This window comes from Pelobates fuscus, chromosome 3 (genome assembly GCF_036172605.1).
Source record: "Pelobates fuscus isolate aPelFus1 chromosome 3, aPelFus1.pri, whole genome shotgun sequence".
Taxonomy (NCBI): domain Eukaryota; kingdom Metazoa; phylum Chordata; class Amphibia; order Anura; family Pelobatidae; genus Pelobates; species Pelobates fuscus.
The window spans coordinates 56448011-56592189 of record NC_086319.1 but is presented as its reverse complement, the minus strand read 5'-3'; the positions used below and the strand labels follow the sequence as shown (position 1 = coordinate 56592189).

At 42.3% G+C, this 144179-nt stretch overlaps 1 protein-coding gene across 1 annotated transcript; it reads right to left on the bottom strand.

Annotated features, from left to right (window-relative positions):
• Positions 1-33353: 33353 nt before the first annotated feature.
• TMCC3 (transmembrane and coiled-coil domain family 3) lies at positions 33354-107885 on the bottom strand. Its single transcript, XM_063447096.1, has 4 exons — positions 107544-107885; positions 47742-48658; positions 43578-43713; positions 33354-37266 (listed from the first exon to the last, which is right to left on the bottom strand). The coding sequence occupies exons 1-4, from the start codon at positions 107619-107621 to the stop codon at positions 36964-36966; spliced, it is 1434 nt and encodes a 477-aa protein (XP_063303166.1). The 5' UTR covers positions 107622-107885; the 3' UTR covers positions 33354-36963.
• Between the last annotated feature and the right edge of the window lie 36294 nt (positions 107886-144179).

Below are 144179 nucleotides of genomic sequence, written 5' to 3'. Positions count from 1 at the left end.
AAATAGGAAAAGGGAGGGTCGGTGTATGTATTGTGGAGTAGGAGGTCACCTACGCCTTAATTGCCCTAACCTTCCGGGAAACGCTCGCACCTAAGTTTCTCCAGAGGACAGGCCTTGGGTGTTTCTATTTTGTCCTCTACATATGATTACAGGGATCATAGGCTACTAGTACAGGTTTCTTTAACTTGGGAAAAGGGAGCACTTAAAGCTATGGCATTAATAGATTCCGGAGCAGCTGAAAGCTTTATTGATCAAACTTTTGTCAAGAAACATGCTATCCCATCTCAGTTAAAGGAGACCCCCCTGGCCGTTGAGGCCATAGATGGTAGACCGTTGTTAGATCCAGTTATTTCTCGTGAAACTTTACCAGTTGGACCCTGTTAAACTTGGTATTTTACACGAGGAGGAGATTTCTCTCATGCTTATCTCATCCCCTTCAGTTCCTATAGTTTTGGGGTATCTCTGGCTTAAAAAGCATAACCCTACTATTGATTGGGAACAAGGTGAAATAGTCTCTTGGGGTCAGGGTTGCCAGAAAGGTTGTGTACAGAAAGTCTCACCGTTGTGCCTAGTGGACACACCTAGCAACTCTAACAAGCCCACAGATTTACAGATACCTTCCCAGTATCAGGATTTAAAGGCAGTCTTTGATAAGAGGAAGGCTGATACTTTACCTCCACACAGGTCATTTGATTGTAAGATTAATCTCCTGCCTGGTACTATGCCCCCGAGGGGTAATGTATATCCTCTATCCGCTAAGGAGAACTTAGTCTTAGAGGAGTACATTCAGGAGAATCTAGACAAAGGCTTTATTAGGAGGTCCTCTTCTCCAGCCGGAGCCGGTTTCTTTTTCGTAGATAAAAAAGACGGCACACTACGGCCTTGCATCGATTATCGGGGCTTGAACAAGATAACAATCAGAAATGCTTATCCGATTCCCCTGATTACTGAGCTATTTGCAGGGCCGGACTGGGGATACAAAGCAGCCCTGGAAAAAAATGTATGCCAGCCCCATAAGTCATTGTACCATGTAGAGTGTAAGAGTGTGTGTATATATATATATATATATATATATACAGAGCTATATATATTCTACGTTTATAAATTAGTAACTGGAGCAGGATAGTGGAGTGCAGGGAAATGTTGGTGTGTGAATGCAGATAAGAAGGGGTGTTTGTGTATGGTTCGCACTGTCTGGGTGAATGAAGTGGTGAATTTGTATCCCTTATTGTCTGTAGTCCATTCCCATCTCCAATAGCTAGTAGCCCATTACTGCCCCATAGCTTGTAGTCCATTTTTCTCCCCTATTTCTCATAGGTAGAAGCCCAGTCTCTGCTCTCTGTAGTTAGTTGCCCATCCCCCCATAGTTAATAGCCTATGTTTCTCCTCTCCCCCATAGATAGTACCCAACCCCCCGTAAAGTAGAAACACTCACTTCATCTCTCCCATTGATAGTACTACATTCTCCTCTTGGCCTTGATTTTTCTCCTCACCCCATTCTCCCCCCCCATAGATAACACTCAAGTCCCATTCCCCCTAGAGAGTACCCCAATCCTCCCCCATAGATAGTACCTCCATTCCCCTCCTCAGATATAGTTCCCCAATCTCTCTCCCTATATATACAGTACCCCAATCCTCTCCCTATATATACAGTACCCCAATCTCTCTCCCTATATATACACACAGTACCCCAATCTTTCTCCCTATATACAGTACCCCAATCTTTCTCCCTATATACAGTATCCCAATCCCTCTCCCATATACAGTATCCCAATCCCTCTCCCTATATATACAGTACCACAATCTCTCTCCCTAAATATACAGTACCCCAATCTTTCTCCCTATATACAGTACCCCAATCCCTCTCCCTATATATACAGTACCCCAATCCTCTCCCTATATATACAGTACCCCAATCTCTCTCCCTATATATACACACAGTACCCCAATCTTTCTCCCTATATACAGTACCCCAATCTTTCTCCCTATATACAGTATCCCAATCCCTCTCCCATATACAGTATCCCAATCTCTCTCCCTATATATACAGTACCACAATCTCTCTCCCTATATATACAGTACCCCAATCTTTCTCCCTATATACAGTACCCCAATCCCTCTCCCTATATGTACAGTACCCCAAACCCTCTCCCCAACCCTCCTATCATAGTTGGTACCCCAATCACACTATAATAGATCAAACCCTAATCCCTCTCCCCATAAATGGTACCCCAATCTCCTCTAAACCCACTCCTTTAGAAGTTACAGATTCTAATGATTTCCCCCACTCCAGCCCTGTCCCAGTCATTGATAATGAGGACCTTACCTGTACCTCATGTAGAACTTCATAAAATCAGCGTGCTGCCTGTACTGCTTATCATAGCAGCTCCGCGCGGCTTGTGCTGCCCTTTCACTCGTGACGTCACTTCCCCTGGAACGAGCCGCACGGAGCTGCTCTGATCAGTACAACAGGCAGCACGAGTGCAAGTCTGTGCAGCTGCGTTCCAACCCCCGACAGAGGCTCTGCTCATAGCGCCTCTGTCGGTTTTATTACAGGCAAGACCAATTTTTCAATGAGCTGTGTCGGCCGCTCATGGTGCATTGTGCGGCCGCACTGCTCTCCCCACACAATCCTAAGGCTGGCCGTGACTGCATGCCGGCCCCAGGTGCCGCGGCCCACCGGGAAATTTCCCGGTATCCCGGTGGGCCAGTCCGGCCCTGGCTATTTGATCGCCTGAAAGGTTCTAAGATTTTTACCAAGTTAGACCTGAGGGGAGCTTATAACTTGGTGAGAATTCAGCAGGGTGATGAATGGAAAACGGCTTTCAATACCCGGTATGGCCACTATGAGTACACGGTAATGCCCTTTGGGCTTTGCAATGCTCCTGCTGTATTCCAGGACTTGATTAATGAGGTTCTTAGGGAATTTCAACAGGAATGTGTCATAGTTTATTTGGATGATATACTAATACATTCTAAAGAGCCTGAAACTCATCACAAACAAGTCAGAAGGGTATTACATAAACTTCTACAGCATGGGTTGTACTGCAAATTGGAGAAGTGTAGCTTTGACCAATCTCAGGTAAATTTTCTTGGTTACGTTATTTCTGGAGAGGGCTTTAAGATGGACCCTGTTAAACTCCAATCTATCTTGGATTGGCCATTGCCCAAGGGACTCAAGGCCATTCAGAGATTCATTGGTTTCTCGAATTACTATAGGCGCTTCATTAAGGGATACTCGTCTATTATCTCCCCTATTACTAACATGACTAAGCAGGGTGCTGATACTAAGACATGGTCTCCAGAAGCACTTGTTGCTTTCAGTACTCTCAAGGAACAGTTTGCCTCAGCACCGATATTAGTTCATCCAGACACATCTTTGCCTTTCTTACTCGAGGTAGACGCCTCAGAGACAGGTGTAGGCGCTATTCTGTCCCAAAGGTTAAGTTTGAATAAACCACTGCATCCATGTGTTTTTTTTTCTAGGAAATTGTCTGGGCCTGAGAGCAGGTATGATATTGGTGACAGGAAACTGTTAGCGGTAATTTTGGCTTTAAAGGAGTGGAGACACTTGTTGGAAGGGACTTTACACCCGATTACTATTTTGACGGATCACAAGAATTTGTCATATATAGGGGAAGCCAAGCGATTATCTTCCAGGCAGGCTCGTTGGTCTTTGTTCCTTACTCATTTCAACTATGTTCTCACTTATAGACCTGGTTCTTAGAATTCTAAGGCCGATGCATTGTCCCGCCAACATGAACCTTCTACTATGCCTGAAATGTTTTTTTCTTCTATAGTTCCTAAGCGTAATATTATTGCCAGCACTAGCATTAAGATTCACTCTCCGTTGCTGGAGGAGATCAAGAAGTTACAACATCTGGCACCCGGACTTATTCCGGGGGACCGTTACTTCGTGCCTCCTAAACTCCAACTGGAACTTATGCAGTGTTTTCATAACAGTAAATTTGCCGGACATCCTGGCATACGCAAGTCATGTTCTCTGATTTCTAAAGATTTCTGGAGGCCTTCATTTGTAAGGATCTTAAGGAATTCGTCGGGGCATGTGATGTCTGTATGAGGACCAAACAACCTCATACGCTTCCATGTGGACTTTTGCAACCCCTAGAAATTCCTGTGAAACCATGGTCCTGTCTGGCTATGGACTTCATCGTTGATTTACCGGTTTCTAAAAGACATACGGTTATCCTCACAGTAATTGACAGGTTTACCAAAATGGCTCATTTTGTACCTCTGCTCAAATTACCCTCTTCTCCCGAATTGGCAGAAATTTTCGCGAGGGAGATTTTTCGTTTACATGGTATTCCTTCTGAAATCGTTTCTGATAGAGGTTCCCAATTTGTTTCCCGGTTTTGGAGATCCTTCTGTTCCCAGCTTGGTATCAAATTACATTTTTCCTCTGCCTATCATCCCCAGTCCAATGGGGCTGCCGAGCGCACCAACCAAAAGGTTGAACAGTTCTTGCGTTGTTTTGTTTCTGAACACCAGGACGATTGGGTCGGTCTGATTCCTTGGGCGGAGTTTGCGCACAACAACAGTGTTTGCGATTCTACTCGTTCTAGCCCCTTTTTCATGAATTATGGCTTCCATCCTTCCGTTCTTCCGTCGGCCTCCCCCTCCCAGGGGATACCGTCGGTTGATATTCATGTTGCCAATCTGAGAAAGTTGTGGGATCAGACTCGACAAATCCTTGTTCATAATTCCATGTTGTCCAAACAACACGCTGACAAACGCAGAAGGGTGGCTCCTGTATTCTCTCCGGGCGATAGGGTATGGTTGAGTACCAGAAACATCCGCTTGAAAGTTCCTTCCATGAAATTTGCTCCTCGTTTCATAGGTCCTTACAGGGTTCTGTCTCGGATAAATCCTGTTGCATATCGTCTGGCTCTTCCGCCTGCTTTACGCATCCCGAACTCCTTTCATGTTTCTTTATTGAAGCCTTTGGTATGTAACAGATTTTCCTCCACTGTGCCATCTCCTCGTCCTGTCCAGGTTGAGGGTCAGGAGGAGTATGAGATCAATTCCATTCTCAATTCTCGGATTTCTCGGGGGAAGGTGCAATATCTTGTGGACTGGAAAGGATATGGTCCTGAAGAGAGGTCTTGGGTGGCCCAGGAGGATGTGCATGCTCCTCGCCTTCTCAGGGCTTTTCATGCTCGCTTTCCGTCTCGCCCCGGTTCCTTCCGCCCGGTGGGCGTTTCTGAAGGGGGGGGTACTGTCAGGGTACCTGAAGTCTCTACCTCGGAGGAGGTTAGACTTCCCGACGTCCGTTCTCTCAGCGGGGCTGATTCATCTAATCCTCACAGCTCTCATAGTCATTCCCACGCCGGCCGCGAGAACCCCACTTCCTTTTATGACACGACGCTCAGGAGCCGACGTCATGACGGCAATCACATCCCGACCTGTCAATCTGGTTCGGAACAACGAATCAGGGCTCGGCAAGGGCGGAGCCGTGATTTAGAGAACCAGGGTATAAAAGAGGGATGTGGATAATGGTTCATTGCCCTGTCGTGGTTCTAGCTTGTCTGGTCCCTCAGTGCTCTTATGTTTATCGTTCTATCTGGTTTTGACTCGGCTTGCACTATCGTTCCTGTTTACCTCTCGTGTCCTTTGACCCCGGCTTGTCTCTGACTATTCTCTGCTTTCTCCTTACGTTAGTCCGGCCATTCTAAGGTCCGGTATACGTACATGTCTCCTGTTCGTACTCTGCGTGTTGGATCCCTGTCCCGATCCTGACAGTTACGATATTGAACTTTCTCTGTTACAATGTCGCTTCTGAAAGAGGAGGAGGAGCATATTTCCTGGGAATACCTTACTCCCTATTGCATTTTTGATTGGTTAAACGTTTACTTTCTTTACTGCTGTGGAGTTTAGTAAAGAGAGATTTGCAAAATACTCGCCTCCTGTCATTATTAAAATTAAGATTATCGGTACACTGACGCTAGCATAATCTTCAATTCACAAACTCATTCAACTCACGACAATAAACACAAAAACTGATAATAAATGGAGGGCTCCTTATAAAATGTCTTCATCTGTGTCAGTTGTGATAAGTGATGAGCTCTCAATTCCCCACAACATGCTGTCAATTTACTATAACACCTGCAAGATTGTATAATTTTTTTTCATTTGTGCCTAAACTAACCTATGTCACCAAATACCTGTATATTGTATATGCTAACTGTGCATAATAGAAGTTGTTGGTGCTATATACATAAAATAATTTAGAGAATTTGGTTCTAATAGATCTGTACCGATGTATTACTGGACCCTTGACTTTTGCATGAGAGCCCTCATAAATCAGTTTTTTTGTTATATGTACAGTCAATGCTGCCTCTAGCCAAATGAGTAGCATTGTTTACTTAACCTCTTCCGTACCTGAGGTATGAGCATTGAGCAACAAGTTAATTGACTCCCATGACACCTAAAAGACAGCCAATGTTCTACAGTCACCTCTGTTTCCATGGCCACTGCCCGGCCGCCTGTGGATTTTGCAGGGAAACATGTCCCAAAGCTGGTGGTAATTTGGGAGAAGATTCTATACTCCTGAAAGGTTAACCAGATGTTTCCAACTGAGATGTAGATTTATATATTACGAGAAATGTGTCTCTACATTTTATTTTCAGCAGAAGAGAGCACCTACTACCAGATGTGTTGTGTTGCACTATGCACACTGATTAATATTTTTTTTTTAAATGCCTGTAAATAATTAAACAATAAGTTGTATATGTTGAGCTTGTTGCTTTTTTTATATATATTTAGTTATAGAACACTTGTACAGAAAAGGAAACTCAAGCTTTCTTTTTTTTACCACTATTTTCTGTAAGTGATACTTTTATCACTTTTGCATAACAGTTATTCAATTCAGCATGCTTTCAAATAAATAAACTGCAGGCAGGGAAGTTGAAGGAGATCTGCTCTGCTCGGTGTTAACAAACAGCTGCTTGACATTTGGGTTTTCTCCATAAAACCTTAAAATAGACAAAAACAGTGACTGCTAAGCTATTATACAAAAGTAGGGGAATATTCTGCTAAAAGAAAAAGTGCAAAACAACACAACATATAACTGTGTTTATAAAGAGCTTAGTTTATATTCATTGTAAGCTGTTACTTGTGAAAGTAAAGTCCCTGAGGAAGTCCCTAAACCGGATGAAACGCATTGGATGACTAGTGGTGACTTTGAAGTATTACATCTGCTGTTTTAAACGTGAATGAAAGTTAAATAAATTGTTTTAAACTGCATTGCCTATTTGCACTACAATTTTATTAAATTTTTTTCTCGAGAGGAGGAATCCCTATTACTACTGAAAATCTATCATAATCTGGACAACAAGAACATGATACCTTTGATGGACAATTCTTTACAAGGCACTTTTTCAACCTCCGCATTGTGAGTGGCCTAACAAAATGCAGATTCTTAGCACTTTATAAATACAGTTATATGCTATTTCACACTTTGTGTTTTTAGTTTAGCAGAATATTCCCCTTTTCCCCTATGTCTGCTTTGGAAGACAAAAGGACGTTTTTGGGTCATTTTAAGCTTCTCGTGAAAGAGAAGTTATTTTCTATTTTATTGGAATGCCCTGTGTGTACTTTGGATTGTGAACACACCAATTTTTTATATTGCACTACTAAGCTTTTGACAGTTAAGAACAGCCATCTTGTTGCTAAACTAGTACAATTAAAGGGACACTCCAGGCACCCAGACCACTTCTGCCCATTGGAGTGGTCTGGGTGCCAACTCCCACTACTCTTAACCCTGCAAGTGTAATTATTGCAGTTTTCTATAAGCTGCAATAATTACCTTGCAGGGTTAACTCCACCTCTAGTGGCTGTCTACTAGACAGCCACTAGAGGGAACTTCTTGCTCTATAGCACAGATTATGATAGGGGATACTCATAATCCCCTATCAACCTTCCCACGTTACCGCTCCCTTTTCAAATAAAATAGCGAAGACATTTATTATGAAAGAAAGAGAGACACTGCCCAAGAAAAAAAATAATAATAGTAAATTGTTAAAACATAGCTTTTAATAGTGAAACGAAAAAAGTAATATGAATATATAAAAACAAATCTAATTACTCTCAATAGACCTCAATATACAGAGAGGGAATATATAGAGAGATAAAACTAGAGAGATAAAGTATAAAATTATAAGATAGACAGATCTAGTGAATAATAGTGAATTGTCCAACTCTAACTTAAAGGGACACTATAGTCACCTGAACAACTTTAGCTTAATGAAGCCGTTTTGGTGTATAGAACATGCCCCTGCAGCCTCACTGCTCAATCCTCTGCCATTTAGGAGTTAAATCCCTTTGTTTATGAACCCTAGTCACACCTCCCTGCATGTGACTTGCACAGCCTTCCATAAACACTTCCTGTAAAGAGAGCCCTATTTAGGCTTTCTTTATTGCAAGTTCTGTTTAATTAAGATTTTCTTATCCCCTGCTATGTTAATAGCTTGCTAGACCCTGCAAGAGCCTCCTGTATGTGATTAAAGTTCAATTTAGAGATTGAGATTATTTAAGGTAAATTACATCTGTTTGAAAGTGAAACCAGTTTTTTTTTTCATGCAGGCTCTGTCAATCATAGCCAGGAGAGGTGTGGCTAGGGCTGCATAAACAGAAACAAAGTGATTTAACTCCTAAATGACAGTGAGTTGAGCAGTGAAATTGCAGGGGAATGATCTATACACTAAAACTGCTTTATTTAGCTAAAGTAATTTAGGTGACTATAGTGTTCATTTAAGTATACTGTAAAGTTGAGTTAGGACCCTTCAATAGTGTAGCAATAAAAAAATATATAGACTGATGTTGCAATATATCATTTGTTGCAAACTAATCACTCACTGAGCTTATAACACTGTACAACAAGGTGTCAGTACAGCTACAAAGGTTTAAGGCATAATATTCTGTGACATGCCTGTAAATATAGGCATTGCTTTAAACACAAATAAATAAATGTGCTAAACCTTAACTAGTCTGTCTCTTATAAATAAATATTTGCTTTGTACTGAGAGGTGTGGAGAAGACAAGTCTGTCAGTTATAAGCTGTTCAAGCTAAGTTCCTTTTGCCCAATATACTTAACAAAGATCTGCCCTAGAGTAATTAAATAAATGAGTTGGAATAAATATATATAAGTCACTGTGCCTTCAGGGGCACCTCTAAGGTAAAACAAAATAACCCTAGTATTAGTGCAGACTAACAGAGAAAAGAGGTAAGAAATATGTATCAGAAATCTGACTGTGCCTTCAAGGGCACCTACCTCTAATCAAAAAGCTGAACTAGCTAACTGTCAAATAAAGAAGCCCTGATAAGCAAAGTATAACGATCTATAGCAAAGCCCTGATAAGCGTGTTCTGGACCTCTAGTTCCAATGCGCTATGCGCAAATGCCGAAAATTACAGGCACAGATAAAGAAAAATACCCCAGCTACAATAACCTAAGATCGAAGAGAATCTAAGTACTGCTGGTTAAATCGCACCAGAGAGTACAATAATCAATAGATGAAGGCTAAGGTGATCAGAGATCGAGATAGAAATCGATGGTAAGGAATTGCATAACTTAATAAAAATTTATATACATAATTTTAAACTAAACTTTTAAAGGTTCCAAGGATTTGGGGACATTTTAGCCATAGCAGCACTGAGTATATGGGAATGTATATCCCCAGGATATGTATTCACTTTACTAGGGGACCACCCCTAACCCACCATTATATATGAGCATGCACACTACAGACCAGGGGTTATAGGAATGGGTGGTGACTTATGATTGGCTCCATGAAACTGCATGTGTGGCAGTATTTGTATCTGTCTCTCTGCATGTGTGTCTGTGTGTGTATCAATGTGTCTGTGCATTTGCATGTGTCAGTGTTTTTTTATCTGTGTGTCTGTGCATCTACATGTGTGTCAGTGTGTGTATCTATATATCTGTATCTGTGTGTCTGGGTATTTGTATATATGTCAGTGTTTGTATCAGTGTGTCTGTACATCCGCATGTGTTGCAGTGTTTGTATCCGTGTGTCTTTATCTGTACGTGTTTAAGTGTTTGTATCTGTGTTTCTGTATCTGTATGAGTATCAGTATTTTTGTTTCTTAATCTGTGTCAATGTATCTATGTGTCAATATCTGTATGTGTGCCAGTGTTTGTATCTGTATGTGGGTCAGTGTTTGTATCTGTGTGAGTCAGTGTGTGTATCTGTATGTGCGTCAGTGTGTGTATCTGTATGTGCATATGTGTCAGTGATTGTACCTCTGTGTCTGTACATCTGCATGTGTCAGTTTCTGTATCTGTTTCGATGTTTGTATCTGTGTATCTGTGTGTGTGTATCAGTGTGTCAGTGCAACTATCTGTGTGTCACTGTTTGCATCTGTGTATCTGCATGTGTGGCAGTGTTTCTATCTGTGTGTCTGTAAATGTATGTGTCAGTGTATTTGTCAGTTGCTGTGTTTGTATCTGTGTGTCTGTGCATCTGCATATGTCAGTGTTTGTATTTGCATGTTTGTCAGTGTGTGCATCTGTGTATCTGCATGTATGTCAGTGTTTATATCTGGAAAATAATAATTAAAAAAATATATATACATATATATATATATATATATATATATATATATATACACACACACACATACATACTCCTTTGGTATGATAGCCTGGGGCACCAGGTCCATGGGTGTCTGGGCAGAGAAAAACATATGCATTTGAAATAGCAACTATATTCATTACAAACATTTCACTAATATTAGGTGTACAATTTATGGAAAATATTTTCCAAGGGGTACCACTGATCTAGTTAATCAAGGTCTATGGTTATATACCTGTGGTTTTCGTGAATCCCTCTTCATTTGTTTTTTATGTGGGCACATTTCTGGTTGTCCAGTTATATGGGGTCTTGCAGAACAGAATAATAATTTGGATGTATGGATATGTCAGATATGTGTGTATTTATTCTCAGTACTGAAAGGGTTAGTGCTAGCCAAGGGTGTTGTGCCTGCCTAGTGAGGGATTAAAGCAGGGCTAGGCATCCTTTTGGATGTGTTGTACCGAAGTCAAGCATTGAACTGCCTTAGGGTTGAGGCCCTATTTTGTAAAGGAAAAATGTTGGAGAATTCTGTATGTGTAACGTATGGGTGCACAGCTGCTTTGTGAGGTTTTAAATCATGATTCGTGGGCAGGAATGGTGTTGTGTATGTGTGTGGGTTGTATGTATTGTGTGTGCCTTATTTATGTGTGTGGGTTGTCTGTGGTGTTATGAGAGTGTATATAGTAGTACTGTACATTTGGAGGGATTTGTGTCATTGCATTAATGTGTGTGTGGAATGTTTGTGGTTTTGTGTGCAGAGGCCTTTTACAGAATTGTGTGTTTATGGGTCACATGTTGAGTGTGAGTACTGTTTGTAGTTTTTCTGTATGTTCGGCTGGGTGTGTGTCATGTGTATGTATGTGGACCGCTTGTGGTATTGTGAGTGTATGTGGACTGCCTGTTGTGTTATGTATATGTGTGAACTGTCTGCACTATGAATAGGTGGGCTGTCTGTGGTGTTAAGCATGTGTATGTGGTTTGTTTTATAACTTGTGCGTCTGGTGGAAGCTGCCTTTGGTGTTTTGAGTATGCAAGCTGTTTGTGTTCATGTGAGTTGTCTGTGAGGTTATGTATATGTATCGGATGTTAAATGTGTGTGTGTATGTAGGTTGCTTGTAGTACTTGTATGTGTAATGCGGGCTGTTTGCAAAATTGTGTGCGTGTGGCTGTCTGTAATGTTGTGCAAGGTCCTTTAAACAAAAATATCAAATATATAATTTAATATAAAAAGTTTAAAGTTTAGGTCCCCTACCCCCTACGTACCCTTTTCCAGGGAGGTGGCATGAATCTTCATTCATTCCTGGTGGTCCAATGTTTGGATCTTATGGACTGCACCTTTCACAGTTGCAGGCTACTTGTGCGTCTGTCTCCATTCCTGCACATTTCTGATGACAGAAGCAGGCTGCAATGCTCTTAATTAATAAAAAAAAAAATCAATGCTGGTTCTAATGAATGCTATTTCAATGCCTGTTCAATCCAATGTTGGCAGAATAGTTAATTAATGCACAATAGCTCTTACCAAGCATGCATACACCCATAACCCATTAATCTTATAGTGAAAGGTAAATGTCTTGGTAATAGTGGAAAATGGACACCTGTTGCTCATAAAAAGGTTAAATAACTCCTTAGATGTTGCTTGTACATCATTTACACTGGTATATTACAAACCCTTCCAGGATTATTCACTAAAGTGAGAATTAAAAGTGAATTTCATATTTAAGGCCAAAATAGCCAAATTGGAAAAAAAACGAGGTATGCTTCCATTTTGGCTACTTTAGCCTGAAAAATTCACTTTGAATTAACTTTGAATAAACCTTGTTTACTGCAGTAACACCAGAAGGCATATCAAGAAAATACTTAACTGTTGAACCTACCACGAAATAGTTAATCAAACAGAGCCATCCAAAAACGATTATCTTACTTTTTACTTACGTGTAAAGATAACTTGACAGCATGTTTGTGTTGTTATTTTCTACTACAATTATCTTATCTCTATCATTTTGATCTTAACATAATCATGGAATAATCTAATCAGGCACATTATGAGAAACAGAAGATTTCTCTGCCATTAAGGGGTTAATCCTATCACACTCAGACACCACTGACAATGCTAATGATTGTCCCACATTAAATTTGAATAGACCAATAAGAGAACACTTACCCCTATTTTTACCAGACTTCTGAAGCTGTCCAGCTCCCCTCTGATGAGCCACGAGGCGAAACGAGCACCAGGGGCTCTCACAAGTACACTCCATTGATGACCAAATAACAAGAGTGCTCTAACCATCATAGCTAAAAGGATATTCTTACCATTTATTTCCACAATCATCTTTTCAATCTGAGCCATCTACTGAACTATACCATTAGACTCTGGACTCTAAATATTCACCTACCCTACTAATAGGAAATTCCTACCATTTATTTCCACATTCATCTTTTGAATTTAAGCTACCAACAAGTGGGTGGCAATGGACTTTCACTTATGGCATTTTACTAAGGGGTGCCCTCGAAGGCACAGACTAGACCAGGGGTAGGCAACCTTTGGCACTCCAGATGTTGTGGACTACATCCCCCATAATGCTCTCACACCTATAATGCTGGCAAAGCATAATGGGAGATGTAGTCCAAAACAGTGCTGAAGGTTGCCTATGCCTGGACTAGGGTATTTATGTTATAATAGCTATCTCCTACCTCTATCCTTCCTATTCTTTTATCCAATTGCCTCCCTTAAGCTCCACTTTCCAATAAGCAACATCTGTTGGCAACTATACACACTATATTGCAACAATTGCATCCGCTACTCCATATTGCTACAATTATTAACAGTAATATTGTCGCAAAGGTTACAGTTCGATATATCTTTATAATATACCTACTACCCTCTTTCTTAGGAGGTGTGGATTAAATACTAAACATCACTCTGACAACAATCAAATCAAAACTACTGTGAACCCATTCAATAAAGATTTTTTTTGTGTATATATATATCTATGGTTGTGCTCCTTACTTGAGTAATACTTGTAACTTATTTGGGATTTTGGGGATAGAGCCTTATGTAAGTGAGCACCCAATATCATGCTCTTAGCTCTGTTCGGAGATAGTCTGGATTTGTCATTGGAGTGTGCCTACCTTGTTTTATTTTTATTAACAATCAAATCATGTCAGACGATAAGGCAGCAATTTTGCAAAGGTGTTTATAATCATATTAAAACGCTAGATCATATATCTACTGTAGCTGACACACTGTCAGCCAATTCACCTTTTTTTTACGTAGTTCACCCTCTTTTAAGTCTAGCTTCTCTACTTAAGAGTGAGATTAATTGTACCCGTCGCTCTGACAATGATTTCACTCTGTCAGACGAGAAGTTGGGACTCTCGTTTAGGTGTTTAGTATTTCTTTATAATGTTAGATCCAGGATCTAGCATACGCGTGGTCAGACTTTCACCAATCTTGTTATAATTGTATTAGATCGATAGATCTAAAGCTGACACACAGTCTGTCCATTCACCAATTGAAATACGTAGCTCAGTTAGATTTGGCGATTGATACACTTATTTAGACAGTTTATCTTGACCTGTTGGATTCATTTCGGATTAACTTAGATTTCTGTCAAAAGCTTAGAGGCTTATTCTAAACCTCAGATACCGGTACTGGGGTTTAGCTATACTAATCAGACCTACATCACTCGTATATATATTAGAGTCTCCAGGTTATACAAGTACTTCCAGTCCAGTCCACTTGATGGCAATAGAAAATCAGTTATTCTGCAAAGACTGTGAAAGTCGCGGTTTAAATAAATAAATAAATAAGAGTTTTCTTTAGAACAATATTTTGTTATAAAACTCCTTTTTATTATATTACATAGTAACATATGACAACATGATGTATTATAGGGCTGAAAGATTGATCTCTAAAAAAAAAAATAAACTGTCCTTAAATACTGACAAATGGTTCTAATGGTATAAGAGCTCTGTCCGTAAAAAATCCAGCAATTGTTAATATAACGAGAACTGTTTGCGCAACATCGATGTAACCTGGCAGCCAAGAGAAGTGGACTGGAATGTGCATGTGTGAACAATGACGACTTTACTGTACGAGACAGTGGGGGCGCTAGATGCCGTTGAGTGAGCATGTGTACTGTGTGGCCAGCGCATTCATAATTACTGAGCGAACAGAGCAACGAACCTGCATAAAATGTTGCATTAACATTCCTCCGTGAAAACTATTCGGATGATTCAGAAGTCTTTCGGGGACGATGCAATGAATGCGCACAAATAAAAGTGTGGCACAAATGCTTCAAAAATGGTCAAGAATCTGTTGGGAGATTAGGCACCCTGTCTTTTCCCAAAACTGAAATCACCTTTGAAAGTGAAGTGGCTTCAGACAGACAGAGATTCAGGTAAATAAAACGAACCAGCTAATGGTGATTCCAACAAAGGATTTTTCAGTGTTTTGAACAGTGGAATAGTCACTGGGAGAACTATGTGAGGTCCCAATGTGCCTAATTTGAAGGGGGCGGCATTGTCCTATGCACTATGTTTCTTGTATCCTCTTCAATAAATGTCTTTTGTTCATATTACATGGCTGCTTTATGGACATAACTCGGACAGAAAAAGCATAAAATATATATAGCATTATATTGTTTTCATAGTTTATTTCTATGAAATATCTCAAAGGTGTGTCCTCAATCAGGGATACCCATACATCGAGTGCTGCTGTGTTTAAAGTAACCTGAATATAACAGTTAGTGCACCATGAGCAGTTAAATGTGCACTTTTCCTCAGTTCTCCCAAACCTGGGTGACAGCACCGGGCTGTCAACTGATCACAAGAACTGAGATCATATTGCATGCCACGTTGTAAAGTAATTAAACAAGCTAGTTAACATTCTAAGGCAATAATAACTTTCAACTCTGTTTATTAATATTTTTCATCAGAGCTAGCACAATACCTGAATATAATTCTCACACATGAGAGATTTTATAACCTTCGATCCACCTTAAGAACACTGCTTACCATTCCTCTATACAAGAAGAAGCACAGGTCGGCCTAGGAGTGACATTGATTGACATAATTATATAATTAAGGGCTGCAGGATCATGGTGGATTTAGTTACAGAGGACATAGCAGAAGAAATGCATCTAGCTTCTGATTTTAGAAGTCTGCTATGACAGTCTGAGGAAGCCCACGTCAGAGATCTGCTTACTTGAGGTACTCTGAGGCCCTGGATGGCGACTGGGGGGTTTCCAGGAACTCTTGGCGAGTTGGATTTGTGGATTTTACAGTAGGACTCCCCTTTACTGCCCAAGCTCTTTTTCCACATTATCTCTTATGTGCATGTTTTGTGGAGTCTTGGCTGGAACTGAGCAGACTCAACTGGCCTGCACTCTGACCAGGTCCACATAATAAGCTGCAAAATCCCTCTTAAAACCACAACATTTCGAGAGATTGCTCTCATTCCCTCTTACTATGGGATGCAAAACTGGAAGCCAAAGGCTTACATAGCCTCTCCCAGCCAGGATATTGGCTTCTTACTCAAACACTCCCACAAGGCCTCATGACCTAAAATGGAACTTTGAGTGGGAAGGTTTCTCTTCTTTGTCAGATAATCTTTTCATAGACCCTACAGATCAAGCTTCTCATGAATCACTGCACTGGGAACTCCCAAGCTCTGATGAGGACCTGGATCCCATCACAACTGGATTGCTCAAGAGTATGCTTGCAGATCTGTGTGCCAATATAGCTTTGAATATCTCTCAATTTCACACTGCGATTGCATTAGTAGACTCCTCTACTGGTACACATGATGCTAGTCTGGCATCACTGGACTAGTAAATGGTTGAACTTCAGCAGCTCCAGCATGAGACTAGTGTCTCTGTAGACACCTTGGAGGATCAGCAAAGAGGATATAAGATTTGATAAAGGAATATCAGACACTGTGGATATTACCAAGCTGCCACACTTTATCCGCAGGTTATTTTCAATCTTACTACCACCTAAACAGGCCCAAACTGGCCAGCTACAGTGCAGTCTTACCCCACCACTGACTTCATAGTCTGTTTCCAATCAATCCAAGATAGAACTTCTTTTCTGTCCAATGTCAAGGGGAACCGCAGTTTAACCCCTTAAGGACCAAACTTCTGGAATAAAAGGGAATCATGACATGTCACACATGTCATGTGTCCTTAAGGGGTTAAGGACAATGATTTCCATCTTTTTGGAGCTTACAAGAAATACCCTTACCTGGTGTAGATATATACACACACATTATGTATGTATGTATGTTTGTATGTATATATATATGTATGATACATTTCCACACACTTTTATTGGTTTAAAACAGTGAGCACTATATCCTCTTTTTATTCTTTCATATTCCGCTTCCATTGTGAACACTCAAAGAGAAAAATTCCTGTTTAATCCCTGAGTGGGGATTATACCACTCAGAACCTTATCTTTTATCATTTTTATTTATGTTTTGCAATACAACTATATTGCCGAAATCTAAAAGATATACAAGATATAGATAAATCCAATACTTAATTGCAGTTTGGCAAGAAATTCATATATTCATTTTCCAACATATAGCAGATTTTGCGGCAATATGCATATATACAAAACAATGAAACATAGATCCATATAAAAGGACTACATAGAAAAAGGACTACATCCACTGGGGCTCGCTCGATAAAACAGGGAGGTTATATATATCCAAGGGATCGCTTGTTGGCCTGTGGGGTCAGTGAAACTGGCCCAATTAACTAGGCCCCCTATTCCATCTTTAAGCTCAATCATATTGACTTTTGTTTCTATATAACAGCCAAGGAAGCCATGAATCACGATTTGAGATGAATTTGCCAGAGGAAGACACAAAATTGCATTCCGTTGAGTATTGGTATTCTATTTGGTTTAAAATTTCTTGCCACGTTGGAGGATGGCTAGATTTCCATTTATGGGCAATAGAGATCTTAGAAGCAGAATCTGTGTAATAAGATATTTATATTTTTTCTCCATTACCGGGAAATCTAAGTTAAATAGGAAAAGAGAAGGTGAGAGTATTATAGTAACATGAGTTTAGTCTGATATCAGAGAAAAAAACACGGATCATAGTGTCAATTAATAACTCACAATTGTACCATACAGTGCCTTGCAAAAGTATTCACCCCCTTGACCTTTTACCTATTTTGTTACATTACAGCCTTAAGTTCAATGTTGTATTAATCTGAATTTTATGTGATGGATCAGAACACAATAGTCTAAGTTGGTGAAGTGAAATGAGAAAAATATATACATTATTATTATTATTATTATTGCCATTTATATAGCGCCAACAGATTCCGTAGCGCTTTACAATATTTTGAGAGGGGGGGATGTAACAATAAATAGGACAATTACAAGAAAACTTACAGGAACAATAGGTTGAAGAGGACCCTGCTCAAATGAGCTTACAGTCTATAGGAGGTGGGGTATTAGAGACATTAGGATAGGAAATATCAAGTAGGAGTGAAGCAGAACTGGAGGAGAGAGCAAAGCACTGTCCCATAGGAGAGAGCAAGAGACAGGTATGTAAGGGAGAGATTACTCTGGGAGGCCATACGCTTTCCTGAAGAGATGGGTTTTAAGGCCCTTCTTAAATGATTGAAGACTAGGGGAGAGTCTGATGGCAGTAGGCAAGTTATTCCATAGGAGAGGAGCCGCCCGTGAGAGGTCCTGCAAGCGCGAGTTGGCCGTACGAGTGCGAGCAGCGGTCAGGAGGTGGTTGCGGGCAGAGCGGAGGGTACGAGGAGGGGCATACCTCTGGATCAGTGAAGAGATATAAGAGGGGCTGGAATTGTTCAGTGCTTTAAATGTATGGGTTAGCACTTTGAATTGACTCCTATAGGATACAGGGAGCCAATGTAAGGACTGGCAGAGGGGCGAGGTGTGAGAGGACCGACTGGAGAGGAAAATCAGTCTAGCTGCAGCATTCATTACAGACTGTAGCGGGGCAATACGGCTTTTGGGGAGACCAATCAGGAGAGGGTTACAGTAATCCATGCGGGAAATTACTAGAGCATGGACAAGCTCCTTGGTAGCACCTTGCGTAAGAAAGGGGCGGATGCGGGCTATGTTTTTGAGTTGGAACCTACAGGACTTGGCAAGAAACTGGATGTGAGACTCAAAGGTGAGACCAGAGTCAAGTATGACGCCAAGACAGCGCGCTTGTAGGGATGGACTTATGTGGATATCACTGACTTGAAGGGAGAGTGAGAGAGGAGGATCAGTATTAGGAGGAGGAAAGACAAGGAGTTCAGTTTTAGAGAGGTTAAGTTTGAGAAAGCGTGATGACATCCAGTCAGAGATGGAAGAGAGGCAAGCAGTGACATGTTGCAGGACGGCAGGGGAGAGGTCCGGTGAGGAGAGGTATATCTGAGTGTCATCAGCGTACAGGTGGTAGTTGAATCCAAAAGAGGCAATAAGTTTTCCAAGAGAGGCAGTATAAATAGAAAATAGAAGGGGCAAAGGACAGAGCCTTGGGGAACTCCAACCGCGACAAGGCGAGGGGAGGAGGTATCCTTGGAAAAGGAGACACTAAATGAGCATTGGGAGAGATAGGAGGAAAACCAAGAGAGGACAGAGTCACAGAGACCGAGTGATTGAAGAGTTTGAAGGAGGAGAGCATGATCAACTGTGTCAAAGGCAGCAGAGAGGTCAAGGAGAATTAATATGGAGTAGTGACCTTTGGATTTAGCGGAGATTAGGTCATTAGTCACTTTGATAAGAGCGGTCTCAGTAGAGTGGAGAGGGCGGAAGCCAGACTGAAGAGGGTCAAGGAGAGAGTTGGAATTAAGGAAGTGAGACACACGGGTAAAGACAAGTATTTCCAAAAGCTTTGATGAGTAAGGGAGCAGGGATATGGGACGATAGTTAGAGGGGGAGGACGGGTCAAGAGATGTTTTTTTCAGGATAGGTATTACAGTGGCATGTTTAAGGTCAGCAGGAACAGTGCCAGAAGAGAGAGAGCAGTTAAAGATGTGTGTTAGGATAGGCACAAGACAAGGGGAGAGAGATCTGATGAGGTGAGATGGGACAGGATCGAGTGGGCAAGTGTAGAAATAGAAAACAAAAAATTGGCATGTGCGTATGTATTAACCCCCTTTGTTATGAAGCACATAAAAAGCTCTGGTGCAACCAATTACCTTCAGAAGTCACATAATTAGTGAAATGATGTCCACCTGTGTGCAATCTGTGTGTCACATGATCTGTCATTACATATACACACCTTTTTTGAAAGGCCCCAGAGGCTGCAACACCTAAGCAAGAGGCACCACTAACCAGGGCTGGATTAACATAGGGGCTGATGGAGCTGCAGCTCCAGGCCCAGGCCCATTTAAAAAAAACAAACAAAAAAAAAAACTATTTTTTTTACACACTATTCTTAGGTCTGCCATCTAACTGGTATTTTACCAGCACAGACGGTATTTGAGGCTGCCTGGCCGTGCCGGTATTGCAGTAATGCCGGCAATACAAATGCAGATATTTTTATCAGAATAAACAGAGATTACTATGCAATACCAGCAGCAGCCAGTAGGGGTCATTGTGTGTGGAGAGAGGCAGGGATAGGAAGTTAAAGCTTATCCCTCCCTTCCTCTTTCTACTCACTAATCCGCGGGGGAGCAGCTACAGAGCACAGAGAGTCTAGACAGCAGCTCCCAGCCTGCAGAGACAGCCTACAGCTCAGGGAAGTGAGGGATGAGGGGAAAGGCAGCAGGGACACTAGGGGACACTGGAAAACTTGGGGACACTGGGAAACATGGGGACACTGAGACACTATGGGACACTGTGAGACATGGGGATGCTGAGACACATGGGGATGCTGTGAGACATAGGGACATTGAGATGCACATTGGGACGCGGAGACACTAGGGACACAGTGTCTCTATGTCTCCCAGCCAGTGTCCTTAGTGTCTGTGTCCCCATGTCTCCCAGTGTCCCTAAATGTCTGTGTCTCCATGTCTCCCTATATCTCCCAGCCAGTGTCCCTAGTGTCTGTATCCCCATGTCTGCCAGTGTGTGTCCCTATGTCTCTCAGTGTCTCTAGTGCCCCCATGTTTTCCAGTGTCCCCAAATGTCTGTGTCCCCATGCCTCCTAGCCAGTGTCCCTAGTGTCTCAGTATCCCCATGTCTCCCAGTGTCCCCTAGTCTCCCAGTGTCCTCTAGTCTCCCAGTGTCTGTGTTATTGTTAGGAGTAGGTTTGAAGGTAAATCTGGAGCCAGGAACTGAAGTCTCTTTTGTATTTCTTCCTTTGTTAACGGCTCTCGTTTCCTGCTTTTCCTGGAAGGTGTCAAGGTTAATACTCCCCAACACGCAAACCAGAGAAAAATAAAGGCAAGCACAGGCAGACGTATTACCGGACTTAACGTAGGAATAAGTGGCCGGACTTAACGTAGGAATAAGAGATAAGAATAGTCAGACACGCCAAGGTCAGGGACATAGAGGTACGGGTAAGCGAATAGACAGAGCCAAAAGTCCAGGGAGCCAGAAACAAGAATAACCAAATAACAAGCCAAAGTCAGGAACCAAAGAAAGACAACTAATCAGAACGCACTCTCGGACTAAAATAAACCAAGACAGGGCAAGGAAGTAATGTCAGAAGGAGTTTAACCCCTTAAGGACCAAACTTCTGGAATAAAAGGGAATCATGACATGTCACACATGTCATGTGTCCTTAAGGGGTTAATATAGGGCACGGTGTACTCTGATAGGCAGGGACAGAAATGAGGCAGGATATAAATAGATAGTAGCAATAGGCTACTATCACTTTAAATGCTAAGGTCACGTCACCCCTGTCGGCTACCGCGTGTGCACGTCCGCGGACACTTTCCCAGACACGCGTGCGTGCGCACGATGCCAGCCAGGGAGCCGCATCGCCCGGCAGGAGAGGATGGAGGGCGGGACCGGGTCGGCACAGGACATGAGGTATGACAGTAGGTAAGACAGTCTCAATCTTTTTCTCAGGTGATATGCAGGAGCTTGATTGCAGTAAGAAAGAAACAGTTTTGCATAGTTCCAAGAGACTTTCAGCAATGATTGTTAGAACGTTGGTTAACCCTGTAGTCTCCGGTTTAAGGCCTTTACATTGAAGTTAATGTTCTTATTGAAAGACATATCCTGGCTCATGTGAACCTGCTTCAGACTTACCTTCAAACCTGCTCCTAACAATAACCTACTCCACCCTTACCTATCCTTCAAACCAGCCTGCCTCTGTAACCAGCCTTCCACTGTTACCAGCCTGCCTTTGTTACCTGGAAATTATAGACATTCATTATTATTTGCAAGTAACCTGTTCTGTGGCAAGTATCCTGTTTGGTGGCATATTGCCTAAAGTCTGTTTTCATTCAAGTTTCATAACATGTCTAAAAACACTAATAAAGTACCTGAAGTCAACCCTGGCACAAGTCTCCTATCTGACCTGCACAAGATCATGACAATATCTCCCAGCATCTGTGTCCCCATGTCTCTGTGTCCCTAGTGTTTGTGTCCCCATTTCTCCCAGTGTCCCCAAATGTCTCAGTGTCCCCATATCTGTATCCACAAGTGTCCCCAAGTGTCTCAGTGCCCCCATGTCTCCCCAAGTCTCTCAGCGTCCCCATGTCTCACTGTGACACAGGACACACTGAGACATGGGGACAATGGGAGAAATGGGGACACTAGACACTGGGAGACTAGGGGACTGGGCAACATTGACACTGTGATACATAGGGACACTGATGCCAGGCTGGCCTTCCAATTCTTTGGACAGACATGCCCCCTTTTTGGGCATGTTCGCCCCTTTTTGCAGTTCTGGTCACTTCCTGCTTCACTGGACACTGCTGTTAGGGGGTATGAATTCACTTGAAAGATGAAAACATATTAGAAAGAGATTAGCATATAGTGTGTGTTTTCTCATAGCTGCACCCTATGAGTTTCCCTCCAATACCATCTCCATCAAATACACGACGCTTGAGAGGTATGACTGTTTTAATGTTTTGGTCTATAAGATTCTGTTATTAGGCCCCATCATAATTGTCAGCACCAGGCCCACTGGGCTCTTAATCTGGCCCTGCCACTAACCAAGCACTGCCATGAAGACCAAGGAACTCTCCAAACAAGTAAGGGACAATGTTGTTGAGGAGTACAAGTCAGGGTTAGGTTATAAAAAAAATATCCAAATCTTTGATGATCCCCAGGAGCACCATCAATCTATCATAACCAAATGGAAATAACATGGCACAACAGCAAACCTGCCAAGAGACGGCCGCCCACCAAACTCACGAACCGGGCAAGGAGGGCATTAATCAGAGATACAGCACAACCCTCGAGGAGCTGCAGAGTTCATCTCCAACATATAGATCTAGAGAATATATATTTTTTTAATTGATAGTAGTTGGATACCATTCGTAGAGGGTATAATTTACATTGAGATCCTTCTCCTATTTCAATATTGGTGCAATTTTACCTGCCTCAACCTCATTTTCCAATAATTTTGAAGATTTGGTTATTAAGCCCTTAGTTCCTACTCTATCTAAATATCCTAAAATAGGGTGTGCAGTAATCTGTTTTGAATTTAGATAGTGTTTAATCCCTAAATACAGAAAAATGCCACTATAGGGCATATTATATTTATTTAGTAAACCCGGAAAACTATTCAATATAACTCGCAAGTTTGTTTATCCCCTTTAACTTCCAATTGTACATGTCCATATCGATCATGTTCTACTGAAGCATTTCTATTGGGGCTTGTAGTAGTATAGAATCCAAGAGGTTAAACTTAATTTTCAGTTTTTTTTAATACATCCAACAAACAGACTACCAATTGATTTGAAGCATAACTTTGATTAAATACAGTCGGGTAATCTGACCAGAATATAGTGTATTAATTACCATACAGGCAATTATCTTGTTCATTCTGGAACCAGGCATTATTTTGAATATTTAGTTTTGCCCAAACCATTAAATTAGCAACTAGACATGTTAGATGTACACTCAGAACCTTATCTAAGAGCCGATTGGAGGCTCTATCCTTGTGAGTGTATTCTTTTTCTTCACATAATTGAGATATTGAACATACTGGGTTGCACTATTGGTTTTTCCTTTCTGCTTATATTTTACATAAGACGCCAATAACAGAACTCCCTACCTCAACCAAAACCTAATTTATTTGAACACCAAGGAGGATCTTTGGTCTACACTAAATCGATACTTATTTCAATTTATACTTGGTGCAAACCTGTTTTTTCTTGTATGTATGTATGTATGTATGTATATATATATATATATATATATATATATATATAGGTTTTTTTTTACTAGTATATTTATTTAGCATCTTCGTTGTTTCTAGAACTGCACTCTTCTGGACAGTGATCTTAAATTCCTGGGAATTTATTTAAGACACTGCAGCAAGTGCTCCTATCACAAGTATTAAGGCCTTTTGGCCTGTAATTGTGGGAGGGGCGTATGACACACCTCTTCCCTACTTAAGGGACACCCCTTACCTGGCTCCATATCGTTCGAGGTCAGCGCTGCATCATTTCCACTTCCGGGTCATCCAGACCTGATTACTCCATGAGGTTTTTTAAGCAGAGCTGTGTCAGGAATCCAGCCACAGGCTTTTCCGGCCTACCACCTTCTTTCTTCAATCCATCGCCGTGGATGGTGTCCAAGTGACTCACAAACTGTAAGTCAACCTACCCGTTATGCCAGGCATCAGTCCCACGGCACCATGCATGGGTCAGGTCCTCACTTTACGGCTGCATTTTGTCTAAGTCTGTTCTAAAACCATTGCATGTTTATGCATATCATTCGTTTAACCCCTTAAGGACACATGACATGTGTGACATGTCATGATTCCCTTTTATTCCAGAAGTTTGGTCCTTAAGGGGTTAAACCCCCTACCGGTCTTTGGGTGTACTACAGGCTTCTTAGACATTATCGCATTTCATGTACAAACCAACGAACCACTGCATTTTCGCCTACACACTGACCCCTACCGGTCATTCAGTCTACTACAGGCTTCTCAGACATTATTGCATTTCATGTACAAACCATCGAACCACTGCATTTTCGCCTACACACTGACCCCTACCGGTCATTCGGTGTACTACAGGCTTCTCAGACATTATTGCATTTCATGTACAAACCAACGAACCACTGCATTTTCGCCTACACACTGACCCCTACCGGTCATTCGGTGTACTACAGGCTTCTCAGACATTATTGCATTTCATGTACAAACCATCGAACCACTGCATTTTCGCCTACACACTGACCCCTACCGGTCATTCAGTGTACTACAGGCTTCTCAGACATTATTGCATTTCATGTAAAAACCAACCTTGCTTCATTTAAACAATTGTCATTTCGGTTTGTGTTTTCTGGTCGGCACTTATTCATAGTATATTCTATGCACGATTGCTGTTCGCATTAAAATGCATACGGTTAAGCTATTCATGCTAACTTCTGTTTCCCTTCATACTAAGATTCGGTTATTCTGCTATGTATTCACATAGATCTTTTTCGTGAGTTACATTTCATCATTTCATGTATTTACATTTGGTTAAAAAGTTGCTTGGTTAAATAGACAGACCATTTTCATGCTATTTTTAAGGTATCACTTATTACATCAAGGGTATGAAACCAGCTAACATTTCTGTATAGACATTGGACTCCCACGCTTACTGGAGTTTTTTTTATAATTATCCATTTCATTACAATTAAATCAGCCTACGTTACAGGCCTCATTTCTTTGTTGTTACCCATGACACAAGGATTTAATTCCTTTTCATGCATACTCGGGTTGAATCACACGAACTGATCCAACCAATCATACGTTTCCTGCACAGTTATCGGTTAAACTTTCAAATACTTATTTTACACGATCTTAGGTTGTCTATTTTGTTTCAGTTTGCTTATTATATATATATATATATGGTTTTAATAATAATAGTTATTTTATTTTACAATGCAGATATTACATGTATATTACTGTTATGGTTAGCCTACATTACGGCTCCTTTTTCTGTCATGCTCGTACGACATACCACGAGTTCAAGGACACGGTCCTATTTTCAAAGAGTATAATGGAGATATGATGTTATTACAACCATGTACATTACGATTACATGGCACTAACTATTCAGGCCATTTCTTATCATACTCATACGATATACCACGAGTATATAAGAACACGGTCCTACCTTCCACAAAGGGTTTCGGGTTGAATCACACGCATTGGTTCAACCACTCATACGTCACGTTACAACATTTTCTGCATAGATTGTCATTTCACATAATTTCACATGGCATTTACAAACTCAGGCCTTTTCTTGACACACTCAGGCGACGTAACACGAGTATTCAAGAACACGGCATATACGTCTCACAAGACGTTCGGCTTTTGAATCACACGTTCTGGTTCATACATTCATACGTCACTTTACAGCAACATTTATGATTCTGCATATTGTCACTTCACATTAAAAAGTCCCTTGCATTCCCAGATCAGTTTAGTGACATGCATATCATCTGATCACCTTCCATATATACACATTACACGGCCAATCCCCTGCTGCCAGGTATCGGACTCAGCGTAACGCTTGTCACCAAGCATGGGCAGTCATGTCACTATCATACTCATAGATTTTACACCTCCCACACATACTGCTAGAAGCCTAATCCCAGCCTATACAGATTACACAGGTCTCACAGGATCCATTCTCACTCGATCCCTTTTTAGGTTTATCCAGGTTTTCATACCTGTCGAATCTCAAAACTTCATACATACTACCAGGTACGTAAGCCTGCTCACGTTGTAGTTCACATACGTTTCATTCTTCTAGGCCATAGAGTACTGGCAAGTTAGGGGTATAGGCCCAAATAGGTACCTCCCATCTTGGCATTTCTGCCTATCGTTTAGTGGTCCGCGAGGCCAACACCCCGCCTCAACGTTTCAGAGGCAAACGCCATCGGGCCACACGTGAGTTAGCCGCCTCGCAATATTATAGAGAGGGCCTCACCTGTCACTCCCTCCCCCTGTTTTCTTTTACTATCACCGAGAGGCCTACGATTCCTGCCACTACGACGGGTGGCCTCAATAACCCCTCGCGCCAACTCATAGACAGAGCCTCTCATAGCCACTTGGCAACTAGCAGGGCCTCACCTGTCACAAAGAAGATTAATTTTTCGCCTTTCAGGCCTAATTAGCCTGCCAGTATCACCCCTGGGGAATCGGTCACTACACCCCTTACCATGGCTGGGTCGGCCGCTGCGACCCTCCAGCACTGGTTGAGTTGCAATCACTTTCTCCAGCCATCTGTTTCAGGGCACATGCTAAATCTGTGTCCAAATAAAATGTATCCCAAAACTATACTTAACATCAATAAACATTTCTGTACTTACGACATTACTGCCACATCATCCATCTAGACATTTGGTGGAATTCATTATCTCGGGTCTATCAGAAGGATTCACACAGGCCTCATACACATGCCTTCCGGAATCCTGGAATGTCCTAATTTACAATCCGCACAACAAACCCTACAGCAGTGGAGGCACTCATAGCCAGGAAGTGGCAGAGGACTTCATATGGGGGCCCTTCCAGTCCCCTCCGTTCACCACATGGCGGACAAACCCCATCGGTATTGTCACGGGGAAATCTTCTCACAAACAGAGACTTATCATTGATCTATCAACACCTCACACCTCTGCCACTCCTAGTCTGAACTCCCTCATACCCTCTGAGGAATTTTCACTGCAATATTCCACCATAGATCACGCCATTACGGCTATCATGCAGGCAGGGGCCGGAGCATGGCTCAGTAAGACTGATATCACAATGCTTTCAAGTTACTGCCTAGCCACCCTACACTGTGTCACCTGCATGGTATCAAGTGGGCAGGGAACTACTATTTTGCTCACGTTTAACATTTAGGTTCCAAAGTAGTCCGGCCATTTTCGACGTATTCGCCGAAACCCTATGCTGGTTTTATTAAATATAGCCAGATGCCCTACAGTTCTACATTATCTGGATGATTTCTTACTGGTCGAGGAGAATATTTCCCCTCCCAGTAGCCTAAAAGAAACCATCAGTCTATTCGAACAGGTGGGTGTCCCAGTCTCCTCCACCAAGACTGAAGGACCAGATACCTTCATCACATTCCTGGGTATCATACTAGACTCAGCCACCATGCAAGCTAGCCTGCCACGCCCAAGGTAGAAAACATTCTGATCAACATAATCTCTACATACAACTCGGTACTTGTAACCGCAAGAATTACAGTCTCTGCTTGGGTCACTGAATTTTGCCATTCGCATCATACCTCAAGGCCGGGCTTTCATCTCACAACTCCTTTACATGTTTCCCACTTTTAGACATGATGGACACAGGTCACCCCTGGATACCCAAGCCACGGCAGGCGTAATTATGTGGAGAAAATTTTTAACCACCTTGAATGGTAAAAGCATGTTCCTTCCAAAATTGTCTGACTCCTCACCTACCATTTGGTCAGACGCGGCGTCTACCACAGGTTTTACAGCAATTTTTCAGGAACGAATGGCTTTAGGGCAGCTGGCCTTCAGAAGTTCAGGACCTGGAGGGTTTTTCCACTACCTCAGCTCTGTTTGAGATATATCCCATCATGACGGTTGCCGTGGCATGGGTGCATTTATGGGCAGGTTCGTCTGTACGTTGCTACTCAGACAACCAAGTAACTTGTCACATTATAAACAAGGCCGATCCAAATCACTGACTATTATGAGATTCTTGAGGAAGCTCACTTGGCTGGCTGCATGTCATAATTTTCTCTTGTTTTGTATTCATGTTCCAGGTGTATGTAACACTGCTGCTGACCATTTGTCTCGCTTTAATTTCCAGGCTCTTTGTCAAATACTCCCGTCAGCCGCACTCACAGCCATGAACACCCCACTATTCCACCATCTAGTAATGGACTAGATGCTATTATGCAACATAGCAGAACATTGTCCCAATTAGCACTGTCTACTAATACCCGGGAAACTTACGATAGAGCTTTCATTTGATTTAAAGATTCCTTTCTGAACACAACATCTTACAACCTTTCATCGTGACATCCTGGTTGGGCTTTGCTTCTTTTTGCCACCTCAAACTCAAACTATCAAACAACACAATCAAACCATATCTGACAGGCATCCAACATCACATGCTAACTTTACAACCAGACAAATCAAGTGTCCTCCTACCAATTAAGAACATCCTTAGGGGTATTCAGAGATCCGAACCCCCACGTACGGCCCAGAGGCTACCCATAGATTTCCATATTTTTAAAGACTTATACAATTCACTAGATTTAAACCCTTTGCCAACAACACAAACCTCATCGTTAAAACCGCCATATACGTAGCCTTGTTCATGGTTTCTTGAGACCAAGAGAATTTACCGCCATCAGCACAACACAGTCCACTCACATCCTACTTCATTCACACTTAACAAAACACATGGACTATTATATCTTGACTCTGCCTCGCTCCAAAACCAGTCAACATGCACTTTCAGTAGAGGTTAAGTACTATCCTACTCACAACAGGTGGAGCCCCGTCAAACTATTGGACTCATATACCCAGCATAACAACGAACCACCATCTCAACCACTTTCAGTCTACAAGGTTCGGTACTCACTACCACTACCTTTATGACACACGTCAGGTCTTTACTTGCACAGCTGGGCCTCAAATCAGCTAACTATTCGGGCTACTCCTTCCGCATAGGAGCGGCCTCCACAGCATCCAGTGCAAACATTCCAGTTCATGTTATCAAGTCACTAGGGCGCTGGAAATCATAGGCTTACTCTAGATACATACCTAACCCGGTACAAGAAGTAAGAAATGCCTTTCAAGACATGTCTGGTTAAAGTATGTATATTGCTGGTATGTAATAAATTTGATTTTCTACTTTTGCCCTCTTTATTTACAGGCCTACCTCATCGTCGGTTCCGGCACACCACAACCGACTTGCTCTTTTAATACCATCCTACACTTATCAGTGTTTGTATCTTCTGTACTATCATGAGCCCTTAACACAAGTATTAAGGCCTTTTGGCCTGTAATTGTGGGAGGGGCGTATGACACACCTCTTCCCTACTTAAGGGACACCCCTTACCTGGCTCCATATCGTTCGAGGTCAGCGCTGCATCACCCTCCCACCCACTCCTCATTATTAACTCCTTTTCTCTTTACATTTCTTCTTGGTGGGCCCTCTTTATTTACAGGCCTACCTCATCGTCGGTTCCGGCACACCACAACCGACTTGCTCTTTTAATACCATCCTACACTTATCAGTGTTTGTATCTTCTGTACTATCATGAGCCCTTAACACAACTATATTATATATATATATACACATATATATATATATATATATATACACACACACACACAATTCTTCTGTGTATACTTCCAACTGAGTAACTATAGGTCACTAATAGTTGTCTCTAACTTCTTTAAACAGTTACTCAGCGATGTATAAGTCCACATTAGCCAGACATATTGCTGGCTACCTGCATCAGGCACTCCAGTAGACTACTGTAGGAGAACGTTAAGGAATAGAAAGTGATACAGGCTATGTAAAGTAGCTTAATATAATTAATCAATATTGGATAGGATAAAGGGAGAGAGAGGCACTTTACCAGTCCTTAAAATGGCCGAGGTAGATGTAAAAGCCTTCGTATGGTGAATCAGACAGAGGGCATAGTCAGGAGGAAGCCAGGGTATAGGACAACAGAAGTCTCAATCCTGGATAAGCAGGTCAAGTACAGCACATGGATTTTTATAAATGTAGTAATTTATTTTACACAAAATAAGGACAAAGTGGACAAGTATATCTCTGAAGACCAGGAAATTCAAGGCAAAAATTTTATTAACAAGGAGGCAGCCAAGAGTGAGTGGAAAACCTAGACTGTTGATGTGCCAAGAGGAATAAGTTTTAGATCACTTATCTAAGCAACGGCAGTCGGGTTTAAACTAGCCAGGAGATTGGATTCTTTGAAGCTTACTTACATTGAAACATAGAATGTGACGGCAGATAAGAACCATTCGGCTAATCTAGTCTGCCCAATTTTCTAAATTGCTTAAACTCCTTTACTGTGTTAACTTCTACCACTTCAGCTGGAAGGCTATTCCATGCATCCACTACCCTCTCAGTAAAGTAATACTTCCTGATATTATTTTTAAACCTTTGTCCCTCTAATTTAAGACTATGTCCTCTTGATGTGGTAGTTTTTCTTCTCCTCTACTGTGTTGATACCCTTTATGTATTTAAATGTTTCTATCGTATCCCCCGTCTCATCTTTCCTCCAAGCTATACATGTTAAGATTCTTTAACCTTTCCTGGTAAGTTTTATCCTGCAATCCATGAAACAGTTTAGTAGCCCTTCTCTGAACTCTCTCTAAAGTATCAATATCCTCCTGGAGATACAGTCTCCAATACTGCGTACAATATTCCAAGTGAGGTCTCACCAGTGTTCTGTACACCTTCCTATACAACCATCTGTTTTATTTTTTGTTTGTTTTTTCATTTGAACATTAATAAACTTAACCCCTTAAAACCGCAGCCAAATGTACAAGTTGTGATCAAAACAAAACCTGGCATTTGCGCTATATGTCTGTCCAACCGTAATTCACCTCTTTCATATTAAATGCACCCACACTTATTATATGTCATTTTATTCAGGAGAAACAGGGCTTTCGTTTAACATCAAATATTTAGGTTTGGAACATAATTTAATATGACAAAAATATAAAAAAATGGGGAAAATAAGAATTTCTTTAGTTCTACGTGACATTTTAACTGTGAATGTCAAAATACTGTTTGCTTTTACTGCAGTAACATTAGTAACATCAACAGTAACTGTGAATATTTGCATTGAGCGATGTCTCACGTGTAAAACAGTAGCCCCGATGTACAGGTTTTATGGTGTTTTGGGAAGTTACAGGGTCAAATATAGCGTGTTACATATTTCAGTTTGTTCACATTGAAATTCGCCAGATTGGTTACATTGCCTTTGAGACCATATGGTAGCCCAGGAATAAGAATTACCCCCATGATGGCATACCATTTGCAAACGTAGACAACCCAAGGTATTGCAAATGGAGTATGTCCAGTCTTTTTTAGTAGCCACTTGGTCACAAACACTGGCCAAAGTTAGTGTTAATATTTGAAAATCCAAAAACCTAATTTGAACGCAAGTTTTGGCCAGTGTTTGTGACTAAGTGGCTACTAAAAAAAACTGAACATACCCTATTTGCAATACCCTGGGTTGTCTGCTATTGCAAATGGTATGCCATCATGGGGGTAATTTTCATTTCTGGGCTACCGTACGGTCTCAAAGGCAACCTGGCAAATTTGAATGTGAAAAAACTGAAATGCAAGCCTTATTTGACTCTGTAACTTTTGAAAACACCATAAAACCTGCACATGAGGGGTACTGTTATACTCAGGAGACTTTGCTGAACACAAATATTAGTATTTCAAAACAGTAAAATGTATCACAACAATTATATCGTCAGTGTAAGTGCCATTTGTGTGTGAAAAATGCAAAAAATTTCACTGACGATATTGTCGTTGTAATACATTTTACGGTTTTGAAACACTAATATTTGTGTTCAGCGAAGTCTTCCGAGTAAAACAGTACCCACCATGTACAGGTTTTATGGAGTCTTGGAAAGTTACAGGGTTAAATATAGTGCTAGAAAATTAAATTCTCTGAACTTTCGGCCTGGGTTGTCAGGTAGGTCCTGCAAATTGTATTAATAAAATGACCTAATTATGTAAAATTATTACATAAATATATACATAGAATTATATTATATGTATATAATTTTTATTTATATATATATAGGTATATATATATATATATATATATATATATATATAGTGGTATATACTTATGTATATATTTTGTTCTACATGTATTTTGATATCTATATATTAATTTTAAAATACAGTTAGAACGAAATTACGCATGTATATTTATCTATTTTTTATTATTTTTGTAATTTTATTTTTTAACGTATTTATATATTTATTTTTTTAATATATATATATATATATATAAAATTATATATATATTTAATCACTATCATTGTACGTGTATTTTGATATTAATATATATAATTATGTATATATTAATATTAAAAAACACGTAGACAGTATGTGTATGTGTGTATATGTGTATATATATATATACTTAGATCATATATATAATAAATATATATATGATCTAAGTATATATTATTTTTACACTGTATTAACTTATTTTATTTTATTTTCAGGCAGCAGGGGGAGTACCTGTCATTACAGGCACTCCCCCTGCTGGCATTGACATGGACGGCTATGCCATCCATGTGATCGCGAGGTCCTTGCAAGGACCTTGCGATCACATGGCCCAGGGGGGCTGAAGAGGACGGAGGGGGACTCCCTGGGCTCCCAGGTAAATCCCCATACCGCAATCGCCGGCGTGGGATCGCCGGCGACTGGGTAAGTACAAAAGATCGCAGGGCCTTCTATGTCGCCCTGCGGCGTTTAGAGCCACCAAAATAGGGACGGCATAGAACGCACTGCGGTCTTAAGGGGTTTAAAAAAAAAAAAAAAAAGCATAAGGACAGTAAAAAACAAACATGATAGTGCTGCTTTAATAAGGAGCAGGTTAAGAAAAGAATCTTTAAAGTGGGAAGTAATTAACAACGCATATGTAATTTGCGGAAAAAAAAAGTTTTATGTTTACACAGGTTCAACATTACAGAATGTCTGCATGAACTGCAGCAGGTTAGCAAGTGAACCAAGAAACAATGCGGTTCATAAACGCTCATCAAGAAGGTCAACAAGCTGGCAGCATCCTTCGTTAATAATCTTTCAAAATTCTTAAAAAAAAAAAATACAATTATTCAACAAAGTAGTTTATAATTCATACATTTACATATTTTTTATATATACATATATTTGTTTACAATCTCATTCCACCCCTCTATTTTTTGTTCCCATCAATTCAGCTCCATTCATAGTAGTTGGGGGTTTTCCGTGGACGATGACTCTCTCATATCAAAATATAGAATAAAGAAAATACAGTATTTAATCTTGCATAAAAATCTATTACATAACAAACGGTTTTCAGAGCTTTCAAATGTACAATTGATTTCCTTTTGGGTGCAAGTCAATTATAGAGAGAGCAATGTTAATTAATTTTACAATTCTTAAATAAACGTGTAATTTTATGTGCATCTATCTTTTCTTAATGATGTTAGCAGAAATGTTTTCTCTAGTCTGTTCTGCAGTGCTACTTTGTACATATTAGGGAGCTGGAGAAATATGTCCCTGGTATAACTGACAGTAAAAACAATATACCATAGAGTTACATTCTTTTTGAAAGCTTAAAGCACCTCTCTATGATGTTTTCAGTAACGGTCACAAAGAATGAAGTATTTACAATATTTGTTATTCACTGCTCCACCTATTTGCTGTACTACAAAGAATGTCAAACCTAGCAAATTAGACTCTCTGTGATGATGGTCAGAGATAGAAGCACAGCACATTGAAAGAGGAACAGTTACTTCAGTGGAAATTATACTGTTGAATAAAAACATTCTATAAGCTCTCTCTCTGCCGATTGACAGATACAAAGTGCAGAACCTATAACAATGACTGACAGGGGCAAGATGGAGGTAATCCGTCCCAAAAATTGAGTGATCTTGAGTTGCTATATTTAATTTTATTTTGCAGACCTCACAATCATAAACTTGCAAGATGCAGGAGATACGCAGCACAATACTAAAATCCTGGTGAAGAGACAGCACCTCTTTAATCTTGTCAAATTAAAACAACTATAACAATTATAGAAGGTTATTACAAAAATGCTAGTGATGCTATTTTAGATTGTGGGTGGGGGGCGGGGGAATAAGCATTGTTCACTCTGTAAATCTACGCTGTGTTTCAAAATATATATTTTTTTCAAGTGACTGGATAGGATTCATGCAGCACCTAAGCAGATTGCAATTTAAGTCAGTTGCAACGATTGACATTTGTAAACATTTAGTACACAAAGATTTGTTTGACACTTAAAAACCAGTTAAAATTCACTAGCTATGTATATTATGGACAAACAATGATTGATATTCTAAAGAATACAATAGGGCAGGAGAAGAATATTCACCATGCTATACATGTGAAAACTTCTAGCTCGTGAAAATCCAACAAATGTAAATCTCTGATATAAACCTGCCATACTATTTTGCTGGAGGGAGGCTGTAAATTAATAACAACAGGGTGTATTACCACATCTATACAAGGATCCCTTACAGTGGGGCACCAGATTGTGGTTATTAAAGGTCTACTCCAAGCACCATGACCACTTCAGAAGCCAGACATCTTCCGCTAGACCACCAGGGAGCATCAAAAGCCGATGTAGAATCAGGTATGAGGGCAAAGTGTTGCTAATCTATGTGCCCCATTACTGTGAAAAAGTGCCAGGGTACTCCTGGCATAATTACAGCGAGTTGCAGTGGTTATGATGCTTGGAATAACCCATTATAGTAACTGGCTCTGTTGAAAAAAAAAAAAAAATAATAAATCCCTTTTTAAAGTTTCTACAATTTCCAAAGTTTTACAGATTGTGTAAATCAGCTATTGATGGGCCCCAAGACTAGACAAGTAAAACTTTGCATTGACTTGAGACTTGGGAGATATCCATATTGATTCTCTGAACTGCATCATTAGAACTGCTCAGTCAATTACTGAACTGAAGGAAAAGTAATCAGCTAAATTAGAATGTGTCTAACGAAGTGTTGTTTTGATATAAACCCTCTGTAACAAAGTTTCAAAACGGTTTACTGGTTTAAATTTGCTGTATGATATTGCAAATATGTTTTGATGACAGAGCCACGTCTGGATTTTTACATTTTAGTTTGAAACGTAACAGATAAATTTAATTTGGCATGATAAAACGAACCTATAATTATTATAAGGACACAATTACCTATTCAGTTGCCTGATTAAACTGGACTTTTATATCAATAATTGGTTTTTTACAGGCATGATAAAAAAATACCTTATCCACATCCCATTTTCAGCTAGTGCTAAACAACTGAATTTTGAGAAAGTTAAATATTAGACACCCATTCTGGATCCCAATATATCAGCTGGAATTAAAATGTCTGTAAGATACTCTTAAAAGACAACATAGACATGACGCAAACATATATTAAATTTTTGTCATGACAACTCCACAATCCTTTGTATTACCCAAGCATTAAATTTTGAACAGCAGAAACACATTATCCTATTTTTTTCTCATACCACAAAATTAAGTTATTCATCAATCTTACCCTACAGCAGCATATCACCGGAGAAACAAATAAAACGGCCAAATATCACGCCACGCATGCAAAGTATTTTAGCCGACGATTAGCAGTGAAGATGTGGCTTAAGCACTAAACAGATGGGCATCAAATGCTACAAAACATATTTTAAGTAAAATCTGTTTTGGTTTTTTTAACGTGTTGGCAGATAACCACACTGTATAGTGCTTTATTCGGAATGAAAACAAAAATGAACAAGCTGTTTTTATATCACACTTTATAAAAAAAAATAGATTAATTGAAATAATTATATATTTACCTAGAAATAGATATATATGTGATTTGTAAACCACTATTTTCTTTTATCTCAGATTCCTTCTATGTCAGTGTTACCCCCCCAGGTACATACCAATTTCAGCTGCTCATCTATACAGCTCAGAAAATATATTTTAAATGACATTCAATAAATGTGGGTGTTTGGTTCTTTAGTCAAATGCCCAGTTCTTGTTCATTTGGGGGTAAAAATGTGATGCTGTCAGTGGGTTAAAAGCAACCCCTACATCAGAATCCACAAGAATAGAAAGGTGCGTTATTTACAAATAAAAATAAAAAAAGGCCTGGTTTTGGTGATCCAAGCCAGGCTGCAAAGATTCCACTTTGAAATCTTTAACGCAATGCAGGTAGACTGTGCTAGGCCAGATCCACTGCAATCCAGACATCGGTGTCTCTGGAACCAGGTGCACAGTGGTTGTTTAGTGAGCTTGAGATCGTTCCCAAAAACTCCACCTTTTAGTGACTTCTACAACCCAACCGGTCGTTTAATTGAAGAAATGTAGTTAAGGCAACATGTAAAGGTGAGCATGTCAAATGAAGGAATACAACAGTCTACTAGGAATATGGTTCGGAACTACATTCCAAACAGCTGAAAAATGTGTCGATGAAAACTTTTTGATATGAGGCTTTTTTCAGTTCATGAACGTGGTGGTGAATGCGTGAGCACATAACTGTATGTTCACCTTGGCATGATGATGCGTTCTATAGCGCACACTATATGATCCCAGTTCTTACAAAGTATTGCGAGTATAGTCACTGCGACGAATGTGCAGATTATATGGAAGCGGCTCTTCATCATTGGTGCCGTGAATTTTGCAATTGTGGAGACAAAAACCAGGACAACAGTTATTAAGGCAAGGACTATGTTTATACATTTCCCCAGGAGTACTTTGGCATTCACGGTTTCAGACTGAACCGCTAATTGTTCCTGCTGGTGAAGCTCCAGTTTAGAGACTCGTGTCTGGCAGGACTCCAACGCTTCCTAATAGACAAACAAAGTAGTAATGTTAACATTGTATATACGGATAGGATATACACATACATATCTTCTCTTTATATGTTCTCTTTACGCAAGCTGACAGTCTAAAGGCTATTTATTATATCAATAGAACAATGTAGATCAGGGCACATCTGGTCGTTTCTCCAGTAGGCAGCTTTATAATAAGGTGCAGAACAAAAACAACGTTTCGGCTCATTGTTTTCTAATTATATATATATATATATATATATATATATATATATATATATATATATATATATATATATATATATATATATATATATACACACACATATATACACACACATTCATGTTTGTATTTTCATACTTTCTTTATACAGTTTGTGGCACCTGGCTTTTTGTTTTCACTGGTATATTTTCTGTTTTTTTAAATTTATTTATTTTTGCAGTGCGCATAATGACAAACGGGCCCATGGTGCCACGACAGCAGTCCAGGGCTAAGCATTAATACAACATTTACAACGTGGCTAACAAAGGATCTGCACATTTTTTTAATAAGTATGAGTGATGTAGCTTTTGTTCTAAGAGGGTATGGGTGTTATAGCAAAGCATGTGATGTGTACCTGTTAAGTCTGGCATACCGAGGATAAGCAATAATCTGATAGTAGTTACAGGTGGTGTGCATAAGATTAAGCATGTGGAATTAAACTTGTGTTACATATCTGCTGACAAGGTTACCTGCTTGTATATATTATTAGAGACTCGTTGCTAGTCTGCTAGGTCTGTGTTGCAGCATTTATCCGATGCGCTGGGTCTATTGTTAGGGCTGGGGGTGCAGCGCCTGGTTAAGGAGCTGCATGTGCCGTTCAGTGGGTGGTTCAATCGGGAGTGGGGGTGTTCGTGTACGGTCAAGTAGCCGTTCTACAGGAGTGGGGGTGCGATGCGGTTTTGAGAGTGCAGCCTAATGTATGCCATAACGAGGGGAGCATGGTTTTTACGGTTAAGTGTAACTTAGTGTTACTGTGTATGTTTAGGCATAACGTGGCACTGGCGAGAGTTCAAATAGTCACCACTGCAGGCAAGACCACAGGGGGCTTCCGGGGGACAAATGCGGTCACTTTCGCCGGGTCCCATCGTTGGGTTGCGGTTTCAACCCTTTGAGGTCCATCTGGAGGCAGTGAGTCCATCGGCAGTCCCAGCGTGGGCATTATGGACATTGCTTCAGTGATGTCGCGGACTGTGTGCCGTGTTTCTCCGTGGAGGATCAGTAGAGTTCTCGTCAGTCGCCAGTGGTATTGGATGCCTTTCTGCCAGAGGAGAGTAGTGAACGGTCTGAGGGACCTCCACCACACCAAGGTACCTCCTGATAGGTCTAGGTAGAAGGTAAGCTGCATTCCCTCAAAGTTGTAGGGGTCCTGGTTCTTAAGGGCTGCGAGTAATGCTGCTTTGTCCCTTCCATTGTGGAAGTGGACTATTAGGTCCCGCGGGGCTGCTGCTGGGGCCTTAGGCGCTTTTGGTATGCGGAAGCAATCATCCAGGGACATTGATTTGGCCTGTCTTGGGGATAGCAATGCCACCGAGAGGCGCCTCAGCATATGTGGTAGTTCCTCTGCGGGTACGGCCTGTGGAACCCCCCTGATTTTCAAGTTATTTTTGCCGCTCATGTCTTCCAGCATCGCGAATCTAGTATTGTATGTTTTGTTCTGTTTTTGGAGCCCCAGGATTGTTTGTTGCATTGAGGCTATTTGCTGTGCATGTTCCCCTGTAGTAGCCTACACAGTTTTGAGCCGGCCTGTCAGGCCCCGGAGGTCTGCGCGCAGATTTGCCATATCTGCCAGGATGTTGTGTTGTAAATCCGCCAGCAGGTTTTTAAGCACCACTGTTGTTACTGGTTCCTTGTCTGGGCTCTCCGATTTTGCGGCTGGTGTCGGTCTCGCCGGCATTGCGTCCTCATCGTCTTCCTGGGACAGTTCGTCGGACAGGTCTGAATAGGCCTCAGGGTGGTCGGCCATTTTGGGCCTGCTGTGCCTGTCTCAGGAGTGCGCCTATATCGTGGCCCAGACGGGGTTTGTCGGGCTTTATCTTTTTATTTTTACCAATATCGTAGTGCGGGTCTTACTCCTGCCTCTACAGTTATCCCGGTCGGGCAGTGCTGCGGGTAAAATGGCAAAATCTCTTGCAGTGTCTCGGAGCTCTGAGACCGTGTGGCCATTCGGTTCAATCGCTTGGCCACACCCCTCCCCCCCCCGTATATTTTCTGTTTTATGACGTACATCTTGGATTGGAGTGGTGGGGAAGCACTTTTATATACCAGGATTGTTTTTACTTTAATTTCACTGAAGTGCCTTACACACTTAATTCTCTTTTTTATTTCTAATGATAGTGTTCCTTTAACCACTCTAACAGTATGAAGAAGTGGATTCAAATTCCAAAGGCAGCGCAGTGGCGGATCCAGGGGGGGGGCAACGGGGCAATTGTCCCTCCCCAGTCCGCAGGCACTATGCTGACAGCCGGCAGGGGAGGGAGGGACAGAGAGAGGACCCGGGAGCTCAGCCTGCAGCTCCTGCGGGCGCGAGAGTGAACTCTAGCCCTGGAGCACGGGCTAGAGTTCACTCTCCCCACTGGGCCACCAGGGAATACCCACCTGACCACCAGGGAATCCCACTGGGACGACCAGGGATCAAGAAATGCCCCCCTCCTCCCAGTAAAGGTAAGAAGGGAGGGGGGACATCAATATTTATTTTAATAAAATAAAAAAAATAAAAAAATAAAAATATATATATATATATATATATATTAATGAAAAAAGCCCCCCTACCCTTATCACACACACTCTACACACACTGCCACCCGTACACACACACACTGCCCCCCATGCACACACATTGCCGCCATACACACACACTGCCCCCCATGCACACACATTGCCGCCATACACACATACTGTCCCATACACACATACTGTCCCATACACACACATTGCCGCCATACACACATACTGTCCCATACACACACACTGCTCCCCATACACACACACACACACTGCCCCCCATACACACACACACACACACTGCCCCCCCATACACACACACACACACTGCCCCCCCATACACACACACACACACACTGCCCCCCCATACACACACACACTGCCCCCCATACACACACACACACACTGCCCCCCATACACACACACACACACACACACACACTGTCCCCCATACACACACACACACAGCCCCCCATACACACACACACACACACTGCCCCCCATACACACACACACACTGCCCCCCATACACACACACACACTGCCCCCCATACACACACACACACTGCCCCCCATACACACACACACACTGCCCCCCATACACACACACACACTGCCCCCCATACACACACATTGCCCACACTGCCCCCCATACACACACATTGCCCACACTGCAACTGTTACACACACATACTGTCCCACACAAACTGCATCCCTGACATACACTGCCGCCCTCACTCACACACTACAACCTTCACACACACACACACACACACACACACACTGCCCCCCCTACACACACACACCACTTCTCCTATACCCTACTACAGCCCCATTTACCAGCAGACCTCAGGTAAGTTGTCAAACGGTTTGACTACTTACTCTGGGAGGGGGTCCCGGCACTATTGACACCATAACCACTACACTGAGCTGTAGTGGTTATTGTGTCTGGATTATTTCTTTAAATAATCTACAAGTGCCCCTCCCGAGATCAGGCTCTGGATCCGCCATTGAGGCAGCGTCTAGAACCCCACCATCTTTAAAACTCACCAGCAGGTGTTTTGAACCCAGTTTTTAATGTTAAATGAACTCAATAATAGTGTGAGCATTTAAAAATGTAATCTCCATGGATACAAGTGAAATTTTCCATTTTATGTATATCATTTATTCTATCGCAAATGCTTTTAGAGAGTACAATTCTAGATACAGGCCAGCTATTTGAGATTTTTTATTTTTTTTTCGCTAGTAATTTCTTGTCATCAGAATGTTACAGTTCTTTTCCTGTCGAGCTTTTGAACCGATTTTGACAAAATAATGATCATATTTATTGTAACGCAGGAAGATGTACATGACATGTTGTTGGCAATCGTACCGAAGGCTACTGTAACAAAATGTGTTGGAAGCACTATTTACAAAAGACAAAAAAAACAAATAAAAGACACTAATGGGAATAAAAAAACAAAAAACATGAGAACTAAATATAAGAAAAATAGCTTACTAGTTGCAGCCTTACTGATCTGTAATCTTGCCTAAATGTGTATTAAGACTACCATATCTACAAAAGTAACTATTAAAATCTAAATTATCACTGGTTCACTTGTTTCTTGTCTCAGGACACGCAAAAAGCATGAGTTCATTGGGAATTTGTATGTTAACATTGTATAGAACAGGAGATTAGTAGTTCCACAATACTGGGTTTTTAGATTTGTTAAAGGGGTGCACTATACATTAAGGAATATAGCCACTAGAGCTCATTGACCAGGTCTCTCACAGAGCCCACAGCTGTGCAATTATCTATTGCTCTGCTAATAAAGAAAGTAATTAATGCATTCGCTCGTCCAACTTTGGGTGGCACCAACAGTCTCCGAGATAGCTGGGGGCCACTCAGAGACTGTGATACAAACCCAGGAGAACAGGGACCAAGGACTTTATATATAATATAAATTACATCAGTTTAGCCTTCTGATTCTATAATGTTTTTGCAAGCAAATAAAACTTGGTCTTGTAAACATAAAATAAGCTTTATGGATCTTAGCTTCCAAATAAGGGACCAGCATCATATTACACTAAATTGAAGCAGGATCAAGGTTAATTGATCATATGGGCTGCTGTATTTTATAGCCGCATTGGTATTCCTCTAAATGCATGAAGCCTCAACCAGAATCTATTTACAATGTCTGTCTCACTCCAGTAAAGACTATGATGGATTTCGTATCCATACACTATAAATGTAAGTAGTAGGGGGATGAGCGATTTCTATACATGCTGCCAATGTGTCTTGCAGCAATAAAATATGGTTCTATCACCTATTTTTTTTTTTTAAATCAAAATAACTTTTTTTTGGGTATTGATTATTTAATACACAGGCACATACACTTGCGTTAAAATTCAACAACAGAAAAGCAAACTCTTTAAAAAATATTTTATAAAAAAAATAAAAAGATATTAAAAACAGTTTCAAGGAACACTATAGGGTCAGGAACACAAGCATGTGTTCCTGACCCTATAGAGTGTTAAAACAACCATCTAGCCCCCTTCCCCCGTAAATACAGTAAAATCTTACTTTGATTCCAGTCTACTAGTTGCTGGTTCTGCCCATCATCTGCCTGCTTGGCTGATATAATCAGACGTGGTGATCTGAACCAATCACAACGCTTTCCCATTAGAGATATAACTAGGCTGTAATGTAAACACTGCATTTTCTCTGAAAAGACAGTGTTTACTGCAAAAAGTCTGCAGGGACTGATTATACTCACCATAACAAATACAATAAGCTGTGTTTGTTATGGTGACTATAGTGTCCCTTTAAAATGAACAGCAAGTGGACCTTTGTTCCACCAACTTCTCTATTTTTTTTTCCATGACTAAGACAAAGGCGGGTTAACCAGAAAGGTGTAGCTATTTCTATATAAGAGCACACATTGGTAAGTTGAAATACGATGACGCCTTTATTTACCTATGCAAGCTTTCTAAATCCATCCTTTAACATGAGTAAAAATTGTGCAAGCAGGCTTATTGTACAAAGATTTAAAAAAAAAAAAAAAAAAATCAACTGCATTATCTACTGAAAAATATAACATTTAAAATATGATATGAATGTATAGGATTTAAATTATTAAAGAAAAAAAAGTCCCTTTTTATGTTTCTCTGCGAAACTATTAAAAAAAATTAAAAATTAAAAAAAAAGCAGGTTTTCAATATGAGCACAGTTGGCACCTCATCTCCATGCATTTAATAACCTGTCAAAATCAATAAGATGACGGTCTAAAAGATGACTGGTAGATTTAATAGCAGTGGAGTTCAGATAATTTATCCCATTGTGTAAACTGAGCACATCTACACTAAGTCTGCAGAATTCACACATGCCACAACACAGCTGTTTGAGAGACATAGAGTTTGTTGCTGCTCTGGTGGCTTATACCTTAAAGGTATTGAATAATAAAAAAAAAAGTTTACATTTATTTCTGGTTTTATATTTTGTTTTGAAATATTACATGTCTGCTTTCTAGAATATATATTTTTTTACTCACTCAAAAAAAATATTTAATTCTACGGACGTTACCTGGATATCGCGTGATCTTTCATAAGCCTGGTATGCAACCTTTTCTTCAATGCTTGCTAGATCTTGCTTTAAGTTGGTTGTCTCATGTTGGTGAAGGTCAGTTAGATCATTGAGTTGGTCTTCAAGCCTTTCATACCTTGAAAAGTACAGACCATAGATCACCATGTGATGCAGTATATGAAGTGGTACACTAGGGTTAACTTGTCACGTTGGCACGTTATTCTAATATTATAGCACTCGATGCAATTTTTTATCATGATCATAAAGTGTGAGATGGTCATACACCAGAAAAAAAAAAAGAAAACGTGAAAGAAAAAGGGAAAAAAAAGAGAGAACAGGAAAAGAAAAAAGATAAATGTGAACATGTCACTCACCAGAATATTTATTGTAAAAAAAAGTTTAGCGTTTAATTTAATAGTAACACTGATACAGTGGGCTTATTTGTGGGTGAGTTTATCAGCAAAGTCCTGGTTTTCAAGTAGAATTTGTAAACATTAACAGAAAGAAAAACGTTAAAATGTTTTATCTGTACATTTGAGGAAGAAGAAAAAACAAAACCGGGCACCATAGAAATTGCATATGCTGTCCATATTAATGGATCATCACAGAATTTGCAGGTGCTGTCCTTATAAAAGGGGCACTACAAAACCCTAAAGCACCTTAGCTCGTCTGGCTCCCCCTGCCCCTGTCCCAATTCATAAAATTGTAGATTTCAAGATGAACCAGGGCTTTTACGAATTGATTAGAGGCACTTTGGCTCCTTCGGCATTCAGGCGGACAGCCATGAAGGCTTTCTTGTTCAGTCCGCTGTAACGTTAGTTCAATAGAATTTAAGAGTAGCATTCTATTGGGCGATCAATGCAATTGATTGGCTCACTTGTAGAAATCGCCATGTGTGAGCCAATTTTCTCCAGATAGGAAGGGAAGACTGTCGACGGGGCAGGACAGGGCAGAGAGGAGCAGTCACAACAGAGGACTCATTGCCGAGTTAGAAAGGAAAATCATTTATTTTGCCTTTATTAATGGGCATCTGGAGGGTTAAATGGAAACTCCAAACATTAAAACCATATATCGGTTTTAACATTGGTTTGTTCCTTTAATGTGTCACCACGGTTTTCACAGAAATCCCACGTGCTGTGCCGTATTAATGTATCATCACGGCTTTCATAGAAAGAGCACATGCCGTCCATATTAATGTGCCGATATGTCTTACTACTCCACTGTGGTGTTTTGTTCCATTTTAGACAGCATGTTCTACTGTTAAATAGCAAAGTATCACTGATAAAAGCTGACATTTAAATAAATTGATGCAAGTTTTATTCACACAGTTAAGGTTCTCTTTTAGAAGAAGCATTATACTAGCTAGCTGTGAGGTCATTTCAGCAGACTGTCTTGTGTTCGGTCTAAACATTTATCAAAATAAGGTCAACATCGGCACTTTCTTGAATAAATGAAAATATATTGTTAACAGAATATCGAGTGGTTTGGATTACTTTGGATTTCATTGCCTTTCTCAAACAAGAGATTTTCTACTCTATCTAATCTCTGTAATAAATGTTTAATTAAAGTTGTGTTAATGCCCTTTCCTCGTCCCACCGCCACTTGTTGGTAACAGGACTAAAATTCAAGTCAAGTATAGAATAGCCAAATGAGGACCACTGGTGAGTTTGCCAGCAGATGTGAGGCCCAAGGGAAGGCTGGCAATGTTTGGCCTAGTGAACAAGTACTAATGAAGAGCCTTTGTTTCTCACAGATCTCTGTGTGGATGGTCCTACTCACACGGAGCACACAACATATAGGTTTGCTATATTGAGGCTGGTAGAGCTTCGACATATATTATTGCAACCTCCTTACCCATGACCATTACAGTCTGATGGAGCAGTCACAGAGATCTGAGAATGTTTAAGTGACGCAGACTCTGTTTCCACTAGCTCCACTGCACCAATGATAACTTGTGAGTGCTATGAATGCCACAAGAAGGATCTAACCTCACCTTATAGAAACACAGATTTCAAGAGATATTTACATATTTATAAACCCCCCCTCTCAGATTGACAGCCAAAAGGGTTTTCCTGTCTGACTTGCTCTACAATACACTGGTAAATACACTGGAGAACATTGAGGTCACAGGCCACCAGCCCATGCCCAGAGCTGGGGTTACAACGGCTCTGCACAATTTTGGTCTGTTACATCATTCCTGTACAAACATTAAAAAGAACATTCACCGTTTTAAAGAAACACTGTAGTGTTAGGAATACAAAGTTGTATTCCTAACACTCACTTTTACCCCCCCATCACAATTAACGATACAAAGGCTTCTTATGCAAGATTCTAACTAATAGAATTAATTCTCTCTTCACTAAGCTTCATATCATAATTTATGTGTAATGCAAAATTCTGGAGCACCTCCTCTAAACACTGGGCGATTTCCCAGTGATCCTCAAACAGTCATGAAATATCTTGTGTTTCTTTTAAAATAATGGGAAAAAGGGGTTTGGCTGCACTCACCTAAACATGCTTAAATGGGGTGCTGCTGGGGGCCAATAAGTACAGTAAAAAAAGTTCTTTTAAAATAATGGCCACACTTTAATATTGTAAAAATAAACAGGCAGGCAGTTTGTACATACAAGACACACAGAGAGCCCATTTTGTTCCTTGAAGGTACTGAATTCTATTAGGTATTTAATACCACATCACATCAAGGAGCCTACAAAAACTCAGCAAGAGTCAAAAGGATATCAGGACATAAGCAGAGCTGTCTTCATTTGTCAAACACTGAAGCATAGCAACACAGCGCAGGGAAAAACACACAGAAATGTAACACAGTGAAGTGTCAGTGGAGAGACAATGTAACACCTTCCTGCAATTCATTACTTGCATTTAAACACTGAATGCCAGAGACTATTGTAGTGATTGTTGTCCATTTTGAAATCTAATAGTTATAGCTATAGAAAAAATAAATATTGGATTACAAAATAAATAAATAAAATGAGAGAGAATATAAACCAATGCCATTTAGCAAAACAGACACAGTGGGGATGAAGATATACGATGCCTCAGTTGTCAATAGACATCTTGTTGTACCTGAGGCAGAGACTGTCCTCAATAAGACGCACACAGAACAGGTGTGAACATACAGGTTACTGTAGATCAAAGTTTAAAGTAGAAATTATGCCAAGTTAATTACCAAAAGGATTTTCATAGCCGATACTAAATGTCCCAGTAAATTGCCAGCCTACACTCGGCTTAACAACCTATAATTACAGTTAATCATTACAAGTAGCTACTCCTTGTACCTGCGGATTTCAAAATATATCAGGATACATAGAGGTTACATAGCACTGAGAGAAGAATAACACGCTAGGTTCGGATATTGCCGTGCACTAGGTTATAAAATACAATGCTGTTTTAATTATGCCATCGTCCAATCTTGAATACTGGTGTTAACTGCTTAACCCCTTAAGGAACAATAGTTTGCCAAGCATGTCATTTGATAAAGAGATTTGCCTAACTTGAGGTTAAAGGAACACTCCAAACCAACAGCATGTCCCCTTTATCTTAAATTATAGAAACACAGATTTCAAGAGATATCGTCATATTTATAATCCCCCTCTCAGATTGACAGCAAAGAGGGTTTCCTGTCTGACTTGCTTTGAGCACTCTATCAAAGCGCAAGTGAAGCTTTTCACAGAGAAGAACTGGTTTTAATACTCCTCTATGAACATATCTCCGTTATTGATGTGTATGAGACCTGTGTCCCAATGCTTCTCTATTAGAAGCATTGGGGTTGGTCTGGAGAGAATAACTAATGAAGTGGAGCTGTGGCATGAAAATAGTCTCATCGCTGGATTTGAGGTAACTTTTCATTAAATTTTTTAAGGACACAATTGTGGGTGTCCAAGTCTAAAATAAATAATGAACAATCCAATGCCAGAATTAAATGTATTTATTTCTAACATTTCAGTGTCCCTTTAATGTTAGCTCAAGTATCTTTTTAACATCCAAGATGTATAAGATGAATATATTTTAAGGATTCATTGCCAAGTTATTCAAATCCTAAAGATTTTAAGATTGACAGCCTGAGAAGGAAAGAGTGACATGAAAGTCGATTCATTTAAACCATTAGATGGCCAAATATCATAAAATCTTAAATAACTTGTTTACCTGTATCGTTCTTCTTGTAACGTCTGAGAAATAAATCCATATTCTCTCTTGAATTGTACTTTCAAGGATTCTATATCTTCCGATAGTTGAGTCTGAGCTTCTCGGATTTCCCTCAGTTCGTCCAGGAACACAGCAAGATTTCCATGACTATCATTGGTGTTTGTCCTTCCAGTGTCAAAGGTTTGATTTCCATTACTGTCCGCAGAGCCAGATGTTCCAATGGAACACTCGTCATCACTTGCATACTTGGGCTTTGTCATTATTGTGGCACTACCACTCAAGTTCCTGGGGCTGGTCTCTGGATGAAAGTCATCTAGACTATTTTTTAGATGAGCGATGTTATCGGCACTTCCAAACTTATTACGGATTAGATTTGCAAACTCTTTCGACTTGTTGAACACAAACATTGGAGGAGTCAATGAAACACCTGGCATTCCCGCTTTACTACTTTCTCCTTGTGCAGCAGTTCGAGAACTGCTGTTCACATCCTTTAAAGAATGTTGTAGTTCTTTGAGGTTATCTTTGGAAATATCCTTAGAACTTTTACTTGTAGATCCATTTTGCTCGATTTCTTTTAACTTTTTGTGGTACTGCTCTAATTTCTTCTGGAGTTGAGCTATGGAATGAGCAGACTTCTGGTTCTTCTTCTCGAATACCTGTTTTATGCGTCCAGCCTGCTGTTTGTCGGCGCTGTTCACCAGCTTTAAATACTCAGCCACATTACCATCTCGGGCAGTCTGCTCTATTTTGATCTGTTCAGTGACTTTGAGGATTTTTTGTTTTACACTGTCGGCAGAGAACTTAACTTTGTGAAAGTCTAGAATACCATCTGGTATATCAAAGTTAAGGTTGGTATCCGATCCTCCACGTCTTATGGTTAAAGGCAAACTGAGGGTGTGCATATCAGACCTGTCCACCTAAAAGAGAACAATGTCATATCATTAATGCGATATTAAGTTTGTTGAGACAAAGTGTATCAAAGGCCTAAGGCTTTTTCACAGGAGAACACATTTTGTAAGTAAAGGTTACTATTCTGAACTGCATAGTAACATTGGTCAGCGATTAGAACCGAAAAAATAAAATGTGTATATTTTTATAGTTTTCATGCATTATCTACATAAATCATTAAACAATAAATAAGAAAATTAATAGGTTACGGTAATTATAATAGTTAGAAAAAACAAAAACAAGCAGATCTATTTTTAAAAAGGTATATTAATAAATTTCCATGTAAGCATGTTTTAACTTTAATATCTTGTATCTAGGAGCTAAAGGAGATACATATTTTATATTTTGTAATACAGCTTAGCAGAAGCCAAGAGCCATGGTTACATTTCAGTTCCGAGAGATCTGGCTACGGAGCATAGCACTAAATACAATTTATGATCTGCTTACAAGCCAGTCTATCACTGTAGCTGTGTTCTGGAGAGAAATTACAAGTTATGTTTCACCTGGCTGCTGATAGTGTACCCATGCAATTAAATACAGCGTGCGGCAAGACGTTTAGCTGTCGCACAATGAAATGTTCCAGCACTAAGAGGAAAAAAATGCAAACTCTTCACAAAAATGTTGTGCCTATGCATAGCACATTGGCATCAATTAATGGTAGTTAACATTGGCACTGCATATGCTCAACCAGCAGAGTACACTTGCACGTGCAAATGCATAGGAGGTATTCAGCTCCATATTTTGGGCAAAAACAAAACAAGACATTAATGGTGGAAACAAAATGACACATGCTAATGAGTGTTGATGCGAGTTAAAAGTTACCTGCAGGTGATAATTTCTCCTCCCATAAGCCCTTACAGTTAAGGAATTAGAACCCATTTTATGTCTGCCTCTAGAATAACTCAAGATAAAGGGTTACTCCACAGCACACTGTACTGGTTATGATTCCAGTAGTACCCTGGGCCGATAGTAGGGCAAATGGTTTTAAACAGTTTGCTCTCTTACCTTGGTATACACCGAATGCAGCGGGTCATCTAAGGCTGGTAACGTGCATCAAGTTTCTGCAAAGTTGCAGAAGCCGAATGACCATTCCAATACCATTCATTGGCTGAGAGCATCAACTGATGAATGCAAATCTGTGCAAAGAAATAAACAAAGAATTGCCATTAGCCAGTTTGGAACTATTGTTCCGAGCTGGCTAATAATGCCCCAGTGACTCTGCCCAAGAAAGTTACATATATAGAATCAAAGGGATAACTCAAAATGTGCAGCATTTCATAGCAAAAGGCTGCACATACAAATACTAAGTGGTCGTGGTGTTTGGGGAAAACCTTTAAGAAAAAAAGGAAAAAAACATTTTTTTTAATACCACCTCAATTCAGTGTGATTTAACATGTTCTTAACTGGAGAAACCAGTACCTCTCTAACACTTCCCAAAATTAACAGGTTGTAGGGCACCGTCTTGCTGCAGAAGCCAACGTTTGCAACAGCTATATGCCCTTTTGTGTTAAAAAGCAGTACTAGGGGTGGAACAAAGGTCAGGCTGGCACCATAACCACTATAAGGGGCTGTAAAGTACTCCTTTAAAAGGGACACTCTAAATACAAAAGCAACTTTAGCTTAAAGGGTTACTTTACTCACAATGACCACTTAGTCCCTAGAGAAATAAATCCATATATATATCCATATATTCGGTCTTGAATCTGGAGTCTGTAAGTGCAGCAAATATATGGAATTTAACCCCATTATCTAAACCCATTGCTGCCAAAGGTGTAACTCCACCTCCGGCAGCATTATTGAGCATCATTTGCCAGTCCGGAACACTGACGAATATCAATTCTGTGCATTTTTCTCTGCTCATTCATTGACTAAGAGTGGTCAGTTGAAGCCAATGAATGACTGGCAGCTTCTGGTTTCCGCATCTCTGCAAAAGGCAGAGGTCAGAGGAAGCAGGACAGGAGGCCCGGAGGGACTCCGGTAAGAGGGCAAATCATTGCAAAATGGTTTGCCCCATTAACAAGAAATGGGGCCAGGTTAATCCTGGCACCATAACTCCTACAGTGGGCTGTAATGGGTATGATGCTTCAAATTACTCTTTGATGAAACAGATTTGGTGTATAGATCATACTCCTGCAGTTTAACGGCTCAATTATCTGCCAGTTAATTCTCTTTATTTATCAGCCATAACCACACCTCCCTAACTAAGCCACCCTACATACTTGCTGAAATGTAAAATAATAATAATTGCACAGTGTGTTTAATTTAGAAGTTCCTATATCCCTCTCTGTTAATAGCCTGCAATAGCTATATACAGGGAGGGAACCAGGATTTGATCCCCTGCTGATTTTGAATGTTTGCCCACTGACAAAGCAATGATCAGTCCAAAAAAAAAAAAAAAATGTTTTGGAAGGTTTAGAAATATTTGCACTTGCTAGTCTGTCATCAATAAGTAGCAAAGATTGTGATAACATCCCTCCATTCTCTCTCCACCCCTATGTCTCTTGTTAAAGCTGCAGTTTGAACCGAGGAAAACCATTAAGGAAGTAGTTTAGGCAATAGGCCGTTTTATCATTACAGAATTATGGTCTGCTAATGATGTTTTTTTACTGCCCATACAGCATTAACCCCTTAGGATGGCAGTATTCTGTATTGAATGGTTTACAATGTTGGATTTGATTGCTGAGCTATTCCTTATATACAGGTTACATTAGAGGTTTCGCAAATTGTCCCAGCTGTCAAAATGATTGAATCATCATAGAAAGAAAAAAAAAATATGTTATGTTAATACTTCTGCTTTGGAGCTTCCAATACTTTAACAGCTTTTTAAACCATCTACCTCATACCTTAACGGAATTCCCTAGCAAAAATGAATTTAAAGGAAAAAAAGTTGTTCACATTTTAATGCGTCCCTCGGTACACTTGCAGGCAGGCAGGCCTTTCCCACACCAGGATGAGGCGCTCATTCAGGAGCATCTCATTCATGTCTTTGGGCACTGACACAATCCCATAATCCCCTGTCCAGAAGAGGATTATGGGATCAGTAGTTTATCCCCAAAGGGCAGTTCCAACCATTACATTGGATTATTGAAACCCTTTAAACTGATAGCAGTGCTGCTGCGGCTTCAATCCATTTATACAGAGTACGGTTTACAGTTTAGAGATCTATGAAGCCTGTGGTGTAGGTACCAGCATACATCGTGGTATCTATAGCTTAATTAATGTAAGACACAAATAAAGTCACTGGTAAACTGACAGAAGCCAGGTCTATCAGCTTGGGATGCACTTACATTCCTAGGTTTGAGTTCCCAATGCTGAAGTATCTATCCCTCGAAGGTTCTGTGATTGGCTTAAATATTTCTGGTCTAGGCAGAGCTCTTTGATTAGGCTGGGATTTCCAGAAACTCTAAGGTTATTGTTTTTATTTATTTGCATTAATAATGAGAGCCTGAATCATTACTTTAACCTGTTTCTGGCCCCAGTGTGTGTGTAACAAACCACTGGGGTCGTGTTCCGTCCTGGACCTCAGATGCAGTAACATCTCTCCCTTACAAGCACACTCCACAGAGATCCCGCGGTGGAGGACAGGATTCTATCAGGTCAGTGATGGCAAAGGGGCTTTAATAAAGGCAAAGGTATCTAAAGAAGGGTCAGGCAGAAATCAGAGTCAGACGGTCCAGAGGTAAGAGCCGGCGGCAAAATTCAGAGTTAGGAAGTTAGGAAACCAGCAAAGACAGGAAACACAATGACACAAACGCTAAGAGTTCTGAGGCAGGCAACAAAACAATCACTGACTGGAAGGTGTGTTCTGCTTGTAAAGGAGTGGCTCAATCACACAACCTGGTCTCACCTGTAGGAGGGGTTACCTGAGGTCAATATAAATGTCATATTGGATGCATCATTGTCTTGGCTCCGCCCCCTAAGCCATATTTCTTCTAACCTCTGACCTGCAGACCAGACTCCTCATGCAGAGGCCGCCATCTTGGAATGCTGGAAAACCACTGCGAGTTTCCTGGCCTTGAGTAGAGGTATAGAGGATGCAGGAGCCACAGGCACTATGACTTCTGCAGATTGACAGGGCGTCCTGTGACAGATGAGTACCATCAGCAAATGTGACAGTATGCAGCTGACGGCATTAAGGCGGTTGCTTTATCTGACATTAAAGGACCACTATAGTGCCAGGAAAACAAACCCATTTTCCTGGCACTGTAGTGCCCTAAGGGGGCCCCCACACTCAGGTTCCCACTCCTGTGGCGCTGAAGGGGGATGAATGGTTTAATCCCTTACCTTTTTTCCAGCGCCAGGCTCCCTCGGTGCTGGGACTCTCCTCCCTCTTCTGATGTCATCGGCTGAATGCGCATGCGCGGCAAGAGCCGAGCGCGCATTCAGCCAGTCTCATAGGAAAACATTCTCAATGCTTTCCTATGGATGCTGGCGTCTTCTCACTGTGAAAATCACAGTAGCGCCTCTAGCGGCTGTCAATGATACATCCACTAGAGGCTGGATTAACCCTATTGTAAACATAGCAGTTTTTTCTGAAACTGCTATGTTTACAGCAGAAAGGGTTAATCCTAGATGGACCTGGCACCCAGATCACTTCATTGAGCTGAAGTGGTCTGGGTGCCTATAGTGTCCCTTTAAGGCTTACATCTTTTTACGGCTATGGCTCGATTGCAGATTCGAATTCCACATTCGTGTCCAGGCCGATTCATATTGTGGTTGTGGTTTGATAAACTGCTGCAGTAATAACCTTCATAACAACAACAGCAAACAATAGAATATTTGCAAGTACATTGGGGTTTCTTCACTATTTTTATCCCCAAATTCCTATATTTTCCCATCTAGCTCTTTTGCAGTACACTTAGGTGTACTTTCAGGTTTCATTTTCACTAAAACATCCTGCTTAGTGAAGAGACTGTTGCTATTTGTGGACCTGGACTCTCCTCTTACGTCAGCAATCTCACTTGAAAACGCGTTAAGCCTTTGAATGCAGTGTGACAGCCCAGTTAATTGCCTGAAATTGATGCTGCAGTGCCAGGTAGCAGCAATTAAATGTCAGCATTAAAAGTATTTTCTTTAGAAGAAAAAAAAAATCCCCAATCCTGCAAGATTATAAAGGAAGTCTACGTTTGTAAGCATGATGCAAAAAAAAAAAAAAAGGGCCCAATTGTGTAGCAACCAAGTCTTTTTTTTGGTAAGAGTTCAGCATTCTGTACACCTTATCGATCTAGTCAGAAGTCTTAAAACTTTATGAAGGAGCACAACAGAACATTTCAATCAAATATCCTTGCATTAGCTGCATCCAATATCTGGGCAATAATTGTTTGACACAGAGCAATCAAAGATGTGTACGTTTCCAACAGGGCTCATTTAATTTGAAACAGTGTTTTCCCACTCGGCCCATTGCACTTATCTCAGGACTATTACTAGGTCACAAGTGTATGGTTCTGAAAATTGATGGAAATTGAAAATGCTACCTTACAGTGTGTCAAAAACCACTAGATCATTTACAAACACGAGGGGGTTATGCTTTCATAATGGTGCAATCTCAGCCACTATTAATGATTTCCTGTGTCATTTTGATCACCCTTCTCCTGCACGGTATATATAAAGATGTCTAAATGGGCACATATACACTGTGCCATAATTGGACCACTTTTCTCCCAAAAACACTTTTGTCTGAAATACCTCTAGCTAAGGCAACAACAAGGCTAGAAATAGCCGTAACACAAAAGTAGGACATAAAATCAAATAGGATTCCTTACTTTTAGCATCTATCTTCATGAGATCTTTCTTTCAATGAATTCGCTGTTATATCTCCATTATAGACTTGTTAGAGGTACAAATTACAAATGCCAATAACAAAAGGATACAGGATCACAGCCTGAAGCTGGATTATTTCTGTAAAGTGAAGAATTGTGTATATTATGTAATAATGTAGGTTAACCAACATTTAAACTAATCTTGTGCTATTTGAGAATATGTTCGGATTTTTTAAATGTAATTTATCTCTGCTTGCTTTGATTGTAATCCAAAATTGAAAGAAAAATGACAGAAAAAAAAAAATATGCTAAACCGTATAAAACACACATGAATACTTTTAATTTATACAGAGTAAACTATAGTTAACATAGCTACATTTAAATGCTTTATCTTGATAAAAGGGAAAAATGTTTAGTGTATCTCAAAGACATCCCATATATGTAGCATAACAAAAATCTAAGCATAATGAAAAAAGGTGGGGAAGGGGGGAACCAATATGGTACAAAGTTAAAGACCACTAAAAGGCAAAAAAAATAAAATAAAATATCGTTCACCATTTTTTCTTCGGACACAATTTCTTTGAGAGGCTGGAAAACACACATTCATATGCTGCCGGGATGTACTCAAATATGGGATTCCAAAGGCCTTGAATAGCTTTTGATTAATTTCTCTGTGTAGCATAATAATGCTACATACTGCATGGCAATCGCTGCGGGAGGCCAGAGGAGGCCATGGCCCCCCCTACATTATACTGCACCCCACCCCATGTGCCCGCCATCTGAAACCTGTATTTTTTTTCTTTTTGTATCTACTGGCAGACTGCCACGAGGGAGCACTGATTTAATTCGGCAGATTCAGAAAGACCTGCCAAATCTGCTAATAGCCTGAATGAATAGCATAGCAAGTGCTCTCTCACCGAACGTTGGTACCTATTTATTCGGAGCTACTACTTCAGTTGCTGTGCAGCCGGTGATGTCAAAAATGCTTATAATGTGTGCAGAAAATGCACTGATAAATGTCAATTTTCTATATTTGTCAAATATTTATTTGAATATTTTAATTTAAACTCCATTCAAATTATAGGTTATAAATGATTTTGGGAAAAAAATAAAAAAATAATACGGTGTATATATATATATATATATATATATATATATTTTAAATATTGTCTTGTAATCATTCTGGCATCATGAGATATTGTTACAATATCTACAATTATTGTGAATTTAAAGAATGATGAATAACGGCATGTTCAGCTCTTATCATATTTCTACCCTTTTTCTTTACTTCAAAGAGATAAGTAAGCATTACACAGTTAAAATGGCATATCACAGAGGTAGCTATAAATAAAGGGACACTAGAGGCACCCAGACCACTTCAGCTCATTGAAGTGGTCTGGGTGCATATTCCCAGGTCCCTTATCCACGCAATAGTAATTATTGCAGGTATTAATAAAACTACAATAATTACCTTTATGGGTTAATTCCACCTCTAGTGGCTTACTACCAGACAGCCACTAGAGGGACAAGTCATTAGGAGACTTTTGGTATCCTGACACTGGACACCCTCACCCTATACATGAGGATGTCCAGTGTCACCCGAAACCCCATATGGGGAAAGTCCTAATGCGAGCGAGGCAATTGCAGCGCATGCGCAATTAGATCTCCCCTCCTGGTGGAGTCCGAGCCAGCGCCGAGGGACATCGGTGGTAGACTTGGGTAAGTGACAAGGTTTTTTTTTAGCCCCTTTTGCACCACGGGAAGGGAAGGGGACACACTATAGATCGCTAATGTGCCAGGAAAAGTACTTTGCTTTCCCTTTAAGCTATTCTCAAGAGAGAATGATTGGGGTTGTAAGCTAGATATGAAAATGTTACAATTGATAATAAACTTTTGTTCATATAATACCATGCCAAAAGCAAAAGGATAAAATAGGTGGAGGGCAAAAAAACCCAAAAGTTCCAATTCAATGCACAGTGATAACCTAGTCAGGGCCGGCGCGTCCATAAGGCGGCACAGGCGGCCGCCTTAGGGCGCACGGGCTCTGGGGGCGCAAGATTTCAGTGACCGGCAGGAGGGAAGCTCTCCCTCCTGCCGGGCCACCATCTCGGCCCCCGGTGCTGCGTGCGGCTGTGCTGTAATCAGACGCGGCGAGGGAGCTCTAACCTCTCTGCTCTGCTCCCTCGCGCGCTGCCTGTCTGCTGATACCGCGGGAGCCGGAATATGACGTCATATTCCGGCTCCCGCGGTATCAGCAGACAGGCAGCGCGCGAGGGAGCAGAGCAGAGAGGTTAGAGCTCCCTCGTCGCGTCTGATCTCAGCACAGCCGCACGCCGCCCAGCAGCCCCACTGGACCCCAGGGAAGGATTCATCATCCACACCAGCTCTCCAGGTAGGGAGGCTGGGTGGAAAATATTTATTTATAAAATAAATAGTGAGTGTCTGTGTGTGAGTGTCTGTGTGTGAGTGTGTGTGTCTGAGTGTGTGTGAGTGTCTGTGTGTGAGTGTGTGTGAGTGTGTGTGAGTGTCTGTGTGTGAGTGTGTGTGAGTGTGTGTGAGTGTCTGTGTGTGAGTGTGTGTGAGTGTCTGTGTGTGAGTGTCTGTGTGTGAGTGTCTGTGTGTGAGTGTGTGTGTGAGTGTCTGTGTGTGAGTGTGTGTGTGAGTGTCTGTGTGTGAGTGTCTGTGTGTGAGTGTGTGTGAGTGTGTGTGAGTGTGTGTGAGTGTGTGTGAGTGTGTGTGAGTGTGTGTGAGTGTGTGTGAGTGTGTGTGTGTGTGTGTGTGTGAGTGTGTGTGTGTGAGTGTGTGTGTGTGAGTGTGTGTGTGTGAGTGTGTGTGTGTGTGTGTGTGTGTGTGTGTGTGTGTGTGTGTGTGAGTGTGTGTGTGTGAGTGTGTGTGTGTGAGTGTGTGTGTGTGAGTGTGTGTGTGTGAGTGTGAGTGTGTGTGTGTGAGTGTGTGTGTGTGAGTGTGTGAGTGTGTGAGTGTGTGTGTGTGAGTGTGAGTGTGTGTGTGTGAGTGTGTGTGTGTGTGAGTGTGTGTGAGTGTGTGTGTGTGTGTGTGTGTGTGTGAGTGTGTGTGTGTGAGTGTGTGTGTGTGAGTGTGTGTGAGTGTCTGTGTGTGTGAGTGTGTGTGAGTGTGTGTGAGTGTGTGTGAGTGTCTGTGTGTGAGTGTGAGTATCTGTGTGTGAGTGTGTGTGTCTGTGTGTGAGTGTGTGTGTCTGTGTGTGTGTGTGTCTGTGTGTGAGTGTGTGTCTGAGTGACAGGGTGTGTCTCTGTGAGTGACAGAGTGTGTGTCTGTGAGTGACAGAGTGTGTGTCTGTGAGTGACAGTGTGTGTGTCTGTGAGTGACAGTGTGTGTCTGTGAGTGACAGTGTGTGTCTGTGAGTGACAGTGTGTGTCTGAGTGACAGTGTGTGTCTGAGTGACAGTGTCTGCGTCTGTGAGTGACAGCGTCTGCGTCTGTGAGTGACAGCGTCTGCGTCTGTGAGTGACAGCGTCTGCGTCTGTGAGTGACAGCGTCTGCGTCTGTGAGTGACAGCGTCTGCGTCTGTGAGTGACAGCGTCTGCGTCTGTGAGTGACAGCGTCTGCGTCTGTGAGTGACAGCGTCTGCGTCTGTGAGTGACAGCGTCTGCGTCTGTGAGTGACAGCGTCTGCGTCTGTGAGTGACAGTGTGTGCGTCTGTGAGTGACAGTGTGTGTCTGTGAGTGACAGTGTGTGTCTGTGAGTGACAGTGTGTGTCTGTGAGTGACAGTGTGCGTCTGTGAGTGACAGTGTGCGTCTGTGAGTGACAGTGTGCGTCTGAGTGACAGTGTGCGTCTGAGTGACAGTGTGCGTCTGAGTGACAGTGTGCGTCTGAGTGACAGTGTGCGTCTGAGTGACAGTGTGCGTCTGAGTGACAGTGTGCGTCTGAGTGACAGTGTGCGTCTGAGTGACAGTGTGCGCCTGAGTGACAGTGTGCGTCTGAGTGACAGTGTGCGTCTGAGTGACAGTGTGCGTCTGAGAGTGACAGTGTGTGTCTGTGAGTGACAGTGTGTGTCTGTGAGTGACAGTGTGTCTGTGAGTGACAGAGTGTGTGTGAGTGAGAGTGTGCGTCTGTGAGTGACAGAGTGTGTGTCTGTGAGTGGCAGAGTGTGCGTCTGTGAGTGACAGAGTGTGCGTCTGTGAGTGACAGAGTGTGCGTCTGTGAGTGACAGAGTGTGCGTCTGTGAGTGACAGAGTGTGCGTCTGTGAGTGACAGAGTGTGCGTCTGTGAGTGACAGAGTGTGCGTCTGTGAGTGACAGAGTGTGCGTCTGTGAGTGACAGAGTGTGTGCGTCTGTGAGTGACAGAGTGTGTGCGTCTGTGAGTGACAGAGTGTGTGCGTCTGTGAGTGACAGAGTGTGTGCGTCTGTGAGTGACAGAGTGTGTGCGTCTGTGAGTGACAGAGTGTGTGCGTCTGTGAGTGACAGAGTGTGTGCGTCTGAGTGACAGAGTGTGTGCGTCTGAGTGACAGAGTGTGTGCGTCTGTGAGTGACAGAGTGTGTGCGTCTGTGAGTGACAGAGTGTGTGCGTCTGAGTGACAGAGTGTGTGCGTCTGAGTGACAGAGTGTGTGCGTCTGAGTGACAGAGTGTGTGCGTCTGAGTGACAGAGTGTGTGCGTCTGAGTGACAGAGTGTGTGCGTCTGAGTGACAGAGTGTGTGCGTCTGAGTGACAGAGTGTGTGCGTCTGAGTGACAGAGTGTGTGCGTCTGAGTGACAGAGTGTGTGCGTCTGTGAGTGACAGTGTGTGCGTCTGAGTGACAGAGTGTGTGTCTGTGAGTGACAGTATGTGTCTGTGAGTGACAGAGTGTGTGCGTCTGTGAGTGACAGCGTGTGTGTGTGAGTGCGTCTGTGTGTGTGCATGTGAGTGTATGAGTGTGTCTGTCAGTGTATGATGAGTGTGTTTGTCAGTGTATGAGTGTGTGTCTGTCAAATCAGTGAGAGTATGTTTGTCATTGAGTCTGTGTGTGACTATCAGTGTGTCTGTCAATGAGTGTCAATCAGTGTGGGTCTGTCAGTGTCAATGAATGAGTGTGTGTCAGATCAATGAGTCTGTGTCTGTCAGTGACGTCTGTGTGTTTGTCATTGAGTGTGTGACTGTCAGTGTGTACAGAGTGTAGCGGAGCGCGGTACAGGAGCTTCTGTTTCCTGTACCTGGCCAGACTGACAGGAGGTGCTCACAGAGAGAGCACTCCCTGTCAGTTCGGCCGGGTACAGAAAACTGAAGCTCCTGTACTCCGCTCCGCTACACTCTGTACACACTGACACACCAGGAAGGGGAGTGTGACCACTAAAGGGGTGTGGGGTGCACCAAGGGACAGGGAGGGAATGGGAGAGAAACACCAAGAGACAGGGAAAAGAGGGGGTAGGGGAGAAGAACACTAAGGGACAGAGAAAGGGACCATTAATGGTCAGGGAGGGGAGAGGGGCTGGTTAAGAGGCACATAGGTGAAGATGTTTTTTTGGGGGGGGTGGGGAGGGGGGGGCGGAAAAATGCACCGGCCCTGAACCTAGTCTCCTACAAGGAAAAGGAAAAAAGAAAAATACAAAAAAAAAACGCCTCAATCCTCATGGATGAAAGAAAAGTGACCTGCATTCAAAATTTACACCAGGGCTCGGACATGTAATCTGGGAGCACAAGATAAATGTTGACGTGTTTCATGCATTTACAGGCAATCCACGAGGATTGAGGTGTTCATTTAAAAGCATTCACTTATTCCGCAGCATTGTACAATCAGAAGACAATACGCGCAAGTAATTGCCACAAGATTCATTTGGCGAACTAAAACAGGAGGTGGTGGGGTCCTGCTTACAATCAAGTTAGGCCACCAGACGTCTTGTAAGTCTGTCTGTTCGCTGTACATGCTGCAAAACACGTCTCACTAGAAGTAAACATATTATTGTAATGATATTATTTCATCCAGGTGGATGCAGAGCAATACGAAGATGTCATTAGCAGGAATGAAATCACCAGATCACATGCAACTACACCGGATTATGACTCCTTAACCCAGTAACGCCCGAGCGGACATTATCTAGTACAAACTATACTCCGATTTCCTTAAATGGGAGTTTCTGGCAAACAAATGTTTATCTGAAAGGAAGTGAACATTCATTTGTACCAGACAAGATGTCTGTTGCCCTTTGAAGGTATTACATCCACCATATCTATAAAAAGTGTAAATAAAATATAATTACGGCCGTAACCATAAAGTCCTTTCAAATCCACCAAAAATACTCAACATATTTTAGTTTTAAGCAACCCATGTAAGTACGTTCTGATTACTTTGCAAAGAGTACATGTGGTTATCTAAAGTCTTATCAGCCGTGAGTAAGGCAGCTGGTAAGACAATCTAAAAGGTTGCAGCCTAGTGACTCATCATTGCCAGGTCTCATTAGGACTCCTCGCACCAGAACAAATGCAATAACCTTTTGATTTGTCCCGGTTCCAGGAGAGGACATGGGGATAGAAAAATAACACAGTCTGCCAAGCTTTACTCCCAGTATATCAGTAATGAGATAGCAGTTGTATCATAGCAGTTGCTACCTCTGAGTGAAACTACTACAAACCTGAGCCATACCAAGTCACATATAAGACAATCCCTACTCATGGAGACATACTAATATATATATATATATATTAGTATGTCTCCATGAGTAGGGATTGTCTTATATGTGACTTGGTATGGCTCAGGTTTGTAGTAGTATATACTGATATATATATCAGTAGACATCACCTATGGAAACGAGTCATACTCAATCATATTATATACACTAATAGAGATTCGCCAGGTTAAAAGTCTGGCTCTGAATCATCAAGCAGAGTGATTGAACAATCTTACAACCTAACAATTACACAGCCCTTGAATACTAGCAAATTATATATTTGACAGCCATCAATAATCAAAGGGATGTTTAACTAGCTATATATAGATTTTTCCATCTATTTTGATTATATAATGGGTACAATGATGCAAGGTTAATAGATAACGACTGATTGTCTATTTAAACAGCCAAAACATAATGACCCACTACCCCAAGACAATCTATATTTAGCCATTTTTGCAACTATGAATAACTCCGCAAGTGATGGCGAACTCGTCACTTGTTTATCATTCCGAAGAGTCCACATTGCACACTCTGAAAAAACACAAAATCCATGAGTCTACACAAAATAAAGTGTGCAATCAATACGCATTGAGATGCTTCTATTTTAATTTTGCAATAGGTTTTTACCATGACATGTGCTATACTTTACAGCTCAGCCAGGAGTGAGAGATTTAGAATAAGTGACATAACGAGGAGGCACATGATAGAAAAGATTGGTTGTTTGAAACATGTGATGAGAACCAGTACAGTAAGATAGCTTGGATCTGTCAAGCAATGAGAAGTAGAAATGCAGTGTTATGGCACAGTCAGTGCTTTGGTGGTATGCAACGAGAAAATAGCCGGTTAAGGGCACAGTGTGTTCTATGGGCCCTGCTGAAATAAGAAAAACCTGGAAGTCAACGCAAGAGTGGTTTACTTGATGTTCTGCATTTTGGAAAAATTGTCTAGCAGCAAAGTCATTCCTTCAATGTTACACAATGCAAACATGCTCAGTGCAGGGTAAGGAAAAAACATATTCTCAGTTTTATTAAAAAGTGAGAATCGGCAGATCATGATTTCAGCCATAGTATAGAAAGCTCATACTTTAAGAATGTCCCATGTAGCAGTCAGGGCCGGCACTACCACAAGGCAGCAACGTTTGCTGCCTTAGGGCACACCAGCCCTTGGGTGCAAATGTCCAGTTGACCGTCAGGAAAAGCACACAGCACTCCTCTCCTGCTGGCCACTTCTTGTAGCGTGGCCGAGCGGCAGCAGCTCCCCCACAGACCAGCCGTCTTCCATCATGCCGCAGAATGTGTGGAGGGGGCGGGGATATTAACAGGTCATATCCCAGCTCCCTGCAAAGCACACAGCGTAGGAACTACCGCCCCCTCTGTATCTGTATGATTGGAACTTTGTGGGAGAGCAGAGAGGAGGGGCTGGGAGAGTAGAGCCAGCCACCAACTCCCAACTACCTCAGCCAGATCTTCACACTGGATATCAGGAAAGCCCCCCTCCTGCACCCAAAATGTAGGAAACAGGAGGGTGGCCATAAAAGTATATATGATCAGCATGCGTCTGTGTGTATCTGTATGTCAGTATCTGTGTATCTGTATGTCGTTCACTGTGTGTGTGTGTGTGTGTGTGTGTGTGTGTGTGTGTGTCTGTATGTCTATCAGTGCATGTGTCTGTATCTGTATGTCTGTGAGTGTGTGTATCTGTGTGTCTGTCAGTGCATCTGTCTGTGTGTGTGTATGTGAAGAAGAGAGATAGACAGAAAGGGGCTGTGGGAAGAAAGACACAAAGTGACGGGTGGGGAAGTAAGAAATACACAAGAGGGGTTATAAGAGACACACTAAAGGGGGTGTAAAAAAACAAAGGGGCAAGACAAGAGAGGGGATATGAAGCACTAAAGAGGGTAAGAAATTCAAAAGGGGGGCTATGAGACAAAGGTGAAGATGGAGGGCAGCAAAATGCATCTTCGCCTGTGTAGCCAAAAATCCTTGCACCGGCCCTGGTAGCAGTGACAGTTTGTTATTTGGGCTCACATGCAGTTATCAAACTTTACTGTTCTGTCTTTTTTTTTGTGTAAATCTGTTTATTGATTTATGAGCATTTTTGACATAATATGAAAGTAAAGTAAGACACGCAGGTCTGGGCATGTAAATACAATAAAATGAGTAGAGTACAAGCAGGTGAAAACCAAGATTCCACAACCGATAATACACTTATTAACAAGGTAACAAGATCCATCCTTACGGGGATCAAATGTTAGCATGGTATCCAAGACGAACGTGTGTAATCGTCATTTACAAAACTACACCTGTATTTACATTTCAGAGTTTGCGTTCGGTGTACCTGGGAGGAGTACACCTGGTGGTATACCTGCCATTATGCATACGTGTAGGTGTAAGAATTTGCTTTAAAGGCGCCCCAACAAATTGTCTGAATCATAGATAAAGGGTTCGTATACAGCAGTGGAGTGGTCGGCATGCAAGCGAATAACTCTAATAATAGGGGATGTAGCATCATGCTAAGGCAGCGATGTTCCCGACACCAGGCCTAAGCTGGGGCCTGAAAGAGCACCCAACCCGAGCCTAGCACCCGGAACAACGAGTTTCCTGTTAACCCTCACTTTCGGCAGAGCTCGTGCGTTGTCCAGGTATCCCTCCACCTTAATTGATGCGCTCGGGTCCTCTCCCCCGTGCGTCGTGATAGATATGTTGAGATGGCATGTAATATGGGTGTTACTCTTGCACGAGGGTGGACCAAGTCATGCGTCTGTCCAGTCGGTGGGAGTGTAGTGGACAAGTGTTCGTCATGTGAGCCACAGTCCTGTTAAACGACAGGCATCGGTCCCACAGATTGTCTTGGGAATACGTATTCCCAGGTAAACGTCTTTGCGTTCGTCATGTTACTCAGTAAGTGTATGTTCTTGTCATCTGTTCTAATGTCAAGCTCCTTTTAGAAGCTCCAAATATTTGGTGCGTGTTAGTGTACAACTGAGATTTACAGTAATAGGTCCTTAAAGGGAATATTTAACGAACCCTCCTAACTCTTTAAATCACTTTAGCTTACTGAAAAACTTTAGGGGTTAAAAGACAGTACATTATATTTTTTACTTTATAAACCAGTATTAAATTTGCTCTTCCTGGCTCCTTAGTGCCAGTTCATTTCCCCCTCCCCTGCCTGCAAAAAACTGATGAATTTCAGGACGTGGTGAGGATCTGCGGAATGGAGACCCTCTTACCACTGTATAAAAGGAACACAATTTCTTTATTTTACAGGTATTACGGCCTAGAAAACTAAATTACACTTTAGCATTATAAATAAATGTCCCTTTAATATGTTTGCATATCCCTTATAATTACCAAATATTTGTTTGTGAGGCCTAAAATATAAAATTAAAGTTCGAAATACTTTATTTATTTAGAAAATGTATGCCTATAAACACAACCACAACATTGAAATGTTTGTCCATTTGAAATGTTAGGAGGTTAAAAAAAACAAAAAAAAAAAAACATTCACCTTGCGTTCGTTGACATAAACAAACACAAGGATTAGGATCACTATAGCGAAGTATTTAATGGATATGCACAATGCAAACAGATTTGCAAAAAAAAAAAAATTAAATCAAACTATAAACTTCTGCGGCTTTAAAGTTTGGAGAGGCTGTGTACAGCATGAAAAAAAAAATCACAAGCTGCAGTTTTGCGAACATTTAATGTTTAATTAATCTTGCATGTTTCATTGTGTCCCTGGTTCTAAATAAACTGGGTTTTCTGAGCCTACTCCATAGAGCCTGTGATTTGTTTCTGATTATTCACAGTGGGTGACTAGATCCCTTCCACGGTGCTCCGGTACTGGCCGATTTCCCAGAGTGGCACACCAATACAGACATATAATTACATACGGTATATACAATACGGGCACCCTGGATCATATTATATAGAGCCTGATCACAGCTCTAGTACATGTGAGTGGTTCCATCTACTAAATTGTGCTTTCAGCTACATTACAGTATGCTATATATTTCTCTTTTCTTTCAGCCCTGTTATTTATGTAGACTTTTAGATATTCTTTATCCTGTGTATCAGAAGATTGTGGAATCTTTATGTTTACACGAGAAGATTTAAAGGGGAAGCATTTTCTTAACCTAATCCTCTATACAACCAGGTTTGGTGGGTATTTATAGCAATGTGTGCACATTCTATGTTGGTTTATTAATATTATGAATGTAGACCGATTAAGATTTCTCTATAAAATCCACGTACGGCATTCAGCTCAGGGATAGAACAAATTCTCTTGAAATACACAGCGTAGACCAGCGTCTCTTTCCTCAAAATGCTACGCGAGAGGAACCAATTTAATAATCAATGGCTGTCACGTGAGAGCTTCTACCCATATACCAAAAGAGAGATTTAAACTGCAGTGGGTAGAATTTATTAAAACGTTATACAATCATGGAAACTCCGAGGGAAGTTAAATTGAGTGTCTTGCGTATTTGCTTACTGCAAAACAGAAACTCATTACAGTCAACAAGAGGCATCCTTTCAGCAGAGCTATACCAAGATGATGCAACATTATGAGGAAGAAGGTGTGACAAGTATTCAGGAGAACTTGGCCTGACGCTGGATTCCATGTACGTTTTAAGCGATTTTAAAACTTCACACAAAATAGTAGAGCTTGGTAGGGTTGAAGGCGCTGGTAGGTGGGGAGTAACAACTGCACAATAGGACATTTAGAGCCATAATAACTAAAAGATAAAAAACACTCTGTTGTGGCCCTTTAATAGTTAAAGACACAAAATACAACATTAAACTGAAATACCCTAATATTATTGCACTACTGCTATATCACAGCACATCTATACAGCTCGTTGTATAGTAGTAATGTCACTATGACTATACATGGATGGGCTTTCTATTATATTAAAATGTTCAATCAATGTTTGGCACAATAACATGTTTTCTATTTTCAAATGATACCGTAAGAAATCCCTTTTATGTAGAGCAAGGCATAAATAGAAGCCTCCATTGCGACAAACTTCAAAACGCTGAGACCTTCAAAGGGCAAATTGCGAAATGCAATATCTGTCTAGGTCTAAAAAAAAGTCACATTCATCAAACCCAGGGGGAAAAAACTGCATCATCTTTTACAAAACAAGAGAATCACACTACAAATGTTATAAAAAGATTGTTTGAGCAAGCAGTATATTTAAACGACATGCATTGAATTGGAATGAATACAATGGCATTACAACAGATAAACTAGAACAAATTAGAAAGCATTAGTAACAGATAAAAAAAGAATACATGGAACAGAATTAGAACAGAAATAATAGAATACACAGATCAGCCACAACATTAAAACCACTGACCAGGTGAAGTGAATAACATTGATTATATGGTTATAATGGCACCTGTCAAGCGGTGGGATATATTAGGCAGTAAGTGAAAAGTTAGTTCTTGAATTTCATGTGGTTGAAGCTAGAAAAATGGGCAAGGGCAATATAGTGATGGTTAGCCATGTGGGTCAGAGCATCTCCCAAACAGCAAGACATTCGGGGTGTTCCCAGTATGCAGAGGTGAGTACCTACTAAAGGTGGTACAAGGAAGGACAACTGGTGAACCGGCTCATAGTCATGAGCGCCCAAGGCTAGCCCGTCTATTCAAAACCAACAAAAAAAGCGACCTTGGCTCAAATTGCTGAAACCTGTAATGCAGGAAAAGATAGAAAAGAACACACAGTGCAGCCCCATTTGCCGTGTATTGTGTTGCATAGCCACAGACTGGTCAGAGTGACCATGATGATTCTTGTCCAAAAGCCCCTTCAATGGGGACATGAGCATCAGAACTGGACCATGGGGCAATGGAAGAAGGTTGCCTGGTCTGATTAATCATATTTTATTTTAGATCAGGTGGATGGCCAGGTGTATGTGTGTTTACATTGGGGAATAGATGACAGCAGGATGTGCTACGTGAAGAAGGCAGGCGGGTGGAGGCAACGTTATTCTCGGAGTAATGTTTTGCTGGTAAACCTTGGGTCCTTGCACTCATGAGGATGTTACTTTGATATGTATCACCAACCTAGAGATTATTGCAGACCACGTTCACCCCTTCATGGCAATGGTGTTCTCGGAGGGCAGTGGCCTCTTTCAGCAGGATAATTCACCCTGCAAGAATTGTTCAGGAACCGTTGAGGAGCATGACAGAGTTCAAGGTGTTGTCTTGTCTGCCAAATTCCACAGATCTCAATCCGATTAAGCATCTGTGAGATGTGCTGGAACAACAAATCTGACTCACTTCGCAACTTGTAGGACAGGATTTGCTGCTAATGTCTTGGTGCCAGATACCACAGAACACATTCAGAGGTCTAGTGGAGTCCATGCCTCAACGCATCAGAGCAGTTTTGGTAGCACAAGGGGGACCTACACTATATTAGACAAGTGCTTTTAATGTTGTGGCTGATCAGAGTACATAGAACAGATACAATTTAATTAGAATAGAGAAGAATAGAATTAGATAAACAAACGGTTGGATTGGTGAACAGACACATCATTAACCAAATTTTCTAAACCAGAAACTGTAAATATCCCTAACACGGCACAGTACATATCACTTGCTTTGCAGAAATACATCACAAAGTCTGTTTCAGCTGGAAACATATTGAGAGATAGCTTCTTCTAAGTATTAAAAATACAGGATGCTAAATACACTTAGGTCATGCAATCTTATTTTCCTATAGGAAAGCATTGGATTGGCTCGATGATCTCAGCATTGGTCATCATCTCATTCATGATGTCACTTGCTAAATCTTTAATATTCATTTAAAAAAAAAAAAGCTGAGGATTTACACGTGAGTTCCAGATTTTCCAAAGTATTATTGAATTGTGTGATTGTGTTTTGATTAAGCAGAAATATCAACAACTTTTCACTAAGCTTCAAGAAAAGCAGAAAATGAAGTCAGTCAACAATCTGATCTGCTCCCATTCACCTTGAACTCCATGACAAAAAGTCATTGTACCTTAATAACACGGAACATTTCCTTCCTAATGACAAACAATGAGGAAATGTTCTAAAACGCAAAGGACTATTTAAAAGTCATGGAACTGGTTGAGATGTATACACAACATTCTTTAAAGCTTTCCCCTCGGGATAGACATATTTTAGGGTCATATTTAAAGCTACAGGTAGATGAACATGAAACACACATGAATTGTTAAATATTCCACCTACAGAGCCATATACTGTTTAAGAAATGCACAGGAGTGAAAATGCCCAGAAATTAACAGAACAGAACATTCAAGGTAATAAAGCCAGCACGCCAGCATCAGTACAGAGGATCTCCCTGCTTGGGGAACTAGATTTTAAGCACAAAAAATAAAACCCAGCAAAGCACTAGTACCACAGTAAATCTGTATGTTCTAGTGATCATTTTGTCAAATTTCTACTTGTGGCAGGGTTAAATGGACAAACCCAAAAATTATTACAACCTAAAAAAAATATTAAATGTTTTCTTGATTTAATTACAAACTATAAATATTAATCCCCATGGCTAATTTTTCTAGACTTTAACCATTACAGATTTTCATTAGCAACTTAATTATGCATTGTTCAATTTTCATTGTGCCTGAAACCAAGCAATATATCCAAATATCTCCTCCCTCCTTGAGGTTCAATTACACCATTTCTGGATCCTGCTGTGGAGTCAAAGACCAGTAATAAAATCAGTTCAGTCCTTTGAAACAAAAATAGAATATAGCTTAGCAACAAATTAGGAACTTCTTTGAAATAACAAGACGGAAAAAGCATTGTGAACTAGCAGGATATGGGAGGCACAGACGAGACATAGAAACAACTGTATAATCAACAATTCGGATCTGTTAGAGCTGGGCTTCCAAAACTTTTATGGACAGAGACCCACTTTTGAAAACTGTAATTTTTCGAGACCCACTTGCTTTGAATGCATATTTTAAAAATGAACACCATAGCAATCCGCTTTAGAGGCATACAATTGGCACACCATGGCAATCCGCTTTAGAGGCATACAATTGGCACACCATGGCAATCAGTTTTAGAGGCATACAATTGGCACACCATGACAATCAGCTTTAGATGCAGACCATGGCAGTTTTAAAGGCATAAACTTGGCACATCATGGCAACTTTAAATGCATAAAATTAGCACACCATGGCAATAACTTTTAGATGCAAAAAAGTGGCACACCATGGCAACCAGCTTCAGATGCATACAATTGGCACACCAGGGCCATCAGCTTTAAATGCATAAGTTTGGCAAATCATGGTAATCAATTTTAGATGCATAAACTTGGCAAATGATGGCAATCAGCTTTAGAGGCATACAATTGGCACACCATGACAAACAGTCTTAGATGCATAAAGTTGGCACATGGCAGCTTTAAAGGCATACAATTGGCACACCATGGCAATCAGCTTTAGATGCATACAATTGGCACATGATGGCAATCAGCTTTAATGGCATACAATTGCAATACCAGGGTAATCAGCTTTAGATGCATACAGATTGCACATCATGGGACTTTTATATGCATCATTTGGCATATCATGGCAGTTTTAGAGGTATAATTTCGGTATATCATGGCAGTTTTAGAGGTATAATTTCGGTATATCATGGCAGTTTTAGAGGTATAATTTCGGTATATCATGGCAGTTTTAGAGGTATAATTTCGGTATATCATGGCAGTTTTAGAGGTATAATTTCGGTATATCATGGCAGTTTTAGAGGTATCATTTCGGTATATCATGGCAGTTTTAGAGGTATAATTTCGGTATATCATGGCAGTTTTAGAGGTATAATTTCGGTATATCATGGCAGTTTTAGAGGTATAATTTCGGTATATCATGGTGTTTTAGAGGCAGAAACTTGGCACATCATGGTAATCTGTTTTAGAGCCATACAACTGCTTACTCACAGACTCCGTCAGAATCAGAAGTTCTGTGTCCCGCTCTTACATCCAGGCACCTCACGTTGATCATCCGAGTGGGGGAACTAACGTAGAGAGGGCCCTTGTGCAAGTATGTTTTCTGGGCCACCCCTCTAGTGCAACTGTGGCCAAAAGGTAGATCCCCATCTGTGTGAGAACTTCAACAATGCTATGCCAGCTGGGGATCTACTATTTGCCCATAGTTGCAGGGTTAAATTTGTGAGCAATGTCTGAGCGTTTGTAAGCATGTTTTTGTGTAAAGTATATGTGCGTATAATTTTGTATTTGTATGTACTGTTGCCATTGGCATGTAGTGGTGTACTTGTGTGTAATGATTGCGTCTGAATGCAGGGGTGTTTGTATGTAGAATTGGACTTTAAATGCAGGTTTGATTGTTGTGTGTAGTGTTGGTGTTTGAATGAAGGGGTGTACATAATTTTTGTGTTTCAATACAGGGTTGTGTTTGTATGTAATGTTTGCATTTGGTTGCAGTGCGTATGTAGTGGATGCAGTGTGTATATAAAGTATACATATACACAATGTGTGTTTGAATGGAAGCATGTTTTGTATGGAGTATGTGCGTGAATGTTGGTGTTTGAATGCAGGTGTGCAGTGTATACACTTCCTCACACATACAGAGACACACATGCAAATACACACACTGACACACCGATACACAGACACTCATGTACACAGATACACACTGACACACAGACAAACAAATACACACACTGACAAAGATACACATACATACAGAGACAGGAGGTGAGGGGGGAGAAATGGATACAGTGGGGGGGGGGCAGTGTGAGAAATGTATACAATGGGAGGGACAGGGTGAGAAATGGATACAGTGTGGGAAGATGGACAGGAAGAGAAGGGGTTACAGTGTGGGGAAGGAAGCAGGAAGAGACGGGGTTACAGTGTGGGGAAGGAAGCAGGAAGAGAAGGGGATACAGTGTGGGGAGGGGGGCAGGAAGAGAATGGGATACAGTGTGGGGAGGGGGGCAGGAAGAGAAGGGGATACAGTGTGGGGAGGGGGGCAGGAAGAGAAGGGGATACAGTGTGGGGAGGGGGGCAGGAAGAGAAGGGGATACAGTGTGGGGAAGGGGGCAGGAAGACAAGGGGTTACAGTGTGGAGAGGTGGGCAGGGATAGAAGGGGTTACTGTGTGGCAAGGAGGTGAAGGGGTTACAGTGTGTGGGGGGCAGAAAGAGACAGGGTTACAGTGTAGGGAGGGGGGCAGGGAGAGAAGCGGTTCCAGTGTGGGGAGGGGGCAGGGAGAGTAGGGGTTACAGTCTGCCTGCCTGTCTCCCGAGTCCCCTGCTGCCCTGGAGGCGTGGGTCAGCGCTACCCACTGGGAATCACCCTGCGACCCAAACTTTGGGAAACCCTGTGTTAGAGAGAATAAACTGAAGTACAGATTCAGTACATTACCTTTGGTAATAATGTATCAAAAGTTGGTACGCTACTTAAAGGGACACTATAGCTCATTGAAATGGTCTAGGTGCAGTGTCCCAGGCCCCATCACCATGCAATGGAAATTATTATTATTCGTTTTTGAGAAAATGCTTTAAAGGACCACTCTAGGCACCCAGACCACTTCAGCTTAATGAAGTGGTCTGGGTGCCAGGTCCTTCTAGGGTTAACCCATTTTTCATAAACATAGCAGTTTCAGAGAAACTGCTATGTTTGTGAATGGGTTAAGCCTTCCCCTATTTCCTCTAGTGGCTGTCTCATTGACAGCCGCTAGAGGCGCTTGCGTGATTCTCACTGTGATTTTCACAGTGAGAGCACGCAAGCGTCAATAGGAAAGCATTATGAATGCTTTCCTATGTGACCAGCTGAATGCGCGCGCAGCTCGTGCCGCGCGTGCGCATTCAGCCGACGGGGAGGAGAAGAGGAGGATCGGAGGAGGAGAGCTCTCCGCCCACCGCTGGAAAAAGGTAAGTTTTTACCCCTTTCCCCTTTCCAGAGCCGGGCGGGAGGGGGTCCCTGAGGGTGGGGGCACCCTCAGGGCACTCTAGTGCCAGGAAAACGAGTGTTTTCCTGGCACTAGAGTGGTCCTTTAATTACCTTTCAGGGTTAACTCCACCTCTAGTGGCTGTCTCCCAAACTGCCACTAGATGGACTTCCGGGTGATAAGGCGACTTCTGGTCATCTAACTGATGCTGGACGTCCTCATACTCTGCATGAGGTCATCCAAGTATACAATGCTTTTCTATGGTGGAAGTCCTAATGAGTTTCCCGTGCATGCGCATTATGTCCCCCCTGCTGAATGACGTCAGCGGAGCCTGAACCATCACCAAGGGACATCGGCGCTGGAATAAGGTAAGTGACAGAAGGGGTTCACCACAGGAGGAGGAAGCCTTGAGGGAGTACGGCATTATAGGGAACAAATTTGTTTTCCTAGCACTATATAGTTTCCCTTTAATTAGTGGAAAGTAGCTGATATGGTCAGATTGTGGAAAACAACCGATACACAGAAAATGCACCCACCCCAAATGCCTTGTGGGAAATTTCACCAAGGATTACAGAAGGAAAATGCAGGTGGACATATTTGCAGCCTTTACTCATATGAAGACATCATGAATGGCTAAAAAAAAAAAAAATATAAAAGATAACACAACATTATCTGTGAAAGGTATCATGAAATGTGTGCATGACAGGTATAGCTGCATCCAATTCACAGTAACAAAGTATGATTGAGGGAACATTAGATAGGCTTCTATTGGTATTTTGGCTTAATCCGTCATTTTCAATAAATCATAATAAAGTGAATTATTTATTTATTAAAGGACCATGAAGTGCATCCACACCATATCATCTCAATGAAGTGGCCTTATAGTTTTAACCCTGCAATGTAAAATATCCCAGTTTTGTAGAAACTACAAGATTTACATTGCAGGATTAAACACACCTTGAGAGACACTTCCTCTACAATAACGGAGTGAAACCCCATCATGTGACCAAATACAGCGCACAGGAAAATACTGAATTCAATGCTTTCCTATTAGAAGCATTAGATGACATGTGGCTCTATGAGGAGTATTTGATTGGACCATCCACTAGAGAGCAATTCCTCCCATTTGACATCACGGGAGTTGGTGCAGGCAGCAGAACCGAGGGATTCTCTGCCCTGGAGAAATGTTAAGCAAAACCTTTATTTTTTATTTTTTATATAAATTGGGAGGGGATGGCTTTAACCTAAATATGGATTAAGGCACTATGACAGGTATAAGCTCCACTGAGCTAACCAATCCAGGAAGTAACAGCAGGGCTCACCTATGAGGTTTGCCTTGATGTAGCAGGTTACCCTTTAATGGCCATTGGAGTAAAACGAAGGGGTCTGGGATAGTGCGCAAGTAACCTTCTCTTTGTTTTTTTTTTTTTTCTTTCTAGTACATCGAATATCTGCACAGGCAGCCGATGATGTAAAGTGATGAATCGCTGGAAGAAGTTAAGAACTTGACAACCAATGACAAAAGATGACAAATGATGTGGAGCTAGACAACCTTTACCAACTTTTGTCAATCTGCAGGTTATCGATAAGGACAATAAGTATAACTGCAAACATATTAATTATTTAAAAAGAAAAAAGCTACAAAAGAAAAACAGGGTGCGCCGAGGGATTTGGACATGTTAAAACAAACATCCCATCTGTCCATATATAGGAGGGACAATCTCTATTTTGAGCCCAAATCTTTCTGTCCCTAATCTTCTAACCTAATTTAAAAAAAAAAAGTGACAGAACTGCTTTAAAAATGTTATATTATGCATATTATGTAACCATTTCGGGCTGATTTACATCATAAAAGGAAATGTGGGACAGTAATAAACCAGCATTGAAATTGGTACGAAGAAGCAATAATGAAATGTGGTATAATAAAAAAATGTATATATAAAAAAAAAATAAAAAAAGGCTTGACAAAGGGTTTGAAATATTTTCAATAAAACATTCACAACTGACCTGAAAATCAACTTGGCATTTAACGTAATCCTAAAATCTCCACTTTCAACACAATAGCTTTTCCGATACCTAGGGAAGTAGTGTTCCGGTGGGCTTGTGCTTGAGTACCAAAGCAAATGTCTGGCTTGCAAATGGAAATTTCCAAGTCACTGGTTTATAAAAGGTTTGCTCAATGACCTTTACGAATCACAAAACGTAATTACATCATGGTAGTATCATGCAATTACAAAATGTCCTTTTAGCCTTTTGATGTGATCACATTTTTTTCCTCAATTCCTTACTTCACATTTAACACAATAATTAAAATTAATACAGCTTGCATTGATGCGTCACTAAAAGTAAGCATTCCTGTGTGTATGTGAAACAAATACACTTTATAACAAGCAGCCACTTACCTTTATCCAGCGCCAGGCTCCCTCGGCGCTGGTAACCTCTCCTCCCCCTCCGACGTTTGCTCCCGAGTGTAGCCGAATGCGCAGGTGCGGCAAGAGCCGCGCGCGCATTAAAAACGCCCATAGGAAAGCATTACTCAATGCTTTCCAACGGCGTCAGTGTCTTCTCACCGATTTTCACAGTGAGAATCGCGGAAGCGGCCTCTAGTGCCTGTCAGTGAGACAGCCACTAGAGGCTGGATTAACTCTGCAGTGTATACATAGCAGTTTCACCTGCAGGGTTAAAACTAGAGGGACCTGGCACCCAGACCACTTCATTGAGCTGAAGTGGTCTGGGTGCCTATAGTGGTCCTTTAAGCATTATGGGAAAATAAATCCACACCTTGCATATTTGTAACAATTAGCAGAACAATAGTTATTAAACTATTAGGCAACAAAATTAGGCATTTAAGAGATTTATTCACAGAAAAATAACTGACGTGAACTGAAATTTGAATTTCAGAATTTAGGCTCAAATCGTCAATTCAATAAAAAGTTTTCAACTTAGCTATAGTCACAGCTTCATGCATGGACCATTGTGGGGCATGCCTTTGATCACATAAGCCCAAAAAAGATAATCTGACTGAGTCAGACTGAGCAGCAGGCTTACCAGCCTTTTGTCAACAACCTGTCAAATTGCCCAAAGTTGATATAGCTTGGGGTGTGTGCGCATTTAAAGATGGCTCATTCTGAAGCAGCCGCATTAAACGAGAGCTCCGGGCTACAAACGGCAAAAGCGGGGGGAAAACCCACACGACAGACCCCCAACTATAAGCCAAGACCCCCTGCATGCCCCCGACAACATGGGACGAAAAAAAAATAAAAAAATTTGCGGAGACAGGCACGAGGCGCAGGCGGGTCCAATATGGTGGCGCTCCACGGAGGCTGATCTGATTTCTCTGATGACCTCTCCGGAGAAGAGTATCGACCAACACCTACAGCGGGACAACCCCCACAGTAGCACAAACCCAACCCGGACTCCGGTAACTACAGCGGTCCTAAAACAACTGCTCACTGACCTACAAACGACTTTACAAAAAGACATCACAGTGGTACGAGGAGACCTGAAGGGCCTGATGACCCGCATGGGCACCCTCGAAAAAGCCTCCACAACCAACACCAGAGATAGTGGGGAGCTTCAGCGGGCTGTGAGTGACCTACAAACACAACAGCGAAACCACGAACACCGCCTTGCAGAATATGAAGACGCTAGGCGGAGAACTAACCTGAAGGTTCGAGGGGTTACAGAAGCAATACCCGATGCGGAGCTCCCACAGGTAGTTGAACGACTGCTCGCAAACATACTGGCACCCTCACACGTTAAAAGCATTAGCCCTGACTGCATCTTCAGAATCCCCAAGCCACCAAGAGCGCCGACCATGGCTACCAGAGACTTAATTGTTACCTTTCGCAACATCTAGGACAAAACGACAGTCCTCAAAGCCCTAAGGGGTAAAACACCCCTTCAATTCGACAACATGACACTAAACTTCTATACTGACCTCTCGAATGAGACCCTGGCATGGCGGCGCTCCTTCCGGCTGCTTACCGCACTACTCCGAAGGCATGACCTTCAATACCGTTGGCGGCCTTCCCACACGCTCGCGGTCCGCCAGGGAACGGACTCCCACAAGATACAGGACCCAGCCGACACGGCGCAGCTACTGCAGGCCTTGGGCCTACCACCGGACTCCCTCACCCAGATGGGCCAGCAATGCACTAACTCGCCAACGCACTCCTGGGACCCGACGAGAACTGTCCCATTCATACCTCAGGGACTAACACCCCTACGTAGCAGTCACTACATAAACAGAGACTGGCGAACATAAAACCAGTCACATACGGACAAATGTGGTACCTGAGGCCAGTGCAAAGCCAGAGGTCCTCAGATTACCCTAGCCCGGTGTGGAAGCCCCCACTAGGCTCCTGTTAAGCCACATCGTTTTAATGTGTTTTAGGTTGTTCCGTTTCCCGATGGGGGGCCTTACTTATCTTTGCCACAGAAATTTAACTCACAGAGACATTTACAGCTTGCATTTACTAATAATTTTACTAGCATATTCGCTTAGCCTGCAATATAGTAACCTGGTACCCCTGACTTAGACGTCATTTTCTAAGCTAGTGTACCATATTTGTTATGGAACCGATTCATTTAAGATTGCGCGCCACTTATTTACTTAACGTCTCATGCAATGACGAAAGCATGTTAGTAACTATCTCAACGTGTACACACGAGAAAAGCCCTTTACCCAAGCAGTTGAAATGCCTACAACTTACACGTACAGGCTTGAAGTAACACTCGACTGTCATATACCTTGTTTATTATGGTTTGCATATCACTTTTTCTATTGTCTTTGATTTAAAAATGTGCACAGAACCAGGGCCGGTGCTAGGATTTTTGACTACACAGGCGAAGATGCATTTTGACGCCCTACCCCACGCCTCTCCCCAAAAAATAAACAATGCATCTTCACCTCTGTGTCTCGTAGCCCCCTTTTGAATTTCTTAGCCCCCATTAGTGTTGCATATCCAACCTCTTCAATGTCTTACCCCTTTGGCCCCTTTGTGCCCTTTGTGCCCTTTAGTGTGTCTCCTACAACCCCTCTTATGTATTTCTTACTTCCCCGCCAGCCCATTTCTGTCTTTCTTCCCCTCAGCCCCTATCTCTCTCTCTTTTTTTTCCCACATAGACATGGATACAGGCAAAAATACATACATGCACAAATACACAAACATACAGACACACAACCATACAAGCACACAGACATAATTATTCAGGCACACAGTCACAAAGATATACAGACACACAGTCATAAAAGGCACACAATCAAACAAACACAGTCATACAATCTACACATACAGGTACATTGTCGTGCAAACACAGAAATACAGACACAGACATAAAGAAACAGAGGCATATAGAGACATACATACACAATGATACAGACAGACAGACACACACACACTGACAGACAGACAGACACACACACTGACAGACAGACACACACACACTGACAGACAGACAGACACACACACTGACAGACAGACAGAGACACACACACTGACAGACAGACAGAGACACACACACTGACAGACAGACAGACACACACACTGACAGACAGACAGACACACACACTGACAGACAGACAGACACACACACTGACAGACAGACAGACACACACACTGACAGACAGACAGACACACACACTGACAGACAGACAGACACACACACTGACAGACAGACAGACACACACACTGACAGACAGACAGACAGACACACACACTGACAGACAGACAGACAGACACACACTGACAGACAGACAGACACACACTGACAGACAGACAGACAGACACACACACTGACAGACAGACAGACACACACACTGACAGACAGACAGACACACACACTGACAGACAGACAGACACACACACTGACAGACAGACACACACACTGACAGACAGACAGACACACACACTGACAGACAGACAGACACACACACTGACAGACAGACACACACACACACTGACAGACAGACAGACACACACTGACAGACAGACACACACACAGACATATACACACACACTGACAGACAGACATACACACACACTGACAGACAGACATACACACACACTGACAGACAGACATACAGACATAGACACACTGACAGACAGGTTCAGGAGGGTGGCTTACCTGGGATCCAAAGTGCTGCCTGAGGTAGTTGGGAGTTGGAGGAGCTGGTCCTGCCCAGCCCCCCTCCTCTCTGCTCTCTTCTTGGGGGGACTTCCTCCCATGCTGAAGTGAGGGGCCGGCGGTAGCTCTGCCCCTGCTGGGCGCCAGCCGCGCTGTGTGCTACAGAGGGAGCAGGGATATGACGTGTTCATATCCCCGCCCCCTCCACACAGTCCGCGGCACTGCCGGCTTGCGCTCGGTCACGCTACAAGAAGTGACCGGCAGGAGAGGGGAGCTGTGCGCTTCCCAACCTCCTGCTGGTCACCCGGACTTTTGCGCCCCCCGGGCCGGTGCGCCCTAAGGCGGCCGCCTGAGCCGCCTTATGGACGCGCCGGCCCTGCACAGAACTTAATATGCTGACTTAGTTCACTACACTGAGCCTTATTATTAGGAGTTTCCTTCCAAGCTCATGCAACCTAACAAACGGTTGTGTCACTGCTGCCAATATAGGACTTCATACTTATTACATTGAATACGAGGGGAGGGACAAAGGAGGGGAAAGTAAACAAACTACCACTGCACAAAGAAGAAAACTGAAACAGATTTCGTTTTTCATTTTGTTTATCTTATATGCACTTATATAATTAACGTACACATGAATGTATCTCACTGCGTATGCCTAAATCTGCTATAGTAGCCTACTTGAGGGGCTGAACGGGCATATGCCCTCGATTAACCCTTGCTCAGGGAACTTAGAATATCAATATTCACAACATCAGCATCACCCAATTTATAACTATTATCGGTGAAGAGTTTGTTTAGTCACCGTTACATTGGAACCGTTGATTTATCCTGTTGCTTTTGACAGCTTATTGCTGTATGTTTCCACAGCTGAGTTAAGCCTCAGCGCAGGCAAACGCATATTGTACTTGACTCCCAAAAGCATAGCCAACGCATAGACCTAGCCTAAATTAATCATATAGCTACATACACAAGCGACTGTTTTTACTTGCTATTATTACAAAATGTGCTTGTCCATCTTGTACCCCGCATGTTGAGCGTGGGAAAAGTTGGAGGACTGCTCTTGATATATATATGCACAACAAAAATAAAGAATAAAAAAAAAAAAAAAAAGATGGCTCATTATTTTTTTCTAAGGCATGATCTTTGGACTCTATCAAAGTGGGAAACCAGAGGACCAACCCAGGACAGCGACTAGAAATCAGGACTGCACTGTCAAATTCAGGATGCTTTGGATCAGATTATCTGACCTTCCTCTAAGTCCCAATAAGAGAAATTATTATTAACCAAAATACTCAGACATACATAGTTGAAATTGGACCAGATCAGATCCACTTTAATAGGACATAAATGATGATCCATACCTCCCAACATTTCAAACAGACAAAGAGGGACACTTTAATTTTAGGAGTGTGACTTGGGTTTGGCCAGGGACGGTTCTGTTCTCAGACATTTAAGTGACTTCATAACCATTTATTCAACTACACTACAATGTAATTTAGAACAAGGAGTAGCATATCTGATTTACACAGAATCATTTCTAAACACATTTATTGTAGTTTAAACTGTGAGTATTATTGCTGTGGAGCTCTGTTATACACTCAGACACACCAACAATATGGAGCTCGTAGAAAAGACAGACATTAGGAGAGAAGATTAGGGACAGTGGGATTTGGGCTCAAAATAGAGACTGTCCCTCCTAAATATGGACAGTTGGGAGCTTTGAATCTCCTAATACTTTTTGGGCAACTCAATGTGAACACAGATAACACTGCAGGATTGATACATGTTGTCTATTCAGTACTTAAAGAGCAAGTTATGCCAGTTGCCTTAAATTGTAACCTACTCTATGTCTCCAAATAGTAGATCCGCCAATAAGCAGTTATATCTTTATAAAGTCAGTTTGAAAGTTAGAACAAGGCTATTCTTTCAGAATCCAAAACAAACTGGTAGCATTGACTCAGGCATATGCCTTACAAAACAAAGTTCTTTGTAGTTAAGTCCTTATTATAAAGCATTGTTTGTATAGTTTTTATGTTTGATTCTAGAACTGCATGCTGTAGAATTAACATATGGAACAAAGGGCTGCATTGTTACTGAAATAGACACTAAACAAAATTATGCAATTAACGCTACACTTGTTTTTGCCCCCATTTTTCATGAGCTGAACTCAAAGATCAATGTCCACAAAAGGCCTTTTTCTCTCAAATATTGTTCACAAATCTGTCTAAATCTGTGTTAGTGAGCACCTCTTTGCCGAGATAATCCATCCACCTCACAGGTGTGCCATTTCAAGATGCTGATAAGACAGCATGATTATTGCACAGGTGTGCCTTAGGCTGGCCACAATAAAAGGCCACTCTAAAATGTGCAGTTTTATCACACAGCACGATGCCACAGATGTCGCAAGTTTGAGGGAGCGTGCAGTTGGCATGCTGACTGCAGGAATGTCCACCAGAGTGGTTTCCCCCTGAATTTGACAGCACATCCAACCACCCGGACAGCTCCTTCAACAATCGGTTTACATAACCAAATAATTTCTGCACAAACTATCAAAAACCGTCTCAGGAAAGCTCATCTGCATGCTCGTCGTCCTCATCGGGGTCTCGACCGGACTGCAGTTTGTCGCTGTAACCGACTTGAGTGGGCAAATGCTCACATTCGATGGCATCTGGCACTTTGGAGAGGTGTTCTCTTCACGGATGAAACCCTGAGTTTCACTGTACAGGACAGATAGCAGCGTGTATGGCGTTGTGTGGGTGAGCGGTCTGCTGATGTCAACGCTGTGGATCGAGTGGCCCATGGTGGCGGAGGGGTTATGATATGGGCAGGCGTATGTTATGGACAACGAACACAGGTGTATTTTATCGATGGCATTTTGAATGCACAGAGATACCGTAACAGGATCCTGTGGCCCATTGTTGTGCCATTCATCCACGACAATGACCTCATGCTGCAGCATGATAATGCACGACCCCATGTTGCCAGGATCTGTACACAATTCCTGGAAGCTGAAAACATCCCAGTTCTTGCATGGCCAGCATACTCACCGGACATGTCACACATTGAGCATGTTTGTGATGCTCTGGTTCGGCGTATACGACAGCGTGTTCCAGGTCCTGCCAATATCCAGCAACTTCGCACAGCCATTGAAGAGGAGTGAACCAATATTCCACAGGCCACAATCAACAACCTGATCAACTCTATGCGAAGGAGATGAGTTGCACCGTGTGAGGCAAATGGTGGTCACACCAGATACTGACTGGTTTTTGGACCACCCCTCCCCAATACTGTAAAACTACACATTTTAGAGTGGCCTTTTATTGTGGCCAGCCTAAGGCACACCTGTGCAATAATCATGCTGTCTAATCAGCATATTGATATGCCACACCTGTGAGGTGGATGGATTATCTCGGCAAAGGAGAAGTGCTCACTAACACAGATTTAGGGAGATTTGTGAACAATATTTGAGAGAAATAGGCCTTTTGTGTACATTGAAAAAGTCTTCGATCTTTGAGTTCAGCTCATGAAAAATGGGGCAAAAACAAAAGTGTTGCATTTATAATTCTGTTCAGTGTATATTAGAAACCATTAGAATATCTCCTGTTTCAACAGAAAGAGCTGAATGGACTTTCTAGCCACCACAACCACTACAGGCAACTATAATGGCTATGCAGCCAGAAGCCCCTAGAAACCATCCGCTGGTTGTTTGTCAATCCTTTTACAAACTGTCTGAAAAGTAAGCTTGCTGTGTCAGATGCTTAGGTTATTCTGGTCTGATGTACATTGATACTTCCACAATTCATAACAAGTTTAAACACTATTCATTGGCTGAGAGTGTCAACTGACGTCTGAACTTCAGTTTTAATCAGATCAACTTCAGCTTTACCAGACCACGGCAAGGAGAACAGATACCGAACACAGCAAGATAAGTGTAAAACGGTTCATAAATGCTCTGGCAGATTGGAGGAGTATGTTGCCTGGAGACTTCTGGCACCATAACCACTGTAGTGCACTGTAATGGTTATAGTGCCTACCATGACCGTTTAATGGTAATGATTTTATATTGGTTCACCAGAAGTATTGAGGGCTATCTTCATCACTTTTCAGAAACAAGAGGCCACCAACATTCTATCCTTACACAGGGAGTTCTACCCTTACACAGGGACAAGAATCAGGAAAGAATCAATTGAGACTTCTGAATGAAGAATTCACAGTCAATAGCAAAAATCCTTTAACAACCTACTAAGCACAGTTAGCCAGTTTCACAATGATGTTCACTTCAGCACAAGTGCTAGAAACCATGTAAACCTCACTAGATGAAAGATGAGCAATAAACCACCAAAACAGGGGGAAAAAACCTTTTAAGGAAACATTGGTTCCGGCTAAAGCCTTTCTCAATAACAGTCATACAGTGTTATTAAGGCTTCTTCAGTGGTTAGCCACACAACCAGATAAAAGAAAACATATGAAATAAATATAATATTCTTAAAGAGAAAATAGACTTGGTATTGACTCAGCGTTGTGAAATCACTAAAATTATGCCCTTCTAAATAATACAGACAATGTATCATTAAGGGTTAAACGCCAGCATTCTGGCATGAGAAATAGAAATTGTATGCCAGCTGCAGTAACGCTACCTTCCTTAATTAATTAATTAAATAAGGTGACTCATTGCAACCTGTTAAGGTTCAGTCCATTTGTTGTGCACGCAGCAGCCTATGCGCTCTTCCCAGGGGTTTACATAGATCACCAATAAATCACAGTGAAAACTTGAATATCCGAGCCAGGGTAGGATCTCCTGGGCAGACATTAACTCGTCACATGCGTTTCTTAACATTCTCGGCGTGACAAACAAACACCTCTGGCTAACCTCCCTATAGGGAACACACCGCGTACAGTGGCTGTCACCGTGTAGTTTGCAAGTTAGCAGACACAAGGGGGCCCCATGATCTCCTATTGCCCAGGACCCTATGAGATGTCAGTGCGCACCTGGTTGCTAACAGTTTACAAAATACCGAAGAGTCCATTTCCCATAGCAGGCCAAATCCAAGGTCCTTCAGTAGATCATGGAATAGACATAACGCAAGGAGCAAAACAGGACAAGTTCAAACGGTCTATTAATGCCATTTAATGCAGTTTTGTGGTTTCAAAGTCACCTGAGTGACACTTGCTTGTAGCGATTACATTGAATATTAGCAATATATTTAAAGGGACACTCCAGGCACCCAGACCACTTCTGCCCATTGGAGTGGTCTGTGTGCCAACTCCCACTACTCTTAACCCTGCAAGTGTAATTATTGCAGTTTTTTTATAAACTGCAATAATTACATTGCAGGGTTAACTCCACCTCTAGTGGCTGTCTACTAGACAGCCACTAGAGGTCACTTCCTGATTTATAGCAAAGATTTTCTTTGCTAGAGCGTCGCTGGACGTCATCACGCTGTGTGAAGACCTCCAGCGTCGCTCATTTCCTCATAGGAAAGCATTGAAAATATTTTTCAATGCTTTCCTATGGGGAGCGCTAATGCGCATGCGCGGCATTGCTGCGCATGCGCATTAGGTCTCCTCGGACGGTGGGCGGGATCAGTCTCGCCCACCGGCCGACGGAGACAGTAGGAGGAGGAGACAGCGACGAGGGATATCGTCGCTGCCTCAGGTAAGTGACTGAAGGGGTTTTCACCCCTTCAGTAACCGGGGATTGGGTGGTGGGGAGGGAGAGGATTGTTTTCCTGGCACTGGAGTTTTCCTTTAAAGTAATTTCTTATGACTTCTATATGATTAGAGAGTACTGTTAGAGAGATCTAGTAGTTACAATTATAACCATTCTGTATGCTACAAAATGTATTTACTCTGTCTAATTCTATTCTGACCTGTTTATAAACCGATTTAGGAAATGGTTAAACCACTGGTCACCAATACAATTATGGTGAAATATTGGTTAATTTTTCTTGCTATTTAACAAGATATACAGTACATCTGCATTTACATTCGTACATTCCTAGAAACCCCTGAAAATTTGCAATAAATGAAAGTCACTGAAAACTATTTAAAAAGGTTATCTAAATCTATCGGGCAGCTATAAAACTTTCTTCTGTATACATTGGAATGTGTTAAAATACTATAGTTTTTTTTTTTTAGAAAAACATACGCACAGTTACACGGATAGTTAAATAGAGAAAACCACAACCTAATTTTCAATACGGTCAACTCTCTTTCATAAACATTGAAATCCGAAAAAAGAATGACGCAATGACATAAGGAAACGGTAGGCATTGCAGAATGAAATCTCAGATCATGGAATACAGTGGAGCTTTGGAAGCCAATGTAAAAGGACTTTGAAAAGACAGTCTTTGAAATCACGGTTTTATATCAAGAGAATGTTTTCCCTTACACTTTAAAGTTCTATTAATGTGTCAAACTATAAAAGCATCTGTAATTACTCACCTGGACGTTCCATTTTATCCTGTCTTCATTCACTACTGAGATTTCTAAGGAGTACAAATGAAGGTGTATCCTTGTCTGCTGCCATCCTTTTGGGGAATTCAATTACAGCTATAAAGACTATCAAAAGCAAAAAGATATAAAGCCCCAGAAATACACCGCTTCTATGTTAAAGACAGTAAAAGGGATTTATATGCCGGGTTTTATTTTATAATACTGAATATCACTAGATCAATGTTTATTCAATTATTTGTGCGCACACATAATTACATTAAACAATAACCTGCTTTCTTATATCTTGCAATTATATTATTAGTATTCCTAATTTATTCTATACATTTTATATCTTTGTATATATAACAAAATGAGATATATATACACACACACACACACACACACACACACACACACTAAGTCAATGATTAGCTGTGAGGAACACACAATTCACCTGGACTAATGAGAAAATCTATTTTTTTTTTTTAAATCAAAATTATTCAACCCCAATTGAAAATCAAGTTTCCAATGTACAGACTTTCAGCGGTTTGCAATGAACAAATCAATCAAAAGCAATTGAAATAGCTCAACAACGAATGCTCTCAGACAATCAGCGGCGACACTGCCTGGCAGCACTCTGCACTTTCTGAACTTAAAATTCTGAAAACGGATGCCACTTTGGGGGGAGTGGACATCGCCGGTCGAAAATGGTTTAACCCCTCGAGGTAAGAGTACCTACAGGGGCCTCCTGACACCAAAACAACTTTATTTAGATGAAGTTGTTTTTTCGTGGTTATTTTGATTCCTTCGTCTTTAGTTGCACTGGGTGTGGACAAATTCTGAAAAGGAAAAATTATAAAAAAAAAAAAAATTATTTTCCATTTTAAACATTTAATTACACTTACTGTTGTGTTGGGTATACATAGAGGGTATTAAAGGAACACTACAGGGTCAGGAACACACGTGTTTTTTCCTGACACTATAGTGTTAAAAAACATGCCAGCCCCCCTTAAATAACTAGAAAACTCACCTTATTTCCAGCTCCACATGGGTCCACCAGCACTGGCCCTGCTCCCAATTTGCCTTTTTGGCTGACATCAGAACTGATTATCTCAGGCAATCAAAATGCTCTGGCCAATCAGCATCTCCTCATAGAGATGCATTAAATCCGTGCAGAGTGTGGAGAGGCTGAACGTCAGTGCTTCACACTGTGCAGTACTGCCGTAGGAAGCACCTCTAGCAGCCATCTGAGGAGTGGCCTCTACAGCTGTTCCTAGGCAGCAATGTAAACTTTGCCTTTTTTCGAAAAGGAAGGGTTTACAGCAAAAAGCCTGCAGGGACAGACTATACTCGCTAGAATAAATACAATAAGCTGTAGTTGTTACTGCGATTAAATGAAAGCTCTGTCTTAAAAAAAACAATTTATACTATGTACTGGGACACTTAATGAGGAACCTTTAAATTACAGTGGAACAAAGACATAGAGCAAATTCTAGGTTTTGCTTTGGCACAGAAATTGGACAATTACCTCTGTCCTCAAGGGATTAAATGATTTAAAATCAATGTGCTTTAAATCAAATCCAGCCCGATATATATTAATTGTTGCTGACATTTAGCACCTGTATACCATCATCAGGAGGTTTGTGAGTGCCATCCGCTAGCCTCTGCGTAGTTTTATAGGATTCTATTTAAGTTCCAGTAGGTTCAGTCAGGGGAGATGAGTGGGGAAACATTAATGGTGTGTATCTAAAAACACACGGCTTTCTTCTCCAAGCTATGGTTTTAGGAGGTCATGTTAAGCAGTTATTAAGTCTAATTTTTTTTCTCTCTCTCTTTTTTTAACTCATCAGCAGACCTTGCCCACTGTATTTTTAATCTAACGATCCACTGGGGTGCTGAAAACATTGTAAAATGTCGTTTTGTTTCTGCTAAAGTGCACAAATCCCAGGTTTAAGTATGGCTATTGAAATTGAAGCACCATAGGAGAACGCCTGAATCGTCAAATGGAAAAATGTGGACCTGCTGATAAATGCTATACAAATGCATTCAGAGATAAACTGTATTACGGGTTGAAGTAAATATCACAGGTGGCAAGAAATACAACGTGTGAGAAAAAGACCCAGGATTCTGCTCATATATTTATATGTTGACTGGAACAAAAACGCCCCCTATACTTCTAAAAATACTCAAGACTTTTTATAAATGTTTGAACAGTCATGTGGTTCCATCAGCTTGACCCCAATCTAAATAAAAACTGCTTTTGCTCTCTTTATCCCATGAGATCAAGAAGGAAGACAAGGGAATTAAAATTATATTCTATCACATTTTAACTACGTAATGAATCCATCTTTGCAGTTTCTGATATAAAATTAATTATTCAAGCATCTGTCATAGGGATACTCCAGGCACCCAGACCACTTCTGCCCATTGGAGTGGTCTGGGTACCAACTCCTACCACCCTTAACCCTGCAAGTGTAATTATTGCAATTTTTATAAACTGCAATAACTACTTTGAAGGGTTAGTCCTCCTCTAGTGGTTGTCTATCAGACAGCCACTAGAGAGACTTCCGTGTTCTTATAACACGAAAAGTGTTTTAAACTACGCTGGATGTCCTCACGCTATGAGGACCTCCAGTGTCGCCGAAATTCCCAATATGAAAGCATTGTATAACCCCTTCAGCAACATGGGATGATGGGAGAGGGGCACTGTAGGGCCCTGCAGTGCCAGGAAAACATATGTTTTCCTGGCATTGGAGAGTCCCTTTAAGGGATGGCAGCAGCTATACTCGGCACTGATATATTGCTCCTGTCATGATGTTGAAATGGAGCGGGAGAAGCACAGTATCTCAAGGTGTACCTAACTACCTACCCCCTCAAACACACAAAGTGTCTTATTTGTAGTGTGTAATCTATTCATAGTTATTAAATTGTTTAAAAACGGTCAAAAAAGTATCAGCTTTTCTCTACCATGAACAGAAATATTCATTTCAGAAACAAATGTAGAGAGGAGCAAATAAAAGTAATGGGAAGATTGTGAAATCAGCTTAAATTAAAAAAAAAAAATGAGGATGCAAAGGAACCAACAGACAAAAAAACCTACAGATTTAATTGCACCGAAAGCAAAAAAAAAAAGACGCAAATCTGTCTGCAACATTCTGATAAATCTCCCCCAGTGTCTCAAGCCCAGTGCCATAATTATATCACTACCGTCGCCCTAAACATTGCGGCAATTTGGAGAGACATTATGTTTTTCAATGCTTTGTGTATTAAAAATACACAGTGCAGGGAAGCATTGTGTAAAATGAACATCGCAAAAGGATAACAAAGTGATATGGCTGAATGCCCTGTTGCCATGAAACTGCAATCAACACTTAAAGAGACACTCCACTGTGCAAATAATAATATTTTTTTTTTTTTTAAATCACTAAAAACAACTCGCAAAAGCTGCAGATCCATTGTCTGAAGCCTTTGCAAGCCCATGCAAATGTAATATATTATATCTGAGCGGTATGGGAAATAAAGCAGTTAACCATTTTGAATGAAATTGTGGAGCAATTCAGAAGTAGTTTCCATTGCAATGAGCAGTTTTGTTTTATTTATTTTATAGAAATGTTTAAGGTTTATGGAAAATATAGGATATAAAGCAAAAGAGCACATGAAAGACCGAGCAAGCAAAACAGTGATGACAAATTGTGTATTATGGGAAAAATATTTCTGTCAAAGGAGTTAGGACATATTCGCAACTTTGGATTTTGCCAAAATATATTTATATTCACCTCTAAAACGTCTCTCTTTTGCATATTATGCCAAGCAGGAGTTGGCAGTGATCTTAGCCAATCCCTGATCTTTCATGCAATGCCAAGGGGAGAATACAGATTATATGAGTGGGTATCATGTCACGTACAGATCAGATCACTTGTACATGCATGATTCACTTATTTTATGAACAACGTGAGCTGCAGACTCATAAACACGCAAGATTTGTAGTTTCTCAGGTGAAAAAAAAAATTATCTGTGCATGTGTCCAACAGCAAAACCACAATTATGTTCACCAGTCTTTCCACACATTTTCATTTGAGAGAATAAGGAAGAGCAGAAACCATATGTTGTTTATTTAATTCATTCTTGCAGCAAGCTTGCATAAAAAAATAAGAAATAAATCTGCATGCAGACTTGCATTATGCTTTGACAGATTTATGCTTACCCAATGCCTGGGGTATCCCTTTAATAATTAATGGCTTATTCAAATGAAACATACTTTCACGCATTTCGGATGAGGTTATAGGAGTGCAAATGCAAAATGTTTTTCTTTTCCCAAATCACACTGATGCTGTAATAATCCCTAAGGCAATGTTTTGATAGAAAAGCCAGGCGTTTTTATTTATATATTATTTTTGCAGAGCTCGTGACCCACGTCTGCACCATTTCCTGTGCAGTTCTAAAAAGCCAGAGTGGAGGTCAATTCAGTTAAGCAATCTAGTTTGCCACTCACAATGTAACAATCTTATTTGAAATCTTGGAAAGCTACTGATAATGCACAAATCTGCCTACTCATTTATGGACAGAAGAAAATATAAAGTCTACTTTTATTATCTGCAGATCATTAAATGAACACTATAGGCACCCAGACAACTTCAGCAGCTTATTGAAGTGGTCTGAGTGCAGTGTCCAAAGTGTCCCTTAAAATGCAATAATTATCTTTAAGGGTTAACTCCACCTCTATTGGCTGGCTAGCTGACCGCCATTAGAGGGACTTCAAAGTAGTTAGGGTGACTTTTGGTCGCCTGACGCTGGACATTCTCACGCTATGCATGACGACATCCAGCTTCACCCAAAACCCCACAGGAAAGCATTGTTTAATGCTTTCCTACGGGGGAAGTCTTAATGAGACATTGCGGCGCATGTGTATTAGGTCGCCCCCGTCGTCTGACGTCATCGGGGAGGAGCAGTAGCGGACCTGAGCCAACGTCTTTGTTTTCCTGGCACTATAATTTCCCTTTCATCTGGGTGTAGTTGCCCTTTAGTTTTAACTAGGGACAGACCGATAATCGGTTCTGACGATTATTAGAGCAGATACTCGTAATTTTTTTTTTATAAATCCGTATCAGTCTTGTAATTGATTGATATTACGGATAATTAACTCACATCTTCCAGTCACGGTCTTCTGCATCCAAAAACTCCAGCCATCAGTCAATGAGGCGTCGTGTTGAGACCTCACGTTACCTCTCGCTATGAGTACCCATACACGGAGCTAAGCTGAAGGCAACACAGTGAATAATCTACTGTAACGTACTTGGCTAGGTGCCTGAAAGTGAAGGGCCCCAGAGCAGCATTTGATTGGCGCAGTGTTGTGATTTGCTGCACATGCCCACTAGAATTCCAATACTTCCTAGGAAAAGTAATGGACTTCCTGAGATAATCAATATTGATGATCACGGCCAAGGGCGCAGGGCAACCACTGTGAGACCAATCCGCCATGGGCTATCAGATAAATTGCTTATTTTATGCTTGCAGGGGTACAGTAGTCTCAAGAGTTAGAAGGACACTCTAGTGTAAGGAATAAATGTATTTATTACCAGAGCAGATATGGGCATTGCTTTGATAATACCCAGTAAAAAGAGTCAAGAATCATTGAAAACACAAATTCTATAATAATATAGACACAAAGAGGGGAATAGATGGGGATTTGGAAAACTTGTTAAATATATAATAAACTTATAGCAATAATGTATATTTAACCTTAAAAACGCATATTAAAAAAAAAATTACGTACTCTTTGCAATTAATGTATATATTTTCTATGAAAAGCAGGAATTTCTAATATCGGAGAGCCTACACCAAGTAAAGATATCCTTGTCAAACTAAAATAGGATTAATGGGGAAACAAAGGGATGTTAAATCATTGTTAGTCAATACGAACTGTCTAAACAACTTCTAGGGAATAATGTTTAATCAATAAATCATTGGCAGACTATATCCTCAGCAGATGGTTGCCACCAGAGGGAAAGGAAGAAGATTATATATTTCTCATTTGTGTAAGTATTTTAAAGAGACACACTACTACCATAATTGTGACAATCTTATGCAATGATCACAGTGTTCAGTCTGAGGGGGCGAGGCCATGCACAGATCACAGTGTTCAGTCTGAGGGGGCGGGGCCATGCACAGATCACAGTGTTCAGTCTGAGGGGGCGGGGCCATGCACAGATCACAGTGTTCAGTCTGAGGGGGCGGGGCCATGCACAGATCACAGTGTTCAGTCTGAGGGGGCGGGGCCATGCACAGATCACAGTGTTCAGTCTGAGGGGGCGGGGCCATGCACAGATCACAGTGTTCAGTCTGAGGGGGCGGGGCCATGCACAGATCACTGTGTTCAGTCTGAGGGGGCGGGGCCATGCACAGATCACTGTGTTCAGTCTGAGGGGGCGGGGCCATGCACAGATCACTGTGTTCAGTCTGAGGGGGCGGGGCCATGCACAGATCACTGTGTTCAGTCTGAGGGGGCGGGGCCATGCACAGATCACTGTGTTCAGTCTGAGGGGGCGGGGCCATGCACAGATCACTGTGTTCAGTCTGAGGGGGCGGGGCCATGCACAGATCACTGTGTTCAGTCTGAGGGGGCGGGGCCATGCACAGATCACTGTGTTCAGTCTGAGGGGGCGGGGCCATGCACAGATCACTGTGTTCAGTCTGAGGGGGCGGGGCCATGCACAGATCACTGTGTTCAGTCTGAGGGGGCGGGGCCATGCACAGATCACTGTGTTCAGTCTGAGGGGGCGGGGCCATGCACAGATCACTTTCATCAGGAGATACTATGCCTAATGTAAGATCTGGCCCTAGTCACCACTTGGAAATAATAACTCTTAAATTATTAAGATTATAATTAAACTATTTCCACATAATGTTGAATTAACCATCCTATTCCCATCAAAACTCACCTCTAATCACTCCACTGCTCTCAACATCTAGATAATGCATTCCTTAACCCCATAAGGACCAAACTTCTGGAATAAAAGGGAATCATGACAAGTCACACATGTCATGTGTCCTTAAGGGGTTAAGCCGTTAAACAGTCATCCTTGAGTCTCACCTATTACGTTCTCATTTAGAGTGTAAACTTGTGCGCAGGAATTTCAAAACTTGCCACTGCTAGTTTACTTTCATCCGAGTTACTTAAAATGATTTAGGTGCAAATTACAGGAAAAAAAAAAATATTTTAAAAAAAACTTATATTTTAGTTATTGCGTAATAGCAATACAGACCACGTGGGAGTGACACACGATCGCACAAGGCCTCTTACATGTATATGAGAGATACTATGGTTCGACAATTTGTATTCCTTGACAATCCTAAGTTTTGCAATGCATTATTCCTTAGACCAGTGGTTCCCAAACTTTTAGGTCCAAGTCACCCTTAATATTTAAATATTTTTTCAAGGCACCCAAAGTCAAAGTTTCTAGTTTGTATATTTGTACAGCGCTGCGGCATTTACTGGCGCGATAGTGAAATGTATAGTGTTAATGTTTGAAAGGGGGCTTGTATATAGTTTTAGTGTTTTAATACAGGGGTGTGTTTGTATTTGATTGCAGGGGTGTGTCTGAATGTTCACTTTTAAATGCGGATGTACATTTGTGTGAAGTATTTGTGTTTGATTGAAGGGGTGTGTTTGTATATCCTTTTGAAGTGTGAATGCAGTAGTGGGTGTGTAGGTAATATTTGTGTTAGCTTGCAGGAGTGTGTTTGTATGTTGTGCTGGTGTTTGACTGCTTGGATGTATGCACATAAATACACCAACACATACACAAAAATTCATATAGACACCGACACATGTATACACTGACATACACACACGCACCCTGACACACACAAACATTGATACATGCACACACCATGACCCAGATACACACCAACATAAAAACACACACCCTGACACAAATGCACATCCTGACACACACACTCACAGAAGCACACTGACATTTACACACTCATATACACACACGTGATTTTTTTTATATCTCCAGCCACCCTCTTGTTAGCTTACCTTGTATGTCCAGGAGGGTGGCTTGAAGTTCTGCTGGCTGGTAGGAGTGACGAGCCTGGAGCAGCTCTTGGAGTGCTCCTCTCCCCTCATGCTGCGGCTGCCTCCTCTCCCTCCTGTCTCCCTGCATGACGCTGGAAGGAAGTGACAGGCTGTCACTTCCTCCCAGCTGGCAGGCACTACAGGGGCCTTGTCGTGGTCTTAAAGGACCGCGACACCCGACTGGGCCCCTGTTCAGCAGTTATATTTCCTTGGTGCTATAATCATAGCACTGGGGGAACATTCCGCAGCATCCCTGTGTGCCTGAGGCGCTGTGGCACACAGTTTGGGATCCGCTGACAATCCTACATTATCATTGTTAGTCAGAATATCTGAACCCAATCTGTAAGTAATATTTGGGGTAAACTGGATGCAGGGCAGAGACAAGATGTAGGCAGTCACATTAACACCTATATGTCACAGGTGAAAGTAACCATGTGTCACTAAGATTCTCAGAGTGCAACTGCATCAATCTTGCATGTAGAATTGGGACTTGGGTGGGACTGATGTTTAATTTTAGCATATACCCACTGCATGCCATCAATACATTAGCTAAATGACACAATGAGGTCCTATCACTCAATTCAACAGTGACAATCATCTTGTTTTTATGGTAATTTGTTAATAATTCTAATCATGTTCCGGTAGGAATAAAAAGACTAAGAATATAAACAGTTCACACATTTACAGGAGCGTTACTTTACAATCCAAAGCCTATTTACCCTCCAGAGTCATAAACAATAAGATGCAGTTTGAAGTGTTTATGAATTATAGATAAGAGTCACCTCATAATATCCCAAAATAGACTAGAGATACAGTGGAGATGTCTGTCATTTCCCATGAAACATTTTAATTTGCCAATTATACATGAGGACACTTAAAGAGATCAATAATAAAAAAGACTTACAGAGAGCCATCATATAGAGAATTGTATGTTATCAGATAAATAAGATTTACACTAGAGAACAGCCTCAGGCCTCGTTTCACACATTAAAGGACCACTGTAGTGTTAGTGTTGCAAAGCTGTATTTTAACACCATAATGTCCCTCTGCACTCCCCTGCAGCGGCAAATCTAGGGTTAAAACCCCTTTTTACACTTGCCGGATTTCCTTCGGCGCTGGGTCAGGCTCTGCCCATGCTCCACTCCCGACTACATCAGCCAACGGGGGAGACCTAATGCGCATGCATTACCATTTCCACTCACAAAAGCATTAAATCAATGCTTTCCAATGGGGAAAAAGAAAAATCTGAAGTTGGAGGTCCTCATGCAAAGCATGAGGATGTCCCGCTTCAGATACCAGACCAGAGAACTGCATTGTTTGCATTGCAGCTCTAAGTGCAAAAGAGACCCAGCACCCAGACCACTTAAATAAGCTGAGATGAAGTGGTCTGGATGCCTACAGCGTCCCTTTCAATATTCATGTGTTCTCAAAAATATCAAATATTACCCATGTCACTGAAACAGTTTGTATGGTTTAAAAGCTTTTTCAATTAAATTGGGATTGTCCTACCAAAATCAGAAATGTTGGGAGGCAGGGCCCAATGATAACTTTCAATCCTCCTTAAGAGTTTATATAATTTAGAGGAAAACGAACATTAAAGAAGAAACGAACATAATGAGAAGCATTATAGGAACACAGCCTAACCAACCTGTGCAAATATTGAAAGTCTTACAGAGGAAGTGCCTCTACTAGTGGTCAGTCTGACAAACCCTAAGGCGTGTTCTCAAACAAATGTAAACATTGCTGTTCCGGCACCGTTTTACATTGTCCATGGGGCAGCATCTATGCACCACAACCACTCAATTACATTTTTGTATTTTTTGGTGCTTAGAGTTTCCCCAAGTATTAACATGGATGGCTGGCAAACCCTTTAGTAAATTATTCCTTTGGAAAGGGCTTCCCTAAATCATGAGAACAAACGCCCCAAATTCAAAGTGCTCGTCAAGGCCCTGCAATTCCTACTTATAGATCTCTGCTGTGCAGAACTAATAATTATGTGAAAAGGAAGTTGGATATGACCCATTATCATTAAATGCTGCCATTTCCCCCTACTAAGAGGCAAATAATTGTTTTAACGCTAATCTAAGGAGGAACCAAATACATTTCCATTTATTCTTTCACATTTACATTTTTTTCTTTTTTTTTTTTTTAAGATATTTTATATCAAAGTTGAAATAAATAAAATACTATAGTGAGCTCCAGGAAGGGCTCAGACTTTGACTAACACTAGAACAATAGTATTTATTATTTTTCTCAAACATCCCTTATTGCACAGTGTGTCTAATTTATAATTTCTTATCGCCTACTCTGTTAATTGACTGCTAGAGCCCAAATTAGCCTCCTGTGTGCTATTAAAGTTTAATTAACAAAGCAGGAGATAAGAACTTCTAAAGTTAACACAATGGGGGAGATTAATCAAGGTATCTCCAACACTTTTCCGGCAGATGTTTGGTGTAATTTATTAAATCTATCAGATTTTTGTCATCTGTTGCTTTGTCATGCCCACACAGTAATTTTTTAATATGTCCTTTTTTACACACACACACACACACACACACTAATTACGTGATTTAACACGTAAATGGCAGAAAAATAAACAGTAACACTGCACAGGCAAGACCTATACACCAAAAACCACTTAATTAAGCTAAAGTTGCTTTGATGTTTATAGAATCCCTTTAACTCTAGTTTTACCAGAAATGCCAAAAATGTTTAGGAAACATTAGTTGGGCATATTCTTCTTCTTATTATTATTATAATTGCTCGACCTCCCTATTTATGGTACCGGTTAGGGTGTGTGTGTGTTCTATGTGTATGAACACACTATACGGGAAGGTCCATAAAATGTTGACCATTCTATTTGAATTCATGTGTGTGGTCTTCATTTTAAGTCAATACTTTTAGCAAACAAGAAGCCTTCACTGAGATGTTACTATCCTATTCCAATGACTCATTCAATTATTTCATCAACATCAAAATAACCTCTGTGAAGATATTTATTTTCAAAGCCTCACCTGGTTTCAGGCATGGGATCTTTACCTAATTTGAGCTCAATCCCTTTAAAAATAACATTTAATCTTTTGCATTGCTTCAAAGACTCACTTGCATCATAACACAGACTGATGCAATCAGGATCTATCTTATCTGTAGATCTTCTTCTATCGGGGTCTTTAGAACATTTACTGTTTCAGCCCACTGTGCCTGGAATGTCGCCCATCACTCAAAACAATTACTGTCTTGTCTCCCCCTGCAGAAACTATGCTTCCACATACACAGAAATGCCATGTAACACATGAAGTTGTGTTCTGGATCAAAACTAGGGGGAAAAAAATTTAATCTATAAAAAAAAAAAAAAATTGAATAAATGTTTGAGAAAAAAAACCCTCCTCACACTAGAAATGTCATCGGACTTTTTTTTTAGAATTTGAAATAGAAGGTTATATATTATAGTCTGTGAGCATTTCATAAAGCATACATATCAGTAAAAACTATATTTCAATCCAACTGCAAGGCTCTATCAAGGTACCCAAGGTACGTTAAGAGACAGTATTAAGGCACACCGGTCCTCGATTAAGATTTCCTCCTTGAAAAGAGTGATTGATCGTTCAAAAGTCCTCTTACAAACAGAACCTTTTTTATTCAGAAACCAGACACTATAGACCCAAGAGGTTTAAACAAAAAAAGTTTTGCCCCCTTTCTTCAATGAGTCAAAAATATTGATGTCTGAAATGTAATAGCATAATTTGAGTAACAGAAGTTAAAGGGACGCTATAGTCACCTGAACAACTTCAGCTTAATGAGGTTGTTCAGGTGAGAACTATAGCTCCCTGCAGCCTTTTTCTGAGAAAATACAGTGTTTACATTGAAAGCTAGGAAGACCTCCAGTTGCAGTCACTCAGAGTGAACCAGAGGGACTTCGGATATGCCTTCATCCACTCAGATCTGCTGTCAGCAGAGCACAGGGCAGCACTGTGCACAGCATCCTGTGATTCAGTATCTCCTCCCTCTGCATGCAGACACTGAACTTTCCTCATAGAGATTCATTGATTCAATGAATCTCTATGAGGAGATGCTGATTGGCCAGGGCTGTGTTTGAATCATGCTGGCTCTGTCCCTGATCTGCCTCTTTGTCAGTCTCAGCCAATCCTATGGGGAAGCACTGTGATTGGATCAGGCTACCACATGTCAGCAGACTGCTTGTTTTTCTGAGTAACAGCATGCAGATTTACAGCTTCAGGCTTGAATACAGTAAGATTTTTACTATATTTATGGAGGCATGAGGGGCGCAGGGGGGCTAGATGGTGGTGTTAACACTATAGGGTCAGGAATACATGTTTGTGTTCCTGATCCTATAGTGATCCTTTAATACTATTGATTTGAGCTTTCACTCTGCATATCTGTTTCTGGTCCAGGGCAAGCTCCCTTTATAATTTACCTTATAGTGGATTTCAGAAGAACGCATACACCCAGCACCTTATAGATTAGAATAGGCATAGTTGGGTGATTTTTACTTTAATCTCATGTTTTAGCCAGGTACTAACAAAATTATGGAGTACATCTATCATTTTAGTCTGACACCAACCTTATAATTGGATAGCACTTAGTATACACATTGGTAGAGTGGCCACAGGGTTTTTTTTTTTGTCCAGCCAACCCAGACATTTTGGCATGCTTAAGTCAATGGCCCGCACATAGGGAAGTACACTTTGAGAGCCTAGTAGCCCGCTCCTCTTCAATCTTTTTACTCTAGTTTGTCAGATCGCTAGAAACCTGAATTAATCTGAATATAATGAATTGCCCTTCGTTTATAGATCGTGTGTAAGGTTTGGGTCTGTAACGGTTTCCTTGCTGGTGGACACATATAGTACATCACAGTTGTGACGCATTTCGTAGTATAATTATTTTTTTGGGTTATTATAGCAATCCGTTCTAATTTCAGGAGGCGGTTACTTCCGGGATTAACCGAGCCGCACTCATTTGGGCAACACGCCGAATTAGTGGTTTGACACAGATATGTGAGTAATGCTTTATTTCATTTTGTATGTGTGTGTGTTTACATGCATGCAACTTGTCCTGAAGAAAGCATAGCCTAACTGAAACGTTGACAATAAAAATTTTTTTAAAAAAATTAAGTGCTGTGTTTGATTTCAAAGTCCTATGAATGCCGTTTGTTTATTAAGTGGATAATATGCTTAACGTTGCACCGGGCACTAAAATGTGAAAAGTCTTCGAGTGATAGATCTAGATTATACACAGTCACATATGTATATGAAGTTCTTGTGCTTGCTGAAAACATCCAAAATGTGCAGCTTCCTGCATTGACCTCTAACCAAACTCGGAAGTAGTTGACACAAATCAGCCGATCCCAGCTTTCCTATTGTTTCCAGCGGGAGAGATGCATAGCCCAGCAGGCTAAGGATATCTTGTTCACTAGCAGTTCCATTCAATATAATAAACTCTTAGAGTAGGTTAAAATACTCAGAGTAGTAGATGGAAACTTAGCTTCCTCCTACAACGCCTGAGAGAGAGGGTGGACATAGAAAGGATTTTCTCAAATCAGAACAATTTTAAGACACTGTGTGCAGAAATATAGTAACAGGGGACCTATTTACTCCTATTCAAGGAGCAGAGATTATCACAGTGTATGTTGTGTCTCCTAAAGTACATTATATGCAAATAAAATTGAACTGTTCAGAATGACTGGTTATTTCCATGCTGACAAAGATAAAAAGCCTTTTGAATGACATTTTTCTTTGATTTAAAGTAGAATTTGCCACTATATTTGCATTTAAAATAGCAGACCCAAGGGCATTGCTAAGTGTTTGATTCCCCTCCTCCCACCCCCAAAAAAAGTGTATGTTAAAATTTGAGAACATATGAATACAATACAGAATAAAAAAAATAAAAAAAAATTTAAAAAAAAAAAAGAATAGAAATTTTAAAGAGAACAGGTAACCACAACATGCATTTTAAGTGAATAATAAATACATAGTTTTTGATACGGTGGCGATTCTAGGTAATACACAGGGGTGGGGATAGGAAGATTCAGTTAAAACTGTGGGGGCACTGATAATTTCCACCAATAAAATCATGTCAGTTTTCACAGGGGTGATAACGGCTGTAGTAGGTGGAGTAGAGGAATAGGTGCTATAGCAGGGTGCAGGAGGTAATGGGACTGTGGTAGGTATAGGGGGATAGAGGCTGTAGTGAGAGGAACGGGTAATAAAGGCTCTAATTTGAATCTATAGAGTCTAATTTTACCCCCATACACCTATATCCAAAGGGCATTTATATGATATTTAGTCCACTAGCTGCAGTTTATCTCAATAGATCTGATTATTATCTGCTGAACATGCCAATAACAACCATACCACGTCCTGGTGTGCCCACTCTATCTTACTTTGTAAAAGTATTTCCTTTTGAGAACTGCACTTTTATTAAACTCATATACGCTCTCAGCTGTCAGATAGCCAGTAGGGTTTGCTTCTTCATCCCAACTATCGAGCATGCGCCCTGCCTCCCAGTGATGAAGAAGCTCTGGATTGGCCAGGAGATCACCAGTACTGATATTTATCAGGAGAGGAATTAAAACTATGTGGACACCATCTCACCACTGCAGTAGATGCAAGTTATCCCTTATTTTAAAATTTATTGGAATTGGGGAGGAGGAAGTGGGCCCAATGGACTCAACCAGCAATCCATAATGTAAAATATATATATACATATATATTTTTTTTTATTTATTTATTTTAAAACACTGAAGTGTCCCTGTATATGTTTATATGAATCATGCGGTGTCTCATTTTAAAAACAGACAAAACATGTTATTTTGTAGTTAAACTAAGTACACGTGTCAGATTGCATGGTTTGATGGCAGGTAAAAATAAAACACACTTCATATTAAGACATCGGGCATAAAAGGAGCGCAAAAAAGAGCAGCATAGGCTGGAGATCATGAATGTTCAAAAATTAAACACAGGACCAAGACCAAAGGTTCATAGCTAAATACAACATTGGTAAAAGGTTTACTATAGATTTTCACACACCCAAACATCTGAGTCCCTTGAATCGGGATGCAGAGGGGCAAGGTAAAAGTGTGAGGGTCAGTGATGTAACTCACATCATTGCCTCTGCCCAAAGGGGGCACACCAACCTGGAATGGGGGCCAGGTCCACCAAAAAACTGGCAGGTTAGAATGGCTGGAATGGACATCTGGCTGCCTGCCAACCACACAAGCCAGCTCACTGAAGACAGGGAGCAATTGTTTCACTGCACTTAGCAAGGCGTGTTTAAAGCTATCCCTGATATGCTTTTTAGGGACAGTTTCCTGGTGACACTGGAAGCGGTAAACCGGGGAACAAACCCTGGGATGGTGAGACAGGACCCTAAAATCATGACTGATCTGCTGAAAGCAGGATGATTAGGAGGTCTGGATTTTGAAGTACACAAAACCCATATGTCTAAACAGATCACTGATGGCAAAAATTCTCTGACTAAATTTATATAAAGCTCTGTAGGACTTAATGACTAAAACCTAAAAGAGAACTGAAAACCAAATTGTAACATTCATACTAAAATAACCAAAACTGTGACTATTGCAAGATGGAGAACTCTACTAAACCAATTATTGTTCAATACATGTTGTAATTATGTTTTCAGATGAATACAAATAAGTACTAAGTGAATAAACCTCTTTAAATGCATTTCTTGAATGCATCCAAAACATTCAAATTGGATCCTATGAATATTTGTCTAGCTGCTAAATTCTGTGAATATTTGTCAAGCCCTTAAGTACAACAACTGCTTTAAAATTGGACAATAAGACAGCTGTCATCATCTAACACACTGAACAATCCGCGTCAACGAAGAGTATTTATTGCTTGCATCCACCATGCTTGGTTTGAATGGGTTTAGTCACTTAGTTCATTAAAGCAGAAGATTTGACACATTAGTCTTGATTGCAGGGCTGCATAAAGAGCATATATATATATATATTCATTTGCAGAGGAAGGGATTCCAAACAATTACAGCAGCAATGTTTGGCATACAGTATATACATAGGTCTTCCAAGTTGTTATATATACACACACACACACACATTCACAAGCAGGCTGGAGCCCAGTTCAGAACATATGGATATACAGATTTAGAACGACAGAAATATTGTTTATACAGAGAGAAATCTGGTATTCGGCTTGGAGACAAGTATTACTGTATTTCTTTTTTTAAAAGTAGTTTAAGAAACGCTAAGCTATCCAAAGGACGACCGGAAACACAACTATGCTATAGACCAGTGATGGCAAACCTTTTTGAGCCAGAGTGCCCAAACCGCAATACATGCCAACTTTTTTTTCCTTAAAGTGCCAACACATACTGCTGAATACACGTGCGCACACACACACACACACACACACACAGACTGCTGAATACACGTGCGCACACACACACACACACAGACTGCTGAATACACGTGCGCACACACACACACAGACTGCTGAATACACACACATACTGCATTGAGGGGTGTAGTGTTTGTGTGAGGTGCTGTGTGTCTGAGGGTTACGGTGTGTGTGTAGTGTGTGTGGGGGTGCTGTGTGTGTGGGGGGGTGCTGTGTGTGTGTGTGGGGGGGGTGCTGTGTGTGTGTGTGGGGGGGGGTGCTGTGTATGTGTGTGTGGGGGGGGGTGCTGTGTGTGTCTGTGGGGGGGGGTGCTGTGTGTGTCTGTGGGGGGGGGTGCTGTGTGTGTCTGTGGGGGGGGGTGCTGTGTGTGTCTGTGGGGGGGGGGGTGCTGTGTGTGTCTGTGGGGGGTGCTGTGTGTGTCTGTGGGGGGTGCTGTGTGTGTCTGTGGGGGGTGCTGTGTGTGTCTGTGGGGGGTAGGGGTACTGTGTGTGTGGGGGGTAGGGGTACTGTGTGTGTGGGGGGGGTAGGGGTACTGCTGGGGAGGGTAGGGGTACTGCGTGTGTGGAGGGGTAGGGGTACTGCTGGGGAGGGTAGGGGTACTGCGTGTGTGGAGGGGTAGGGGTACTGCGTGTGTGGAGGGGTAGGGGTACTGCGTGTGTGGAGGGGTAGGGGTACTGCGTGTGTGGAGGGGTAGGGGTACTGCGTGTGTGGAGGGGTAGGGGTACTGCGTGTGTGGAGGGGTAGGGGTACTGCGTGTGTGGAGGGGTAGGGGTACTGCGTGTGTGGAGGGGTAGGGGTACTGCGTGTGTGGAGGGGTAGGGGTACTGCGTGTGTGGAGGGGTAGGGGTACTGCGTGTGTGGAGGGGTAGGGGTACTGCGTGTGTGGAGGGGTAGGGGTACTGCGTGTGTGGAGGGGTAGGGGTACTGCGTGTGTGGAGGGGTAGGGGTACTGCGTGTGTGGAGGGGTAGGGGTACTGCGTGTGTGGAGGGGTAGGGGTACTGCGTGTGTGGAGGGGTAGGGGTACTGCGTGTGTGGAGGGGTAGGGGTACTGCGTGTGTGGAGGGGTAGGGGTACTGCGTGTGTGGAGGGGTAGGGGTACTGCGTGTGTGGAGGGGTAGGGGTACTGCGTGTGTGGAGGGGTAGGGGTACTGCGTGTGTGGAGGGGTAGGGGTACTGCGTGTGTGGAGGGGTAGGGGTACTGCGTGTGTGGAGGGGTAGGGGTACTGCGTGTGGGGAGGGGTAGGGGTACTGCGTGTGGGGAGGGGTAGGGGTACTGCGTGTGGGGAGGGGTAGGGGTACTGCGTGTGGGGAGGGGTAGGGGTACTGCGTGTGGGGAGGGGTAGGGGTACTGCGTGTGGGGAGGGGTAGGGGTACTGCGTGTGGGGGGGTAGGGGTACTGCGTGTGGGGGGGTAGGGGTACTGCGTGTGGGGGTGTAGGGGTACTGCGTGTGGGGGTGTAGGGGTACTGCGTGTGGGGGTGTAGGGGTACTGCGTGTGGGGGTGTAGGGGTACTGCGTGTGGGGGTGTAGGGGTACTGCGTGTGGGGGTGTAGGGGTACTGCGTGTGGGGGTGTAGGGGTACTGCGTGTGGGGGAGTAGGGGTACTGCTGGGGGGTAGGGGAACTGCTGGGGGGTAGGGGTACTGTGTGTGTGGGGGGTAGGTGTACTGCTGGGGGGTAGGGGTACTCTGTGTGTGGGGGGGTAGGGGTACTGCTGGGGGTAGGGGTACTGTGTGTGGGGGGGTAGGGATTCTGTTTGTGTGGGGGTAGGGGTAATGCTGTGGGGGTAAACAGGTTTAAAAAAAAAAAAAGGGATATTAAATTAGTATTCCCTGGTGGTAAGTACTGCTTCTGGGTCGGGAGGCAGGGGGAGGGATCTATGAAGCAGCTCTCCTGTCCTCCCGTGCGATGCTGTTTGGAGCGTTGCCATGGTAACGCGCGGTAACGCTCCACACAGCTTGCTCGCGGGAGGACAGGGGAGCTGCTTCATTGATCCCTCCCCCTGCCTCCCGACCCGGAAGCAGAGTAGGCGCCTGCCGTTTCGGGCAGGCAGGTGCCTACTCTGCATTAATGGCGATCCTATGGCCGCGTGCCCTCAGAAAGGGCTTGACGTGCCACCTGTGGCACGCGTGCCATAGGATCGCCATCACTGCTATAGACCTACCCCATGCTCCATTGTCTTTTTACAAGCTTAGGACCTCACTCTAAAACTTTCTTGTATGGAATTTACAGCCTTGAGAAGACTCGATTTTCTCTCCTCCCCCCCCCCCCCCGTATTTAGATTAATTTTTTTAGTTTTTCCCAAACGTCATACACTAAGCATATGAAATATCAATACAATACATTATATTTAGTAGTGTGTGTGGAACTGCACTCACTCCTATAAACCTGAGCCAGGGTGCTTGCTGAACCGGAATCAAACACCAGATTTGCAAAAATTCATATAAAATAATAAAGGTCCAGGCACTCCTTGGTTCAAGACAGGTACTTTATTAAGAATCACAGCAGCAACGTTTCGACCCCAAAAGCTTGACAAAGACCTTTTGGGGTTGAAACGTTGCTGCTGTGGTTCTTAATAAAGTACCTGTCTTGAACCAAGGAGTGCCTGGACCTTTATTATTTTACAATACATTATATGTCTATATAAAAACACATGTATATAAAATCAAGTGACAAGTGTCAGTCAATGCTAGTCGTGACCTTATTATCAATGCGTGGGCTTAGCATATTCCTTATGGGATATTTATCTAATTCAGCATTCGGTTGCAGTTCCATTCATCAAAGAGACTAGGAGAAAGTACCATCATAAGTCCCTAATGGCAATTGCTGGACATATAAATCATGTCCAATATAATAGAAAATAAAAATGTAATTAAAGGACCACTATAGGCACCCAGACCACTTCAGCTCAATGAAGTGGTCTGGGTGCCAGGTCCCTCTAGTTTTAACCCTGCAGCTGAAAACATAGCAGTTTCAGAGAAATTGCTATGTTTACACCGAGGGTTAATCAAGCCTCTAGTGGCTGTCTCACTGACAGCCAATAGAGGCCGCTTCCGCGATTCTCAGACGCTGACGTCCATAGGAAAGCATTGAGTAATGCTTTCATATGGGTGATTTGAATGCGCTCGTGGCTCTTGCTGCGCATTCACATTTGGATCTGACGTTGGCAGGAGGAGGAAAAGTCACCAGCGCCGAGAGACTGGCACTGGAGAAAGGCAAGTGGCTGAAGGGGTTTTAACCCCTTCAGTCTAGCGGGAGGGGGGGACCTAAAGACTACATAGTGCCATGAAAACGAGTTTGTTTTCCTGGCACTATAGTGGTCCTTTAAAATTTTCTATGACCTTCTGCATGGCATAGGTAAATCATAACAAAAATTACATGTTACATGAAACTAAATAATTATTTTCTCTACTGAATTATTTGTAACCTCTGGGGGTATAAATTATTACAATAGTTTTATCTTATTCTATTAAAACTGGTTATTAACACTATGAATTAAACTTTTTCAAAGGTTGCTTATTCATCCTTAGAAAACCCTTTCTCCCATGGGTTATCAAAGTACCGAACAGATGAATATGTGGTGATTACTCTAACATCATAACAGGAACAGAAAATGGGGGTCTTGCCAAATGATTGCTCAGGCCAGGCACAGAGTAAAGTTGCAGACAGACAAGCACATGGAATAAATGGCCTGAATGAACACTAGAAATCACAGAACTAACCTGGGTGGTGCTGGGATCTAATATTTCACATACCTCCTGTCCTAAAGCATAACACAGGCCTTGACGTTCCTGTAGCTCATAACTAGGCAAATCTTCCCTTAGCAGGCTTCCTCTGCAACGTGAACCCATTGTCTGTCAGTTTAACAGATGCACATTACTCACTAAAGCAAATGCTATTTTTTGACTCCTGCTTGTTCAATCATGTTATTGTTAGATCTCTTCAAAAATGTTTCAGAGTGTGAGTGCACCCTTGTATTTTTGGACGCATTAGCTGAGACTTGATCAGGGTTATTTACCAACGTGAAAATTGTCAGGAAATCAAATTGTAACCGTGAATATCTGTGGTCCTATACCAATGCAAAAATTAAGTCTCTGGTTCGTCCTAGATTATCTTTTGTTATAAATGAATTAAAATATAGTTGGTCTATTTTTGTACCATGCTTCCACTACTTACTTTGCTATATACTTTGGACTTGTATAATTTATTAGCTAAATAACTTTATACTCAATTAAATGTTACAATGTGGATATAACACAAATATTTGACAAATGTTGGCATAAAGATGAATTGGAGAGGGCACTGTTTTAAACAGGTTTTAATAACTATCCCTTTTGACCAAACACAATAAAACAAATATTAAACCTTAATGAGGCTCTTTCACTGAAATTCCAACAAAGTCAACATATATCATAAGACATACGAGGGACTACTTTAATGACGGGCCAAGTCCAAGTTGATAAAAGTTGGCAAATGCTCACCTTTGTCAACCCTAACAGCAATACCTTGTGACAGCTGTGTAAAGATGCATATTCTTACATTTCACTCAAGAGGTTTTCTATAGGATCACACAGTTTTGCAGGATCTTTACTAGAACTCAATGTTGCACTCCCACATATATTCAAGAGTAAACCAGTGATCTGGACTCCAGGCTGATGAAGCACCAACAAGATGGCGGCTCCTGAAAAGTTGAGCATTAGGTAAAAATATTTACCTTTAGCTACACCTCAGGGCTGCCGCACATAAAGTAGAGATGTCACCTTTAAGGGTCTTCGTAAAATAAACAAAGAATGCATGTTAGTGTGAAAGACAGGAGTGCCATGATATTAAATAAGATAAATACAGTTTCACTGGAGGCCCTAATAGAATATAGATAGACATAAATATTTAAAATTCCAATGGTTACAGGGGACACCAGCTAAAATGACACAATGGAAATGCTGACTGTTTTGATTTGGTGACACGCCTGGCAAAGCATTGGTGCAGGTGATTTCATGCGCTCAATATAAAATACTTAAGTCCTTATGCCTACAACCATCTCAAAACTAACACCTCCATTATAGGAGACCTGGTTTGAAATCGCCAACATTGTATTAATCAATGTAGTGAAGCACACTTCAAGAACATACAAATGGCAACAGTAATCCTATTGTTCATATGGGATCTATAAGGGACAGTCAGATGTATCCGAAGTGGCAATCAGTGAAACTTGAATGACTATCGAGCGTGACGTGCCATAATATCAGATAACCTGTCAAGACTAGGCACAATATCAGTGCACTTTCAAAGAGCAGGGAGAGTCCCACTAAGGAATGGATGGTTATTTTGAATCTTGAGGAAATAACACAAGTTGGCATTTTTCAAGTAGATACTGGATTCCTGCAGAATAAAGATTCACGGTGTTATAACAAGAAAGCAATGGAACTTATTGATTACATGACATATAAAACCAGCAGGGTTATCCACACACAAAAAAAAAGGTTAATATTCTGGAATTCAACATACATTTCAAAACAGCCTACCTGAAGAATATTTCAAGGTAGACAATTCTAGCCCTAAATGTAAAATTCAATTTCATGACAATATAGATTGTATTGAATATTCCAGTGACAGTACGGAATCTTGAACCAAGACCGTATGAGATGTCCCATGTAATCCCAATACTTATGAATGGCAAACCTATTCCCACATGTAATGTAGTGTGTGTTAGAGTCAATAAGATAATTATCCACCCAGCACATTCTGAACGTCAGCCAACTGAGTCAAGCAAGAACCTAGGCACTTACTCAGTAAAAAATACTATGGAAACTGCAAGGTAATGTATTCCTCCCCTCCCCTCAATATGATATATACACACACCAGCAAATATACAAGAAGACTCTTAGAAGAATATACATGTGAGAACAATGTAAACAAGATGTGCATGAAAACCAATGCAAGTTCACCATTATAATTACAGCTAAAAGGGACAACCATTCCCTGTGTTAGGTTACTGTAGTGCACATTCTTTTTTTGTTTTGTTTAAATAACCTGCATGGACTTGTCAGATAAAGAGACACCAATGTACAAAACTTGTGACTCAATGGCCAGGGGCTTGCAATCTAAGGACACTCACAGCTTGCAATATAATTATAACGTGATAATCTGATATGAAAACCATGCACACTGCCATCAATGAAGCTTCCTGGCACAGATGGCAGCAACCAGTGGGTGAAAGGATAATACCCACACACTATTTACTGAATTCATTATTCCACACATTAAAAGCCTGCTTTCCCATGAGATACAGTGTATATAACTGGAAATGATGGCCAATAAATGCTCCCCCCCTACACACACCCATATGATTGCAGTAAAATCAAGGCAACAGCAGGGTTTATTTTAGAACTTGCAATGTGTGGCTGTCAAGTGGTGGATATAAAGCCAGGCAGGCAGTGTGATCACAGGCTGTGTGTGGAGAATCATGGAGTAGACACAAAGTATCAGTGGATCCTCAGCCCTGCAGGGCTCATTGCTGGCTTACCCTAGCCTTGGTCCTTTGGTGCCTCTCAGGGTCTGAGTAGGTCCTGTCCACAGCTATTCCAGTGTCACTTCCTGGCATTTTCCAGCTCCCCCAAAAAATAACAGGTATAGAAAAGAACAAAATGAAATAAATAAATTAAAAAAATAAATCACACGGTGACAGCCCCCAGGGAAGGGATCCCAGGCACAATAGGCGCTTAATGCAGCGAGTCTTCCTGCAGAGAGCTCATAGTGAGTGCTGAGTGAGCGCTGCCCTGCTCTCCAAATCTGACAGTCCAATGACTGCTGCACACAGCCCAGCACTCTCCCGGGCTCCTTACTGAGGCTGTGTATCTGGGAGGGTGTCTGATGGTGTGTGAGTGTATTCGGGTGGAACCTTACATAGTCCCGCCCCCCCCCTCTCTACATACTCAGCACACCCGTTCACTGCCAGGCAGGCAGGCTGTATAGCTATGAACCTATTTCCCCCCAGGCAATAAAAGAGTGCATTCCTATTTCTTAGAGTAAGATAAGGGAAATTTGATATTCATTGTGTACACCAAAACTAACCCGAGAGCCATTCAAAGGAAGGGTGTAACAAATAACACTGGTAGCCCATGAAAATAATATAGGGGAATTTCAAAATCTGTAAAATAGAAATATAGTAAATGTCACAGGGGATTTCTGGAAACAAATGCAAACTTCCTGTAATCATCACGTGGGTGTCTCATGAGGGCCCCCATGTTCATCCTGCGGGGTGATTAGAACCAGAACCTATAAAGAATTCTGGAATGTACATTTTCCCTCATTCCATGTGTTTTCCCTTCTTTTTGTGTCTTTTCCCTCACCCTATATAGTGCAGAGGGGTTTATTCACTAAACACTGAATTTGTGAATTGAAAAGGACATTTCTATATTCCAAATAGCCAAGTGATGACTATAGCAATTTATTTTCGGACATCAGCCACTTCAGCCCAAATATACTGTACAAAAATAGCAGTTTTTATACAATAAATATGTATGAGCAGCGCATTGATGCTAAATATGATTTGTTTCCGTGGGTTTATATATACAGTCTTGTTTAACAGCACATTTGCCTATGAGTTACAGCGTGTTTCCAAAAAAAAAAAAAAAAACAGTCCAAAGATCCGTTTGCTGTAATGTTTAACTTGTTTTAATATCACTTCTCAAAACAGCACACTTATTGATGTAGACGTCCCAAAAAGACTAATTCTGTGTATATTTGACGTTTCTGTTAGTCCACCCGTTGTACAGCGCTATGGAATTTGCTGGCGCTATATGCATAATAAAATAATAATTATCTGTTAGATGTTTTATGCAAGCAATTTATAGGCAATATTACACTTTTACAAGAGTTTTCAAATAATCATAACAAAGCGTTTAACCAGGAAAGGTACATTCAGAGTTTCCCTGGTTTCCATGTACATGTTGGGAATGTTAATTTTGCCCAATTTAACGGTACTCATTTTATCTATTTCAAAAGGATGAAGGACTGAGTCAACTCTGCCAGGAATTAAACCTGCAACCCAAGGATTGAACAGATACTACTGATGAAGCATTAGTCCACTGAGCTACCTTACTGGCTTTCTCTTATAACACCGGCGTCAATGCATGATTGTTAATTAGTTTTAGCTCCTACCTGACATGGCACCCCATTAGTTATGTTTCCAGTTCAATTACATTTGAAATTTACTTTGAATTCTCACATTAGTGAATAAACGTTATATGATTTGACTAAGATCAAGTGTAGTGACCATAAAGTGTTCAGTGAGAACACACTGATCTTCTGGACAGAGGGTTGGTGGATGTTTTCCAGACGAGATACAATCAATCCCCCAAGGCCCTTCTAGGCAAATATCTCCTTCATTTTTCTAGTCCTGCTCTTTTAGCTGGAAATGAGAAAGACATATTACTTCTTGCCAACAAGTGAAACCAACAAAGGCACATTTTTGTATGGTATCATTTATTCCACTTTGCTGTATGTGATCATTATTTATGTGACCTCTCCCTGAAGACATTCAGTGCCCCACAATCTCCAGAAGACTAGTCATGGAGGAACCAGCCAAAGTCCAAACCTCTTGCTTCATCTCATCTTGTTGGATGAAGGACAATCCGTAGGAACTTCAAACAAGCTGCAAGGTTCCTGAAGACTGCACTTGACTGCCCATACTGACTTGTATTGCACAAGTTTGGCATGGGACACAAGCACGGACTCTTTAAGCAAAAATATGGCATAACACACCTTGAGCTTCAAATGGAATGTTATGTTAATTGCTCCATTGACACAACCCATGTTATGCATAACAGTATTGTGCTCTGAAACGTGTCTCAATGAATGAAAGTGGTGTATTATGACTTTAATTTATATATGGTTGGTGAAGCTATGATGACAGTTATTAACTAAATAAAAGTGCAATCATTCATTAAATAATAAAAACAAGCAAATAGCAGTGGAATCCCATCACGGTATTCAAATTTATACATGTTGATTATATAGATAAGTACAGCAAGGTTTTAAAAGTGGAGCAATCACCTTGGAAACCAATTTGAACAGCAATGATAGGTGGTCGGTTTCCACAAATATGGAAAGAACACTATAGGCACCAAAACAACTTTAGCTTAATGAATCTGTTTAAGTGAGACCCTTCAGTCTCACTGCTCAGGTTGTACATTAAAGGAACACTATAGTCACCTAAATTACTTTAGCTAAATAAAGCAGTTTTAGTGTATTGATCATTCCCCTGCAATTTCACTGCTCAATTCACTGTCAAAAAGACTTTATACCTTAAAGGTGTGACGTCTCGGGTGATACATTCCCTAAAAGGATCCCACCAGAGTCGGCCACCTCCCACAAAGTGACGCGATAAGATATCCCCACCACTAATTAAAACGAGTAAAACCATACTGCAACCTAAAAACGACAACCCATGGCTCTAACCATAATATCGCTCAACGCGAAAGGCCTGAACTCTCCGCATAAGCGCAGACTAGCACTAAACGAAGCTAAACAAATGAAAGCCACAGTGGCATTCTTTCAAGAAACCCACTTCCTGAACTCTAAAATGCCTAAATTCACGTCCAAACATTTCTCCATAGGCTACCACACTGGGTATTCCAAGAAGAAAAGAGGGGTATCAATCCTGTTTAGTAAAGATGTCCCCTTCTCCCTACATAAAAAAATTGGGGATGTAGAAGGACGTTTATTCATAATCCAATGCCTAGTTAACAAAGAACCATACACGTTTCTCAATATCTATGGCCCACACGAGAATCAATCAACGTATCTAAATAAAATACTTATCCTGGCCAACTCTCATAAATTCGGTGGTAGGAGGAGATACAAATTTCCTGTTAGATAGCGACCTTGACACTACCTCCAACGTCTCCCGAACGACGACTAAGAAACGCTTAACTATAACCAAAACTATCCAACAACACATGCACAACACTGGATTTCTAGATGCTTGGAGAGTGTTACACCCCACTGAAAGGGACTTTACCTTTCACTCACAAACCCACAATTCGTATTCGCGAATTGATAGATTTTTATTACACTCCTCCATGATACCTAAGATCCAATCTACCCACATAGGCCTCATAACGTGGTCTGATCACGCCCCAATACCTATTACATTAAATGCCCAATATCCTAATAAAGGTTGAACGAATCCCTACTACGAAACCCCGCAATCCTGGAAAACATTAAGACAGAACTCACATCTTACTTTCAAAACAACACCACTGAATCCAACCCCATAGACGTGATATGGCAAGCCCATAAGGCCGAAGGCCGTCCTCCGAGGAGTGCTCATAAAACATGCTAGCTACGCAAAACGCCAGCGACTCCACACTTATACCACGTTAATTCAACAGATAGCAACTCACACACATACTAACAAACTACATCCGACACCGAACCATCAAGAACAACTACGAACCCTACAAACAAAACTACGTGAATTAGAAACCGATAAAACTAATTATATTTTACAACGATACAAACATAAATTTTTTACCCAAGGCAACAAAGCGGGATCCCTCCTCGCATCTAAATTAAAAACCCGCCTTACCAACTCGAGGGTTTCCTATATCCTATGCCCCAATAAAAATAAACTTATGCACCCACGAAACATAGTGGACAAATTTGCTAAGTATTATAGCTGTTTAGCCTCAGACGAAGGCGCGTTCTGTAGCGCCGAAACACGTGTTAGGTAGCAGTAGGAAGGATAGTTTCAGTCTGGAAACCGACCTGTGTAGTTTCTTTGGAAGATTAGCTAGTCAGTTTTTCTGGGCTATGCACCTTTGAACAATTTGAATAAGGGGACGGGGAAATCATGGGTGAAGGGGTTCTGTGGTTTATATTTTTTTCGTCAGATCTTGTCATTCTCCGTGCTGGTTCAGCCCTGTGGAGAACTGACTTATAGATCTGAAGTTTTCCCCTCCCATTGTTTGTTCCCGTCCAGCAACAGCAGTGCAGCGGATGGTATACAGATTGTCATATTGTATCCATCGATCTGCCAAACTCTGACTAGCCATTGAGTACATTGTTAATTAATTAAACCACTTCTATCACTACTTTGTGTCACAGGTATTCCCATGTGTATATATACTTGGTGTTGTAAGCAAGCACCGCACTGGGACTGTACATAGTGACTACAGGATTGGTTTAACTCTTTGATTTCTACACTGTACAATCCCGTGAAGGATTGCCTCTGTGAGACAGAATATACAGGTTGGGGGGATCTATAGCTGTACTGAGCTCTACATCCTGTGGGCAACACCCCTTGGATACTTATCCCCTATCCAGACACTCATCCTCCTATTTTAAGTTTATTATTATTTTCTTTTGTTTAAAACTCTCCACAAAGGGTTTTTTTTTTTACTCAACAGTCACCATTAAAGGTTACGTTTTAGAATTCACTGTACATATGTATAGCTATGCAATAGGGGGCGCCCTATCTCGCTCGACCTATCTAGGTCTACTTCTCAACTAACACATGTATGTGAGGGTTACCCCCTGTCCTGGTCGCCCCCAGACACACACCTAGTTGCTTCCCCTGTCTTTGGGTATCCAACTACTTCATTTAAGTATTATAGCACCCTGTATAACCTCAAAGACGACCCCTCGACACCTACACCATCCAAAGACCATATCATACAATTCCTTAACACGGTAACTCTCCCTACCTTGACACTGTGGGGATATTTATGGGATAATAATAGTAAACAGTTGAGAATTGCCCACTATTTCAATTCTCAGATGCCAAAGATCGTTATCGTGTAAGTGAAATGTATTCCATATAAATAAAATCACAATTTGTTATAAAAATAGATCCAATTTATTGTGACAGATTAAATAATAATAATATGTAACATGCGTGATAATAATCAATGAATATTCAGGATAACATGGTATGCAATACAATGGCAATACACAATCCAATGGTTAACATAGCAATTGTCAAGACAATGATTTATGATGGGCTTCACAGTGAAACGAAAGTGAAATTTACACACAGACACAGAGCTTGTAGCTTAAGGCCATAAAACTTAGCTAACAGAATAACCCTTTCAATGCTGGCTAGACCTCCTGGGTAATTAAGATCTATTCTCATGTAATTTTAAATAAAATAACATCTAAACCAGCTCATTAGTCATTTCCTGGAACCATCCAATAAGAGTAATCAACCATGTTCTATAAGCAGAATTTTAACTTGCCTAAACAGATATTTTATCTTATTTTAGAGCAAATCAATACACCTGGATAAATATCACGATATGCTAACATGTGATAAATACATAATTATTCTTTTCCCATCTGCAGAATGGGATGGTTATAACTATATACTTCTTAGTAACTAAGATTTATAAATATCGAAATCTGATCGTGATTTATCCAGTCATATATCATGCTATTAGAACATTTTAATTAATTTAGATTAATTAAATGAAACCAGTATAATTACCAGTTAGGTAGATTTTCTCATCATATGAGTAGGTAGTCTCAGGGACCGAATGGATGTGTGATGGTGTGTAAGAAATTCTGAGTGCCCTGGAGTGGATATCTGTCATGGATTTCTCTGCATTGCCCCCGACTGCTCACCTGCTTGCTTTTTTGCTTCCTCTGCATTACCTCTCTCTTCCCTTTGTCTTAACTTTTTAAAGGGAAAATTCACTAGGTGATAGACCAATAGAAACTGGAGGTGTGGTTACCTTCCAGATAGCAATTTAAGTATTTGGTCTATAGAGGGCAGTCTCGTCCCACTAAACATTCCTATCCAGGAAAGAGTTAACTTTTCCTGGTGGCTATTTTGACGTCATTTAGCTTATCTTTATGATTATTTATAATTTAAGTTTTCTGTCAGTTCAAAGAGTTTCTTTGGGCTTTCTTCAGACTATGTGTCTGGCAATTCTGCTATAATTTCTAATATGACAGTTCGTAAACGAAGTATGACCTCTAACTCACAATGGGACGTTATACAATATCGAAAGTAAAATTAAATTATTTAATCTTCTCTGTCATAAATGTCTGGGTTTAGAATTAATTATATTCCATTAGCATTTAGACAGTCTGTCCATCCCCCGTTCTCATTTCTTATCAATTTGGTTTGTATATACTAAGCATTCCTTAGCTTCTGGCAAAGTGGTTAGTTTTACAGAAGGGATAGAAATATTGTGTCTTTTGTTAGTCTGAAAATAACAAAATGGAGTCTGCTCTGTTCCGAGTGACACTGACAATATACATTTTAATTTCTATCATAGCACAAAATGTCTGCCGATATAAATACCCTGACAACACAAGAAGAAAAAGATTCTATATCGCAGCCAATAACAAAAGAGCAACTAACACACACAATAGCCAAACTACCCCCACATAAATCCCCAGGACCAGATGGCTTCACCAACCTCTATTACCAAACATTTTCTGATATAATAACCCCTCACCTTACACTCCTCCTCAATCAGTGCTTCACGAAGGGGACAATGCCCACAGACATGCTACAAGCCCATATCACGACCTTACCCAAACCAGGCAAACCACCCACAATATGCCAGAACTTCAGACCCATCTCTCTCTTAAACTGTGACACAAAGATATACGCAAAACTTTTAGCAGATAGATTGAAGGGCATTCTCAACCACATTGTCCACAACGACCAATCAGGATTTGTCCTGAACAGGCAAGGATCGGATAACACGAGAAAAGTGTTAGATATACTGGCGCATATGGAAACACACGATAAAGAGGGCCTTCTCTTGGCGCTGGACACTGAGAAGGCCTTTGATAGACTAAATTGGGAATACATGGAACAGGTCCTTACCAAATTTGGCTTCCCCACAACATACCTTAGGGGAATCATGGCATTATACTCAAATCCGACTGCTAGAGTCTCCAATGCAGGATTTATCTCGACCCCATTCTCTATTACCAATGGCACCCGTCAAGGATGCCCATTGTCCCCGTCATTGTTTGTTCTCTTCTTAGAACCACTCGCATGCAAAATCAGAGCCTTACCCGATATAACAGGGATTACTATAGGGTCCTTAGAATATAAATTGTCAATGTTTGCAGACGATATCCTCATTACCATGTCTCAACCTGAGTGTTCCTTACCACACCTCATCAACACCCTAGAGGACTATAGCAAAGTGTCCTATTATAAACTAAACCAGTCAAAGATGCAGGCCCTACCTCTGTGCTTGCCCTCTTTAACAACATCTAAACTGAAAGAAGATTTCCCCTTTGATTGGAGGAACACACACCTCACCTATCTGGGAGTAAAAATAAGGGGTAACCACATGCAGGGGTATCAATAAACTCAATTTTTCCCCATTACCGCAAATGTGTACACAGGTCCTACATAAATGGAAAGATGTTATGATGTCGTGGTTCGGAAGAATTAACGCTGTCAAAAGGATGGTCCTTCCAAAACTGTTGTATGTATTTAGAATGCTGCCAAGGCCACTCTCACCTACGCTAGGCAAACAAATTCAAAACTTGCTCTCAGCTTATATTTGGGAGAAAAAGAAACCAAGACTACCGTTAACCCTATTGCAATCCCCTAGCATGAAAGGCGGTATAGGCTTCCCCAATATCATGAGATATCACAAAGCTGCAATCCTAGAAAATGCTGTGAAATTACATGCACCGACCTTAACACTACAATGGGTAGACCTTGAAAACCAATATGGCCCTAGAGGGTCGGTGGTGGACTACATGTGGACTCCCAAACACCTGAGAGACAAAAACCATAAACTCCTCCCCTTAACCCAATATGCTGTCCAGGTATGGGACTACCTTCAACGCTCGCTACAGAATGGTAAAAAAATCTCGTATTGGGCACCAATAACAGCGCTTCATTCGATCTCCCCATGGCTATCCCTGAACAAATGGAAAGAGCTGGGTGCCAAATGCATTAAAGATATATGTCATGAGGGGAAGATTCTACCCTTTCCAAAGTTGCAATCCATGTTTAATCTCCCTCCCTCCTTTATCTTTCCGTATCTCCAACTAAAAAGCATAATAATAGACAAAGTAGCACAACCTACATCAGGGCCACAAAATATATTGTACTTTGCTCCACAAAATATAGAGTTAGAAACTGCCAAACTCTATGATAGATGTCATTCTGCACCAACAAAAAATAAAACTTCATCTCTGGGATATGCAGTACTGGGAAACCAGACCGTTCCACAAGAACTCACCTATAGAAAACAATGGGGAAAAAGAGTGCCCTCTAGACTTCTCCGAAAAAAAAGTGGCAAGACACGCTCACGGCCCTCAGGGATGTAACCAGATGCTACTCACATATTGAAGCCCATAAAAAGATTGTATATCGTTGGTATTATACTCCCGACAAGCTCCATAGAATATACCCCCTCACTCCAGGTGGGTGCTGGAGGTGTGGGCAGCACAAGGGAACTAGGACTCACATTTGGTGGGGATGCCAGGTGATAGCACCACTATGGGCGGAAATTCATGGCCTATGGCCGCTACTGGGGATCCCACATCTACCACTGACACCTGAGCTAGGCCTCTTCCTCCTGCTCCCCACACCAATCCTCCCCCAAGACAAACACATGATATTGATATCGATACTAGCGGCTCGTAACCTGATCGCTACTCATTGGAAAAAACACGAATGACCATCACCTTCAATGCTGGAACAAAAAATTAGACAATATCTTAAGTATGAAATGTTGTCAGCCAACACACAAAAACAAATCACAATAGCACATTACAACTGGCACAGGTGGACTAACCTCAAACCATACCCCTAAGAATACATGTAACGTAGTAATCCAGAGTGAGGTAATCACTCCTGGTACCAGAGGTCTCGCCACTAAGTGGAGTCTACACACGCGCAATTTATTAGACTGAAACCCAAACACGACCCATTTGAGGTAACGGCGATTGACGCTGATACACTTTCACACAAGAACTTACGTATGTACTACACACATGAGAATGGTAACTATACTCTTACGATTACCATAATGAAGAGTTACATGGAAAAATGGAAACACAAAGAGTTGCGTATTCAGTTATTTCTGACCCCAACACACACACAGAAACTTGTACCCCGAATCACACAGGGACAATAAATATATATCTATGTGAGAGACCCCCTGGATATGAACATATGTATGTGTGAATGAACCTGCATTATACCACAAAATGTTACTTATGATTTGTCACGATTATGCTACGATTGACATCGATACGTTATCCGCATTGATAGTAATTATTACTTGAGATAAATATGTTAAACAAATATCTTAACATGTGGAACAGTTGAATTGCTTGTGAAACCCCCCCCTACCTCCCCCCTCCCTCTTGCCTTCTGTACCCCTACCCTTCACAAAACTGTCAATAAAATACGAATTACAAAAAAATAAAAATACACATATCGGGGGCATGTCTGACAGCCGATGCAAACAGTCGCATGGAGTAAGATCTCCCGGCCGCAACGGACACAAACGCCTCAAATAAGCAGATAAGATGACCAGAAACCCAGTACAAGCTTACCCGCCAACGGTAACACCATGTCCCCGTCCAAGCAACTGAAGATGACGGACCAGATAAGATCTGCCAAAAAGGACAAGGGCAGGCCCCTGCAAGATGGCGACGACAGCATGGGCCTCTCTCCTGCATCAGACTAACTATATGACACAGACACAACCTCCTCTTCATACACGGAGGCACCAGTCAGTGAAAAAAGGCTGTTTACTATGCTGCAAGATTTAAGAACAACTTTAAATGCGGACATGAAACAAATGACTGCAGAATTTAAGCGGGAACTGGCCGACATTGGAGAGCGCACAGACCGCCTGGAAGTGCGGACGGAAGAAATCTGCGCTACACAAAATGATTTTGCAGAGCAACTGCGAACGCTCCGAGAAGAGCACATGCTCCTAAAGAGAAAAACGGCAGACATAGAAGACCGCTCCAGGCGGAATAATGTAAGATTCCGGGGAATCCCACACAACGTCACCCATGATGCTCACCCTGACTATATAATAGGCCTCTGCACCACACTAGCACCGGCCATAGAGAAAGAGGGGTGGCTCATGGACTGGGCCCACCGCATTCCAAGACCCCGCGTTTCACAACAGACACACCAAGGGACGCGGTGGTTAGATTCCACTACTTTAAATCCAAGGAAGCATTGATGACCGCGGCACGCAAACAGCAACAACTCCCAGAGCCGTACCAAGGCATCCAATTGTTTGCAGATTTATCGGCGCTTACCATGGAAAGAAGACGGGAATTCATCTCTGTCACGAAAACGCTGCGCAACCACAATATACAATATTGTTGGGGATATCCAACCAAACTCTTGATATGGAAGTATAACAAGCACCATAACATCGAGGAACCAGCTGAGGGCCTGCAACTTCTCTAGGACTAAGGACTGTTCAGAACTCAACTCTAAGATGCCTCGACGGCTGTCGACGGAATGGCACATGGCGAGCTCGCCCAGGCAACAACAACAACAATAAGATATATAACGGGACTCAATGTTTGCAGAACACGAAGGACCAGGACTGTGTGTGAAATCCCACAACTGAATGATGCCAGTATGTATGTATGTATGCAATGATACACTTCACCGCACTAACACGACATACCTCAGACGTCTTAGAAAAGCCCTCTCTTGTACGGGAGTATACACACGGGCCCTGGGCAAGTTGACACATAATTAACGACAAAAAAAAAAAAGAAATCACACACGGGTAAAACACACAAAGGTCACAAAGGTCATCAACGAAGTCTTATGTATGAAACCATGTTTAAAGGGTCGTTGACACGGCTGCTCTCCTTAGATCACGCCACCGAGGTTGACCTGCTGCCCGGCTCCGGCATGGGCCGCAGACCAATCGCGTAGAATGCCCACGACCAAATATACTTTATTTACTTGTTTTTGCTTATGTTTATGTTAATGTTTATGTTTCTACCACTGTCCAATACCTGGTTGTACTGCTGGATAACCTGTAGGCATGATCACAATATGCAAACCCCAACCAACCTTCTCAGAACGCGGTCCGGAAACCTCCACGCACCGACACACAGTACCAAAGGGAACCCCCTCACAGACCGACTAGCACCCGCCAAAAAGAATACCCTGAATCCCAAATCCAATGGTTAACTTAATGCAATTGTTCTCCCTTAACGTTAAAGGCCTTAACAGCCCCCATAAACAAAGGCTAGCAGCGCAGGAAATGCGCTCGTCCAAAGCGGCGATAGCCTGCCTGCAGGAAACTCATTTTTGTAGACGCAACCCACCAAAATTTTCAGTGAAACAATATACGCAGGCCTTTCATGCACTTTCCCCAACAAAATCCAGAGGGGTTTCTATATTTTTCCATGATGACTGGGCATTTACGATGAGTAAACAACAGGGAAACAGGGACGGCCGACTACTCATATTGGTGGGATCTTAAAATGGCATAGAGATCACAATAGGACCAAAAATCCTTCCTTAACTCAGCAATTAAAAAACTAGACAGATATAAACGGGGATATGTAATCCTATGCGGTGACTTTAACTGAACAACTGACCCACACATGGACATGAGACGAACAGGGAACAAAGCCCCTAAAAGGACATCCATCTCGTTAGGACAGCATCTAACCAAACTACTCCTGATACATGACTTGTATGACTCATGGAGATGCCTCTACCCTGCAGATAGGGACTACACATATTACTCCCCGGTCCACATGACATACTCCAGGATAGACACTGAGGTCGCTATAAGTCCAATAACATGGTCGGACCACGCGGCGATTACGGTTACGCTCCGCGTCCCATACCCGGCTCGTGGTAGAGGCACGTGGCGAATAAATTAAGCTCTGGTGGCAAATCCAGATAACTCCAAAAATATAGAAAGACAGATTAATGACTTTTTCGCCAATCATGTAGCTTGCACGACGGCCATTACGACAAAGTGGTCAGAGAGGGGCGCTCATTCAAATGGGAGCCAATAGCAAAAGACTGGCATGCTCACAGAAAGCTGAGCTGCTAACGAAAATCACTAAATTAGAAGCTACACACAAACAGGAACCCCAAAAACACACCCAGAAACAGCTGTAACAAGTAAGATTGCAACTACATGCCTTAGCCCTAAACACCACTGAAAAACACATGCGCTATCTCAAACAAATCCATTATGTAGGAGGTAATAAAGCAGGGACATTGTTAGCTAGGAGGCTAAAGAGGAGATATCAAACCACTAAGCTCCCATACATTGTATGCGCAACAGGTGACAAATTATATAACCCTCAAGATATGGTGGAGGAACTAGCCTCCTATTATGCCACACTTTATCAGCTCGACAAGGACCGAAACACGCACCAGCCCACGGAGGGGGAATTACAAGTCTTTTTTAACAACACTACCCTCCCGACCCTCACCCAGGAACAGAAAACCTCATTAGAAAGGCCATTCATGGACGAAGAAATTCGTTCCACGATAGCGTCACTACCAAAACACAGAGCACCGGGCCCAGATGGGCTAACAAATTACTACTACCACAAATTTGGAGATACCCTGACCCCACAACTTACCAAGCTCTTCAATCACATAAAGAGAACAGAAGAAATCCTGCCAGAGATGCTAGAGGCCCACATAGTGACACTCCCTAAACCCAGTAAAACCCCTACAATGTGTGCTAATCTTAGACCTATCTCCCTACTAAATGCCGATACAAAACTCTACGCTAAGCTGTTAGCAAATAGGATAAAACTAATCCTACCCAAACTAGTTTCGAAGGAGCAAGCAGGGTTTGTTCCCGGAAGGCAGGTGGGAGATAATACCAGGCACTTCATCAATCTAGTAGAATGGGCACACACATCAAACCAGCAAGGGGTCCTCTTAGCACTTGACACTGAAAAAGCGTTCGACCGCCTGAACTGGAAGTACATGAGAAAAACACTTGAAACTCTGGGATTTCCCCAGCCCTTTATAACTAGTATCCTAGCACTATACAGCTGCCCTTCGGCAAAGATCTATAATACAGGATTCCTCTCAAGACCTTTCCACATACGCAATGGCACACGCCAGGGATGCCCGCTCTCCCCACTCATCTTTATTCTGTGTTTGGAGACCCTAATCTATAACATTAAACACAACCCACTAATCCGAGGGCTTGACACCCCTGCGGGCGAGCACAAGCTAGCCCTATTTGCGGATGACATACTGGTATTCCTGACAGACCCGGTACAATCTATCCCAGTCCTTATACAAATATTGAACAAGTATGGCTCAGTATCATACTACAAAAATAATACAGCCAAAACCCAGGCACTCCCCATCCGACTACCAAGAGCCACAATTAATAAATTAGAGGAGACACACACATTCGAATGGCAAATTAAATCGATCCAATACTTAGGAATAAAACTAACAAATACCGTACATTCGCTAACCACAGAAAACCACACACCTATGATCCACAAACTTGCATCCCAAATGAGTAGATGGGAGGGGTTGGAAGTATCGTGGCTGTGACGCATTAACTCCATTAAAATGATGGTTCTGCCCCACGTGCTTTATCTTTTCCGCACACTTCCCATACCACTGTCGGCCAAATTACTGAAAAGATTCCAGACTATCATTAATGCCCATATATGGAAAAGGAAGCCTCCCAGACTAGCCACCACCAAACTCAGCCTACCATACACGAGAGGAGGTTTGGGTGTCCCGGACGTCCGCAACTACTATCGAGCATCTCTACAAGCACAAGGTCTACGATTAATTAGATCTCCAGACGCAGAACAAACCCCTTTATGGTTAGCTCCCAAGGATGCCTGCATACACCCGGCCACTTTGTCTAATGCCCTCTGGACACACGAACCAAAAACCATAGGGAATGACGCACTATGGTGCACAAAAACCACACTGACCACTTGGAGGCAGTGAGCCCCAAAGGTAATAGACACACAAACACTACTTAAAGAAGCACCACTCACAGCATTGCAGGCTAGTTCACCTGACCTCTCGCTCCAGACATGGTCAGCTCTAGGGATTCGTAAAATACAGGACCTATATGACCAAAATATGTTGAAAGCATTCCCAACCCTGCAAAGCGAGTTCTCCTTGAACTCAAGGGACATATTCAAATACTTAAGGGTCAAGAACATACTACAGAAACACCTTCTGCCCGGTACATTCTGAAGTTGAATGTTACCCTTCCCTTAACCTTTTTTCTTTTTGTACCCGGATGCATGACGTGAAAGAGATATAAGCCACGTATGTTCACCAACTTAGAGAGCACAGGTGACTACTGTTCCATGTCGAAAATGCTTCAGACAAGCTGTCACACAAGCAATGGTATAACACAACACCGATGTAAAGCAAAAGTCAGCGTTGTATTCATGTGTTAATGTACGTGTTATGATGTACGTGTTATAATGTATGTGGTATGTTGCAAACTGGTGATGCTGTACCTGGTCAATGAGCTGCTGCGTCAGCAAATGTATTTTGCACTGGAGTACTACCCAAAACCAAAACCAATAAAAAAGATATATGAGAAAAAAAAATACACATATCTCTGCTTGTCAATCACATGCCATAGCTTATGTTAATCTGGCACCCATGATGTTTAAATGGTGTAATCCGCAATGTCGCTATGAAATGTCTGGTATCCATGAATAACCTTTAATAAAACTGAGGCAAGACGATCAATGAGCATAAACTGAATCCTAGAAATCTTGGTGTTGGGGGGCCCAAAAGGTCCACTCACATGTCCGCAGCAAACTATAAAATCTCGGCCACATGGCCAAGGACAATACCCTCCTTCCCCAATCTCTCTCCATCGTTAATTACCCTAGTTTGCCCCAATTATGTTTTCTGTATGCTGTAATTCTCAGCATGACGACTCTAAGCCGAATGTTGTATGATACGTTTGCAGACCATGAATGTTTGATACCGCATCCGTGGATGTAGGATGTCATATCGCATGCTTAACGAACAAATGTTCTCTTCTGTACGAACCAATCCAGTGATGTGTTCTGTATCTAAATGTCTATTGATGCAAGTTCCTGCTCTCCTGTAGGCTAAGACCAGTATTCATGGAACATACTGTATAATGTATGAAACAATTGTACAACGTACGCACATTGATGTCTACACAAGAGTCATGCAATATGTCTCAATACTGTTGATATATGTATTCCCTTGTATTTTTATGACAAAACTTCAATAAAAATTATATATTGGGGAAAAAAATACACATATCTGTTTGCAACACTTTTATAAACATTTCCCAAAATGGTTAACCAAAGTGTTTGTGAATATTAGCAGACTTTGTAAAATTATTTGTACTTTTGAAAAGTCCCAAATGCATTGTCATGTGAGCTGTCTATGATTTTACAGTAATAAGCATTTTTCAAAGGAGAAAAACCCATGAAAAATGTTACTGACATAGCACGCAAGCTTAGCTCTTTATACATAATTAAGCAGCCTAACAAAACATTATACATCTGATTTGTACTTGTTCTTTTCTAGTAAAATGTGAACATATGAAATAAAATAATGTGTAATAGTGAAACTGTAAGCTAATGCCTCACTTGGAATAAATTAACATTCACAATGAGGAATCCAACACAAAGCACAAAAACATAATATTTTATTTCAGTCTTTAAAAGGCAGATTTAATAAAGAAATCAAACAAAGATTGTTCAGTGTTTTTGGATTCTGTGAATGCTATTACAGTTATAGTCCCAAAAGAACAAATTTTGCAAAGGTTTAGATTTGCCCCTGTAATACATTGCTTGCAATATTTGTCCTATAACTTCCAAAAATGAATTGAAATCCCAAACATATGAACAATTTTAATAACGGACTCATCATTATCAGGACTAATGATCAAATCTATTTTCAGTTATCTTCATTTTGCTGCACTGGTAGCATGGAAATTATTATGGCAAAACAGTGAAATATTTTTTTTAATTATTTTTTTTATTTTCCTATTTTGTATATTTGATTCATACTTAAACAGGCACCAGAACCATTACAGCTTAATGTAGTGGGTCTGGGGATAATAGACTGTGACCAGCAGGGGCGGACTGACCGGTCGGGCACTTCGGACATGGTCCGAGGGCCCGGCCGGGAGGGGGGCCCGCCATCAGGGGGCCCGGCCGCCCCTTTAAATGCTGCAGCCGCCTGAGCGCTCTCTTAAGAGCGCTCAGGCGGCTGCAGCTTCTCACCTCCCACCCCCCCTCCCCTGTAGCGTGCCGAGCGGCTTTCCGGTCCGCGGTGCTGGCCGGAGTGATAGGAAGGTGCACACTGAGTGTGCACCTTCCTGTCAGTCCGGCCGGGTACAGGAAACAGAAACTCCTGTTCCACGCGGAACAGAAGTTTCTGTTTCCTGTACCCGGCCGGACAGGAAGGTGCACACTCAGTGTGTGTGCACCTTCCTATCACTCCGGCCGGGCACCGCGGACCGGAAAGCCGCTCGGCACGCTACAGGGGAGGGGGGGGGGGGTTAAAAGAAAGAGGGGGCGTGTTAAAAGAGAGAGGGGGGGGTTAAAAGAGAGAGAGGGGAGGGGGTTAAAAGAGAGAGAGGGGAGGGGGTTAAAAGAGAGAAAGGGGAGGGGGTTAAAAGAGAGAGGGGGGGTTAAAAGAGAGAGAGGGGGGGGTTAAAAGAGAGAGGGTGGGGGTTAAAAGAGAGAGGGAGGGGTTAAAAGAGAGAGGGGGTTAAAAGAGAGGGGGGTAAAAAGAGAGAGGGAGGGGGGTAAGAAGAGAGGGAGGGGGTAAGAAGAGAGGGAGGGAGGGTAAAAAGAGGGGGAGGGGGTAAAAAGAGGGGGAGGGGAGTAAGAAGGGAGGGGGGAGTAAGAAGGGGGTAAGAAGAGGGGGAGGGGGGAGTAAAAGAGGAAGGGGGGAGTAAGAAGAGGGGGTGGGGGGAGGGAAGAGTAAGAAGAGGGAAGAGGGGGGAGTAAGAAGAGAGGGAGGGGGAGTAAGAAGAGGGGGAGAGTAAGAAGGGGGGTAAGAAGAGAGTGGGAGTAAGAAGGGGGTAAGAGGAGGGGGAGGGGGGGTAAGAGGAGGGGGAGGGGGGGTAAGAGGAGGGCAATTGCCCCCTTCCCTGTCCGCAGGCAACGTGCGGGCAGCCGGCAGGGGAGGGAGGAAGAGAGGACCCGGGAGCTCAGCCTGCAGCTCCTCTGGGTCCTTCTTGCACGAGCACAGATCGTTGCCGCGGTTACCACGGCAACGTTACGGCTCTTGCTATAGTAAACTCTAGCCCTGGAGCTACGGGCTAGAGTTCACTCTCAACACTGTGACCACCAGGTATTCCTGGTGGTCGCAGTGGTGAGAGTGAACTCTAGCCCAATAAATACACATTCACACACTGCCCCCCATACACACACACTGCCCCCACACAGACCATACACATTTACACACATTGCCTCACACACACACACATACACTGCCCACCCATACACACACAGCCCCCCATACTAACATTGCCACACACATACACAGCCCCCTCGTACACACATTGCCCCACACACCCTACACATTCACACACTACACCCCCTCACACACACTGCACCCCTTACACATTGCACCACTGCTCCTATACCCTACTACAGCCTCATATCCCAGCAGACCCCAGGTAAGTTGTCAAACTGTTCTTAAACGGTTTGACTACTTACTCTAGGAGGGGGGCCCGGCCCTCCTGGCACCATAACGACTACACAGAGCAGTAGTGGTTATTGTGCATGGATTATTTCTTTAAATAATCTACGAGTGCCCCAGTAGCCAGCAAGCCAGCCAGCCCACAGGCCAGCCAGCCAGCCAGCCCACAGGCCACCAGTTAGGCTTAAAGCCAGCAAGCCACAGCCGGCCAGCCGCAGCCAGCAAGCCCACGGCCTGCCGGTGGTAGCCAGCAAGCCCACAGCCTGCCAGCAAGCCCACAGTCTGCCAGCCGCAGCCAGTAAGCCCACAGCCTTCCAGCAAGCCCACAGACTGCCAGCCAGCAACAGTAATTAAGGTAAGAGGAGCCAACTTGGCCTAGGTATCAGCGAGCTATGTTGTGTTGCTATATTGTGAATAGGAACCAGAGTGTTGGAGAGACCCCCCTCCAGGCCCCATTAGACTCCATTGTAGTCTCTAATGGGACCTGGAGGAAATTCTTTCTAACACACTCTCTAAAGGACACTGAGATAGCCTCTGCTAGAATGCTCCCCCCCTCCATGGCCCATTAGCCCTCAATTGTAGTCTCTACTGGGGCCTGGAGGCGACTGTTTCCAGCAGGGACACTGAGATGGCCTCTGTTAGAAAGACCCCCTTCCAAGCCTATTAGACTCCATTGTAGTCTCTAATAGGGCCTGGAGGGTATTCTTTCTAACACACTCTCTAAAGGACACTGAGATAGCCTCTGCTAGAAAGACCCCCCTCCATGGCCCATTAGCCCTCAATTGTAGTCTCTACTGGGGCCTTGAAGGGATTATTGCACTTTTGTTCCTTGTGTCTAAAGATTGTGTAGGGTGTGGCTGGAGGCGGTGCATGGAGGCGGGACATGGGTGGCGCTTGCTGCGGAGTATGGGTGGGGCCTGTAAGGGGGCCCTTGATTAATTTTGCCCGGGGGCCCTGAGGGTTCTCAGTCCGCCCCTGGTGACCAGCATGCTGTGCAGTAAAAACGCTGCTTCCTGGGTTCTTTACAAGATCGACATTCAGCTTCTCCATGTGAAAAAATGCATCTTTATTAGGAAATGCTGATTGGTGCAGCTCGGTGATTTGCTGTGTATGCGCACCAACCTTCTAAATGTTTCCATATCGGAGACTGCAGAAGCAGGGAGGCAGCACAGAGACTTGCGCACTCGAAAATCCTTTATTTTATTAATTTGGAGGGGGGTACGGGGGAGTAGCAATCTCAATCTTTAATAGAACTAGGAATACATGTTTGTATTGCTAAGGCAATTTGGTTCCTTTAATGTTGTGTTATGTATGCATATAGGTTATCAGAATAAAGCACTGTCTATCCTATAAAACCATATTTAGTATGTATGGGTGTACTTTAACCCCTTAAGGACACATGACATGTGTGACATGTCATGATTCCCTTTTATTCCAGAAGTTTGGTCCTTAAGGGGTTAAAAGAAAGTATTCAATTATAATGGAAAAAATATATATAGGAAAAGTGCCATAAAGGCCTTGGTCACAAATGCATTGTGTTCCAGAAAATCTTTGGTCACTTAACAGTAAAGTAATTTCATTTCTGGCACATCCACATTGCAATAAAAAAGCAATGTTCTACTATGCTCCGAGAAAACATGAAAATAAAACTGTCCCATTTTTCCAGGCCACTATGGCAAGGGTGATCCCACGTTACAGAGTGCAAAGCCAGAGTAAAGTATTGTAGATTAATCACACTGTATGCAGATTATACCATGAAGGCGCTTAGTCATACATGCTGATGACTAATTACCTATATGGTAATAAACATGCAAACTTGTTTTGTTTTATATTTTTGCTGTGCTGCTCCCTTTTATTGCACTATGAAAATTAAATTACATCAAAAAGCACATCAGAAAAGTCTGATTTATTGGTATGTTTTTGCATCCAAATGTTTTCATAGTTGTTGAATTGAGTGGAAGCACAGACTTGGTGGCACCAATCAATATACTGGAGTAAGATGGTGTGGTTATTACATTTAATGATAGTTTTCCATTTGTACTCCTTGAGCCTAATATATATATATATTATACTGATAAGGCTGGACCAGGCTTAGAGTTGATCGATGGATGTTTGTAGCAAACTTACCCAATTCGCAAGCCCATGATGCTGTTATGGTACTTTTTAGCAGTAAACCAAAATGTTTAAATGTCTATCTGTTCCTGTCCAAATCAATAAAATTAAATTGCGTATATACGCTGAAGTAATTAAGTCTGACACACAAGGTTCAGGTTAAAATAACTTCGAGAAAATTTATTGGCAAGTGATTAAAAAGCGGACGTGCAGGCCCTTTTAAGAGACATTTTACGTCATCATTGATTATTAGAATATCAGCAAATAAACATCATTAATTGGATTAATTGTTAAGTGTCGGGATTAGTGTCCACCTATCAATATTATTAATTGGCTCAAAAACTAAGTGGTTAGTCCCGTGTCCACCCACCAAGAGGTGGGATTGTTCTGGACACGGGTGGGGGACAAGGGGTCTTGAGCGTCATTTTACACGGTCGGTGATCTCAGGCCTCGTGGCCAGGTGCAAGGTCTCTTATGAATAGAACATTTCATTACTACTGTGTTCTCATGGCCTTCAAATTATACTATGTTGCAAATCTAAGGAAAAGTCAGCAATTCCTGTGTTAATCATGTCTTTATAGAAAATACAGTCTTTGTCTATTGTATTAGATGTGCTGGGAAATTCTGTCATGTAAGGTAGTTTTAAAATGAACAAGTTAGGTTATGAGGACAAAATGGAGGATTGAAGAAGTCAGGTTAGGAGGACAAAATGGAGGATTGTCACAGTATAAAGTTAAAATGGAGTTAGTGCAATAATTGAATACACGTATAATAAGGATTTTTAAATAATCCCACATCAGTCCCCCCTATGAAATGTTAGATTCTAAGAGATAAAACTTTATTAAGTTAGTACCAGGAAGACGTGTTAACCCAAAGGCACAGAAACCCCGTGGCCGCTAGCTAGGTGTTTTAATGCAAAGTGCAAGACTGTCCCTAGATCTGACCCTGATAGGCTGACTCATCCGTCAGTATGGCTCTCGAACACTTCACACCCATGGGTGTCCCATGGCGGCTAACCCACCACTTCTCCACACGGGGCCTTTACCATTCACTGACAGATGCTGTCCCTAAGCTAGTCCCTTCCTAGAATTCCTGCACTTTATCAACGAAAGGGATTGTTTGCAGCGGCAGACAGGGTAAGTTGATGTCTTGGAAATCTTGGTCATCAACTTCGAGATGGGTGAAAGTGGGTGCCGCTTGGTCAACAGTCTTCATGAGGGATTTTCTCAGACATGGGAGGATACAACAAAAGAGCAGAGCAAAGATAAAAAGAAAAAATTAGTATAGCCATACCAATATGCATTAAAGCCTTTTGCCATCCTGTCATCCAACCAAACCATCTTTCCCAGGGATCTTGTATCCCAGAATTCCTTTTCAACTCTATAGACAGGTCATTTAATTTCTCTATGGCTAATGTAACTTTACCATTAGGGCCTGTGTTTTCTGGGATATAGGTACAACATGTCAAAGTGTCGGGCAAAATTTTACAAACCCCTCCTTTTTCGGCTAAGATCATATCTAGGGCCATTCTATTCTGAAAAGCCATTTGGGATGTGGCCTGCAATTGTTCAGCCAATCCCTGGAGGGCGTCTCTGGTATAATTAACGAAACGCTGTTGATTATAATAAATGTAATTTATCCAATTTAAATTCTTGTTTGTGGTAACTATGGCAAAAAGTGATTCAAACCCTGCAGCAACTTCATCTCTTGCTTTAAATTCATTGGGCACCCCCCTAGGCACCCCAATGGCATCAATATAAACATGAGGATCAAAACTTCCTTTTACTGGGGCTTCACGCTTAACCTTAGTGTGCCTGGACTCATGGGTGACGAGGTGTGTATCAGAGATGATATGTATAGGCATAATGGCTTTAGCCAAAGTACACTCCCCCCACCACTCCTTGTCCATTCTGGATCTTAGCTGTAAATCCCCACACAACCAGTAGATGTCCCCTAATGACCTGGTGTGAAACTGCAACAAGTTCATAGAGACACTCCTGTAGGTAGCACAATACCCCTTAGAGAAGTTACCCAAGAATTTACCAATTCCATCATAATTAGCATAACAAGTGTAATTACCTTTATACACGGTAATACCATCTGGGGGTTTGACATCCTTGGTTAGGAGAGGATACTCCTTTGTCCATGCAATACATATGGACCTGTTAAAATCATAGTGATAGGCAAAAAGGCTTAAAACACATTCCTCTATATCTACTGGCAGGATTAGAGGTACAGTACCCAGGTGAGGCCGGGCACCACCACACACATAGCATGCAGTCTTATTATGCTTATTAGCATTATATTTCATCCATTCTAACCATAAATTTACATCATTAAAACCTGTTTCAGCGGCCATGGTATCTTCAAAGGTGGGGTTAGCAATGGCCATCATGTCTTGAAAGGTCTGGATATGAGGTTTTAATGGGTTAGGGACCATATGGGTGGCCCCTTGCCACTCAGAAGAGTTGCACATATCTTTTAGGAAGAAATGCCCTAATTTACGGTAGGAACCCTTTTTCCAATACATTCCCATCACATACTGGTCTGCATCCGTTGGGCTTGGATGCTCAATGTTAAGGATTAATTTCATTGGTGTACCTCCCCCAGGCTTTCTCAAAGTCATTCTCTGTCAACTACACAAACATATGGGTCTTTTGAATGAGGGATATCTCTGTAAATACTCTGGATTTGTGATGTGGGGAACGGGCATTCTACAATATCACAATAGTCAAAGGTGTAAGTAGCCACATGGGTGCATGATGAATTGTACCAGAAGGTATACCCACTAATATCTTTGGTGATGGCTACTTGTTGGGCCTTTATGAGGCTAATTAAGGAGAAGGTGTACCAGAGGTACATGCTTGTGCGGTATCTGCTTCCTCGGGGGCTGGAGATTTCTTGCAGTGGGAAGCGTGGATCCAATTTGGCCTACCGGCCAGTTTGACGGAGGTTGCGGTAATCAGGAGAACTTGGAATGGACCGTCAAATCTTGGTTCCAGGGTATTTTTCCGCACAAACTTCTTGACCAGAACCCAATCTCCGGGAAGCAGGTTATGGGTACCTGTATCCAATTCGGGATCTGGAATTGAAGAGAAAACTTGGGCATGTATTTTGTTCAAGGCACTTGCAAGTTCAGTTACATAATCTACTAAAACATCTGATTGGAGCTGTAACTGCTGCGGATAATAACAACCTAGTCTGGGTGCTGTCCTAAATAGAATCTCATATGGGGACAGTGAATGCTTCCCTCTAGGTGTGTGCCTAACACTAAATAAAGCTATTGACAGGCTTTCTGGCCAGGGCATTTTCGTTTCTTGTGACATTTTTAACATTCTGGCTTTTAGAGTGCCATTCATGCGCTCTACTTTACCACTACTTTGTGGGTGGTAAGGGGTGTGGAAGGCTAGGGTCACCCCTAGAGCAGTCCAAATTTCTTTAGTCACTGTTGCTGTAAAGGCTGGGCCTTGATCACTTTCAATGACTTCTGGGAGTCCGAACCTACATACTATCTCTGTAAGTAGGCGTCTTGCGGTTGTTTTTGCAGTGATATTGGCCACTGGGTAGGCCTCTGGCCATCCTGAGAACATGTCCACTATGACTAGTGCATATTCACGGGGCCCACTCTTGGGCATTTGGATGTGGTCAATTTGAATTCGCTGGAAGGGGTACATGGGCTTTGCCAGGTGTTTTGCAGGCACCTTGATTGGTCTTCCTGGATTGCATTTTGCACAAATGACACAGGCCTTACAGAAGCTGCTGATCAATGTTGTGATTCCGGGTGCTTCATAATACTTCTGTATGAGGGCGGCCATCAATTCCTTTGACAGGTGTGCAGGCCCATGTGCCCATTGGACAACTGCTGGATATAAATTTTTTGGAAGACAAAATTTGAAGTTGTTGTAATATACTCCGTCCTTTTGGACGGCTCCTTTCTTTTTCCATTTCTGGATTTCTTCAGGAGTGACTGCAGCTTGCTGTTCTCGCAAAATTCGCAAATCAGTAGGAAGAGTTTGCAGAGCAAAAATAGGAACTTCTTCTTCTTCTTGTCCGGACACTTCTTCATCCACTTCCTGCAGATCCCTGGCTGCTAGCTTAGCAGCCTGATCAGCCAAATGGTTGCCCTTTGCTTCATCTGTATCCAATTTCCCATGGGCCTTTACCTTCAAAACGGCCACTTCTTTAGGGAGTAGGAGGGCATCCATTAGCTCCTTGATTGCAGTACTATGCTTGACTGGTGTACCGGCGGTGGTAAGAAATCCTCTTGTCTTCCAAATTAGGCCGAAGTCATGTGCCACGCCCAGAGCATATCTTGAATCTGTATAGATGTTGGCACGTTTTCCCTCGGAAATTTTGCATGCTGAAGTCAGAGCCTGTAATTCAGCTTCTTGCGCAGACATTGCTGGCGGTAAGGATGATGATTTGATAACTTCGTCTGTTGTGGTTACGGCATATCCTGTATGATATCTTCCTTCTTCATCAGCATATCTTGAGCCGTCCACAAACAGGGTAAAATCTGGATCTAGTAATGGATTCTCATGCACAGTTGGTAGGTGCACTGTCTCCATTTTCATCTGTTCAAAACAGTCATGAGGTGTTTCGGGGTCATAATCATTCACTATGACCAGATCTTGAAATTCTTTTTCTAGGAAGTGGCGTGGCCACGCTTCCAGAAGGTCAGTTGTTGGGTATTTGACAATACCATTTTCCTGTAGCTGTTCTTCATCCATGGTGGCCCATAGCTTTGCCATGGGCCCAAGATCATTCCATGACCTTGTCTTCAATTTGGTAACAGGAATATGTGGGATAGCAGTATCCCAATGGCGGTAGAGGTAGTTAAGTTGTTGAGGTAGTTGGACCAGGACCATGCTATTGCCTTCAGAGTCACAATAGAAATCTTGAGCAGTGAGCTTCACATCAGTCCAGTGGTAAAGCTCATCTTCATAGCAAGGTTCGGGAGTAATGTCTGGTTTGTACCACATGGTACAGAAGGCGTAATCTGGGCCTTCACAGAGAGGCTTCTCATCTTCATAAAATGTCAAATGTGGATGCATGACTTTCTTGATACATCCACAAAGCAGGTAAATGTAGGTTTCATCTGTGATAAATCCATAATAGATACCCCCCTCAGGGAGTGGAAGAAGAGTGGATGGGTTAAGAACTTGACATCTTTGGATGGAAATGTTGTCAGGTAGAAGAAGATGGCACTGGAGGCGTAGGTGTCTGGCTGGAGACACGTGCTTGAGCTGGACTTGGTTGATGATGGCAGAAATGTCATGAGGGGCCAAAACAACCAGAGGGTGGCCAAGGACCAGGTCTGAGGTTCTTTCTATGAGCTCTCTTGCAGCAAAAACAGCCCTGAGACAGGAAGGAGTCCCCCTGGCCACAATGTCCAGTTGACATGAGAAATATCCAATAGGCCTCTGGCGACCTCTTAAGTCATTAGTTTGGGTGAGAACTCCTGTTGCGTGGCCTTGTCTTTCAGAGACAAATAATTTGAAAGGTTTTGAGTAGTCAGGTAGGCCCAAGGCAGGAGCAGAAGCAATGGCACGTTTGAGAGCATTGAAATTGTCCAGAGCTTCATTAGTCAAACAGAAAGGGTCAGACTTAAGTGCGTCATAGAGAGGTTGCATGAGCAGGGAGGCTTCTGGGATCCATGCTCTGCAGTAGGAAATGAGGCCTAGGAAGGCATGGAGAGATTTTGAAGTCCTTGGAGTTGGAATATCCAGTACAGCTCTCACCCGGTCCCGGGTAAGATGTCTGGTACCTTGAGATAGGCAATGTCCTAGGAAAATTACTGAGGGTTGGCAGAACTGTAGCTTGATGAGCGAAGCTTTGCATCCTTGTTCTGCCAAATAACAAAGCAGACTAATTGAGCACTTTTCAGTAGTGGGTATATCATCTCCACAGAGCAGCAAATCATCCACATACTGGAGCAGAACAACTTCTGGGTGCTCAGCTTGCCATGGGTCAAGGATGGTGGCCATGGCCTTTGCAAATTGACTTGGTGAATTTTGTGCCCCTTGGGGCATGACAGTCCAGGTATACTGTTGCATCTCATGGGTGAAAGCAAACAGGTATTGGCAGGATGGGTCCAGTGGGACACTGAAAAAAGCATTTGCTAGGTCAATGACTGTGAAAAATTTTGCAGATGGTGGGACTCCAGAGAGCAGAGTATGGGGATTTGGTACAAGAGGGGTGTCCAGGACGGTAGCTTCATTGACAGCACGGAGATCCTGAACCATCCTGTACTTCTCTGGCTCACCTTTTGGAGTTTTCTTTTTCACAGGGAATAATGGGGTGTTGCATTCAGATTTACATTTCACCAGGGCACCCTTCTCCAAGAGTGCCTTGATGTGGGTAGAAATGGCAGCAGCCTGTGCTGGTTTTAATGGATATTGTGGTTTTCTTGGTAATTTAGCTCCTGAAATAAGCTTTACCACCACAGGGGGAACATTTAGGTGACCTATGTCCTCTGGGCCTGAGGACCATAACTTGGCGGGCACCTGTGTTTTTAATGCCTCTGGGAAATTGGACCTTAATTCTGCTGCTTTCTCACGGGGCTTTTCTAAATGCAGCATTAGAGGCAAGGAGCACAAGGCTGAGGTGTCTGATTCAGATAGAGGTGTGGACATTTCTACCTGCCCATCCGGGGTGAAGGTGATGGATGCTTGCAGGCGTGAGAGAACATCAGCACCTAACAGGTTAATTGGGCATGTGGAGGATACCACAAAGCGAGCAAGCAGGCTAGAGCCAACTCGTAATGGAGTTGTTAAAGGGCTATGTCTTGGCTGGCCATCTACTCCAACACAAGAGACATCAATATTTGACAGAAAGGATGGGTCTGGCAGGTCTTGTTCTCGCAGAACACTACGGGCTGCACCTGTGTCAACTAGGAATGTGGTAGGGTGGCCTTCAATGGGCAAAGTCACTGTGGCAAGTGGCCCCCCCTTATCCCCTGTAGACACTGCCATTACAGGGGTTACAGACACAGGCTTGCCAATTTCCTAATCATCGGGTTCCTCAATTATCGGAACCTCTTTCTCGGCCTTGGGGGCCGGGGCAGGCCTGGATGGCTTTCTTGGCTCTCTCTTAGGTTCTGGGCAATCACTTTTAAAATGCCCCTTAGCTTTACAATTAAAGCAATGGCCATCCTCCGGTCGGACGCCCTTGGGAACAGGGGTAGAGCGGGAGACCATGAGAGGAGCTGAGGTGGGTCTTCTTGGGGTCTGAGCAGATTCTAACCCTCTGGCAACTAAGAGCAGGGTATCCAGAGGAACAACCTTATATTCTGGGCGGGCAGCAATAATTCCCTTGCGTATAGAGTCTTTAACACCTTGGACAAACGCACCAGACAACATTTGTGAATGAATCTTGTCAGTAAGATCAAACCCCAAATCTGTAAACATTTGATACAGTCTTGCATGAAACCTTTCCACTGATTCTCCTTTATCTTGAATAACATCAGTAAGGCCAGCAGCCTGATCTGCAAGTTTGTCCTTAGCCCATTCTCTTAATTGGGTGCAAAAAGTTACTCCAGAGGGGTAATCAACGTCACTGCTGAGCAGATCTGTACTGAGGTGTCGGGCCATGCTTGGCCAATATGCATCCCCTGCTTTAATAGCACAAATGCTCAGTAGATCACGCCATGCGGCGGAATAAGTCTTTTGAATTTGAACTATCCCTCGGTAGAAGGGCATAGGCTGCTTTTCTGGGTCAGGGAGTGATTTCATTAGAGCACTAGCTTGAGTGGGGTTGAAAGCAACATATTTAGGAGGGGCCCGTTCTCCCCGACCCTTGTGGCCAAAGGGGTCATCGATAGAACGATGAGCTGAGGCTCCCGCAGCAACCTCCGATGAGACATGGGACACCCTGTCCTCCTCCTCGTCATCGAACTCTATTATATTGGCTCTTTTACGCGGTGCAGGGCCCGCGTGAGGTGAAAGGATCGGGGGTTGGGAATGAGCCCCAGATGCAGGGGTGGCCAGCGAGTCATAACCTGGGGACAGGTAGTCACCGGGGATTACCGGCATCAGGGCTGAACTGGGGGCCGCCATATTGGAGGCGGGGAAAGGAGTTGCATTAGGATTAAGGGAAGAAGTGGCGGCCATGTTTGATATGGGCACTTCCGGGGCAGACTGAGCCGGACTGGGCATGACCGGAACCTGGGGAGTGGCTTGGGGAAAGGGAGGGTAACCGGGGTAGGGCAGGGCCATGGGATATGGGAAGGGGTAGGGCCAGGCAGGGGAGGGCAGAAGAGTAGGGTGGGTGGGTACATTTAAGGAGGTAGGATATTGGACTGGGGCGGAGCTGGTTATGGGAGGAGACAGGACGGGATTAGTAGGGATGGATGCAGAAAGAGGAGTCGTAGCAAGGGAGGGAGGGGTAGTTAGTTGGGCGGATGCTGACGGGAGGGGATTAGCCATGGAGAGGGATTGCAGGGAGGAAATGGCAGATGAGATGTTAGGATTAGGCATGGAAGGGAGCGTGGGGATGGCTGAGGATGATGGGACTGTTAGAGAAGGGGAAGGGGTAAAGAAAGATCCGTCAGAATTCAGGACCGGGCAGACAGGGGAGGTGGTGGGATGGGATTCGGGAGGATTGGGAGTGGGGAACATAGTCAGCTGGCTATCACCTATTGCTGACTGAACCTTGGGGATAGACATCCCCTGGGCGCCATTTTGGGGCGCTGGCTGAGGGTAAACCCCAGCAACACAATTCTTATGATACACAAACAATTTCACACCTTTGTGATTTATCTCTTCCTCAACCCAACCTTCTAACTGAATAGCCTTCGCTACTCTGTACCATGCTTCAGCAGTCTTTAATAAACCATTGTCTGTAAGCTTGCCTTTCATTTCTGCCAGTAACTTGCGCCAGCTTTCTGGTTGCAATCTTCCACATGTCGGTACAGCAATTTTACATACTTTTGCAATCTTCTCAACACCTTTAACCATCTCTTCACCCTCTCTGTTCTCTACAAAATCACATGCTAACCAGCCCTTGCTGGGCTTATCTAAATCCTGTCCCATAGTCCCTTTACCCCTATACCAGCGTCCTAGATATAGAGAGAGAGAAGGAAAATTGAACAGGAACGTCTACAATGCTCGACTGCCACCCGAGAATCGTGGGACTTTCTCAGGTGTGTCTTCCCAAAACGTAGACCAGTCACTGAATCCGCCTACCCGGGGTGGTAGACACGGATTGGAGCGAGGTGAGAAGTGTGTGACCAATCACTTCTCTTTTAAGAGGAATGGGAGTGGATAGTATAATAATATAGAAAGTGTAGAAAAGATGAAAGGCAAGGAAAAATCCTTAGAGACAGACACAGGAGTACATGAGACTCCTCATTAAACAAACAAGACAACAATACAGTTGAAATACAGTGCATGCATCACAGTTCAAGTGAAATCAACAGTAATTCCTTTCCTTTACTCGTGTGCTTACTCCAAAGTCACCTCCCTCAACCCCGTAGTGTCTCCACTACCTGCAGCCGCGGAAAACAACTGACACCGGTCCGAGTTCCGCCAGCCTCCCTCAACACAGCAGCCCACTAATAGTGTCTGCGCTACCCTCACCCTCGTAGTGCCCCTATAAAAACCCACTTTATAAGTCTCACTACTCCGTGGCGATGGAAACAGCAATGCCTGCCCGAATTCATCCACCACAAATAAAAAATTGGAATGGCTCCAGCTCAGCGCTCAAAGCTGGAGGGTACCACCACTCTGCAAGCAGAGTAACGTGCACAGAGAAGCTAGCTAGGCTATCAAAGTGACACAAGAAGGATCCCCAGGAAACTATGAGTCTACACAATCTCCACAGATCCAACACACCTCTTTTTCCCTACAGCCCCAGCCACGAGGCTCCTAAAAGAGTTAAACAGGAAAAGATGACCCCCAGGAACACATCCACAGGTCAACCCCCCTTTTTCCCTACAACCACAGCACCGTGGTTCCTAAAAGGGGTAAAACAGGCAACAGGAGACCCAGGCAAATCCCCTCAGGTCCACCCCCCTTTATCCCAAAAGGGGTAAAATACAAACAGATAGACAGATATACTGAAGACCCAGGCAAGTCCCCTCAGGTCCACCCCCCCTTTATCCCAAAAAGGGGAAAACAAGCAAGACAGAACCCCAGGCAAATCCCCTGCAGGTCCACCCCCCCTTTATCTCAAAATGGGGAAACAGGCAAACTATTCAAACACACCCAGGCAACAGATAGACTAAAATGCAGGTAAACAAGTGAGTAACGAGGCACCGGGCAAGATATTACCTGTCTTTGATGTCCTCCCGGGAAGCAGTCACAGACACGTGGACGGGTCAATCAAAGGGGCCGGAACATACCGGTGGCTCTGCAGAAGTCTCTACCGTGTACCTGGAGGTGATCAATCTCCTTTCCTTCCCCCTGGATTCCTCCGTCCACCCTTGTCTTCCTTAGGACGGCTCACCGGCCGGACATAGCCCGATGCCCCACGTTGGGCGCCAAGTTGTTATGGTACTTTTTAGCAGTAAACCAAAATGTTTAAATGTCTATCTGTTCCTGTCCAAATCAATAAAATTAAATTGCGTATATACGCTGAAGTAATTAAGTCTGACACACAAGGTTCAGGTTAAAATAACTTCGAGAAAATTTATTGGCAAGTGATTAAAAAGCGGACGCGCAGGCCCTTTTAAGAGACATTTTACGTCATCATTGATTATTAGAATATCAGCAAATAAACATCATTAATTGGATTAATTGTTAAGTGTCGGGATTAGTGTCCACCTATCAATATTATTAATTGGCTCAAAAACTAAGTGGTTAGTCCCGTGTCCACCCACCAAGAGGTGGGATTGTTCTGGACACGGGTGGGGGACAAGGGGTCTTGAGCGTCATTTTACACGGTCGGTGATCTCAGGCCTCGTGGCCAGGTGCAAGGTCTCTTATGAATAGAACATTTCATTACTACTGTGTTCTCATGGCCTTCAAATTATACTATGTTGCAAATCTAAGGAAAAGTCAGCAATTCCTGTGTTAATCATGTCTTTATAGAAAATACAGTCTTTGTCTATTGTATTAGATGTGCTGGGAAATTCTGTCATGTAAGGTAGTTTTAAAATGAACAAGTTAGGTTATGAGGACAAAATGGAGGATTGAAGAAGTCAGGTTAGGAGGACAAAATGGAGGATTGTCACAGTATAAAGTTAAAATGGAGTTAGTGCAATAATTGAATACACGTATAATAAGGATTTTTAAATAATCCCACATCAATGCTCCCCTCGTCGGGCCACGAGAGTAGAATGTTACAGATGGCCTCGCTGTTCCCCTCAGGTCACGCAGACTGATTGCTACAGATGGCCACGCGACCTGAACTGGGAAGTACATTAGATACTTACTATTCGGCCCAGCGAACAGCTCTCCTTCCAGGATTCGCTCGGGACGAAATCTACACAGCCGTTGCTTCACTGCTTAGTCCTAGTCACTGCTCGCTTGAATGGCGCCTCGTTTATTAATTCAAATGTTGTGACATCACACCAGCGCCTAAAGTGGCCATGTCATCCAAGCAAACCAATTATCCACCATTTTAGAGTCACAGAGATGATGTTGACCAATCCGATCTATTGTAAGCCTATATAATGCTAATATGGGACCTTTTTCAGTGCCCCACCGTGGTTTCTTCCTTGATACATGTTTAGTACTTTACATACGCCTCTCTTGATATTTTGATATAGAACTCGGCTTGTTTCTTTCTTCGCGTATTTCTGGAATCCTGACCCGGCATGTTATTTTGTTTATCCATATTTCTAGTATCCTGACCTTAGCTATTACTGACTTTGTGTTTATCTTTTTTTATGTTAAAGGACCACTATAGTGCCAGGAAAACATACTCGTTTTCCTGGCATTATAGTGCCCTGAGGGTGCCCCCACCCTCAGGGTCCCCCTCCCGCCCGGCTCTGGAAAGGGGTAAAACTTACCTTTTAAAGCGCTGGGCGGGGAGCTCTCTGCCTCCGATCCTCCTCCTCTCCTCCCATTCGGCTGAATGCGCATGCGCGGCAACAGCTGCGCGTGCATTCAGCCGGTCTCATAGGAAAGCATTTACAATGCTTTCCTATGGACGCTTGCGTGCTCTCACTGTGATTTTCACAGTGAGAATCACGCAAGCGCCTCTAGCGGCTGTCAATGAGACAGCCACTAGAGGATTTGGGGGAAGGCTTAACCCATTTATAAACATAGCAGTTTCTCTGAAACTGCTATGTTTATAAAAAAAATGGGTTAACCCTAGCTGGACCTGGCACCCAGACCACTTCATTAAGCTGAAGTGGTCTGGGTGCCTAGAGAGGTCCTTTAATCCTGGTCACTCTAAGACCTATTAATACATCTATTTAGTACCTCCCTTTATGCGATTTGCTATTTCCGTAAGTTGGGGTACAACCCCATCACAATGTCTTAGGGCAAACAGAGCAAACAAAGAACAAGCATTTCAATAGAATCACTTGTACTGTGTTAAAAACAGGATGTGCATGTGTGCAATGATGCCACAACATGGCCCCTCCTACTGATGTAGAATTATTAAAAAACCTTATTGTACTTGTATTCAATTATTGCACTAACTCCATTTTAACCTTATACTGTGACAATCCTCCATTTTGTCCTCCTAACCTGACTTGTTCATTTTAAAACTACATTACATGACAGTATTTCTCAGCACATCTAATACAATAGACAAGGACAGTATTCTCCATAAGGATATGACTAACCCAGGAACTGTTGAATTTCCCCTAACTCGCAACATAATATAATTTAAAGGCCATGAGAACACAGTAGTAATGAAATGTTCTATTCATAAGAGACCTTGCACCTAACCACGAGATTTGACATCACCGACCGAGTAAAATGACGCTCAAGACCCCTTGTCCCCCACCCGTGTCCGGAAAAGTACCACCTCTTGGTGGGTGGACACGGAACTAACCACTTAGCTTTTGATCCAATTAATTATATTGATAGGTGGACACTAACCCAGACACTTAACAATTAATCCAATTAATGATGTTTATTCACTGATATCTTGATAATCAATGATGACGAAAATGTCTCTTAAAAGGGCCTGCGCGCCCGCTGATTCTGCACTTGCCAATAAATTTCCTCGAAGTTATTTTAACCTGAACTCCGTGTGTCAGACTGAATTACTTCAGCGTATATACGCAATTCAATTCTCTTTAATTTGGACAGGAACAGATAGACACTTAAACATTTTGGTTTACTGAAAAAGTACCATAACAACTTTGGCGCCCGAACAGGGACTCCGGGCTATGTCTGGCCGGTGAGCCGTCCTAAGGAAGACAAGGGTGGACGGAGGAATCCAGGGGGAAGGAAAGGGAGACTGATCACCTCCAGTTACACGGTAGAGACTTCTGCAGAGCCACCGGTACGTTCCGGCCCCTTTGATTGACCCGTCCACGTGTCTGTGACTGCTTCCCGGGAGGACATCAAAGACAGGTAATATCTTGCCCGGAGTCTTATTACCCATTTGTTACCTGCATTTAGTCTATCTGTTGCCTGGGTGTGTCTAGTTTGGTTGCCCGGGCTGAATGTTTATTTGTTTCCCCTTTTTGGGATAAAGGGGGGGTGGACCCGTGGTAGTTTGCTTGAGGGTCCTGTGTTTGTTTGTTTTCCCCTTTTTGGGATAAAGGGGGGGGTGGACCCGGGGGATTTGCCTGGAGTCCTGTTGCCTGTTTTACTCCTTTTAGGAGCCACGTGTTTGTGGCTGCAGGGAAAAAGGGGGGTTGACCTGTGGATGTGTTCCTGGGGGTCTTCTTTGCCTGTTTACTTCTTTTAGGAGCCTCGTGGCTGTGGCTGTAAGGAAAAAGGAGCTTGTGGAATTGTGGGATCTGTGTAGAATCATAGTTTCCTGTGATCCAATTTTGTGTCACTTTGATAGCCTAGCTAGCTTCACTGTGCGCTTTCGGACCATCCAGCTCTAGTTGAGTTGGGGACGTCCTGACCCGGACCATCCAGCTCTAGTTGAGTTGGGGACGTCCTGACCCGGACCCTTCGGCTCTAGTTGAGTTGAAAGGTCCACTGATTATTTTAACTGTGATAGGAGACTTAGCCTTGTGGCAGGGGACTCAGTTTCCTGGGGGGATTCAGGCAGGCATTGCTTGTTTTCCGCATCACGTGGTAGTGAGACTTATAGAGTGGGTTTTATAAGGGCACTACGGGAGTGAGGGTGGCGTGGCCACTTTAAGTGGACTACTGTAACGAGGGAGGCTAGAAAGGATTTCGGACCGGTGTTAGCTGTTATCCTTGGCCGCTGGTAGTGAGACTTGAGGAAGTCATTCTCCGAGCGGGGACACTACGAGGTTGAGAAAGGTGACTTTGGAGTAAGCACATGTAGAAAGAAAGGGATTACTGTTGATTTCATTTGAACTGTGATGCATGCACTGTATTTCAATTGTATTGTTGTCTTGTTTGTTTAATGTGGAGTCATTTAAACTCCTGTATCTGTCTCTAAGGATTTTCCTTCCCTTACTCTTTACCTTTTCTACACTTCCTGTACTATTGTACTATCCACTCCCATTCCTCTTAATAGAGAAGTGATTGGTCACACACTTCTCACCTCGCTCCAATCCGTGTCTACCACCCCGGGTAGGCGGATTCAGTGACTAGTCTACGTTTTGGGAAGACGCACTTGAGAAAGACCCACGATTCTCAGGTGGCAGTCGAGCATTGTAGACGTTCTGGTTCAATTTTCCTTATCTTTCCCTATATCTGGGACGCTGGTGTAGGGGAGAAGGGATTATGGGGCAGGATTTAGGTAAGCCCAGTAAGGGCTGGTTAGCATGTGATTTAGTTGATGACAGAGAGGGTGAGGAGATGGTTAAAGGTGTTGAAAAGATTGCAAAAGTTTGTAAAATAGCTGTGCCGACATGTGGTAGATTACAACCAGAAAGTTGGCGTAGATTGTTGATGGAAAAGAAAGGCAAGCTTGCAAATTATAATTTATTAAAAACAGCTGAAGCATGGTACAGAGTAGCAAAGGCTATTCAGCAAGAAGGTTGGGTTGAGGAAGAAATAATTCACAAGGGTGTGAAATTGTTTGTGTACCATAATAATTGTGTTGCTGGGGCTCTTCCTCAGCCAGCGCCCCAAAATGGCGCCCGGGGGATGTCTATCCCAAAGGTCCAGTCAGCAATGGGAGATTGCCAGCTGACTATGTATCCCACTCCCAATCCTCCCAATTCCCATCCCGTCACCTCTCCCGTTTGCCCGGTCCTAAATTCTGATGGATCCTACTTTTCCCCTTCTCCTTCCCTAACATTCCCATCATCCTCATCCATCCCCAAGCCACCTTCTGAGTCTAATGCTAACATCTCATCTGCCATTCCTTCCTCACACTTTGTCTCCGTAGATAATCCTACCCTCCCATCTGCATCTGCCCAGTTCACTAACCCCTCCTCTCCTGCCACTGTCAATCTTGCTGATCCCACTCCGGCTCCTCCTTCTTCACCCGCCTCTACTGACTCTTCTCCACCCTCTCCCTCGCCCGCCCCGACCACAGCCCAGTTTCCCACCCCCTCTGCTAATCCCTCCCCAACCTCACTGCCCACTCCAGGTTCCGCCCCAACCCCCACCCAAATGGCCTGGCCATACCCCTTCCCATACCCCTATCCTCACTGGCCATACCCCTTTCCCCAAGCCACTCCCCAGGTTCCGGTCATGCCCAGTCCGGTTCAGTCTGCCCCGGATGTGCCCACATCCAACATGGCCGCCACGTCTTCCCTTAACCCCAATGCAACTTCCTTCCCCGCCTCCAATATGGCGGCCCCCAGCCATTCAGCACCCCTGATGCCGGTGCTTCCCGGTGATTACCGGTCCCAAGATTATGACCCAATGGCAACTCCCGCCTCCGGAGCTCCCTCCTATCCCCCGGCCCTGTCTCCTCAGGTGATCCCCTCACGCAGAAGGTCCCAGATAATAGAGCTAGATGAGGGAGAGGATGACAGGCTGTCCCAGGTTTCAATGGAGGCTGCGAGAGCCCACCGTTCTATTGAAGATCCCTTCGGCCATCAGGGTCGGGGAGAACAGGCCCCTCCTAAATATGTCGCTTTTAACCCCACACAAGCTAGTGCTTTAATGAAATCTCTCCCTGACCCAGAGAAACAGCCTATGCCTTTTTACCGAGGGATAGTTCAGATACAAAAGACTTATTCCGCCGCCTGGCGTGACCTACTGAGCATTTGTGCTATTAAAGCAGGGGATGCATATTGGCCCAGCATGGCCCGCCACCTCAGTACAGATCTGCTTACAAGTGATGTTGATTATCCCTCCGGAGTAACCTTTTGCAATCAATTGAGAGATTGGGCTAAGGATAAACTTGCAGATCAAGCTGCTGGCCTTACTGATG

What these genes read in the sequence shown, in the direction of transcription:
- TMCC3 (XM_063447096.1), bottom strand. Translation starts at nt 107,621, where the DNA reads ATGCCAGGAAGTGACACTGGAATAGCTGTGGACAGGACCTACTCAGAC. An exon ending in TTACAAGAAGAACGATACAG is followed by an intron (nt 43,714 to 47,741) that starts GTAAACAAGTTA and finishes GTACTTTTCAAG; the next exon opens with GTATGAAAGGCTTGAAGACC. An exon ending in AAAGATCACGCGATATCCAG is followed by an intron (nt 37,267 to 43,577) that starts GTAACGTCCGTA and finishes TTTGTCTATTAG; the next exon opens with GAAGCGTTGGAGTCCTGCCA.